We start from the raw sequence: 144142 nt of genomic DNA on the forward strand, positions 1-144142 counted from the left end.
TTGTCTTGAGGGTCGTCATTATTTCACTCACAACTGCAATCACTTTCTTTGAGAATGTCAAATCGGTGCACGTAGGCCGCTGGATGGACTGCTGGGCCGGATCAATGTGGCATCGCAAGGGATATGTCTGCAACACGGAACGCGTAAACCGCTCCCTTTTCGATACCCACACATACACATTGAAATCACTGACAACGACAACAGAGGTACTCTCACCGCAGCTAATTCACGCAAAGTGAGTAGCCATGAAACTTACGGGACTATGAGTAATTGCATTTTTTGCTTGCTTAGTCAAGTCAAGTCAAGTCAGTTTTATTTACATCATTATGATGTGGGTAGGCTCAGGCAAAAAGCGAACGATTTTTGCTTGAGGAAGCCCGAGCCCCCCTACATGGCGTACAGCAAGGTCAAAAGCTTTAAAATAAAGTACAAAATCCACACACACTACATAACAGAATATAATACAAGAAATTCAGAACAGTCAATATAAACTCTTGGTACATGCTCATTAATACACAATGCATAGGTGTTCACAGAGACGAAAATGTCCTTTCCATCACACTTTAACGCAAAGGGAATACAACGGAACAATTCAGAAAAATTGTTATTAGTGGAATTCAGAACAATGGATATAAACTCGTCGTACATGCTCATTTATACACAATGCATAGATGTTAACAGAGATGCAAATGTCATTCGTGTCAGACTTTAATGCAAACGGAATACAGCGGCTTACAAAAAATGATTTCTTAGAGTTTGTGTACTAGATGTTTCAAGAGAAAAACGTTCAAATATGAATTTATTTAGTAACCTTGGAACTGCATGACGCATCATCTGTCGACCATGTTCTGTACGGCAAAAGGGAATGGTCCAACGTTCGTGTTTTCGAAACGAGTATGGCGTTGAGTTTGCTTCGAGGGATGACAATGCTATCAAGAAGTTGTCATTGTGAAAAATGGATTTTTTATATCTTACGGCTAAGAAAAATTCGCATAGCTTATGAACGGGTATGATTTTGAATCGCTTAAACAATTCTTCGGTATGTGCGAGGTAGTCAACATTTGCTATGTAACGTACTGCTTTCTTTTGCAGCATGTGTATTTTGTGCAGGTTAGTTTGAGTAGTAGTGCCCCAAACAAGGAAACAGTAGTTAACATATGACATGAATAATGTGTTGTATATTATTAATTTAATCGATACAGGTAGATAGGAGCGAAATTTCGCGAGCATTCCGACGCACTTTGATAAATTGGTTAAAGTGGAGCTAATATGAGGGTCCCAGCTCATGTTCTTGTTAAAGAAAATTCCTAGTGTTTTTACTGTGTCTACTACCTCTATAATAGAATTGTCTATTTTTAGCCTAATGTCTGATGTAACGATGCTCTGCCGGTAATGAAAAAGTACCGCTTTTGTTTTCTTACTATTTATTATCAAGGAATTTGCTGCGCTCCATGATTTCAACTTTTCTAATACGCTGTTTATGCTAGAAATGAGCAATGGAATGTTATTACCCCTAAACAAGAGACTCGTATCGTCTGCATACAGAAGATATTTTGGAAGGTTGCTGATATCTGTTATGTCGTTTATGTATATAATAAACAGTAGCGGTCCTAAGATACTTCCTTGTGGAACTCCAGTGGTTATTGGTTGAAGGGTCGAAACATGCTGATCTATTGTTACACATTGATATCGATGCTGTAGGTAGGACTTTAGTAGACAAGCTGCAGTGCCACGGATTCCATATCTTTCTAGCTTAGCGAGTAGTATTTGATGGTTTAGGCGATCAAAAGCCTTCGAGAAATCCACAAAAACACCTATGCATATCTCCCTGTTTTCAAGTGCCTCGAGGATTATCTCTTTTTGCATTAGTAAGGCTGTTTCAGTGGACCTGTTTGGGCGGAAACCATGTTGTGACGGATTAATGAGGTTAAGCTTATTGCAAAAGTTCATGAGTCTTTTATGAATTATTCTTTCTAGGCCCTTAGAAAAAATCGGCAGAATAGAAATAGGTCGATAGTTGGACATATCGTTTTTATCGCCACTCTTGAAAAGTACAATTACTTTGGAGATTTGCATTAATTTGGGGAAGCAACCTGTTGATAACGCCAGATTATATATATAAGTCAGTAGGGGGGCAATAACGTTCAGCACATATTTAACTGGAATAATTTGTATGCCATCAATATCGCGTGATGTGCTATTTTTCAACGAGTTGAAGCTATTACATACCTCGCGTTCATCTGTCGGATCAAAATAAATGCTGCGATTATTCCTAGGAATAGTGCTGCTCAGAGATTGAGGGTTTTGAGAACTGCTGACAACATCTTTAAAAAATTTGTTAAATTCTTCGGCAAGCTCTGTGCCAGGTATGCGGCGGCCCTGAAAAACGAGATCTTTGATAACTGGCGACGATGGGGTTCTGTTTAGCAATTTGTTTAGTTTTTTCCACACGTCTGCACTATCCTTACAGGATTCCTGTTGGAACTGATGCTGCAGGAAGCGCCGCTTTTCATTTCTCATGAAGGAATTCAGCTTATTTCTATATTGCTTAAATATTTTCAAATCTAAAAGTGACTTCGTTTTGACAAACTTTTTATATAATCTACCCTTCTTTTTTATTCGTTTTAAACACTCACGGCTGATCCATGGCTTTCGGTTGTTATGATGTGGCTTTAAAATAATTTCTCTAAATTGTTCACAGTAAATGCGCTTAAAAATAGATATGAATGTTTCATATGCCTCATCTGCAGTGTCACAATGGAATACACCATCCCAGTTTTCATTCACAAGACTCGAGTAGAAAGATTCCAAAGTTACAGGGGTGATGTTCTGGATATTTACTGTCATCGAAGTTTGCGCATGTGTTCTTTTATCTTCACATTCAACAAAAAGGTATATCGGAAAGTGGTCGCTTATGCCATTACATACAACTCCTGATATCACATTTTTTACATCAATGTTGGTGATAAAAAGGTCTATCAAAGTCTCTGTGTAAATTGTAACACGTGTTGCAGTTTTAGTAGTGATAGCATGACCATTTGCTTCTACTGCCAAAAGAAAGGTCTCTTGCGCAGGGCAAGGTTTTAGCACATCAATGTTGAAATCACCCGCAAGTAGTAATTCCAAATTATTTACATTCACGTAGTTGAATAGCAATTCAATGTGGGAAATGAATTGATTGAATTGACCATTTGGCGGTCGGTAGATCACACAGTAGATGTATTTTCTCGATTTCAAGCATAGGCATTCAAAATCTTCAGTCAATAGAGACAGTTCAGGAATTATTTCACATTCTAGATTATTTTTGATGAGGATTTCAATTCCACCACCTTGTTTATTAGGTCTGTTTAGGAAAAAACTATTATATCCATCACGCCTGTAAACCTCTGTATCCGATGAATACCACGTTTCAGTCAACATTATTACATCGAAGTCAAAAACAAATTCATTTAGAAGAATAGAAAGCTCGTCTTCTTTATGCCTCGCTGATCTAATATTCAGATGAAAAGAGCTCAAGCCGATCTTCCTCGATGTATTAAATGTGGTGTTTATGTCGTGCGGAGACTGAGCCATTTTACAGGCGAGATGCAAAATATAAAAAAGTGAAGACACTTAAACCATTTTTTCCACGTCTTGAGCATTGCGAAGGTACAGAATCGATGACGATTCATCCTTCCGTGCAAGAACCCTACCATTGCTTGTCCAGACAAATTTCCAACCTTTTGCTTTCTTTTGTTCAATAGCCATGCCAAGTACTCGCTTTAGTGCAGGGCACAGGTGTTCGTTGATGAACAGCGGAGAGTTTGGTGAAAAACCCAGGTCCTCAGTTGATAGGCGCATTTTACGTGCTTTTTGGAGCACAGCGTCTCGCTTGGGGCGGCTTTTGAATTGTACAACGATATTCGGTACAGTGTTGGGTTTTTTTGCAGGGACGCGATGACAAATTTCAATGTCGCTTTTCGCAATAGGCTCCTTTAAAGCCTCCCCTATTTTATCAAGAGCATCAGGAAGGTTTTCATCTTCAGAGAAAGGGATCCCTTTAATCTCAGGGTTCCGATTCCTTGAATACTGCTCCGAGAAAGTCACTCGATCCTCAAGCTGTAAAACTTGCGTTCTGAGCGCTTGGCATTCTTCTAATAACTTTTCATTAGCCGCTTGGAGCTCTTTGTTTACTTTTGCCAGCTCATCACGTTCTTTCTTTCTGTCCTCGAATTCTTTATTGAAAAATTCGAGACTTGCCTTGACTTCCCTTAGGTCTTTTCTTAGATCCCGTTCAAGTTTAGCTTGAAATTCGCGCATTTCCTTCCTAAGTTCAGCAGATTCACTCATCTCAAATGCAACAAAAGAGTGCACACAAGCAACGGCGTTGGCAGCAGTTTGGGCAGAAAGGACAGAAATGGCACTTCACTGTATGGAAAACGTTCTAACCTGCAATGATAGCGGACAAGATTTAGATGGTCTCGTCAGGCTGCCCTTGCTGCTGCCAAGTGATTCCTCGGTGAAAGCGCGGCCCTTTTTGCAGCAGGCGCTTCCCTGGTGGACGTGACGTCACCGGCGTACTGTCGTCGTCACGCTGCCTGCCTTCCTCGCCGACGGTTGCTTCCTACACCGATGAATACCGGCCGCGCACTTGATGCTGCAATGATAGCGGACAAGATTTAGATGGTCTCGTCAGGCTGCCCTTCTGCTGCCAAGTCTGGGGTATGAGCCATTGATGATAACATTTTTGGTCATGCTGTTTTGTATGTTGTATGCGTGTTTGGAACGAATTTAAGCACTGTTCGCTTGACATTTCTGAGGGCATGTAGCCTCTGTCTTACGGGGCTATGAGGCATTGCATTTTTTATTTGATTGGGAGTTTTTGTGTTGCTATACAATTTTCTCATTGACACTTTTCCCCGAATTATAAGATTTGAGAAGTTGATTAATTAATTAGGGCTAGTTATTTAATTAAGCCGAATAAAAATTAATCTGAGTATCTCCAAGCGATGGCAAACAACATTACCTTGAGTCTGTTCAGCTACGTTGTATTTGCATATTTTTAATGTTTGGCTCAAATTACGTGGGACACCCTGTATATACGCATAGGTATATACATTGTTGGACTATGCGTATGACTTGCTGTTGAATTGACACCATGTAATTATTCGTCCTTTCATTAAAAATCGTCAGTCCCGATTTCTCTGTGCTAAACTTAAGGTCTAGGTTTGTCGCTGCCTTACCACAAATATTCGCAAGTGTATAAATCAGATGCGTTGTCCGCTAGTGGCAGAATGTCGTCATCATAGATCAGTCCGGGGACCTTCTGTTGCGCGATTTGTCTATTACTCATGCAAGATAAATCAGACCCTCATTAACTGTCTTCCAGTCGCCCCCCCTCCCCCCCCCCCCCAACAACAGTGCCACTTTGAAGTGATCGCGCATCGCGACAAGCTCGGAGAGGCCGGTTTTCACGCCTCATATTTCTAGCCACCCTAAAGCTGTGACGTGGGCGTTGCGCCGCTAAGCCAGACGGTGTGGGTTGGAATGCCAGCCGAGGCGGGCGCATTTCCACAGGGACGAAATGCAAGGAGTGTAGCGTACCGTGCATTGTATGGAAGTGGAAAGAACGCCAGTCAAAATTAATCGGGATTCTGCCACTACGACGTGCCTGATAATTATATCGTCGTTTTTGCTCGTAACACCGAAGGGTTTATTATAATTCACCTTAAACAATCAATCTATTCGCAGCAAAGCACTCATCCTAAAATTCCGATATTTTCCGTCCCAACCCAGATGTAATCGGGTCCGCACTGCCCCATCTTTTACGAATTACGGAAAAACATTATCCAATGCTTTCCCCCAGGCAGTTGTTATTAAGGTAAATAGCATTATTTGCCTTTATTAAGCATTACGAATCTATCTATCTATCTATCTATCTATCTATCTATCTATCTATCTATCTATCTATCTATCTATCTATCTATCTATCTATCTATCTATCTATCTATCTATCTGTCTGTCTGTCTGTCTGTCTGTCTGTCTGTCTGTCTGTCTGTCTGTCTGTCTGTCTGTCTGTGTCTGTCTGTCTGTCTGTCTGTCTGTCTGTCTGTCTGTCTGTCTGTCTGTCTGTCTGTCTGCTCCATTCATTCCTGATGACGCAAGGAAACCAAGCCTGATCCCAAGAATGCCCAGAAATCTGTTAGAGCATTTAATGCTCTCGCACACCTTGTTTGATGTACCGTGGCGCTGAGGCGTTTCCTGTACAATGTAGGAGAATACATTGTAAAGACAGAGGTGTACGGTTGGGTGCATCTGTTCTAAGTTCATCAACTTGAATTGCGTCAAGAAAACCTGTCCGAGTATTCGCACCTGCTTTATTAGGTGCCTACTGCACCATAAATATACAGGCGGTCTTCTTTAACGGCCAAATATTAAGGAATAGATCAATGTAAATCTTCCTGACATTATTGCTATCATTCGAGTGTTCAGATGGTAACCTCCGGATACGGAGCAAGTTGAGCAGTTGTGTGCGCAATTTACGAATGTATGTTAATTATCATTTAAATAATTGTTTTTGGGTGGCTAAAGCAAATTAGCAGTCTGGAGCCTGTCTTCGACATATTGTAGGTGAGCGAATATATGCTTATTAATCATGCTTCTGTAAGAACTAAGAACAAATATTTTGTAATTAAGCGTTCTCTGAAAGCCTAACTGACGCGGTAAAAGATCGTGGATAACATCGACCTGACCGCTTCCAGCCTTGTGAGATACTGTCATGAAAGGCAAGCCTCCGTGAGCATGTTCCTTGCGGCCCGACGACTGCCGATATTTATTCCAATCGTTTTTCCGAAGGCAAGCCGTTTAAAGTTGAAATGTCAATGTAGCAACGAACGTGCGCTGCCGAAAGCGTGCTTGGTCACAGAAACGATGCACGATTGAATGATAGTGCAGATTTAGCGCGTCATTGCTCTCAAGGCATTGCGCTGCCGCCAACGGAAGCAGGATAACGAAGTTCAACTGCTTGGCAGCTTCTTACGGGGCCGTGCCAGCCAAGGGCGGCAATACTGACGTCACAGGCGCATTTTTTTTTGTGGGTTTCGCTTTAAGAAAGGGATAATGCTACAAATGGCAGTGTCATTCGTTCTTGTCTCGAGGATTTAAACACGGGTTTTAATGCTCTCCACACCGCGTTTGTTTCCAAGAGCAGGTGTAAGCAGGAAAACGTTCACTCACACCCAAAAACACACAAACACCCTCGCACGCACACATACGCACGCTCTCTCTCTCGCACGAACACACACTCTCTTCCTCACAAGCACTCACACGCTCTCTCCATCGCACGCACCTATATCCATGCGCACACAAAGACGCACACTTTTGTCCGCAGGCATGCATGCTGAAAGACAAATACGCACGGTCGCACACGTGCACATTCACACGCCGCCATGCATGCGCCGCAAGCACGCAAGCGCACGCACACATGCACTAACACGCAGATGCAGGCATGCACACACACCGCGAACGCTCACACACGCATACACGCACTTTCGTGCAAGCATATACAAATATGGAGGCACTAGCACGCGCACACACTCTCCCCTCGCACGCACACACACGCACAGTCTCTCTCTGCCTCGCACACACACACACTTTCTGTCTCCATCGCACGCCAACGTACTCTCTCTCACACGCACGTACTCTCTCTCCATCCGTCATAAGCACACACACACACACGCACGCACACACACACACACACACACACACACACACGCACACACACACACACACACACACACACACACACACACACACACACACACTATACGCACGCACAGGCATCCATGCGCACACAAACACGACGCACAGATTTGTTCGCAATCGTGCATGCTGAAATTCGAAAACACGTTGGCACGCGTACACGTTCACACGCGGCCATGCATGCACCGCAAGCACGCGCACATGCGCACGCACACACGCCGCGAACGCTCACACACGCATACACGCAGTCGCGCGCATGCAAACGCAAATACGGAAGCACACGCCCGCACAATCATACACAGAGCGCACAGGCGCATACAACCCTACCCAGGCGTGTTCAAGACATGCACACGCGAATCACTCTGTACCATCTCGGCTGCTTCTCAAAAACCTGCACGTGCTAACAGGCTGCATAACACTCCCTCTACCATTACCTTAGACACGGCGGCCGCATTTCGATGGGGGTGAAATGCGAAAACACCCGTGTACTTAGATTTAGGTACACGTTAAAGAACCCCAGGTGGTCCAAATCTCCGGAGTCCTCCACTACGGCGTGTCGCATAATCAGAAAGTGGTTTTGGAATGTAAAACCCTAAATTGAATTGCCATTACCTTCTCAATGCCAACAGTAATAAAGCGCTTTATGGTTTAAATTTGGCGCTTCTTCAAGTCATTTTGCCCTCTGGCGGGAGGGTGCAAAACGATTTCCTCCTGTAGTGGGACTTCACCGCCCCTGTCTGACCTTTTTTAACTGCTTTAACGCACCACCAATGTTCTGACTAAGTGCCAAAGTACATATGTTGTTAGAAGGGGCTACCCTCTTGTTGTAGTGAGTTGAAACTTTCTGACCCTCAGCCGATATTCTGAAATATAATTTTGAAAAAAAAATTTCCCATTGAATTACACTTGTGCGTTGCTGTGAAGTTCCGAAGGAGAATGTCCAGAATTCCTGGACATGATTCCGAAGCGCGCGTTATAGGTTCCCGAGTCCACAGGCGTATGTGCCATTGATCTTGGACCCCTTTTGCACGATCACCAGGATCGGCCCATATAATGATTTTTTTCTGTTACCGGACGCCGAAAAAAAAAAAACTACGGAAGTTTGTCATACACTGCTTTCGCTGTAAAAGGCAGCAGTAAGTTGACCGCCAAGTATACATACATAGATTGATTTGTCGGAGCTTTAGAACGTGTGTGAGGAGTGGTGGCGTGGGCGGATGGGGGGGGATATGCCACTTAATTTCGGGGGGGGGGGGCGGGCCCTCCCCCCTCCCCTGGGTGCGTGCCTGATGTAGCTACAACACACAGCCACCACCACTACTACATGTGTATAATTTCCATAAATTCGCATTTGCACTCGCGAAATCTCACGCTGCAACTTCTCGTAAGACGCTGATCTTTTTGGCTATACGATTTAGGCGTCATATCCGCTCCACCTTGGCTGCTAGTGCGAATGAAGCTTAAAAACACTGCGTATTTTGTTCTAATTTTATGAAATTGGACACGTGGACTTTTCAGCCTGCCACAGAGATGGGCAGAACGTCGCGAAATGATCGCACGATTGCTGATAAGCTGCTCGTCTTGCTCTGCATCACGTCGAGAGCCCGACGTTATGGAACCAGATACCGATGCACGCACATGCGCGATTGCATCAAAAGATATTCTGGCGGATTCTGGCAAGGAATTGTGGCAGAAGTGGCACCGTGTAGCACAGGGCCAGGATAGCCGTAGCGTTAGGCCTGCTAAGGAATTCAGACGCTGTCATGGATGCAGTTGCAGATCCGAACAATGCGGCACCTGCACTCCATGTGCCCCCGTTCCAATTCATTGCGCGTCTCATCGCTGTTCCCTTGCTGGCTAGACTTCTCGACCGAGTGTTTCAAGTTTACCATGAAGCCAAGACTCGTTTATCGTGGATGGCCGCCCTTGTGGAAGCAGCCGAAAGCACCAGTGCGATCATCGTGCTAGTGTGGGCGCCTGTTCTTAGGGCAGCACTGTCGCCGCAACTTCAGCACGCGGACGCGCTTGCATGTCGTGCCCTGCAGGAACTGGAGCAACGTTACCCGATAGCCTTCCGCCAGCCCGAAGAGATCATCGGCCATGTGGTCGCCTTGGGCCAAGAAAAGGCCACGCAACTGAGGCGTTTCGTCAGGTCCAAGGTACGTCGTCGCCGGCATATGGGTGAGGCCATAACTGTAAATGTTGCCGAAAGTAACGCTAAAGCTGCTATGACACACACCATGTACGGAATGAAACGCAAATATGAGAAAATGAACTAGAAGGCAATTTTTTTTCTACTACGGTCGCCGGTGTGCACGACAACGGGTTGATTCGTTTGACACATTCTTAGTTTCGGGGAGAGTGCGCGGTTACTTCCGATTACGCATCTCATTTTGAAGTAATCGGACATAAACGGGCTAATTTTTTTCATACCATTGGCGCTTCATTCCGAGTGATAGCACACGGTTGGCATAGTTACAGTGCTTTAGCTTTCGGCACAACAGCTTGCCTGACCTGGCTTCCGAACGATATGTTCTGCAGCTGTTTTCTTTCATATTGCTGCGTGCTTTATTGTCACATCACCTTGACATCTGACCATGAGCATGGGAGCGCGTGACATCACGTCATTTGCGAACTGTCGCACTTTAAGAACTTTGTGCGCAAACGCTATGTGCCTAGCTACTCCCCGTGCGCGCGACGTGCCCACAATGGTCGAATATTGTCTGCGGTTCACTGCAGAGGCTGCTAGGTGGTTTCGTCTGCAACGGTGGCCCTAACAAGAGTATCAGCCATGTACAGGGTGTTTTTTTTTGGGGGGGGGGATAAGAAATAGACATTCTAGGCGTCTTTCTGCCGTCGCCGTGAGGTTCCGTATAAAGTCGAAGGGCGATAAATTCGTCATCGCACGCCGTATGTTGTATGTGCCAGTGAAAGGGTGCGAGGGTGAGCCGCTGATCGCGGCTCAAACTCACGCACTCAAGGGAGGAAAGTGGGGAGGAAGAGCGCCGTCTTCCGTCGCGCGCAAGGCTCCGAGGGGCAAGTGGGGAGGGCTGGAGGGCGTTATACAAGGGCGACCACGCGTACCTGTCCAGGCCGCTCTATCTTGAAAGCTACCTGTGTCAGGGACAGAGTTCATGCGAGAGGCAGCACGAAGGTCAATTCGTTCGCTTCTGATGCCGCGCTTCTTCACTCCAGCGTTTTGACAGCGAGTTTCCGCAGCCATCGAGTGAGATGTGTTCATGTTTTCTTATGCGCGTGTGATACCATGCTTGTTAATTTAGTTCGTATGCCTTTGTTTACGCGTCTATACGGCCGATAATACTACTATCTTTACTGCGTATAGCTGTGCACTACTTTGCTATCGCAATTCATGCTTCGCACTTTGGGCGAAACGGCGAGTTTTTTTTTGGACAATACCCATACTTTACAAAAAGGCTTTCGCCATGAGATACCTTTCGTTACATGCCAGCTTTACGGCGACGCAGAAACACGTTCCGCTGCTTAAGTTACTCTGAAAAGACTAATTAACAAAACATTTTATTTACTTTTTTATTAGTGCATTGGGGTTATTTCTCTATATGGCACATTTGGAGGCAGCTATATTTTCATCAATCCAATCTTTTAAAAATATTGAAAATCGCACCTTGTTCGCCGTATTCACCATCACATTCCAAAGCTCACTCGAGGCGATATCGAGGCTGAATGCTTTCCGCTGTGTGACAGACGGCAGCGCCCCGTACATATGTGTCGGGCGAAGTTTCAATGATAGCATGGCGCGGTAAATCCTTACGCGACGCCCAGCCGCACACACTTGCCGGACAAAGCGTGTTGTACCAGCAGGTGCCGCGACTGGTCGAGAGCTTAAGTTTCAAACTTACTCGAGCTTGTTGTCGCGGGACGTGTCGGTCTGGTACGAATAGCGAGGCCTCCTTTCCTGCGCTCCTCCGGCGCTCAGTTTCGATATTGCCTGTATTTGCAGTTGCAATCCGATTAGATATATGTCGAACTAGGCGCAGTTTTCAAGATATATAAAAGTGATGTTGCATTAAAATGTGACTGCCTACAAATTCAGCCTTGAAACAACTGCCCCTAAGGCACTAATAAGAACGTAAAATTTGTTTTAATTAGTCTTGCGAAGATCACGTTATTAGCGGCAAAGTATGTCCGCCTCGCCTAGGAACTCTGTGAATCACCACATCTGGTTGCAAGCTACAGCTCTTTTATGAAAAATCTACTATCTAAAAAAGAAAGCACCCTTTATATAGCATCAAAGTTCATTGAGGTCTGTTTCATCTTTTATGTCTTAAGTTGTACAACAAAATCGGCAACTTAATTTTCTTCCTAGCCGTATGTTTTCCATTTATTCAGTTTATTTAGTTTCTGATGTGCTTAACCTGGAGTACAATGAACTTTGGCTATCTTATTGCCAGGAGAGTGGCTTGTGTTAGGAAACTGCGAACGCGCACGTCTGAACACCTGTTGACGTGGATATAAAGCACAAGCTAACGCACGCTTCGTTTTGAGCCAGTAAGTGCTGGTAGATTCGCGGAAGGAGATTCGCGGAACATCGCTGCTCGCCCTCAATTGAAGCAGCTCAGAAGAAATGGTAGTATGTTTTGTAAACAGCCTGACGGTTTACAGCTGTAGCTCTCAGCTGCCAACGTGTACGTATGTCCATCTATCGGCAACTCCAGAATCTATTACTTGTGCTGGCAACACTCTCCAAATAAACAAAGGTGGCAACGACATCCAGGTTCACTGTGGCTCTTTTGCTGGGTGATGCGCTCACGCGTTTCTCGTTCGTGGCGTCGAATCGACGTGCTTCGTCAAAGCCGAAAGTATCCTTGCTGGCGGTTACCTTATTTTGATCGGTCTCAAGGACTCCAGTGTCAAAACCACGGAAATCGCTGCGCTCTGCGTGCCAATGTCCGGCCGGCCCAGCGAGCTGCATCAGATGTTTTTGTTTAAATACAGAGAACCTCTCAAGTGAGCCGGATGTTTAAAAAAGGAGGTGTTTACGCGTGACGGGCCTCCAAAAGGTGCATGCGCTTGTTCGCAGCACTGCTAAAGTTTCGATACTTGACTGTTGTCGACATTCACAGCCGACTCCGCACTGAGACTGGTGTTGTAGTATATCCCATGGAGCATCGCATAATAAATAGATAGCTACGTCTGTCTTGATTTCAGAAGCCAAATACAGATATTCTGCACTGAGGCTAAAAACTGTAACGCTATCTCGTCATTGTGTCTTGGGATAAAAACAAATTAGAGTTCAGTTTTGAGTCGGGGCTGCACCTTTTTTTTTTAATAGTTAGCTATTACGTATAAGGTAGTCTGCATCCGATGACTGGTAGCTATTCGTGCTTGTAGTGCGCAGTGTTCGAGGTAGGGCTCGGGCTTGCAACTACAGCCGACACGAGCCGCCTGTAGAAATTCTGAAAGCCAAGTGAAAACAACCAATCGGACCAAGTTTAATTTTTTCTCGCAGGTTTCCAAAATTAGCGAATGTTTTCTTTTGGGCAAAGTAACTTGTATTAGTGCAAATGCACGAGCTCGAAATGAACTCAACTAGTTGTAATGGAATTTAGGTGTGTGCTCAGTGTCGGAAAACAAACTAGCAGCGCTGTGCGCAGGTCAAACGCTCCAAAGCTAGAACGACCGTTGCTTGCGGCTGCTTGTAAATTTCTTGCCAGCAAATAAACTGACAATTGAACTCATTGAATGAGGAAACGCAATCTTCTGCTTGCACTGCTAAACTTAAGGATGCTATGAAAACGATCTGTCGCCTCGCTGCATAACATGTATCATGATCAACTTTAGATCTTCCGAGACAGTTGTCATTCCTGCTACCGTGCCTGCAGACAAACGCACATTAGCGAGAATATTCCTGCTACTTAGAGCATTAGTAATACTAATGCTGGAGCAGAAAGCTGTATAGAAACAAAGCCAAACGAAGCTTAAACCTACATCACTACTATTTATCATATCGCCTACCTAAGCGAATCACACTCCGCTATTTGAAACGCCAGCAAGATGTTGAAAGCAGTGTTCTGCTCGCAGGGAAGAAGTCCCGATTGAAGTGTTTCGAACAAACTGGCATAATATTAGTTGTCACCTTTCTCGATGCGAAGTTTCTTTCCTATATCTCTCTCCGATGCGCGGCGTCTGCTTTTTTCGTCATATATATATATATATATATATATATATATATATATATATATATATATATATATATATATATATATATATATATATATATATATATGTTTCGTACATTTCTGTGTTTTCACCTCTATGGCACACATAATTGTACACAGCAAATCTTTCGACATGCGTTTTTTTTTCATTTTCGGGCTTGTTAGCGGCGGCATCCCGACGATTTGAGAACTACGAGACATTCAGCGCATGCGGTGATAGGAGGGCTTCTTTCGCTTCAAACCTGAACCAGGATCAGCTGTTTCTCGACGCGGCCACTTGGGGGCGAGCATTTAATTCGAGTCACCGGTAGGCTCAATAGAAAATTAGTGCCCTAAACAACCACTGCGACTGCACCGCATGGCTGTACAAAATTTTTCTTAAGTGTCTCAATGACTACGGCCTTCTGCCACTCAGGACGGCCTCTTGTGTTCGGGTAGCGGCTACGTTCTCAAGAATAGGTAATGTAGAAACGCTTGTGTACAGCTTTCCAAGAGCGTTAATAATCTCACGCGAGCGCCGACCGGCACGATTCTCTGCGCTATGTCGCCGAACATAGCCGCGAAAATGTCGACGGCCGGTGCATCGGCACTGAACCGTAGTCTTATCTGAGTATTGTGCGCTATGATATTTCGGTATTCTCCTCATAGCTCCCGGTGCTTACCCGCTTCAAACATAGACAGACGGGTGCACACATGCTGCTGCGCGCATGATGGTTACATTAAGCGGTTAGAAACGATAGACGCGCTGATAAAAGGCAGGGCCTATACGCCGGGGTCATCAGAATAGCGAACGATGCTCTGACACTAGGACGTTCTGCGCGCATTCGGCTACCCTTGCTACTTTCCAGCCGTGCTGCTAACTCCAACGAAATTTCACGAGATTTGTATGCAGAGAAATAGGAACTTTTGTCCAAACCTAGGCAAATTTAGCGCTATGAACCTGAGACGGTGAAAGTGCTGACGCGACAGGGTGTTCTCATTTCAGTCACCGAAAACTTCCTTCATATTACTAAGCGAACTATGACTTTAGATCATACTGTAGAGTAGCGAACGCATATGGCGCCCGTAAACGTCAAGCTGTGGACCCCTGCGCCCCTTAAAGTATACTAATACTGCGATTCTGCCGCTCTTACCTGTATCTGGGTTGTCAGTGTCAGTTCACTCTGGATGAAATACTTAGCTGCAAGCCACGACACAGAACATATACTGGAACACAAAGCAAAGTAAGATATTTTAGAACGAGCTTAGAAATAACATCAAACCGTATAATTTCCCGTTTAATTTTATAGCAGAAGCAAAAATGTGTCATTACAGAAGTCAGTCATGTTGAAAAACTCAGCAACCATACTTTGGTGAAAGCAAGGGCAATCTAGTATTTATTTCTATCCCAGTTAGCTAAAAGATGGCTTTGGAAGTTGGCAGTACAGAGATTCCATTCAATCTCCCGGGGCATAGCATGCCATGTCTGCTACCGAACAAAAGCAAGACACCCATGAAACCTAAAGGAAAGCCTCCCGCGTGGCATCCTCACCTGTGACCATCGGACTTTGCAGTTTTCCAAACGCTGACGCTCACTTCGTGATCACAGTTTGTGCACGCGTCCATGCAGGTGGATGCAATACGGACATTGGCCGCGGCTGCTAAGAATGTGATCGCCCATCCGGTAGCAGCCTTGAAAACTGTTCTTCGTATGCTTTGGATCGATGCTCACCTGGTCGTCCTCATGGCAGATCAACGTATGGACGCGGTATGTACACAGCCTCCGTGTCTCCATGTATGCCGATCTGTCGCATTGTTGTCGTTCGGTGAGTGTCATAAATTGACCCCCTTATTCTCACACAATCCTGGATTCGAAGCTGTTCACCCCCCATGATGATGATGATGATAATTTAATGGCATCCCCATGGAAACGGGGCGGGGCCACATATATAGTCAAATAGCATGCGTGATTTAGTCAGGTATGCTATATATGCTTTTTATCTAGCATTTCTTGTATGAACTTTCTACCCGCCGTGGTTGCTCAGTGGCTACGGTGTTGGGCTGCTGAGCACGAGGTCGCGGGATCGAATCCCGGCCACGGCGGCAGCATTTCGATGGGGGCGAAATGCGAAAACACCCGTGTGCTTAGATTTAGGTGCACGTTAAAGAACACCAGGTGGTCAAAATTTCCGGAGTCCTCCACTACGGCGTGCCTCATAATCAGAAAGTGGTTTTGGCACGTAAAGCCCCAAATATTATTATTATTATTGTATGAACTTTCTGAAAGTTTCTTTTCCCCCTTGAAGATCTACATTGTACCGCTAACTATGACTGTCCGAGATTCGGCCGTATCAATCTTTCCCTGCTCTTGAAGCTTTCTATGTTTCACTGATTCGTCAGTGAGCGCCGAATACGCACTGCAGGAAAGCCAACTTACACATTTGCTACAGCTTAGATTCGCAGTACCGCGCCAGCGTCGACTGGCCAGCTGGTCAGTGCCTGATAACGACGCGAAGCGACGAGCTCAGCAAGAGTTGCCCATGCGCACAAAGTTCACTAGAAGCGCAAGTTGCGTCTGCTAGGCATGGCACCACCCCTGTCGCGATTAACTGAGCTTGCCTGCTTATCGGAGACAGCAAGCGCGCGTGAACACGGGCTTCTCTTAGGATCTGGGAAAAGAAATCAAAGCCCCTTTCTAAAAGAAAGATGGTTGAACGCCACGCTACCCAGGTGAGCTGCCTATCTCTGCATTGCATTACGCGCGTCGCGCAGTGCATTCCCCGTCGTCACCAGGGTAGGCCCCGGGTGCAGCGAACGGCAGAAAAAGAGGCTGCCGTACGCGAACGTAAGCGTGAGCGCAATCATGCCCGTAAGGCGGATCCCGTGTATCGGCAACGGCATGCAGAAGCCATGTGGGATACGCTTGCCCAGTCAAGATGCCCACTGGTCTTGTGATTGTCAGCGTGTACAACAGACCAAACACGTCTCGTTGTGATGCGGAAACGTTCCTGGCAGAAATGATGAAGACCTTAAAGCCACTTAGCAAGCCGATCCTCGAGTGCCGTGACATTAACATCGATGTGGTGAAAGAGCAAAGAGCACGGCAAATAGATCGAGATTTTCATACTAGATCGCTACTCGTTGAAACTGAGGACGCTGCAGAGTCCCACGACGCAACACCGTTCCTGCATTGATCTCAAGTTTGCAAGTAGGCTGTGTCACGTTACGATGGCAGAGCCTTTGACCGTCTACCACAGCGATCACAAGGCAATACTGTGCAAGTGTAGAGTCGTCCGGGAAAGTGTGTGCGTGTGCGTGTATTCAACGGCTACATGATCTAAAATAAAGGCTATGTAACTTAACGAATGTGTCTTCATTCAACGTTAGAAAAATATAATTCTAAACAAACAATTAAATCACATATGCATAGCATCGGTTCGCTCAGAATTTACTGGGTTCGTTGCGTGGTCGCTGGCTTGGGCATTCACTTTGATTCACGTTGCAATGGGAGAAAGCTTCGCGTTCAACCATCTTTCTTTAAGAAAGCGGCTTTGATTTCTTTGTTCCAGCAATACTGCAAACGTTCCTTGCTTATCTCGACTGCTGAGCGGCTGTCGCTTCCAGTTAAGTCTAAACCTTTGAAGGGCGTTCGTTACCAGCGGTTCTTACTGGGTGAATCCCTTCGCATTGCAATGGGATGTGCTTACTGGTCTCCGGATTGACAACAGCGCCGCCCCTTGAGTGGATAAAACGCTACGTTCTCAAGACATGGGCTCCGAGATTGCGCGCTGGCCGGATTTTCTACAGCCGGCCAATTCGAACGGAGAGAGTGCAAGTTTAGGGGTGGACATGGCCGGGTCCGTCTGTGCACTGCGGTGCTTGCAACCGAGCACTTTTCATGCGTCGGGGAGGCTATCGAGCGTTCCGGTATTGTTACTGCGGATTGTATGACTCGAGAAAAGGATGCTTTTGCGCTGCTATGTGATCCCTTAGATTTGTAAATGACCACTGATAGACTCTCCAAGGGGCAAAGGGCATGCTGGTGCCTATTCATTCTCAAATGTGCTTATTTTTCTCTACACACAACCTCTCACAATGCATTCACGTTGGTACGTAGAACTGTGATGAACCTGCAAAAGTTCTCATGCCGGAAAAGCATTCTTCGCAATTTGAGGGTTATATAACGTGTGAAAGCTGAGATAGTTGGTAAGGATTCATAATGCAAAATAGGGGTAAGGCGTGCAGACATGGATATGAGAGAAGTGGACAGCACGAGCGCCGACTATCAATTGAAGGAAGCACTGAGGCGAAGAAAGAAAAAACACACTGATCTGCGCATGCTCTGGAATGGTAGCACCACGTGTCAATCGGGTACGCGTGCCGGTCTACGTGGGAGATAACTGTTAAGGCAATTTATCTCTTCCTTATGTAAGGTAGTCGAAGGCTGACTCACGCACGCACTTCCACCATTACTGATATGCCATGCCTCGGCCAAAAGACGCCTATCTTCATTGCTATGCATATACAATATCGCGCATTCATCTTACTCAAGTGTGCAGTTACGATCTTGGCATTCTTGGCAATGTAAGAAAAGACTGGAAGGCGATCCACCGGTTAACGACATTTTATGTTCCATTAGCCTCCGATTGATACACCGCCCCGTTTGCCCTACGTAGAAATGGCTACAGCTAAAGGGAACTTTATATACCGCACCCATACGACAGTCAGTAAAATTGTTGTTCCTTATGTACTTCACTGGACAAATATTTTCTTTTCTTGCCTTTCACCTGCTCCTTTTTCCTCTGCACGGCAGCACATACTTTGCCTAGCTTATTGGGAGTAGTCAAACAACACCTTATCTACTTGCAGCGTTTTTGAGCTTTTGCGATACTGAATAAATGTAGGGAATAGCCACTACTATTTTTTTCTTTGCTATTACTGCTTTCTGTAATCACGTCCGTTCCCCTCAAAATCGACTTATTCAGGCGTTCAGCCATAGCGGCCACTGCCAAGTTAGGACAACCTGCTTGTAATAGGCGCCGGACCTGTGCATTAACACTGGCGCTCATTTTGTGCGTACACAACCTGTTGAGGAAAGACTTCAGGCACGACATGGCAATTTTTTTTGCAACTTTTTACTGGCAACTTTTTTTACTACTTTGGAATGCTTGGATTGAAAGTTTGACAATGGCTTCGAAGATCTAGGGGAGTACTGCTAACACACGTGATTTTTTTTCGAAGACCAAGGAAATGTCTAAAAACTGTATTACGCGTCTCTGTGGAAATTCCGTGATAAACTTTTTTTAGGACGTAGCATGATCCGCCCACGGAAACATGCTGCAATCGCTCGTACGCATAGATTTGGGTGCATGTTTGAAAATCGCAGCTGGTCAAAATTCATCTTGAGCCTCCCACTGCCACGTGACTCTTAATATATCGTATTATTGGCACGTACACCCCTAAAAACTTTAGAGCGCAGATCTAAGGCGCCCGTTCCTGCGTGTAACGCCGGCGTAACCGAGCGAACGAGCACAGCGAAGGATGAAAGAGCGAACGCGGGGCGCAGCGGGGGTGAAAGACGGCGATAGTGAAGAGAGCGCGAAGAATAAAGCGGTGGAGGAGGGTGCAGCGGAACCATGATGGGGAAAGGGGAGTAGGAGGGTAGGGCGAAAGCGTGAGAAGAAAAGCGTAGTGTCGCGCAAAACAGGCTCTGCGGCAACGACCGCTACGAGATGGCGCCATGGTAGCACGCCTTCGTACATTCACCGATACCATGTATGGAAATAAAGCTCTGGAGGAGGAGAGGTCTGTCCGCGGTGGTCGCTGTGAATCGCGTCCCTGCGTCACGCACGCGCCGCCTCTCGCGATCTCCCGATTGCCCTCTAAAAAAGTTTACACCCATTGGGTTGCATATCTGCCGCAGAACAATAATCGTAATCTGCCTTGCTTGCGTTTCCTTTCTTGAAAACGCCGCACCCGCTACTTTACTGTTGGCAATGCTATGTCATGCTGATAATGCGCAGGCCGTTCCTTACTGAGAAGTACCGGGCTCGCAGCGTTAAAGAAAGAAAATTCGGACAAGACAGATGACGTTTATTGTTGTGTGTCTAGATACAACTCAAAGGGTGTAAACCTTTCTTTGAGTGTGGCGATGCAGTCGCTCCACACTTTGATCCATTTGCAATGCGTCGCTAGAGACAGATTGTCCTCGCCCGCCTATATATCGCCAAATGAAAACACTACAGAGCTGCGCTCAAATTCCGCTTTACGCAGTATCGTAATCGTCGGTGTATTCTATTTTTCTTCGCCGCAATTGCCACAGTAACGCTATGTTGAGTTAAGTGACCAACTGTAATGAGGGTCCCTTGGCCATTTGATTTAGATTTTGAACCCTTTTCACTAAGAGGAACCAATGTTGCGCGTATTGGCACGCATCAGCTCACAAGCGCAATCATTCAAAATTACTATACTATACTATGTAATTACACTATTATACTAGGTAGAGAAAGGAAACGTTTATGCTTGTCTTTGTATCTTGAGCTCCTTTTTTCAGCAAACGGAAAAACGTAAGTCGCACTATTAAGTATGCCAGTCTGGGCCTGCGTCGCAGTGACTTGTTTTTACATTCCTTGTGGGTCAGTCGAGGAAGCACGTTGATTTCACTAATACAGAGATGTCCCAACGTAAAATGCGCCACACTGCACCTAAGTTTTGTGTGAGGCATGGGCCCCAAAGGAATTTTTGTAGAATAACTTTCGTACTCTTTTTGTGATATTGCTCGAAAAATGAACTACTTAATTCAAGAGCTGTGGATAACAGAACTACAATGCATGCTCGCAGAAAATGCGTGGCAACTCGAACCAAAGCCATCGCCCCATTCTTGGTACGCGCCATCATTCTGAAACAAGCAGCTGCCTTAGGTGGCTGCGATGATCGGCGCCGCCCCGTCGAGCCCACTGCATACGCTGCAGGGAGCCTAAATTGGTGTCTTTCTTCGTCTCTTCAACAAGCAAGTTACTCTCACCTGCCTCTTGCTGTGGCCTTATCCCCAAAGTTATAACAGCTGCGTCGAGTGTTGTCTAGGACAACGTCTCTCGTGTGGCGCACGCAGATAGACGTGTCGATCATTTTTTATTGAACGCGGTAACCGTCAAGAGCAAGAGATACCGAGCAGCCAGCCTCCGCGCTGTGCGAGTGCATTTGGGGTATTTACTGCAGATCTCACGAACTGTGAAAACCAATTATATTGTTATTGTGCACTTGGACAGGACCGCGCCCGCAGTAGAGACGAAGAGGAAGTGGTCAGCTGTCTACTGGAGCTGCGACCTTTGTACCAGCCTGCGCGTTTGCCGCTATCTTCCCCCACGTAAATAATTGTATATGCGTTTGTGCGCCGGGTTTCCTCTCCGTTGCTTCTTTTCGACAAACCGACGAAAATAGGAGCATAAGCCCACGAAGCTGCGCGCATCTTCTGCTGAGCAGGATACGGGAAAGTTCTTCACTGCGTGAATCTTGTCAGCATAAATTTGTATGCTGACAGCACTGACAAGGTGGCCAAGAACTTTGACTTCGCGGTGTCCAAAATGGCACTTAGAAGAGTTAAGTTGAAGGCCAGCCTCCTTAAGGACTTCAAGACTAGCAGCCAAGCGACTGAAGTGGTTGTCGAACGAAGGGAAAACACGATGACACCGTCGAGTTGACAAAGGCAGGTGGACCAATTATATAGCCCCGAATGAGAGAATCCATGGTTCTTTCCTAAGTTGCTGAGACATTACAAAGTACGAAAGGCATAACCTTAAAATGGTAAAGGTCGTCCGGTATAACGAAAGCGGTCTTCCCATGGTCAAGTTCATCAATCGAAATCTGCCAATTAGCGGATCGGAGGTTGATTGAAGAGAAGTATTTCGATCCGTGAAGGTAGTCGAGAGCGTCATCAATCCGCGGGAGAGGGTACACATCCTTATTCGTGATCTTGTTCTGTTGACGATAATGGACACAAAATCGCCAGCTGCCATCCTTCTTTTGGACAAAAACAACCGGCGATGCCCACGGACTCGAAGAGGGCTGAATCACACTTTTGCTTAGGATGTTGTCTACTTCAGCTTGGGTAACGTGGTGCTCTGCGTGCGACACGCGATAAGGTTGTCGGTGGATAGGACTAGCATCACCAGTGTAATTCCCCCGCGGGCGTCTGCGTCAGCAGGCGTTTGGTGTGTTGCGACACCACGTACCCGAGCACACGAGGGTTGGACCCTCCCGCGTGTAGCCGTGCGCGGCTTAGCCGTGTCCGGGGAAAGGGGGATCCTGGGGGTTGAGCCGATGCCGGGTGTTCGGACCTTTAAGGCCCCCGGCGGAGGCAACACACTCCTTTGGCCTCTGCTTCACGTAGACGGCACCTCCGGTCTGACCCGACCGGGGGAAATCGGCAGTCACCTTTTCCTGTCCTCCCCTCCATCTTTCACTTTCCTATCTCCTTTCTCACAACTCTCCTGTCACCTCCTCTCTCCTCGGTTTTTCCTTTTTTCTGGGTGGCTAGGGTTAATCTTGTGTGGCGAGCTGTCCTGAGTTCAGCCATATTTGATTATAGTTGCGCTGTGCAGCTGGCGTGGGTAGGACTTTCTTACAAGTTCCTCTCCCGCCCCCTTGTAGGACTCCATGGTGGGTGGCTGGCACCGCGGCCGAACTATACAATTTTCCCATGGCACCTCCTCTCTCCAAAACCAGATCGCCCTCACAAAAGAGGGCGGACCGATGTCACAGCCGATTTTTTTCAAAAAACCAAAGAAATCTTCCCTAAGTATCACGTGATACACAGTGAAAAGCCAGAAAAACCGGCTCGAAAAATATCCCCGTTCACAGTAGCAGGATGTCTGCAAGAAGCCATAGGCACCAACTATAAAGTAACAAAGCTTGCTAGCGGTGACCTACTGCTAGAAATCCAAAGCAAAGCTCAAGTGTGCAAACTTGCTAATATCGTGTCGTTTGAAGACATCCCCGTCTCAATTTGAACCCACAGATCGCTGAACACAGTGCGTGGGGTGATTTCTGAAATTGACGTTTTGGATCTCTCCGAAGAAGAAATGCTAAATGGGCTTTCCGAACAAAATGTCAGCAATGTTCGGAGAATTAAAATAAGAAAAGACAACAAAGAGTTACCTACCAAGTATCTAATTTTGACTTTCACTTGCTGCACACTTCCAGAGACAACTGAAGTTGGGTATACAAAAGTTGCAGTTCGCCCATACATTGCGAACCCTCGACGTTGCTTCAACTGTCAGAGATTGGGCCATGGCTTCCAGAGTTGCCGTGGTCGCAAAACCTGCGCGAAATGCGCATCCAAAGACCATGCTTCTGAAATATGCGAAGCCGCACCTCGCTGTGCGAACTGTGAAGGAGAGCATGCTGCATACTCCAGACCTTGTCCCTCATGGAAGAGAGAAAAAGAAATCATTACATTGAAAACAATTGAGAACATTTCATTCAATGAGGCTAGAAACCGCATCCTAGTTAAAAACAAATTTTAACTCAAACCGAACATGAACTTCGCCGATGTGGTGCGACAGGGCGATCCACCACACCGGCCTCCGGCACCTGCCCAGACCACTCATAGTGAGGCTGGGACCGAGCCGTCCTCGCCCCCGGTGGTAGCAGCTCACGCTGCTCCACCAGCCGCAAAGCAGGCTATGCTGTCCCTCAAGTTGGCAAGCCTCAAGGCCTCTGCCCACGAAGGGAGGTCTGAAAAAAGTGCCGACGTGCAGTCTGGACGACCTTCCAGCGCCTCTGATGAGGTAATGGAGACGAGCCAGGGTGGTTCCGTGCCGTCAACGTCACAGGGACGGCGGAACTCCTTGGATAGTACTAGTAAAGAAAACCCCCGAATTACGGGGCGAAAACCAATTAAACGTATCCCGACCCCACACACATAAATCAATATGGCGTTCCTAATACACTGGAATTGCAGAGGACTCCTAAATAATTTTAGTGACATAAAAGACATCATAAATTCTTTCTCTCCTGTAGCAATGTGCCTACAGGAAACGAACTTAGGTCCTCAGCATACAAGTGTACTAAAAAATACAAAGTCTTTCGCCGTGACCGAGAGCAAGCAAACAGGCTCTCAGGAGGGGTAGCCATCATTGTACAAAGTGGCATTGCATCTCGTGAAGTCAAAATAAAAACTAAATTTGAAGCTGTGGCAGCCACTTTGCTCTCATACAAAACGATTACGGTGTGCTCAGTGTATTTAGAACCACACCTAAAAATAACCCTTCATGAGTTAGAGAACCTGTTCCAACAATTACCAGAACCCTATCTGGTAGTTGGGGATTTTAATGCGCATTCCAATTTTTGGGGAAGCGAGAAAACAGATGTAAGAGGACAAATTATAGATTTTATTTTGAGCAATAATGTTTGTTTGTTGAATTCTGGCAAATAAACATACTGCTCCCCAAGCTCAGGAAAGATGAGCTGTATCGATTTATCTTTTAGTTCACCTTATGTTTTTAACGATTTTAAATGGGACGTCATAGATAACCTATATGGAAGCCATCATCTACCAGTCATAATCACTCTTCCATCCTCACCTGCAATTATTCCAAACAAACCACGACGATGGAACCTCCAAGCAGCTGTCTGGACACTGTTTAGAGAAAAGGCCAATCTAGATGAAGTGTTTTCTGAAGACCTTAGTGTCGATGATCTAAATGAACAACTCAGAACCTGTATTTTAGCCGCTGCCCGTTTAGCTATCCCCCAGACTTCAGGAGTGGTGAGACAAAATCACAAGGCGTGGTGGACTCGGGAGTGCAAAGAAGCAAAGCAAAAACAAAATAAAGCCTGAGGTGTCTTTCGCCGATATCCCACTCAGGAAAACCTCCTAATCTTCAAAAAGGCACGAGCTAAAGCACGATATGTCCGCCGTAATGCCGAAAAGACGTCATGGCAAGCATACGTTTCATCAATAAATAGCACAGTCACATAAAAAAAAATGTGGGAGCAGGTACGTAAGCTCCATGGTAGCTACTCCCCATTTACAATTCCTCTCCTGACAACCCCTGGCATCCAAACAAGTATAGAGGAACAGGCCAACATATTAGGAGAACATTTCGCTGCAGTCTCTAGTTCTTCACACTACACTGAGTCATGTTTAAGATATAAAAACGTGGCTGAAAAGCAAAGGCGTCCGATTAGTGGCAGCATAAATGAGCCGTATAATAGTTTAATCACTCATCAAGAAATCACTAGAGTATTGTCTGCCGGGAAACAAACTGCACCAGGGCCCGATGAAATTCACTATGAAATGCTGGCACATCTTTGCGAATCCGCTATAAATGTACTTCTGCTTTTTTAACAAGATACTGTTGCAAGGGAAAATACCGGAGGCCTGGAAAAAAGCTATTATTGTACCCTTTTTGAAAACCGGAAAGCCAACGACATCTCCCGGTAGTTATAGGCCAATAGCCCTTACCAGCTGTCTGGCGAAATCTTTCGAAAGCATTCTGAATATTAGATAGATATTTTTTCTAGACTCCCGTGAACTACTCGACATCCATCAGTGTGGTTTTAAAAAAACGTGCTCTACAACTGATCACCTCATACGACTTGAAAACACAATCCGAGAGGCATTCATCCATAGACAACACTGACTTGCCGTTTTTTTGATCTAGACAAGGCGTATTATACTACGTGGAGGTTTGGCATTCTCCGCGACCTAGTAGATCTGGGCATTCGAGGCAGGATGTTAAACTGCCTGCGGGACTTTTTGTCCAACCGTTACTTCCATGTGCGCCTCGGTTCAACTCTCTCAAGGAAGTTCAGTCAGGAAAACGGGGTACCACAAGGGTGTATCTTACGTACTACCCTCTTTATTGTAAAAATGAACTCCCTAGCACAAATAATTCCGAAATCCATTATGTATTCAGTTTACGTTGATGATCTCCAGATTGCTTGCACATCATCAAACGTAGCAACATGCGAGAGGCAAGTACAGTTAACAATAAAAAAAATTATCAACTTGGGCAGATAAAAATGGATTCCAGTTTTCCCCGCAGAAAACAGTGGCTGTTGTGTTCTCACTGAAACGAGGTTTACAGCCTGATCCCACCCTACACCTTAATGAAACCGAACTCCCAGTAAAAAACGAGCACAAATTCCTTGGCATTACTTTTGACAAAAAGCTCACTTTCCTACCTCACATAAACGCTTTGAAAAACAAGGCCTCTAGAGCACTCAACATACTTAAATTTCTTTCACGGAAACGCTGGGGCTCTGATAGGGCATGCCTTCTATAAGTATACCGCTCCGTCATACGCCCCTCCTTGGACTACGGGTGTATAGTGTATGGCTCTGCCAGACCATCATATTTGAAACGATTGGACCCAATACACAATTTAGGTTTACGCTTGTCAACTGGTGCCTACAGGACGTCTCCCATAACCAGTTTGTATGTAGAAACTAACGAACCCCCACTTGCCGACAGAAGAAGCATGCTGACATGCTCGTATGTTCTAAAAATCCGTTCCTTGCCAAAACATATATGTTACCCAATAGTTAACAAATGCCCATCTAGAATATTATTCACAAACAAACCCCAGGCTACCAGACCACTCCTTCTCCATTTTGAAGAGAAATTACAAGATTTAGATGTAACGGACATATTGCCTAATATTGCCCAGAAACCCGATCCACTGCCACCATGGTACTGCCTGCCCTCTGTTTGTGACTTCTCATTAACACGATTTCAGAAAAAACTAACGCTGCAGGAACATATATTACAAGAATATTTAGCACTAAAAGAAAAATATGTGGAATATACAGCATTTTATACCGATGGTTCCAAAGCTGCAAGCTACGTGGGATGTGCTGTGATACAGAATAGCTGTGACAAAATAGTACGGCTGCCGCAATGTGCATCGATTCTCACTGCAGAGAGTCATGCAGTTTCCATGGCTGTGGAAAGAATAATAAATGAAAACATTGAAAACAGCATCATTTATACAAACTCACTAAGCATTCTTACAGCACTTCAGCCTAGGAATGCAGTTCTGCCAATAATCGGCGACATCCTACACAATATAACACGAGCCACGAGGCGGGGACAAAACATCAAATTTTGTTGGGTGCCGAGCCACGTAGGAATCTGTGGAAATGAGAAAGCAGACGAGAGCGCAGTGAAAGCTCGAAATAAGGAAATCAAAAACATAAGAATTCCTTACAGAGATTGCACGAAATTAGTGTGCCATAAACTGAAAGAAATATGACAGTCCGCATGGAACAATCAAATGAACAATAAGCTACGCCTTGTAAAACCCATCATAGAAGAGTGGAAGTCATGTTCACACCAAGAACGTTTTATTGAAGTTGTCTTATGTCGCCTCCGCATTGGACACACACACCTTACCCATAATTACTTGCTGACAAAAAAAAAAACGCGGGATCGAATCCCGGCCACGGCGGCCGCATTTCGATGGGGGCGAAATGCGGAAACACCCGTGTGCTTAGATTTAGGTGCACGCTAAAGAACCCCAGGTGGTCAAAATTTCCGGAGTCCTCCACTACGGCGTGCCGCATAATCAGAAAGTGGTTTTGGCACGTAAAACCCTAAATATTATTATTATTATTATTATTATTGCTGACAAAAGAAGACAAGCCTGTTTGTAACAAATGCGGAGAGGAACTTACAGTAAACCACATTTTACTCTCCTGCAGACAACTTGAGACATTGAGAAAAAAATGTTTTACGCCATTTTACAGCGAACGCATTCCTTTTCATCCTTCATTGATTTTAATAATAATATTTGGGGTTTTACGTGCCAAAACCACTTTCTGATTATGAGGCACGCCGTAGTGGAGGACTCCGGAAATTTTGACCACCTGGGGTTCTTTAACGTGCACCTAAATCTAAGCACACGGGTGTTTTCGCATTTCGCCCCCATCGTTCATCGATTTTAAGTGAAGATGCACTGGTTGGGACAATTCACGTATTTAGCTTTTTAAAAGAAACCGGTTTTCTTGAACAATTGTAAAGCCTGACCTTGTTCCCTTTCACATCCACTGACACACCTCATCCACCTTGTATGTCTGAGAAGAATGCTGAGGTGTTTATTTAATTTGTTGGATTCCTCGGGGTCCTCTATCAAAAAAGGACTTTTTGAGGTTACCCAGGTTTTTCCTACATTATACCTTGCGATTGGCGCATGATGGCCTTAGTTGCTTATGCACCATTAAACTCAACATCAACATCAACCAGTGTAATTCTTATGGGTCACAACGGAAGTCTGTCCCAGCGCGCGATCCTCAAAGTCGCAGACGTCGCGATAAGACACCAGGACGCGACAGAGCTACGCAGCCTGTTCAAGAAGCAGGTCATGAGCGATCACCTTTGAAAATAGGCTGGGATCGAACTTTGTGGAACTGATCGGACAGCAGGTGGCTGCAGATGAGGACGGAACATTTAATCGTTATCGTCGAGGGGAGAAGCGTTGCCGAGCGACATGCCTCTCAGAATAACTTGCGTAAATATACCAAAGCTTAAAACAATAAGAAATAAACGGTTGTCAGTGATAATCACAGTGGTATGAGAAATGGCTACTGTGCTTAACAGGAAAACATTGATATTAGGAGTGAACAGATAGTCACTGTCCGGTACAGATCGGCAGCAAGTCAAAGGTATATACGTGGCGCGCCTCAGCAGCAATCTTATGAAATCTGCGGAACATAAACGAGGCTCAGCTGATTTTGGAGCACAGCATTGATTAGGCAGCTCGTTTTGGAGGAGTCCACCAGCGCAGTCAATCAGTGCTGAATGGGCCGATAAAAGGCCGAAGGTCAATCATGGGAACACCGTTCAAGAACAGCAAGTAAAACAAAAGTGTTGAAACCAGCAACAGTTATTGCCAAAGATAATGAGCGTTGCTCAATCGGTGACCTGGCTAACACGAGATGCGGCAAATGTAAGGACCTTCTTCAGGCAGAAGCGAAAATGGTTGCTCATCACGGAGATGTGGGATCCAGTATCAAGAAATGAACAAGTGCTGTCACATATGCACCGTAAACTTGTACATCGACTATATGCCGTCTAGTCGGCAAGGTGAGAGGCTTTGGCGGAGACGTCGACAATGCAGCGTCACCTCCGGGAGCTGCATCTTTTAGATTCCCGGATGTACGCACCGAGGTCAGAAAGACGGCGACAGGCGACGGGACTGAGTTGATGTAGGCGGCGACGGTGAACGAAAGCGCCATGGAGTCGTACCGTCATTCGCGTGCAGGTTGAGCTCGGCTTGCGGCTGCAAATGATGAAAACTGGTTCCTCAACGAGGGCTGTTCGAGAACGGCATCGAGGACCAGTTGTTGCGGCAGTATAGGGCGACTTGACCAACGCGGCGAATACTGAAGCAAATAGGTTAGTCATCTGGTGTTTGCCGCTGTACCATATTGCGAGAACTCCGAAGGATCCTTATGCACGAGTGAAGGACGTTCGCCTGGCCGGAAACTGGCCACCGTGCAAACTGAGTGAGCCGAAGCTCAGTAAGTTTGCACGGCTTTCATTTATTACGAGAAAGCGCTTGATTCAGTCAAAACTACAGCAGTCATAGAGGCATTACGGAATCAGGGTGTAGACGAGCCGTATTTAAAATACTGAAAGATATCTATAGCGACTCCACAGCCACCGCAGTCCTCCATAAAGAAAGCAACAAAATCCCAATAAACAAAGACGTCATGCAGGGAGATACGATCTCTCCAATGCTATTCACAGCGTGTTTACAGGAGGTATTCAGAGACCTGGATTGTGAAGAATTGGGGATAAGAGTTAATGGAGAATACCTTAGTAACTTGCGTTTCGCTGATGATATTGCCTTGCTTAGTAACTCAGGGGACCAATTGCAATCCATGCTGACTGACCTGGAGAGGCAAAGCAGAAGAGTGGGCCTAAGAATTAATCTGCAGAAAACTAAGGTAATGTTTAACAGTCTCGGAAGAGAACAGCAATTTACAATAGGTAGCGAGGTACTGGAAGTGGTAAGGGAATACATCTACTTTGGGGCAGGTAGTGACGGCGGATCCGGATCACGAGACGGAAATAATCAGAATAAGAATGGGCTGGGGTGCGTTTGGCAGGCATTCTCAGATCATGAACAGCATGTTGCCATTATCCCTCAAGGGAAAAGTGTATAACAGCTGTGTCTTACCAGTACTCACGTACGGGGCAGAAACGTGGAGGCTTACGAAAAGGACTCTACTTAAATTGAGGACGATGCAACGAGCTATGGAAAGAATGATGGGTGTAACGTTAAGGGATAAGAAAAGAGCAGATTGGGTGAGGGAACAAACGCGAGTTAATGACATCTGAGTTGAAGTTAAGAAAAGAAATGGGCATGGGCAGGACATGTAATGAGGAGTAAAGGTAACCGAAGATCATTAAGGGTTACGGACTTGATTCCAAGGGAAGGGGCGGCAGAAAGTTAGGTGGGCCGATGAGATTAAGAAGTTTGCAGGGACAGCATGGCCACAATTAGACCATGACCGGGGTAGTTGAAGAACTATGGGAGAGGCCTTTGCTCTGCAGTGGGCGTAACCAGGCTGATGATGATAATGATTAAACTTAGTGAAAGCCGACATTGGCGAGTCTCAACAAAAACTGTAGGAGCGCATGTATCGTTGACAGGTTGGTACAGAGACCCGGGACGCATGGCTTCGAGCTCACGGCGCACAATCTTCGCCAGCTACTCCCAAGGCTGCTGCTCTCGTGTAGGAGAGTCCTGTCGGTCTTCACAAGACGATGTTGCAGCCGTATTGGGAAGTCGTGGAAATGACTGATAGATACGACGGATTTTTATCTGCTCGAAGCGCTTGCACTCCGTGATAGTGTCATGAACCGAAATACAGTTCTTACAAATCAGTAGATTGAAGCCGTCGTCGGCGATACCTTTTAAGAGATGCCCGACTTTGCCAAACTCTGGCATTCGAGCGTCGGTCTTGAGGCAGTGTGCCAGCATGCCTTGTACATAGGTGACGTAGCCTTCTGTAGACGTTTGAACTCTTGATGCCAACTCTTTCTTGGCGACGACCTTCCGACTATGGTTTTCCGAAGAGATCTCTTAGCTTGTGCTCGCAGGTCTCCCAGTCACGGAGTTCTTCATAGTTTTGAAACCAGATTCGCGCTGTTCCCGCCAAGAAAATATGTTCGTCGTTATCCCTGTGGGATCCTATTTGTTGTGGCTGCTCACCCGCTCATACACCTCCAGCTAGTCGTCGACATCGGCGGCACCGCTGCCGCAGAAGGTTCCTCGATCACGCGGTTGCGTGAGTTGACAGTCGACGTTGGTCTTGCCGCAACAGACACCGCCTCTAGAGATATGGGTGAAGAACAGAAGTGGTGACCACTACGAAGCTCCGTTCTGAGCCGTTACCCCGCACCTCCAGCAAATGTTACGACGAGGAAGCCCGATGCATGAACGTATATATAACTGTTTACACGAGGAAAATTTTGTGGTAAATGCGCAGGCTGGAACAAAGGTCACAAATCCAGTAGACGGTGTACCACGTCATCTCCGTCTCTCTGGCGCGCACAGCCCTGTCCTAATGTACCATGGGTCCAACAGACAAACAAAATCAAAGGGTAAATTTTTTAAAAGTGAAATATATAAAACGTCGCAGTTTCGCATTAAAAGTGCAGCACTTATTGCGATGGCTACTTATCAGCCAGCTATACGCGGCGACCTTAGTACACTTATCAGCTCGGTGAAATGCTGTAAACCTTCGCGTACTAACCGAATTGACAAGTACGACGTCACGCTAGCACAGGCAAGTATGAACACATCTCACTCGATGATCGCGAACACTCCCTTTTAGAGCGCTGGTTTTATAGCGCTGCAGCAGCGGCGAGCGAATTCGCCTTCGGGCAGCCTATCGCTTCAGCGCGAACTAGGTGCGCCACAACACAGCACACACGAAGCCATTAACGTTCTCAGGACGCCTACCTAGCCTTCGAACCAACAGCAGAGCACCTCCTAGACAGGATGCGCGTAGCTGCTCCCAGCCTTATCCTTCCCCCTCCTCTTAGCGCGCGCACATCTCCCCGCTCTCGCTGCCTTGCGCGGGCAAAAAGGCGGCGCACCCTTTTCGCCTTCCGCCCTTACGGGCGGTAAAAGACACTGCTGCACCAAGCCACCACACTTCTCGGCTTACCCTCACAGCTTTCCCTTGCGCTTACACCATAGGGTGCGCCGCCGCGGTCTCATCGCACTCGGACTTTACGTGGAACATCACGGCGAGACAACGACGGCGGCGGACATGTACCTGGAGTTTCCATACAATTGCTATTGCTATCGCAATAAAACTAAAACGGGAATAAAAGTGTACAAAGCGAGAACCTGCAGCAGGTGGGAGCCGAACCCATGCCCTTCGTATTTCTCCTGCAATGCTGTACCAATTCAGCGACGGTGATTGCTGTTCCCACGTGTATATTGTTAGGTGTTTATGAGGGTTTACAAAATCTTATCTTGCAGTAGCATTCACTAGCGCCACTTATGAAATGGCGGCGGAGTGGCACCGTCATGGCCACGAACTTTCAGTGCAGTTCTTATATTCATTGAACCATTAGTCTAGCCAGACAAGCTAAATGGAATACCAGTTTTATGGGCTGTCACATGCGCATGGGCATGGCATACACGAAAACAACTGTGACGTCGCAAGATATCTAGTTAATAAAAGTGTGAATAGGGTTCGTATGGGTATAACGATGTATTTCTTACAATTATACTATAGAGAGATCTTTGCGGGTTTACGGTGAAGCTTATGTCGCACAACGAAACTTATCGCTATCATGCGTATACCTAGCGATAACATAAGCTCTATAAAAGTTCGAAGAATCGAACGATACGGTACTCAAGTTGAGACCCTGAAACAACAGGACAGCCGATGAACTCAACTGTAGTTTTAGTTGTCAGAAAGCGTGTTTGTGCGTACATGATCATTACCATGGTCTGCTGATCTCTAAAAGATGACACTACCAACTTGGTCGCTCTAAACGAAGTCAAACAAATCTCAATTCTGGACCCCTTGGCTTTCGAAAAAATTGTAATGAATCACGACTGGCATAACTTTTTGATGACTGTTCCTCCAGGCGACGCCTATGACAATTTTGTAACACTGTTCACCGATTTCCGGCTTGCAGCTACACGGGTCTGTAAAATCAAACGACGTAACTTGTACCAAAAATGGATGTCGACAGAAATACTCGCGGCAATACAAGCAAAAGATTTGTTATCGGTTCAAACAAAGAGAAGTCCTAATTGTACTGCTTTGCGGCTTCGGTTCAAAGAGCTTCGAAATAAGGTCAATGCTATGATACGTCTAGCAAAACGTAATAACATACGAGCAAAATTCACGGACGCTCGTGGTGACAGCAGGAAAACATGGTCCCTAATTAACAATCTTAGAGGTGGTGATGTAAACGCTAATCGCCATGTTGATCTGATGTCTCGTTTTTCTTCAAATGCTACTGCCACCGCTAATGATTTTAACTCATTTTTTCAAAAGTGTCTGGTGTAGCGAGACCTCATCCAGATATTTGCACATTGCAAACTAGTATTTCAGAATCCGCCCTTCTTTTCATGTTTTCGGAACATGACCTCAAATCAATCCTTTTCAGTCTAAAACTAAATAAGTCTCCAGGAATTGACGGTATTTCAATATTAGAGCTGTGCAGAACTTTCGAAGCAATAAAGGATGTGCTACTACTCATTTTAAACAATATTATTACCACTGGTATCATTCCCGATAATCTGAAAAATGCGCTGGTCATTCCTCTTTTTAAAAGTGGCCCACGCAACAATGTCGAAAACTACCGGCCCATTTCAATCTTTTCATGCATTGGGCAGATGTTGGAAAAACATCTGCTCAAGACAATGAACAGCTTTTTAAGCAATCATGGCGTGTTATCTCCTAGCCAGTATGGTTTTGTGCCGAATCGGAGTACGCAGTTGCTGCTTGAAGATTTTTCCGATACACTAAACTCTGCGTTTCAACACAATTAGATTGCTTGTGCACTGTTTCTAGACGTCCGCAAAGCGTTCGACAGCGTCTGCCATAGTATACTGCGAACGAAACTTTCTTTGCTAGGCTTTCGGGGTGCGTTTTTGCGGCTTCTGAAAAACTTCTTATCTCATAGGCACCAACTTGTGTCTATTGGAAAATTTCGTAGCAACCTGACCGAAATTAAAGCTGACGTCCCCCAGGGTTCAATTTTAAGTCCGTTATTATTTAATTTATATTTTAACTGTTTATCTAATGTTGTGAACGTCAAATTATATCAGTATGCTGATGACACTGTCCTTGTTCCACACGCTCGAAGTTGCACTGACGCCATCTCTTCTTTACAAATGGCAACAACAAAAGTGATGGACTGGTTTCAGAATAATGTAGTCCATATCAATGCGTCCAAAACTCAACTAATCTGTTTCCACAACCCTGTCAAGCAAGTTACCCTATCGTACCCATTATATTTGCACACACCACATTGCAATCCCTGTTCATGTGCCTCTGTGCAATACGCTTGCTCAATTAAATACCTTGGTGTCCTTTTTGACAGTGATTTATCCTGGAACTCTCATTTCGCATATATTTGTCAAAAACTTCGCGCAGTGTCTTGTGTTTTGTATAATATAAAATTTTACGTGTCATTGTCTGTTCGGAAGCTTGTAGTACATGCCTTATGCTACAGTGTAATCCGGCATGGGATAGCTACATATGGTCATGGCGCTCAACATTTGGTAAACCGGGTCAACTCCGTCCTTTGTGGCATCCTGAAGCATGTTGCTTATAATGTCTCCCCCAAATCTGATGTGTTCAAAACTTTGTCTTTACCTGATTTCAATTCTTTGCAGCTAGAAACTGTTATCTTCAAGCATTTTTGGATAAGTCAGTACAAAATTCCTTATGTGCCTGTTCGTTCCCTGAGACCAAAGAATCCTTACGTTACACCCCGCTGTAAGACGAGATATGGTCGAAGACTCCGTAACTATTATGTCAACGAAATATGGTCTTAGAAAGGCTCTTAGACACATTAATGCGTGATGGGAAGCCTGTCATGTGTGTGTGTGTGTTTTTTTCCTCACTGTTGTCTAATAACGTGTTACTGATGGCTCTGTCGCTGTCTGCCAGGCACTGCCATTCAAGCCCACTGCGGCTTTGGCAGGCCCGATTCTTCCACTGTATGATTCTCAAGTCATCAATAAAGTATTATTATTATTATTATTATTATTATTATTATGAAAAAGTAGGAAAAGCGCCGAACACGAACCTAAATCCGTGCATACGCAAAGATTAGTTGAGGTTATGTGATCTCGTCAACATCATCTTATATAAAGGGTGTACCGTTAGAGCCAAACATTAAATATATGCAAATGCCACGTGGCTGGACAGAACAAAAATTGTTGTTTGCCGTCGCTTGGAGGTACTCAGATTATATTTTTCATTCCGCCTAATCAGATAATTATTCTTAACTAATTAATCAAGTTCTCTTATATCATAGTTAGGTAAAAGTGTCAATGAGAAAATTGTAGAGCAACATGAGAAACTCCCGATACAGCTTGTTGTTGCTCGATACGTGCCACATAAGTGTTTTTCCGAGCGTGAAAGAAGCCAGTGAATACACGCAAAGTGCCTCGAGCAGCCAGTCGCGCGGCAATTTTGCGAGTATTTGCTATCGTACTAATACCGCAGTCAATGACGCTCATATAGATTTGAAAATCTACTACATAAGCTCCATGTGTATACACAAGGTAATTACACCGGCAAGCATACCTTGCTATAGAAGTGGGGTCTAAATTGACTTAGAGTACTTTGATTTGCATGCGCTTGCTGAACTAGATCTTGAGCGTGCCCTACGCAGCGCCGCTAAATTTCACGTCGTCCAAGTGCAGCGCGTCAGCGGTACGCCCCGCGGCGCTTGCAAATCAGTGTAGCAGTGGCCGGGTTCCGTCGTGGTGGTGGCGCCTACGAGGAAGGACTGGTTCTATTTGGTGGCGTAAGTCCATGCATGGGTGGAGTTTAGTGCTACTGTGCATTGCATCTTTGCACAAAACACTCAGCAAACGTTCTCCCCGGGACCGCTCGTTGTGTTGGGGAGACCGCGGCCATGCAAAATAGCTGTGTGCTGGCTCCTCTCCAATGATCGACGATACGCTGAACGTTGCGTATAGAAGGGAGAAGCCACATGTGTGATACTTAGACTTTTCAAGATAGCGTAGCATCGACACTATCCCTGCAGCCTATGCTGACATTTCACTGAGTCTAGGGAGGAATAATTGCATGCAAGTTGTAACCTAGAGATAATTAATCTCGGTAAGCAGGCACGGATTCACTTTCAAGGGGCAGCGGAAAAATTACTACAGGAAGTAATCAGCACGCAGAACCACAAGACCAACGTGAACTTCGAATTCTGTAGGTTTATGTATATCTGATGCTGACAGCATGAATCAAAGAAAAAAAGAAAGGAAAAAAATGAATTACGAATCGAATCAAAGAATTCCGGCAGTATCCATGCCCCTATGCCTGTCGACGTTAATGCGATTAGCATAAGAGCAACGTAGCAACACGCCGTATTGCATAAGACACCTTCATTTAGAATTTGCTGTTGCACTTCTGATATTTCTATTGCTTCGGCTATGTCGGACATGGGCAGCATTCGGAATCGGCTGATTTTGCTGTATGACACTCGCTTGCCAGGACTGACCAAGGCCTGAAAGCATGACGGCAATGATATAACGAGGACGCAGTGAATACAATAGAACGACGATGGCCGGACGACAAAGGGATGACGAGTCTCAAATGATGACGATGGTATAACGGCGACAGCGTGACGACGATGGCACGAGGACAATGGGATATGACGACTACCTCGTGATGAAAACGGCGCGACGGCGACTGTTTCGCGACATCTATATCACGACAATGGCGTGACGATGACGTCATGACGAGGATGGAATTACAAAGATGGAAGGACTACGATGGAACAACTGCGATGGCATCACGGCGACTGTATGAAAAGAAATGCATGGCGGCGACTGTATGACGCTGACACGCTGATGACTGTAGCCTGACAGCGTCAGAATCGCGACTGAATGGCGACAGCATGATTACAATAGAATGACCAGTACGGAACCGCGTCGATGAAACAATTATGGCGACAATGGCACTACGACATTCGGATGACGTGTCTGAAGTTATGACGATAAGATAACAGCGTGACGATGATGGGATGACGACGACTGTACGACAATGATGGTGTGACGATCGCTGCCATGACGGGAGTCTGATGATAATTTTAGAATAACGAAGGTGAAAAGACCCCGACGGAATCACGACGACGGCATAACAGCGGATACACGACGAATACTGTATAACCACGACGCAATAACGACGATGCAACGACAACGGTATGAAGATGATGGGGTGACGATGCTGGCGTCACGACGATTGTATGACGACGACTGTACTCTATGGGGACGACGGCATGACGAGAATCGCATGCGAGGCGGGAGTGAGGAAGATGTAACGATCGCGAAGTCATCACGACAACGGTGTGACAATTCATGCGTGACGATTATACATGGCGACGACTCTATAACGATAATGGCATAACGAAGCTTATCCAAGCTAGTAGGGAACTTGGGTCGCGGAGTTGGCGTAAGAGGCTAGATGGATATATGGACTCAAAGTGCCTGAAGTAGGGAAGTAATGCTAATTGCGTTACAAACGTAGATTTGGATTGCTACGTACGTCGATAAAAGGGCCGGGCTCCGGGAGCTACCGCATACTTAAAAGCGCAGTGTTAGTGTGTCAGAGAGGGCCACCGATCGCCGACTCCCACGATCATATCGATCTTTTCTTCCCATACGCCTTCCCCCAGTGCAGGGTAGCAAACCGGACGTGCGTCTGGTTAAACTCCCGGCTTTTCCTCTCTTCTATTTCTCTCACTCTCTCTCTCCCAATTTCTCTTGCTATCGCATCGCGTTGCTGACACGGCACCTGCACTGCATCAAATTGTGGGCAAGTGCAGTTCCGCCAGTGCGCAGTAGGTAGGTGCGAGTAGGCGGCTGTCTTAGAAGCGTGTGCACTAAGTCTATGGTTTTACTTATTTATTTATTTATTTATTTCAGAAATACTGCCAACCTCTGGCACGAGCTCTTAGGCAGCAGTGGGTCATACAACGAGAAAGCACAAATTAATAAACACAATGGCTGCGCAAAGCAAGCCAATTCGAAGTCGAGACGACGAATTTGGTTAAGCTCTGAGCATGTGCAGAGTAATGCTGGGTCGCTTAGCAAGAAGCAAAAATCAAGAACAATTGTGATTTAACGCTATGCAATCGATAAGAATAAGGCTGTCGCCTGGAAATAAAGAAAAATAGTAAGTGTGCGAACGATAGCGGACAGTCCTAAAAATAAGCGAGGGCAATCGCAAGTTCCGAAAATTGAAAGTCCTGGAAATACGCGTTGATGCAGAGGGCGATAACCAAATAGCTTGTTAAAGACGTGCAGATTAAAAAATGAGAAATAAATCGGAATTCGGTACACATGCGTTTTGTGAAGTTTGATAATAATGCAAAAGGAAATCAATTGGCGTTATTCTTGACTCAGCATACACGGGGATTGCTGAACGATTGCTTAGATTACTGTGTGTGCCGACGGGACACTCCAATTAGTGAGCGTGCCCGAAAAAAAAAACGAATTTTTCCATGCTTATGTGCTACAGGAATAGAAATACTGTTAGTTTTCTGGAATGCTCAAATCACGTTGATCGAGGATTGTTTGGTCCTCTATACTCGTTTTTGTGCATTTGTACCTTATTGTGGTAAAGTATGTACATATTGAAACGGGCAGATATCTAAGGTTAAATGGGACCGTGTTTACTCAGAAAATATGGCCGGTACAACCACTATGACGGAACGTTAGGTTAGCCCCACTCCGTCGTCTCTTTCGTCTTGTTGGTGATCGTCGTCTTTGCCCTTCTCGTGGCACCGTGACATAACCCTCGGCGGCGAAAGCGCCGACCCAGCTCCTTCTAGATGGCGGCCGCATGATATGGATTGACACGATCCACGTGGACGATATCAGTTGACGTGGACGACGGGGAAGCATCGGCTGGGGCTACTTTATAAGTCACATCACTGAGCTGTTGGACGAGGCGGTAAGGGCGAGAGTAGCGGGAGAGCAGTTTTTCCTGGACGCCCAGACGCCGATCATTTCAGCGTCTTGTCTTTTGTGTTTCCAGGTAACCATTTCTTAAAAAGTATACTGGGGGACATCTTTCAAAATTATTTTAATATTACCTTTGTTATGGGGATCCCGTACCACAGATGAATACTCGAAGACTGGTAGACAAAGAAAACTTGAAGGGCGCTTAAGCTTCGCCTTTAAGAGTAGAACGCGATAGCATTCAAAGATCCCTGACTGTTTCTCACGCTTTCCGGGAATCGCAGCTGTTTATGTAACCATAACGTCAACCGAGAAGCGTTGGCTGCGAACGCTGTACACGAATGCGAACTTTCTGGTAGAAAAGCGGTTTCTGGCGTGCGCCTATCCCGGAAATTGTGCACAGCCGCGCCAAAAAATTACATAATTCTCAGGTTTCTGTTATTGCTTTGCACTTTTAATATTTAAGTCTGAGGATATGTAACATAAGAGGCATGCGTTGTCGGTGTTTTGATGCATGATATTTGTTTGTGGGCTGTCGTTCTCAAAATTCCGAGGAATAACTCTGTCTAGAATGTAAGACAAGGTATCAGAAACTTTTGTGACAAAATGGTGCAGCAATATAACCCGCTTATATGGCATGCCATATAGGAAGGCGTGGCATATATATGTAGATATGTATATGTATATGTGTGTGTGTGTATATATATATATATATATATATATATATATATATATATGCCACGCCTTGCTATATGACATGCGGTATCAGCGGGCTACATTGCCGCATCATTCTGTGACGAAAGCTCCTGATGAAGTTTTTGATATTTATCGGGGAATTGTTGCTTTTTCTCACGGACAACTCTGCCGACGGCGACATCGGATTTTCTGCCGCACGAGGCCCTTAACGCTACCGCGATAAAAGTTCTGTACGCAAGTGACTTTAACATTGGGGTGGATCTTCGCACAGATGTTCTGAAGAATCCCAATTTCTGCAGAACTCTTTTAAATGTAGGTGAGACGCTCATTTGACTTAACATGTGCGCTGAGGGTAACACCGATGTATTCGCAGTTTTTTGCCATTCATTGAGTATACCTACCAAAAACAAAGTAATTCACGTGCTGCAGTCTTGGCGTCCGTTTTCTTCTAGTTTATGTTCATCCGCCAGGTTTCACACCCAAAATATGTTTTCATTATAGCAAAGCTCAAAACAACCTGGTAGCAGGGACTACGTGTCCTATGGTAAACAATGCACTTATCTGGAAATAACTTTGGAATAGGTGGAATATCTCGGTTTAGGTCGTCCGTAAATTCGAATTAGAAAAGATGCCAAATCATCGACCCTTGAGAAATTCCTGACTTATCCGGTTGCCAATCGGAACATAAGTCATGAATAGCAACCATTTCATTTTGGAAATAAAGCTGGCCTCAATCCATGAAGCTGCATGGTTTCGGTTTGGCCAAATGTTTCGGATGGGATACGTCAAACATTTTTTTTGAAGTCTAGGAATATCATATCAATTTGGCCTTCTTTATCTAGAATCGCTACAATATTGCCGCGATAACTTGGCCACATTCAAGCAACGCGCCCACCGCCTTTCGTGTTGGACGCTGTGGACGCCGTGACGGGGTGTAGTTCAGTAACAACAGGCAGGGATCATCGTGGCACCAGTAGCCGGTTGGACCCGACTCGCATGCGCCACGTGCACGAGGGATCACGAGGAAAGAGAAATAAGTCTGTTCGACGCCAGTTTGGAACGTGACTGATGGGTGTTTTCATGACAGTAGTGACTGAGTTGGGGGCACAAGTTCGCACTTAATAAATATCGTTGTTTAAATAGCCTGTGTTCCTCAACATCGCTACAATTCTAGTGGAGGCGCGGGTGCCCCACGAACGCAAGTCAGCGTAGCGCCGTCCACCAGCGAGTCGATCTCGTGGAACTGACCCTTGTACACCAGCGGGCCAGCCGCCGTCTTCGAGCATACTGGCCTGCATTCGGCCCTCTTCACACCAAGGGAAAGTCGGATAGCGGACGCCGCCACTATGACTATGGTAACACCAGCACAACTTGTAAGACAACCTCGGAAGCCGCCAGAAATCCATGGCGACGCGTTCGAAGACGTCGAAGACTGGCTAGAACTATTCGAGACGGTGGCGAGCTTTAATGAAGGGGATGACAGAAGCTCCGCAACGTATATTTCGCTTTGGAGGACTTCGCAAAAACGTGCTATGAAAACCACGAGTCCTCTTTGTCCTCTTGGGAGGAATTTCGACAACTGCTAGCTAGATATGCCAGCACAGATCGTAAAGAAAGGACGAAAGTTGCACTTGAAGCAAGGAACAAACTCGCAAACGAGAACGTGGCGAGGTACATCGAGGATATGTCCCGCATGTTCAAGCGTGCTGATCCCAATATGAGTGAAGATTAAAAGCTGCTCCATGACATGCATGGAGTAAAGCAAGAGTTCTTCGCAGTTCTCGTCCACAACCCACCGCGCACGGTTGGCGCGTTCAGATCCGAAGCAACGACGATCGAAAAGACGCTGGAACAGCGGGCTCGGCAATAAACCGTGAGGCAAGCTATGCACCTACTCATGTCTTCCCTTGAGGCGAGCGGAACGACCTTGCAGCCCTGCGGGAGTTCAGGGAAGAGCTCAGCAAGTTGCAGACACCTCGCACTCCAACTGCACCATCTATCATTGACTTTGTCCGGTACGGACTGAGGCAAGTCATACGAAATCCAGAACGTGAACGACAGCCGAGGCGGAGCATGCCAACGTACGCCGACGTGCTCAGGCAAACCGCAGTACACAGTAGGGCAGCATTTGAGACGACCGTTCCCTACCCGCCGACAGCACGCAGCGCACCTCGTCTGCTGCAACCAATGGCTGCCAATCCGCTTTTAGCACGCAGTGCACCTTGTTTTGTGGAGCAAATGCCCCGGAAAAGTGACGTATGACGTGACCACGAGTGCAGGCCTCTGTGCTTTCACTGCGGACAAGCGAGTCACGTGTACAGGTACTACCCGTACTTTCAAGCTGGATTAAGGGGTTGTCCCCTAAGTGCACCATGCGCCCGAAACGACGAATGACCAGCAGAGATTGAAGAATGCTTGTCCACGCTCCAAACACCACTAGTTCTCCCAGCCCACGCGAGTCTCCAAGATCACGTAGGCATCTTTCGCCAAGCCCACACGAGGAAAACTGAAGCAAGCGACCTGTGGAAGTGAGGCCGCGGACAACCACAGTTACGAAGATCTTCCAACATGGTTCCAGTGCGATGAGGAGGTGATTTCAGTAAACATGTGAAGTAACGAAAAAAGTTACGTCAGATAGGCTGTTAATAACAGACGAATGCGAGTTGAATGCCTTAGTCGACACTGGCGCTCATTACTTGGTAATAAGCTACAAAATGATGAAGAAACTGAAAAGTTATGACGCAGTGGACTGGACCGCAGATACGCACAGCAGACGGTCATCTTGTTACGCCCCTTGGCAGATGTACGGCAAGAATTAAGATACGAGGCTTCACTTACGTTACTGAATTTATTGCACTGTCAGAATGTTCAAAGAAACGTATACTAGTGACACGTGTACTTAAATTTATCGGGCGACCACGTCTCACCGCCTTCACATTCGATTACTGCTGTATAAAAGCCGACGCACTGGACCCGCTGATCAGATTTTCGACGATCGCCGACCGTGTTCGCCGCTATCGTTGTGCTATATGTGTAGCCTGTTTTGTGGGCACAGGTTCGCCTAATAAAAGTTAGTTTTGTCGTTCACAGTATTGCTACTGTGTTCTTCAACATCACCACCACGTGACATCTGGTCGAGGTGCTTTTCGTCCATGTACCAGACGCCCCCGACAAGCCGTGATCCAAGCCCGGACCGTAAAGAGAGCACCAACGTAGTAAGGGACCATCGAGCAAGCCGTCGTCTACAACAGCTGCCCCCGGAGCACGGACTTCTACCTGAGAAGACCAAGCAGACTGCGGCCAAGACAACCACAATGGCTGCCCCAGTGTCACGCATCGTACTTCAACAACTCAGAGAGCCCCCTGCCTTCCGTGGAGCTACGTCGGAGGATCCTGTAACCTGGCTCGAAACCTTCGAAAGGATATCGAATTCAATAACTGGACCTCTGAGGATAAGCTACGAAACGTGTACTTCTCCTTGGAAGATGCCGCGAGGACTTGGTTCGAGAACCGGGAGTCCACCCTGGCAACATGGGACCTGTTCCGCAGTAACTTCCTGATAACGTTCACGAGCGTTGTCCGAAAAGAAAGGGCCGAAGTTCTGCTGGAAACCTGAGGCCAACTACCCAATGAGACCATCGCCATCTTCACAGAAGAGATGACCCGTCTTTTCCGGCACGCCGACTCGGAAATGTCCGAAGAGAAAAATGTGCGTTTCTTGATGCAAGGCGTTAAAGCAAGAACTTTTCGCCGGACTAATCCGAAACCCACCGACGACCGTAGCTGAGTTGCTGACAGAGGCTACGACGATTGAGAAATCGTTAGAAATGCGCACTAGGCAATATAACCGCCAAGTGCTCACGCCTCAGTGCGCCATCCAAGCGCTCGGCTCCGTTGATCTCCAAGAGACCATAAGGGCCATTGTGCGCGAAGAACTCCGGAAGGTCTTGCCTTCGTCGCAGCCTCAAGTAGCCTCGATCGCTGACATCGTGAAAGATGAGGTTCAGCGATCGCTGGGAGCTCCTGAGGTGCAACCTCAATTACCGCAGCCTTAGCCAGAAGCGATGACCTACGTCGCCGTCGCACGCCGTCAAGGTTCCCCTCCGCGACCGCGCCAGGGCCCTGTCACGCCGCAGTTCCGTCGTCCGCCGCTACGCAAGACAGATATATGGCGCACCGCAGATCGGCGACCACTGTGTTATAATTGTGGAGAGCCGTGACACATTTATCGTTTTTGTCTTCACCGTCCAGCTGGCTACCAGGGAAGTCCACATGCCGCTACGTGCCGCTTGTTCGATGAAAAGCGTGCCTCCTTCGACGACACCCATGCTGGCCGGCAAGTGAGCCCATCTAATCTACGGTCCCGCTCACTGTCTCCAACGCGTTTTCCCTCGCCGAGCAGCCGACGTTTTACTGATGTCGCCAGAGGTCTGTGTCCCAGCCCACGGCGGTGAAACTGTAAACAGTGACATATGGGGGGCAGGTAGCAGGTCCTCAAGCTGCCGAAAATCTCCCACTGTTGCTAAAAAGGATGACGCCGACAAAACTGGGACTGCTGACCGCACTGTAACGATTGACGAGCACGAAGTGACGGCCGTAGTCGACACCGGCGCGGATTTTTCTATAGTGTGCGAGCCGCTGGTAGACAAAGTCAAGAAAGTCACAATGGAATGGATGGGTCCTTACATTCGAAATGCTGGAGGCCAGATCATGACACCTACAGGCAAGTGTACAGCAAGACTCACGATCGCGAACGTAGCATTCTACCGGAGTGCTGCAAATCACTCATATTAGGAATGGACTTCTTAAGGGAATACGGTGCCGTTGTAAGCATACGGGACGGCGTGGTAACATTTTCCCCTGAAAAAGACACGACCCATGGCACAGAACCCCAACGCCGAGCCTTACGTGTTATCGGCGAGGACGTGTGCATACCGCCGCTATCATGTAGACTTGTTTCCGTCACTTGCGGCGAACAATATAAAGAAGACGCAGTAGCGGAACATGTAACAGCCCTTCTATTCTGCCAAGGTGTTGCCATCGGCCGTGGCATCGTTAGATGGGCGTGCAGAGGTGCTCCTGACAAATTTCACAAACGAACGTCGGCACATCAGTAAAGGCGCCGCTGCCGCATGCCTAGATGAAATCGACCGTGCTCAAGACTGTTTTGTCCTGCAAGAAGAAGCCAAGGCTCGTACAACACCATGTCCACCCGCTGTTGACGTTGGTCCGGGTTTAACGCCTACAGAACGACGCCATCTTATGGAACTACTCGAAGAGTTTAAGGACTGCTTCTCATCTACGTCGCGAGTAGGTCAAACGCCGCTGACAAAACACCACATCATCACATTTGGCAGACGATCCAGAAGATCCATTCGACAGAACCCGTATCGTGTGGTTCAAAGAACGTGAGGCAATGCAGCAGCAGGTCGGAAAAATGCTATAAGATGATGTAATCCAGCCATCAAAGAACCCTTGGGCATCACCTGTAGTGTTTGTAAAAAAAGAAAGCTGGTGCGATGAGGCTCTGCGTTAATCATCGCAAGTTGAATCACGTTACATAGAAAGATGTTTATCCATTGCCCCGGATCGATGACTCTTTGTACAGGCTACGGCATGTGCTTTACTTCTCCTCTATGGACCTCAAAAGTGGATACTGGAAAATAGAGGTGGATGAGCGCGATCGAGAGAAGACTGCTTTTGTGACGCCTGCTTGGCTTTACAAATTTAAGGTTGTACCTTTCGGCCTATACTAGACTCCAGCCGCGTTTCAAAGGCTCATGGACACCGTCATATCCTGTCTAAGTGGAAGACATGCCTGGTGTGCCTCGAGGACGTAATTCTTTTTTCTGCCACTTTTCAAGAAAACCTAAACCGGCTGCTGTCAATTCATCAAGCTATACGATCCGCCAGGTTTACACTGAAACCAGAAAAATCTCCCTTTGCGTTTGAACAACTTCAGTTCCTAGGTCAGGTCGTCAGTCAAGATGGTGTTTGGCCTGACCCGGATAAAATTGCAGCCGTCCCACGGCCAACGAATAAGAAGTCAGTCAGACGCTTCCTGGGTCTCTGCGCGTATTACCGGCGACTTATCGCAGATTTTGCGCACCCCGCCTCTCCACTCACCCGCCTCGCAAGAAAAGACGTTGCGTTTGTGCGGTGTGAGGAGCAAAAAGCCGCAATCAACGATTTACGGTAACGTCTACAAAATCCGCCTGTACTCGCTCACTTTGATGGGGATGCATCAACAGCGATTCACACAGATGCAAGCAATGTGGGCCTTGGCGCTGTTGTCGTTCAGTGGCAAGATGGTGCCTAGAGAGTAGTTGCCTATACGAGCAGAGCACTGTCACGTGCTGAGTCCAACTACTCAACCACGGAGAAGGAATTTCTGGCTGTCATATGGGCAGTCGCGAAGTTTCGCCCGTACTAATACGGCCACGCTTTTCAAGTCGGAAGGGAACACCATTCCCTTTGTTGGTTGGCCGATACGAAAGATCCTTCTGGACGTTTGGCACGCTGAAGCTTACAGCTTCAACAATACGACATGACTATAGTCTACAAGTCGGGAAGGCTGCCCTTGGATGCCGACTGCCACTCGAGATTACTGATTGCACCGCCGAGCGCCGACGAGGATGAACACGCAGGTTTCTTAGGAGTTCTTGATTGGTGTTGGGCTGCTGAGCACGAGGTCGCGGGATCGAATCCCGGCCACGGCGACCGCATTTCGATGGGGGCGAAATGCGAAAACACCCGTGTACTTAGATTTAGGTGCACGTTAAAGAACCCCAGGTGGCCGAAATTTCCGGAGTCCTCCACTACGGCATGCCTCATAATCAGAAAGTGGTTTCGCCACGTAAAACCCCATAATTTAATTTAGGAGTTGTTGATGCGGCCGCCCTCTCTCGGCAACAGGAAGACTACCGGGAGCTCAAGAGCTCAACTCACTCATATATTTCTTGAAAGGGCGAGTTACGCATGTGTAGAGATCATTTTCAAGGAGTCTACGTTCATTCTAGTTGCGTAATGGAATTCTCTACAGGAAGAACTTCTCTTCAACAGGGGAGAGCTATCTGCTAGTAGGGCCCGAAAATCTCCGCCACGAAATCTTGCAATCATGCCATGACGAAGCCACGTCGGGCCACCTTGGTTATACGCGAACATTGGCACGAATCAAAGAAAGATTCTACTGGCCAAGGCTCGCAGCAGAGATGAAACATGACGTTCGAACTTGGCTTGAGTGCCAGCGGCGCAAAGTACCACCGACTAAATCCGCTGGGCTACTGCAGTCCGTTGCCGTACCGAAAACACCGTTTGCTCAAATCGGAATACACCTTCTTGGCCATTTTCCAATATCTGACAGCGGCAACCGATGGGTCAGCGACTCGACGGACTATCTCAACCGATTCGCTGAAACGAAGGCGACTCCGAGTGGCACTGCAGCTGAAGCGGCATGGTTCTTTATCGAGAACATTGTCCGGAGACACGGTTCTCCGGCGGTCCTCACCATCGACAATGGGACCGCATTCACAGTTGATATTTCGCGCTTTGTGCTCACACTCAGTGGCACAGCACATAGGAAGACGGCTGCCTATCACCTACAAAAGAATGGGCTTAAAGAACGCCTCAACAAAACTATCGCAGACATGCTTTGCATGTACGACCATGTGGAGCACCAGAAATGAGACAAAATAGTGCCGTACGTCACATTCACATATAATACGGCCACCAAAATGATGCCGTTTGCTTTCATCCATAGTCGAGAAGTCACTACGATGCTTGATGCTATGCTGCCTCATGGCTACAATGATTCACACGAAGATGCCGCAGAGTTCTCTGAGCGCGCCGTGGAAGCATGACAGCTCACGCGCGTCAGAATAACTACACAGCGAGAACGTGACGCACGACGATATAATCTCCACCACCAATTTGTCACTTATACACCTGTACGGTCGACGCTACACCGTGGTCGATGGCGATACTTCGGACCATACGAGGTAATGCGCCGTATTAGCGACGTAAATTACGAGGTCATGGGTGACGGTTCATGCAGCTCCAAACAGCGCCAGCATGTGCCTGAGATAGTGCACGTTGTGCGCATGAAGCCGTATCTGTCTTAATGATGTGGAAAACAACAAGCTCTTTATCGAGTATAACGAGTACCACTTGATGAACATGGGGACGATGCTAGCTCTGGATGGAGACTAATGCCGCGTCACCATTTGGGCCAAATACACCCTGACGACGGCGACAAAGACGACGACCGGGCCGCTCGAGAGTACGAGCACGATAAAGAGAAGACAAAGACGTTCTTTTGTGCTGGCCTGCATCCTAAATACCTCGGAATTATTTATAACGCCTCTCTCAACTGGCGCTCACATATAGATCATTTGACTGGGAAAGGTACCCGTGCAATTGGCATATTGCGTAGGCTGAGCAGTCGTCGAATAGGATTGAGAAGAGATACACTCCTAATGATATATCGTATGTACGTTCGCCCTGTATTAGAATTTGGTTGCGTGCTCTTCTCTGGAGCTCCAGCCTACATGTCCCGTCCTCTAATCCTCTTAGAAAGAGAAGCGTTGCGTCTGTGTTTAGGTCTTCCTAAATTTGTTGCAAATTCTATTCTTTATCTAGAATCCCGTGTCCCGCCACTTTCGGGCGGGTTCCGGTTTTTGACGGTGCAGACGCTCTTAAGGATTTACGAATCACCACTGCGTCATCCCCAGATAATCTTTCTTTCACAACCTGCGTTGTTTTTCGGTGTCATCTGGCCGCGACTACATAATCCGCAAATTATATTCGTGCAAAAATTACTTGACTGTTTGGGCGTGCGCATATGCGATGTTCTTCCTATTACCGACAGAGCTGTTGCCACGGATATTCAATTTGATGACATCTTTCCTAATAATGCAAAATTACTTCCACACCGTATTCTAGACGGTATATTACAAGATCACCTGAAAAACCTTCAAACAAACGTTGTAATTGCTACAGATGCTTCACAATGTGAAGAAAAGTCAGGTGTAGGAATATTTTCCCCGATTCTCGATTGGACATTTTCTCTTCGGCTGCCAGATTTCATACCGATTTTTTTAGCCGAATTCATGGCCGTGGTGCTGGCATTACGCAAATTAGGACCATCATTTACGTCAGCCGTGATAGTCACTGATTCTTTATCATTGTGCTCATCCCTTACTGCTTCTAGTGATTCTCGCGTAATGAGGACATTTCAATCATTGGTACCTGGTTACTTGAGAAGCGTGCGTTTGATTTGGGTGCCTGGCCATAAAGGACTAATCATTAATGAAATTGCAGACTCTCTAGCCAAGGCATCAATAAGTGGCCCGATTCTTCCTTGCTGCCCTTTGACTGCTTATGTTACTGCAGCTAGATTTCGCAGGAGTATCATTATACAGTCAGTATCAGGCTCCGCAATTACTAACTCTGTGGATTACGGACATCTCCTGCACCCTTGGAACAGAGATTTTTGCCGAACACGGAAAATTGAAGTGTCCATCACAAAGCTGCGCTGCCGTATACCTGCATTGAACTTCTACCTCCACAGGTCTGGTCTGGTCCCCTCACCATTATGCTCATTCTGTGGCGAAGCGGAGACAATCGACCATTTCTTGTTGTCTTGCAGACGTTTTTCTATTATAAGAAAACGACTACTCGAAATCCCGCTTCGCTCTATTGGTCTAACTTTATCAGTGCCTGTGATCCTATCTTTTGGAGCCTCCATTGTTGGGTTCAGCAACAGAAATGTTTGCTTGGCGATCCAATATTACCTAATTGAAACCAAGCGATTTCCATGTTAGATTGATCGTTCTCCCTCCCAACCATAGCTTTCTTTTATTTCTTATCGTTGATTAACTATTATTGTTAATATTATTATTATCTTATACCCGGTTTTCATCTGATTATTTCCTTTTTCTCCAAACACAAAACGTTTACTTTTAAACTCACACGCCCAAATTGTTAACTCCCTTGTTATCATTATTATTTAGGCACCTAATTAAACCGCCCGATTCTTGGCCAATCCCCCACTGTGGGTATGTGCCACGGCCACTCAGGGCAACAACAACAACAACATCCTGCACGTCCGTTTCGAGTACAACGCTGTACTGCGACTTGCCGCAATAAAGCCCCTGTGCATCGTGACCTGCGACAATATAATACGGCCGTTCAAGAAACAACACGAGTCGCACCGTTTGAACTTGTATTCGGCCGAACAGTAACCGCACCTATGGATGTTATGTTGCCGTTAGACAAAGAAAATCTAGATGATCTAGATGACGTGACCTGGATGAATTCGTGCAACGAGCCGAGGAAGCACGACAGACGGCAAGATACCAAATAAGTTGTCAACAATGGACCGACTCCAGCCGGTACAATCAGTGACGTAGTGAAGCTCATTATTAGCCCGGTGACAAAGTCTGGATATGACCCCAGTGTGACGCCATGGAGTGTCTGAAAAGCTTCTCTGCCGATTGCCCGGCCCTTACGAAATACTCCGTCGTATAATTGACGTCATTGCGAAGTGAAATCCGCTGGACACGAGAGCACAAGATGCCGCAACTCCACGGAAGTTGTATATGTCGTCCGCATGAAACTGTGCCACGAGAGGCCATGAAAAAGGAAATGAAAAAGAACGCCTCAGGAACCCTTACTTTATCTCGCGCATCGGGCCGATCTGTTAAGCAGAGGGATAATGCCCCGAACACTTGGTCACATTCAAGTATTGGGGGCGAGCTCCACCACAGGAAAAGCTGGTGCCACCGTCGGCGTTACGTGGCATGGGGGATCACGTGGACACAGTGGTCCCGTCGGCTGCTTCGGAAATGCCGACGCGAACTGAAAACCAAAGCTGAATATTCGCCCTGCGCTGCGGTTCTGATTAAGTGGTGGTGTTTGCCCGCCTTGGGTATCTGCTTGACAGAATTTGAAAGCAGTATAATAGATGATGGCTGCTTTTGGAGGCGTGCAGCATGGTAGGCTACTGCTCGGTGCCGCAGTGCCAGACGTAGGCAAATGGAGCCTGGTGTCAGCCTTATTCCCACGTAGCCGCAGGACAAGAAGATCCGCGAAACTTAGAACTGGCAATAGCCATCGGCTACAACTCGGGTATGCAGCAAGCGCAGACGCGAGGAAGATTCTGCTTCGGCGTCGCGGCTGCGATGTTCGGTGAGTAGCCGAAAATCCGCAGTGTTACGCTCGCCCGCACCCGCTGCCTGGCTAATGTCATGACGCTTTATTTGGTCTATGAACTTGTTGATGCTAGATTCTCTCAAGTTCACTGGAATGGAAACGGAGCGGTAAGAAGCGCATTGAAAAGAAGGCATGGCACATGGTCATGTATGAAATAAACGTACTGGATTACGAAAAAGAAGCAGCGGGCAATAGCAGGCTGCGAAGACCGATAAACATACACTGCGATGCAACTTGAGGAATAATATTGCAACGTCCAGCAATGTAGAAAAAATAAGACTGAAGTGTCCCGACGGCACACCCCTGTCGCCGTAGGCGTCGGAGTCTCTATAACGAAATTATTTTTGAACAGGTCTGATAGCGTCCACGCAACAATGGTTGCTAGCGTATTGTCAAATGCTCATATACTGTTGCCTAAAGCTCTAGGCATGGTGCGAAAATGCGCTAGCAGCGAAAGCGAAACATTCGCGCACTCGGTCGGTGCGAACCCGTGTGATCGCTGCAGTGAGGCTTCACTCTGTTATGCTCGACTAAGTTAGAATGTATTTCACATAGTTTTCTCTCGGTGTTTGCATACCTTTCACGCAAGAAGCCGGTTCGGGAGACTCGATCGCGCCGACCGCGCGCAATGGCGTTCACTGTACATATTCAGTGAAAAGATAGTGTCTGTAAACGATTCGGTACTTTCAGTTTGCCCAAGGTTATTATTTTGAGAGTAAAAACGTTCCCTTGTTATGAGAGTACTTACAGAAATCTCCAGGTGGACATCTGCGTGTTGTTTTAGTTGAGCGTCTCAAGCCAAACCTATGAGGAGCGCGTCGCATTATCCCTCACAATACGCAAGGGAGGCGATTCCGACAGATGGCGATTCCGTAAGTACTCGCCCCAATACTATACCACGCCCATCGTTGTTCGTATTGGACACTGTGCGCGCCGTACCGTGGAGTAATTCAGTAACAACAGACAGCGATCATTGTGGCACGAGTAGCTGGTTGGACCCGGCTCGCATGCGCTACGCGCACGAGTGATCACGCGAGGAGAAAATAGAAGGCAGTTGGGGGGGGGGATGCCCGTTTCGAACGCGACTGACGGGCGTTTTCACGACAGTAGCGATTGAGTTATGGCATAGCTCCATAGATAACTTCAGTGCCTGCCTTATGATCAGCCAACCAATGGAAAGTTTGCACGACAGTAGCCACTGAGCTGTGGTATAGCTTCCTAGATAATTTCGGTGCCTGCCTGATGATTTGCGAACCAATGGGAACTATTCACGACAGTAGCGACTCAGTTGTGGCATATCTTCCTAGATAACGTCGGTGCCTGTGATGATCGGTGAACCAATGGGAAGTTTTCACGACAGTGCGTCTGAGTTGTGGCATAGCTTCCTAGATAACTTCGGTGCCTGCCGGATGATCGGCGAACCGATGGGAAGTTTTCACGAAAGTACCGACTGAGTTGTGGCATAGCTTCCTAGATAACTTCGGTGCCTGCCGGATGATCAGCGAAGCAATGGGAAGCGGCCGTCGTTGGAACTATGTCAGTGGCGCTACTTACATATCGTTGTCTGGAGCACAATTTAACGTGTTTGGTGCTGTCTGTTGACAAAAGAAGCATGGGCATAAAAAAAAAAGAGCAGCAGAATAGTTCTGCTTGCCGAATTATTAGAGAAGCAATAAAAAGCAACCGCTGCAGGAACTTTTGCTGCAGGGCGCCACTTACATTGGGGTTGCCAGCTAGGTCACTGTGATGTGTAGTGCGCGACATGGTGCGGTGATCAGGACGGTCAGGAGCCGACGACAAGGAGTGCGCGCGCCGAGGCAAATTCCGTGCTGGAAGGTGAAAAACGACAAAGCCGAAGAGCGTCCGGCACGTGAACGCTCGGCGCAAGAAAAACAATTAAAAGAAGAAAAGCAAACCAATTAGGAAAGACCACGGGGCGTCAGGCAGTCAATCGGAGAATGCCTAATCAGCCAGAGAGAAAAAAAAGCGTGGTGAGCTGGCAGAAGGGGGAAACGGAGGGAGACGCAAGGGAGACACCGGGAGAGTTCCAGGAAGCGACACCAGGAGGAGGGCAACCACCGGGAGTTGAAGACGGGCCGTCGGGTTCCGGACCCGAGCGACCAGGACTTCACCCGACCGGGGCCTCCTGCCAGCCCGTTCCTGTGCGTCGCCCGTCTACCCGAGCGTGCCGTCAGCTCCTGAAGGCCGGTGAGCTTCTGCGCCCGTGGGCAGGACGAGAACAGTCGGGCTACAGGCCCGAGTTCTACGCCAGCTGCCCGGCCAGAACGCCGCCCCCGTCTGTCGTGCCGCCTGCTGCCCGAGGCCGGCGTTCGAGCTTCTGTGCCCGTGGGCAGGACAAGAGCAGTCGGGCTACGGGCCCGAGCTCTACACCCAGCTGTTCGGCCAGAACGCCGCCCCCGTCTGCTCGTGCCACCAAACCGCCTGCTTTACCTCCCCAAGCCAGAGCTGGCGCGTTCCGGTCGCCCGGTCAGTCAACTTACACCACGACCTTTGGTGAGACCGGCGCCAACTTGTCGCCGCGTCTCCGCATCGAGACTGTTATGCGTCCCTGCCGTCGTGGCAAGCCCGGACTCGCGCACTAGTTAGTTAGCTTCACACTAGCCCCAAATGTGTCTTACCGCCGTGATGTCTATTTGAGTGTTTATTTTATTCTTTCTATTTCTTTCTATAATTTATTTTACGCTCCTACTTTGATTAAAAGTCTTTGTGTGTGTGTTCGACACCAACGGCTTTGTCCTCAATTCGATTCTCGGAGGCTCCGCCTAAGAGAACCGTTAAAACCTTTGAGTACACGAACCGTTGTCCCCATATTTGGGCATCACAGTCACGCAGGTGCACTATTTGAACCGCGCACGACCGCCGCTCAAAAGCATTATGTGAAGATTGCAAACAACTTTGGTCGTCTGCTGCCGCTACTCCGCTGCAATTCAGTTACATGATCGCTTAGCGCCTGGTGAGGGTTTTCGCTATCCTCAATATGTTGATTTTCAACCTAACCTATGTAAGCGGATGCTTCCACAGACTACGACGGTTTTGCGGTCATTCGATAGGCGCAGAAGTTATCTAGGAGGCTATCGTTCTGAGCACTGATGTGCCCTTAATAAATATCGTTGTTTTATTAATTTGTGCGCCTCAACATCATTACATCATAAGAAGCCAACAAACACTGACACCAAGAACAACATAGGGGAAATTACTTGTGCTTAATAAATGAAATAAAGAAACGATAAATTAATGGAAATTAAAGTGGATGAAAAAACAACTTGCCGCAGGTGGGAACCGGACCCACAACTTTCGCATTTCGCGTGCGATGCTCTACCAATTGAGCTACCGCGGCGTGAGTGGTGGCGCTGGCTAACACTCCCAGGGTTCTACTAAGACACATCAATACCCAAGAAAGTGGATGGGAAAACGACGCCGCGGTAGCTCAATTGGTAGAGCATCGCACGCGAAATGCGAAGGTTGTGGGTTCGGTTCTCACCTGCGGCAAGTTGTTTCTTCAACCACTTTAATTTGCATTATTTATCGTTTCTTTATTTAATTTATTAAGCACAAGTAATTTCCGCTATGTTGTCCTTGGTGTCAGTGTTTGTTGGCTTCTTATGATATGACTAATAAAAATCGGGCTCCTCGGTTAACCCCCTTTCTTCGCGTTTATCAACATCGTTACAGTATCTTGAACAGTTTCCAGTAATTCTGTAGTAGTTGCAAACCCTTTGCGAAGGCCGTGTTGCCGGTCGACAATGAAATTTAAAGAAAAAAGGGTTAGGTGCGTGAATACACACACACACACACACACACACACACACACACACACACACACACACACACACACACACACACACACACATATATATATATATATATATATATATATATATATATATATATATATATATATATATATATATATATATATGTTCTCACATGTTCGCGCATAAGCACAGCCGGGAAATTGGTTCATCGGAAGTAATTATACATGCTTTGTCTATTTTCGGTATAGGAATAAGCTACAAACTTCCAGTCGCTTGGCCCCCGCAGGGGCGTCTGCGTAGCAGGCGTTTGGTGTGTTGCGACACCACGGACCCGAGCACACGATGGTTGGACCCTCCCGCGTGTAGCCGTGCGCGGCTTAGCCGTGTCCGGGGAAAGGGGGATCCTGGAGGTTGAGCCGATGCCGGGTGTTCGGACCTTTAAGGCCCCTCGGCGGAGGCAACACACCTCTTTGGCCTCTGCTTCACGTAGACGGCACCCCCGGACTGACCCACCCGGGGGAAATCGGCAGTCGCCTTTTCCTGTCCTCCTCTCCAATCTTCGTCTTTCTCTCTCGTCTTTTTCATCTTTCCTGTCTTCTCATCACTTCTCCTCACTTCCTAGTTTCCCGGCGGCAAGGGTTAACCTTGTGTAGCTGGCCAGCCTTGGTTATGCTGTATTTCGTTAAGCAGCGATGTACGGCTGGCGTTGGCAGGGTTTCTATAGCAGGAGCTCCTGTCACGTCCCCCTGTTGGGCTCCATGGTGAGTGGTCGGCATCGCGGCCGAAAACCCAACTGTACTTATGGAAAACGCTTTTCCTAAAATCCCTGATCGCCCCCAGAAACGAGGGCGCACCGCAGAGGTCTTTACATTTTTCGGACGCCAAGTCCACAATTTTCCTCGTTTTCATGTCATCCACGCAGAAAAACCAGCTAAACAAGTACGAACAATCTCCCCGTTCCTTGTGTCTAAGTCTCTTACCGAAGTTTTTGGCCCAGGATATAAGGTGCCATCTGCCCCCGCGGCGGTTGCAGCTAGCGCTGCTCCGTCAACCGAGGAGAAGGGACCGTCGAACCCGAAGGTGGGCGCAGCCGAGGCTGCCTCAACCTCCCAGGTCCCTTCCAGCGCTGGCAACGGCCGGCGCAGCCAAATCCCCCAGGGAGCCCCATCGACCTCCGGGCTCGTGGGCGCAGGGGTCTCGCCTTGCGATGTGAGACTCTCTCGGAAAACTTCTCGCTCTCAAGAGCGCGTGTCCGGCGCCTCACAAGAGGCAATGGACACTACACCTATCCTCAAGGCGCACCAGGCGCCTAAGGAGCGGCGAGGTTCACTCGAACGGTTCAAAAAGAGCAAAACCCCGGTTACAGGGCCTCGAAAGGGCTCTGTAATCTAAGACATCCCTTCCGTTTCCGCAAACACAGCACCAATTTAATTTAAAACATGGATACACAAATCATTCAATGGAATGTCAGAGGTCTACTTAGGCATCTTGATGATGTTCAAGAACTCATCCATAAACACAATCCAAAAGTGCTGTGTTTACAGGAAACACACTTGAAATCAAAATACACAAACTTTCTTCGACAGTATGTTACTTTTCGCAAAGATCGCGATGACGCTGTCGCATCATCGGGCGGTGTTGCAATTCTAATTCAAAAAAGCATAGCCTGTCAACGTGTACAGCTACGAACGGCCCTCGAGGCAGTGGCGGTTCGAGTTATTCTGCTAAACAAACTTATCACTATTTGCTCGCTTTATATTCCCCCACATTATAATCTAAGCAAACATGAATTTCAGACCTTTATAGATGAATTGCCAGAACCGTATGTTGTTCTTGGCGACTTCAATGCACATAACTCCCTGTGGGGCGACCCTCGTATAGATGCGCGAGGACGTCTTCTCGAACAGTTCCTTTTTTCTTCGGGTGCGTGTCTGTTGAATAAGAAGCAACACACATATTACTCTCTTGCAAACAGAACCTATTCTTCCATAGATCTTAGCATAGTCTCCCCGTCTGTACTGCCTGAATTTGAATGGGAAGTTACCGACAACCCTTACGGCAGCGACCACTTCCCTATACTGCTAAGATCACATAAAGACAACGAATATCCACCACACGCTCCTAGGTAGAAGATTGAGACAGCTGATTGGGAGAAATTTCGATCTCTTACTAGTATCTCCTGGGCTGACCTGTCTTCGTTAGGAATTGATGCTGCAGTCGAGTTCTTTACAGCCTTCATAATAGATGTCGCATATAAATGCATATCAGAAGTAAAAGGCTTGGCCTGCAAACGGCGTGTCCCGTGGTGGAACGACGATTGTAGGATCGCTCGTAAAAAACAGAACAGGGCGTGGGGGTTGCTACGCGCTTCTCCCACTGCGGAGAATGTTAGCAACATTAAAAAAGCAAAATCCGAAGGCAGGCGAACCCGCCGACAGGCCAGACGAGAAAGTTGGCAGAAGTTTCTATCAAGTATTAACTCGTTCAGAGATGAGGCCAAAGTCTGCAACAGGGTCAATAGGATAAGAGGGCGACAAGCATATGCACTCCCTTTGGTAAACACAGAAGGCGATACCCTACACGCTCAGGCGGACTCACTTGGGGAGCACTTTGAGAGCGTGTCAAGTGCCAACCATTACTCGCAATCCTTTCTGAAATATAAAGAAATAGAAGAATGTAAGCCACTCATGAGAAAATGTCAACAGAATGAACCATACAACTGTCCTTTTAGCATTGCCGAGTTGAGAGCTGCCTTGAGCGCATGCAAGAGCTCTGCATCGGGATCTGACAGAATCATCTATGAAATGATAAAAACTTACATAAAGACACCCAAGTTACACTAGTCACAATTTTCAACACGATTTGGGCTGCGGGATACCTCCCGACTGCATGGAAAGAAGCCATTGTGATCCCGGTTTTGAAACAAGGCAAAGATCCTTCCTCAGTGGCAAGTTACCGCCCGATAGCCCTGACAAGTTGCCTTTGTAAGGTATTTGAAAAAAATGATCAATCGCCGTCTCGTGCATCTCCTAGAGTCCAGTAAAATGCTTGACCCATTTCAATGTGGTTTTCGGGAAGGGCGATCTACAACTGACCATCTTGTGCGCATCGAAGCGAGCATTCGGGATGCCTTCGGGCACAAGCAATCTTTCTTATCTGTATTTCTGGATATGGAAAAAGCGTACGACACTACCTGGCGGTACGGAATCCTGCGCGATCTTTCCGCGCTAGGTATCCGCGGCAATATGTTAAATACTATAGAGAGCTACCTAGAGAACCGTACATTTCGAGTGAAAATAGGTCCTGCACTGTCGCGTACATTTATACAGGAAACTGGGGTACCCCAGGGTGGCGCACTCAGCTGCATGCTCTTTGTCGTAAAGATGAACACGCTTCGTGCATCTTTACCACCAGCTATTTTCTATTCCGTCTACGTAGACGATATACAAATAGGTTTCAAATCCTGGAACCTCACAGTCTGCGAGAGACAGGTACAGCATGGTTTGAACAAGGTGTCACAGTGGGCAGAGAAAAATGGCTTTAAAATCAATCCTCAGAAGAGTTCCTAGAACTGTGTGGACAACAGATACCTGTAAACAAAGAACACAAATTTCTAGGTGTTATACTTGGCAATAGACTCACTTTCATCCCACACATTAAACATCTTAAAGAAAAATGTCTGAAAACAATGAACCTAATTAAACTTCTATCGCAGACTACGTGGGGTAGTGACAGGACGTGCTTAATGAATCTCTATAAGAGCCTGATTCGGTCACGACTAGATTATGGTGCCGTGATCTATCATTCTGCCGCCCCGAGTGCGCTAAAGATGCTAGATCCGGTGCACCATCTAGGAATCCGCTTAGCCACGGGCCCTTTCAGAACAAGTCCCATTGAAAGTTTATACGTAGAATCAAATGAGTGGTCACTTCATCTGCAGAGAACATACATCAGCCAAACATATTTTCTGAAAGTGCACTCTAATCCCCAACATCCGTGTTTTAATACCGCTAATGATATGACAAATTCTACACTCTTTCGGGATCGTCCCTCCGTAAGACAACCTTTCTCGATGCGTGTGAGGGAGCTTAGTGTTGAAATGTATGTCCCAATCTTCAAACATCGCCTAATGCCTCCAGCTAAGCTGCTACCTCCTTGGGAGTGGCAGATGATACAATGCGATATATCTTTCATGCAAGTTACAAAACACGCTCCAGAGATTGAAATACAAATGCATTCCCGGGAACTCCAATACAAACACTCCTGCACGGAGTTCTACACAAACGCATCAAAGTCACGCGAGGGGGTGTCCTATGCAGCCGTCGGCCCATCCTTCTCGGAATCCGATGTACTGCATCCGGAAACAGGCATCTTTACGACTGAGGCCTACGCACTGTTGTCGGCTGTAAAGTATATAAAGAAATCAAAACTCGAGAAATCAGTTATATATATGGACTCCCTAAGTGTTGTGAAGGCCTTGATGTCATTCTGTAACCACAAAAATCCGGTAATTAATGAACTCTATTCCGTCCTGTGTAAAACGTATATATGTAACCAGCATATCATCATATGCTGGGTGCCGGGTCATAGGGGCATCGAAGGCAATGTTCTGGCGGACCAGATGGCCGCATCAATTGCATCGTATTCTGTAAATCCTACCGCAGCAGTCCCTGTCACAGATCTGAGGCCCTACTTGGGCAGAAAACTGCGAAACTACTGGCAACGCTCGTGGGACATGGAAACAAATAATAAATTGCACATATTAAAGCCACAATTAGGGTTCTGGCCTTCTGCAACAAAATCACGCCGAACAGATGTCCTATTGTGCCGTCTAAAAATAGGACACACATTTGGCACCCACAATTTTTTACTCACTGGAAATGAGCCCCCACCCTGTGGGAGATGCGGGGAGAGGCTGACCGTCCTCCATGTCCTCCTGGAGTGTCGGAAAGCCGAATCTGACAGAAAGAAACATTTTCCGTTAGCATACCGGCAGCACATTCCCCTTCATCCTGTAATGTTACTCGGCCCAGAACCGCTCTTTGACACTAACTCAGTTCTAGACTTCCTGAAAGATGTTGTGTTACATGTAATTAGCCCTATACGTTCATAGCGTCCCCTCTCTCCAGAGGATGCCGCTGTGAAAGCTATTTCGCATAGCACATGCCTCTCGGCCCTTGCGTTTCAAGGGCTCTGGCGAGGCTGTAGTGCTCTTAGACAATTTTAGCATCTCGCATATTTTATATAATGCAGCATTCTTTTTAATGCATTTCAGTGATCATAGTACATGTCATTACTTATTGCCATAGTTTTATTACCTGTAATTTTTATGCAATTTACACACTCTTTTAGGCCCCTTTACAGCCAGGTCACATTTAATTCGCAGAGCCCATCACACCGACATATTCATTACCACTAGCATGGCGCTCTCTGGCCATACCTGGCCCTTGCGCCATTAAACCTCAAACATCATCATCATCATCCAGTCGCTTGGCTACGTCATTTTGTTTTACCAGCTATACGGCAACCACTCGCGCACGCTGGAGAGCCCTTGTAGATGCGAAAAAACTGCTTGTTTGCTTCTGATGCTCCATTTGTGCTTTTAATAAGCAACGCTTGATAAAGTGCCATGCAATGATGCAAACTTGCCAAGTGACAATGATTTGCTAAGTGTAACCTGCAAGAACTTCGAACACCATTCGGTCATATACATTTCTATTCTAGGTGAGGTGTACACCTCCACAGATGAGGCCGATCTCTTACACCACGATGGATGCGCATGATACATACTTGGTGGTGCATCTCGTCGGGCAACGTCTTCGCCTAATGCCGTGTCCTTAAGGCGTCTATCGACGTCGGCGCACAAGAGGCCAAACTTGTTTCTTACGAAATAACTACATCCGTTCCACATTTTCCGCCACCTTATTCATGCGACGGGAATGCCCTACGACTGACTTCATGTTGCCTCTGGAATCCACTGCCTCGTGTTGATTCTCGCCTCTTTCAGCTTTCGTGTTTTTTGAAGCTGCTTGGACTTGACCGCTAACATGCGCTTCAGGTACCCAGCTTCCTTTAGCCTTGGCACCTGATCTGCCTCGCATGTTTCCCCCGCTGTACAGATTACTTGGTCAGTGCCGCTGTAATGCTAAGCTTAGCGATCAGCGTTTTAGCCAGGTTCGGGCACGGCCAGCGGTAATCTTACATCCTTTTCTTTAATCCGGATCGGTATTGCCAGTAAAAGCGTCAGACTGGCGGGAGTGAATCCGCACTATGCAAATTGCAGTTCGTCGTCCTCAGAGGCTTCGTTCGCAAACTACAGGCTCTGTCCTTGTACCAGGAAGGATTTCAAGGGATTTTAAGCGAGAAACTGCAAATAAGCTGAACTGGTAAAAAAGAAATCCGAACCTCTATATCACTCAATTTCGTGGTAATAGGTTCATTTTTAAAGGAGAAAATGAGCTCCAATCTTCTATTCTTGAACACCTTGAAGGGGCCCCGAGAGACGACGAAGGCAGAAGGCAGGAGCATACAGGACAGCACTGCCCCTTCGAGATGTTCAACCAGTACCAACTCGCCCAAATGTCGATCCTTCTACAGTATATTTATATTCTTGAATTTCGCGCCACAACCCTAGCGTCGCTGCGTCCGTGTGAAGTCATGCATTTCGAGGTTGTTGTTTCTTTGTGTTATTTGGAGCGTTGTGACTCCCAAAACGTTGTGACTTGCAGTGAAGTCTTTCACCCTTTACAAATACAATGTAGTCAATGATTACAGGAAAATAACGATGCTCCAGCAACGCATTATGCCACATCACGTAGGTCAGGGAGCTTCAACATGGCTTCGCTACCCGTCTTTCGTCATTGCTTCTTTTCTCGCTAACCAAGCCTCATTTTACGGTAAATGTATTGTTTTATTATTGTATAACGGAAGTTTTCAAGTGTAGCTCAACCTATTATTGTCTCTAGTACCCCTTTAAGGACTTAAAAGCAGAGAAAGCACAAAGAGCTCTGAAAGGGCTTGAAGTTAGGTCAAGCCACCGCTGTTAAAAAAAAAGAAAGCTCATTTCTACATTATTCACCAGCGGTTTCGTCTCAGCTAGTTTGTTCCTATTACTACACCATAGAGCGCTAATTTTCTTAAACGACACGAAAGCGACGACAAATGCTGCCTACTTCGTCTTCCGTCCGCGTAATTTAGCTTGTGCGCTACATTAAATATTAATTCCATAAACTTTGAGCAGTTACTGTAATATTAGTACGGTGCTTTCACTACTACTATGCGTCTTTTCTCGCAGCTCCTCTACCCTTACTATCGACGCTACAACCCCTTCCTCAACAACGTCTTTACCGAAGTGTCAGTCTTCAGCCGTTTTCGTACTGTCCTGCGCAAACTGTGGACTCTCGCCAAGTTCGTGTTTTGGGACAAAGCGTGGCGCCTGCTGGATAGACGCCTTTCCACGTGGGGTTTGGCACTGAACGACCTGCACTACGCGCTCTCCCACGAGACGCTTGATGAGGTACGTCGAATTTCTGAAGATTCGGGACTCTTATGCTCCCTTTGCTGCAGCATCAGTGTGCATGAATGTTACCAACGCTTTTATGAATGAAGTGTGAACTGGGAATATAGTGGCAACAGGTTCCATTAGAAAGACCAAAGCTTGGGAGGTGTACTTTCATCGTGTTTTATATGCTTCGTTTGCGTCGCGGTGCTCTTAAGGCTGCTGAATCGCCCACGCCAGCAGCTTTAGTTTCTTTGTGAGAAAAAAAATATAAACGCTTTCCAACCGCAGGGCAAGGCCGCCTTCCAAGGACGCCTTTCTTACGCGCGGCTCAGCGCCATTGTTAGCGGCCCGTCTTCCCACTCTGAGCATATGTCCTTTGAGCGGAAGTCTCCTCCAAGGCATCCTTCTCCCATTTCGCGCCTCAGTCTTGGGCGGCGATTCAGTATCAGTTCCACCTCGTTAGGAATGACTTCTCCGATGCGTGAGTCAGGTGGCCGAGACCGTGAGCTATTTGAGGTACCCCCGTCAATACGCCACTAGTAAATTCCCGGTAAGCGCTGAAAGTTTTTGTTTTTATCATTTTATTTTTTTCCCACACTACATTTAAGTATTTAAGTTCGCCGAAAATGTACCGTATATCTTTATTTATTTATTTTATTTATTTCAATACCGTAAAGGCCCAATGCGGGCATTACATAGGGGGGATTCATAAAAAAAACTTATAAATATACAACACTGGTTATAAATGGCTGAAGACAGAAATAAACGAGTTACGAAGCCAGGTACAAATTAAGAAAAAAAATGGCTAGGGACAGGAACTGGAAAATTGCACATGTAGCAAATTCCGCAAGAAAAAAAGATCACCTTCAGGAGTTGCAAAACATGGCATCTAACATTTCACGGAACGATACGGCCGGCACGCGCAAAAGAAAAGAAAGGAAAAAACAACGACGCACATCATTTAACGTTGGAATTTTCTAAGTATGACCAAAGAGCTGTTTGAAATGATGTTTCAGCGATAGCCGCAATGCTAGAAGGAAGCGAATTCCACTTTTCGATAGCTAGGACCAAAGGTGAGTATTTGAATCGTTCTGTTCGAGCGAAAATGGGTTTAGTCTTCTTCATATGATCTACACGAACCGATGTGTGCAGCCGCGGGAGAAGATGTGAACTTACAAATGGTGTGTTATTGTGGTAGAGAGTGTGGAAAAAGGATAAACGGCTGAATTTTCTGCGCATGACCAGAGGCGGGAGATGGAGCGATATTTTCAGTGATGTTACACTTTGATACCGAGAGTAACGGGAAAGGATGATCGTGCAGCCTTGCTTTGTATGTATTCTAACATATTAATAAGATAGGTATAATGAGGGTTCCAGATCACTGACGCGTATTCTATCACAGGCCTGATTAGCATGTTGAATGCGTGAATTTTTGTATACTGGTTGGCTTGGTGCAGTTGGTGTTTAAGAAGACCAAGTTCTTTTAAGGCTTTGGTAGTAATCAGTTCTATATGAGTGCTCCAGGTTAAATTAGAGGTAAAATTTACGCCGAGGTATTTTACCGACGCTGGAGTTTCTATGATAGTATTATTAACTGTGTAGGCATTAGGACTTGTGTTAGCAGCGGAAGTAAACTTGAGATGTTTAGTTTTGTCTGCGTTAATAACCATTTGCCACCTGGCGCACCAATGAGTTAGTTCATCAAGGTCAGTCTGGAGAGCAATGATGTCGCAAGGGCTTGATATTGCTTGGTAAATTACGCAGTCGTCGGCAAATAGCCTATTGTTGATGTCATGTTCGACGTGATGTCATTAATATATATTAAGAAAAGCAGTGGACCCAGCACCGAACCCTGGGGTACTCCTGAAGCAACACCTGCACGTCTTGATAAGAAGCTCCCTAACTTAACTGACTGAAAGCGGTTTGTTAGAAATGCGTTGATCCACTGCGTAGTACGTTGGTCCAGCTGCAGGTTGCGTATCTTTATGATCAGGCGGTTATGAGGCACGCGATCAAAGGCTTTAGAGAAATCAATAAAGATGGAGTCAATGTAGAAGGAAGAGTCGATTGCTTGATGGAGGTCCGTTATTAACTCAAATAACTGCGTCTGACGCGATAAATGTTTGCGGAAGCCATGTTGGTTGTTATGAAGCAAGTTGTTCTGGTTAATATGAGTCATAATGTTAGTGTATAATATGTGTTCGACTACGTTGCAACATATCGATGTTAGTGAAATTGGCCTGTAATTATTAGGGATGGATCTGTCACCAGATTTAAATACCGGCATTACATAAGCGGATCTCCAATCTTCTGGCACACATGTCGTATCGAGTTACTGTTGGAAAATGAGAGATAGCAGGAAAGCTGTGTGTTGGCAGGTAATCTTTAAGAGTTTCGCGTTGATACCATCGGGTCCTGGGCTAGTGTGGTGAGGTAGGCGTTCAATTGCACGAGCCATGCCAAGCGTGGAATGGGTGAAAATGGAATCTGTATATCGGCCTCAGGATGCAGCAGTGGATTGTAAATGGGCAATTCGTTCGTAAAAACTTGTGAGAAGTGGCTATTAAATTGTTCTGCACACTGTTCGATAGGTAGAGTGCTGCCGTGGGCGTCCAAAAGAACAGGAACCGTACTAGCGGTTTTAGGATTAACAGTGTTCCAGAATTTCTTAGGGTTGGTTTTTATCAAATTAGGAAGCGTAAAATTAAAATATTTGTTTTTGGCTTCAGAAATTAGTTTTCCAGCTATTTTGGAAATGCTTTTATAGTTTTCCCAGTCTGTAGCTTCCTTTGATCGAACCGCTTTACTAAATGCTCTTTTTTTCCTATTTAATGCCCTGTTGACATCTGTGGTGAACCAAGGATCGTTGGTACGCGTACTTATTAGTTTTGGCGCGCAGGAATCTTCAATTTCTTTGAGTTTGTCACGAAACAACTTCCAATTTTCGTTAGTCGTACGGTTATGAAAATTGGCCTGAAAGCTATTTCTGAAAGTTTCCAGCAACAGGTTCAGTTTTTCAACATTCGCACGTGCGTAGTTGTAGATAAGCTTCCTGGTTTTTGTTTTGTCGGTCCGTGGGAGTAGAAGAGAACAGTGCACAACTTTGTGGTCACTTATTTCTTCCAAGACGTGAATGTCTGAGAGCTCAGGATGGGTTGTTAGGATGAGGTCCAGGATGTGTTTACCACGAGTGGGCTCGTGAACAATTTGGATGAGCTGGTGATATTGAAGTAAATGAAGAAAGTTAATGTTCTCCTGTAGGTTATTGTCGGAGCCAACAGTTAGCGTCGTCCAGTTAATCGCGGGAAAATTAAAGTCGGCAGCTAAAAATAGGAGGCAATTCGGGTGCCTAACAAGGATCTGCTCGATAGCGTCATTTAACAGTTCAATGAATTCAGGTTGGCTACTTGGTGGCCTATAACAGGCGCCAATGATGCAAAACATATGACCAAGTTGAGCAGAAACCCAAACTATTTCTAAGGGAGAGTCGATAGGGGTAAGAGATGCATGGAAGCCTTTGTTAATCGCAATGAGCACTCCTCCTCCTCGTCGAGAATCAGCCCTATCTTTCCTAAATAAAACGAACGATGGTGGAAGCGCGATGTCGTGAGATGCAACGTCTTCGGTTAGCCACGTTTCCGTACCCACGATGATATCAGCTGAGCAGGTATGTGCTATAGCTTTGAGTGCGTCTACATTGTTATGTATGCTGCGGAAGTTTGCCAAGACCAAGGAGATTGGTTTGGTTTTGTTATGGTTGGCTTTCTTTTGGGTAGACTGTCAATTCCCGGGGGGCGAGTGCCTAGAAAAAAGTTTTTTTTCACGCTATTTGTTGCCGAATCATACCGGTAAACAAAATTTTTTTATGTGAAGCTTATCAATTCTTACAGAATAACGCTCGTTTTCTCTGATATTGGCCTTGGCGAAGTCGCGCAGCTTTTTCCGTGCATGTAGGACCTTCGGGGAGAAATCTTCGTCTAGCCAAACTTTTGGTTCCGTGAGATGTCTTAGTTTATGCGCATTTTGAAATGCTTGTAGTTTAGATTTAAAGTTCAGAAATTTAACTATAATTGGTCGAGCTTGATCAGAACATGGCCGGCCAAGGCGATGTGCACGTTCGATCTCACCACACTGTATCTTAAGATGCTCGCTAAAGAAGTCCTTAACTATTTTTTGTTTCTGCATAACCTTCGTGTTCTTCAGCGAGTCCTTTGATAATCAAGTTGTTCCTTCTCATTCTGCTGTTCATGTCTTCGACTACACCTGTAAGTTCATCGTTCGTTTTGCGTATATTTGTCTTGACGTCTTCTACAGAAGAAGACAAGGTGTCGAAGTTTTTCTTCATATCAAGTACAGCGGACATACTTTTCTCTACCACAGCAACACGGCCCTGGATGTTGTTTATGTCCTGTTTGATTTGTTTTAGCGTGTTTGACGTCTCAGCATGACATTCTTTTAACAGTGCGAGCACTTCATCAACCTTTGGTCCGGGGTTTGCTTCGACATCTCCCGCACAAAGCAAAAGTAGGGTCAGACATGTAGAAAGCAGAAATGAAGTGCGTCTCGGGCAAAGTTCACGGACTAGTCGCGCCCCTGGACTAAATGGATAGACTTGTTCACACACATGTACGTAACAGGAAGAAAATGAGCCGATGCGAGCGCGATACATGCACAAATCCACACCCATTGAAACCCAGCAACTGGGATCCGCGGCCACAGGAATATTCTAAAAAATGATCAATAAGTAATAAGGCCTACATAGAAAGCAAAGTGCACAAGTCACCAATATGCTCTCGTGGCCGCGAATCCCAGAAATGCGAAGCCGGAGGGCGGCTTTATAGGCGTCCCTGGTGGCGAGTCTGCTCCAGGCGGCGCTGTCTCCGTTTATGACGTCACAGGATGGGTCCCGTTCCGCGGTGTCACGCAACGGAGGCACCAGTAGACAGTTAGGGCGCTCGATGATACGATGGGGTGAAGGGAAGATGGCGAGAAACTTGCGCGGCGCCCAGTCTTGGTAAACACGCGGCAGGATACGAGTATCTAGAAAGCAAAGTGCACAAGCCACCAATAAGCTCTCGTGGCCGCGAATGCCAGAAATGCGAAGCCGGAGGGCGGCTTTATAGGCGTCCCTGGTGGTGAGTCTGCTCCAGGCGGCGCTGTCTCCGTTTATGACGTCACAGGATGGGTCCCGTTCCGCGGTGTCACGCAACGGAGGTACCAGTAGACAGTTAGGGCGCTCGATGATACGATGGGGTGAAGGGAAGATGGCGAGAAACTTGCGCGGCGCCCAGTCTTGGTAAACACGCGGCAGGATACGAGTATCTAGAAAGCAAAGTGCACAAGCCACCAATAAGCTCTCGTGGCCGCGAATGCCAGAAATGCGAAGCCGGAGGGCGGCTTTATAGGCGTCCCTGGTGGTGAGTCTGCTCCAGGCGGCGCTGTCTCCGTTTATGACGTCACAGGATGGGTCACGTTCCGCGGTGTCACGCAACGGAGGTACCAGTAGACAGGGCGCTCGATGATACGATGGGGTGAAGGGAAGATGGCGAGAAACTTGCGCGGCGCCCAGTCTTGGTAAACACGCGGCAGGATACGAGTATCTAGAAAGCAAAGTGCACAAGCCACCAATAAGCTCTCGTGGCCGCGAATCCCGTGTTATGGCCGCGTTCATGGCCGCATGCGTACGGGCGACTCCGAAACCACGATGTTGGGACAATTGAAGGGTACTATGTCGTGTCACCTGCTGCGATTAGCAAAACCCCTATTGCGCGGATAATTCAAGCATGTTTTGAAGCACTTGAGATATACGAAAGTGACTTACACTGACTCGAAGCGAGCGCATCGTGCACGATATTATTTTTAGCGCCAGTCGGGGTCCGCTGTATAGATTTTGCCTAGCTGAATTCACGGCCGCCTGCGCATGTGTGATTGCGGAAGTACGAGGCCAGAACCGTTTAGAAATCGTTCGATATCGAGTTACCCATCGCGATCAGCAAAGTGCATCTAGAGCAGACAAATAAAATATTTTAGACATGTAACATTTACGGAATGGGCTGCAATAACTTCCGCAGTTCGGTGCCGATATGTGCCTACTGAGATGCCCCTTTTTGCTAATAAAGCGAGCGTATCGTGCACGTTATTATTATCTTAAACACGAGCACTAGTATGCACTCAGTATCACAGAGAAAAAAATATTGTCGTGCGAAAGGAAGACAAAAATATGAGATCTCCAATTACCCTTGTCCTGCGCCAACTGATTCCAACTAGCGCCCGCGAATTTCCTAATTTCATCGCTCCACCTAGTCTTCTGCCGTCCTCGATTACGGTTCCCATCTCTTGGTATTCATTCTGTAGCAATAATGGTCCAACAGTTATCTAACCTGCGCTTTACATGGCCTGTCCAGCTCCATTTTTTCCCCCTAATGTCAATTAGAATAGCGGCTATACCAGTTTTCTCTCTGTTCCAAACCGCTCTCTTTCTGTCTCCTTATAACGCTATGCCTAGCATTCTTCGTTCCATCGATCTTTGCGCGGTCCTTAACTTGTTCTCAAGCTTCTTTGTCAGTCTCCAAGGCTATGCCCCATATGTCACCACTGGTAAAATGCACTGATGTACACCTTCCTTTTCAATGATAATGGTAAGCTTCCAGTCAGGAACTGACAATGTCTGCCGTATGCGATCCAACATACTTTTATTCTTCTATGAATTTCCTTCTCATGCTCACGGTTGCCTGTGATTAAATTACCTAGGTAAACGTACTCCTTCACAGACTCTAGAGGCTGACTGGCGATCCTGAACTCTTGTTCCTTTGCCGGGCTATTCATCATTATCTTTGTCTTTTACATATGGGTCTTCAACCCTGCTCTTACGCTCTCTCTGTTAAGGTCCTCTATCATTTGCTGTAACTCGTCTGCAGTGTTGCTGAATAGGACAATGTCATCGGCAAATCAAAGGTTGCTGAGATATTAGCCGTCGTTCCTTACTCCTAAGATTTCCCAGTTTAATAACTTTAATACTTCATCCAAGCACGCAGTGAATAGCATTGAAGAAATTGTGTCTCCTTGTCTTACCTCTTTCTTCATATATGTCTTCCTGCTTTTCTTGAGTAGAATTAAGGTAGCTGTAAAACCTCTGTAGATATTTTCCAAGGTATTCATGTAAGCCTTCTGTACTCTTTGATTACGTAATGCCTTTATGACTGCTGGTATCCCTACTGAATCAAATGCCTTTTCGTAATATATGAAAGCCATATAGAGAGGCTTAATGTTCTCTGCGGATTTATTGATAAGCTGATTAGTGACATCGATGTGATCCATTGTAGAGTGTCTCTTCCTGAAGCCAGCCTGTTCCGTTGGTTGACTAAAGGCCAGTGTTGCCCTTGCTCTATTGGAGATAATTTTGGTAAATATATTATGTGACAGTTGGAGTAAGCTAACGGGCCTGTAATTTTGCAATTCTTTAACGCGTCCCTTTTTGTGGATTAGTATAATGTTTGCATTCTTCCAGTTTTCCGTGACCCTTGCAGTCGATAGACACTTCGTATAAAAAGCCGCGAGTTTTCCAAGCGGTGTCTGCTCCATCTTTGATTAAATCGACTGTTATTCCATCTTCTCCTGCCGCTTTTGCGCGTTTCATGTCTTGCAATGCCCTTCTGACCTCACCGCTAGTATTAGGGGGAGTTTCTGTGTCCTGTTCATTACTGTTTCTAATGGAAGTATATTGACTCTTTTTGGTATTGTAGAGGTCAGTATAGAATTCTTTTGCTTGTTTTACTATATCTTAGAGATTGCTCATGATGTTACCCCGCTTATTATCTTTCAGTGCATATATCTTGGTTTGTCCTATGCCAAGTTTCTTTCTCACTAATTTCAGGTTAAATCCATTCTTTACGGCTTCTTCAGTCTTTCTCATATTGTAGATTCGAATATCACCTATTTTCGCCGTGCTGATCAGTTTTGACAGTTCCGCGAATTCTATCTTATCTGTTGAGTTGGACACTTTCATTCTTTGTCATTTCTTTATTAGGCCCTTTGTTACTTGGGAGAGCTTGCCTGCTGGTTGCCTTGGTGCCTTGCCTCCCACTTCTATTGCGGCCTCTGAAGCCGGCCTAGTTAAGGTTTCATTCATTAGCTCTATGTCATCATCACCTCTCTGTTCTAAGGCTGCATATTTGTTTGCAAGTGCCAACCTGAATTTGTCTGCTTTTACCCTTACTGCCTCTAAGTTGACCTAAGTCTTAGTGACCAATTTGGCTCTCTCGCTTCAAATTGAGGTGAATCCTAGCCCTCACTATGCTATGACCACTGCACTTTGCCCTACCTATCACTTCGTCCTGCACTATATTGGGATCAGCAGATAGTATGAAGTAAATTTGATTTCTTGTTTCACCATTAGGGCTTTTCCAGGTGAACTTTCTGTCTCTGCGCTTCGTGAAATAGGTGTTCATTATTCTCAGCTTATTCCTTTCTGCGAATTCTACCAGCATCTCTCCTGTAGCGTCCCTAGAATCGATGCCGTATTGGCCAATTGCTTGTTCACCAGCTTGTTCACTGCTTTTCCCCCACTTTTGCACTGAAGTCGCCCATTACTACACCATACCGAGTTTGCACTCTTGTCATCGCTAATTCAACGTCTTCATAAAACTGGTCTACTTCCTCATCATCGTGACAGGATGTTGGAGCATAGGCTTGTACTACTTCTAATATACACCTCTTAAGTTGGATTACGACTACAGCTACCCTCTCATTAATGCTGTAGAATTCGTCAATATTGCCCGCTATGTCCTTATGGATTAGGGATCCCGTAAGGCTTCATATCTGGGGGACCTCTATAGCAGAAGACATGTCCGTTATTCAGCATTATATAAGCCTCACCAGTTCTAATCTCACTAAGGCCGATGATATCCCAAACAATGTATGATAGTTCCTCAAAGAGTCCTGCTAAGCTAGCCTCACTCGAGAGGGTTCGGGTGTTAAACGTTGCTAGCGTCAGTTTCCATTGATGGCCTGTCAGGACCCACAGATTCTTAGCACCCTCTGCTGCGTTACAACTCTGACCACCGCCTTGGTCAAGTGCTCCACAGCTGCAGGGGACTGAGGGTCATTGGGTAATTGAGTGATTGATTTGGGAGGTAGTGGCCTAATACTGCACCAGGGAGGTCAATTCCTGTTCTTGTGAGGGAGTGGCTTGTTGAAGCTTAGTGGGCCTCCTAATTTGGTTGTACCTGGATTAGTATAGACCCACTCGCCCTCGGCATCTTTTGCCGGTGACAGGCGTCACTCGAAGCCTGCACATGTTCAATGGATGGGGTGAATTTCAAATTCATCATTTCAAAAAAAGAAAATCTTATAGAGGGATTTGAGGTTCCGACTATCGCAACCCAGCATTCGACATAGATCAGTCAGATGATCCCGTAGGCGGCGAGGCTACCTTATCGCCGACAAGTACAGCCCAGAGGGCCCTACATGCCAAAAAATGTTTTTGATTTATCCGCGAGAGAAGTGTTTTCTTGATCGCGATGGGGAACTCCATACAGAACGATTTCTAAACGGTTCTGGTCTCGTAGTTCCGGCATCGCACGTACTCAGACGGCAGTGAACACGGCTAGGCAAACCCTATGGGCGTACCGACGACCATTCACAGTTGCAAATACATGCTCGCGATCTACAGTACAAATGAAAACCCGCGAAAACAAATACAAGTGCAAATGTAGAAGAAATAACTGGACGCAGACTACGACTTCTTTTTTTTTGATGAAAGTGTGTATGTGGACTAAGCAATTGTTGATGTTACATTATTTATTTGTTATTGTCTGCGTGCTTCTGCAAACCTTCTCATGACTTTTTCTCTTCCTTTAGCGCTGCAATTTCTTTTCTTTTGGCTCGCATTCGAAAGTCTGCTCGAGGCACGTCGGTAGAGTCAGTTTAAGTCCAAATAGTATATCTGAAATGCCTAAAAATATGCTTGAATTATCAGCGGTATACGGGTTTTGATGATCGCGGCAGGAGGCAGGGCATAGTATTTCTGAATGGTTGTAACATCGTAGTTTCGAAATCTCCCGTACGCAAGCGGCCATGAACACGGCTCTATACGCGATATATTTTCGGCGGTATTGAACAGCACTTCAAAGAAGTGTGGAGAAGACAGAAAATGAGAAAAACAAAAACTTTCAACGCTTACCGCGAATTCACAAGCTGCGCCTGGAGGGAGGTACACCAAGCAGTTCACGATCTCGGCTCTGTCTCATGCAGCGAAGTCTTTCCGAACGAGACGGCACTGGTACTGATGGGCCGCGCAAGGCTTAAACATCGCATGTGAGGAGGGTGCATTGACTGAGACTTTCGCTCAAAGGCAAATTATCAGTGGCGAGGCGGACCGCCGAATAATAGTGTTGAGCCGCGCGTAAAATAGGCGACCTTGGAAGCGGCCTTGATCTATGGTTGGAAAGCGCTTATACGACGCCTCTAAGCTACCGCATAAACTTCTGCCTGCGATCAGTTAGACCTTGTTTGTACACTTCGCGCGGGAAACCCATTCACGTTTCGTTTCCCGGCGAACTTGCAATACATGTCATGTAGCAGTTGCGGATATATGCTCGTGATCTACAGGAGTGCACACAAAGGGGGGGGGGGGGCATCTCAGTAGGCACATATCGGCAGCGCGTTTCGGTGATTTCTGCAACCAATTTCGTAAATCGCGCGTACCGAACAACTTGTTGATGTATCCAAGATAGACGTGTTTTCCTGATCGCGATGGGTAACTCCATATAGAAGGATTTCTAAACGGGTCTGGCCTCGTAGTTCCGAATCGCACGTGTGCCGACGGCCGTGATCTCGGATAGGCAAACTCTACAGGCGTACCGACGACTATTCACAGTTGCGAAGACGTGCTCGTGATCTACAGCAGTACAAATGGAAACCCGTGATAACGAATATATGTGCAAATGTAGAAGAAATAATTAGACGCAATCTATGCCTTCTTTTCTTTTTCGATGAAAATCTGTATGTGAACATTGAAATTGTCAAAAGTTATGAACAAGGAGAAAATAAGTGATATTCGAAGCTATAACGTGAGAAAGACTGAAAAAGCCGAAAAAATGGACGCAGCCTGAAATCAGTGAGACGGAAACTTGACATTTGACAAACAAAGATGTATGCATTGAAAGATAAGCAGGGTAACATCATCAGCAATCTCGAAGGTATATTAATAGCAGCGGAGGAATTCTACACTGACCTGTACAGTACCCAGAGAAGCCAAGATACCTCAATTCGAAACAGTAATGAACAGGTTGCAGAGACTCCTACTCATCAGCAATCTCGAAGTAATATCAACAGCAATCTCGAAGGTACAGTAAAAGCAGCGGAGGAATTCTATACTGACCTGTACAGTACCCAGAGGAGCCACCATACCTCCTTTCGAAGCAGTAATGAACACTTTGCAGAGATTCTGCTATCAATAACGATGAGGTCAGAAGGGCCCTGCAAGACATGAAACGGGGAGAAACGGCGGGAGAAAATGGAATAACAGTAGATTTAATCAAACACGGCGGAGACATAATGCTGGGAAAACTGGCAGCTCTCTATACGAAGTGTCTATCGACTGCAAGGGTCCAAGAAAGCTCGAAGAATGGAAACATTATACTAATCCACAGACAGTGGCGTAGCCATAAATTTCGTTCGTAGGGGGTAGGGGGGTTCACTTTGCAGCTCGGCCTCCGCCTAAGAGGAAACATTAGGTTGGATGCTCCTATCTGAATACATGTATAAGGACAATTCGTTTTTCTCAGCAACCACAGCACCAAATCTGACGAGGTTTGTTGCATTTAAAAGAAAAACTTAACACCGCAGGGGCGTCTGCGTCAGCAGGCGTTTGGTGTGTTGCGACACCACGTACCCGAGCACACGAGGGTTGGACCCTACCGCGTGTAGCCGTGCGCGGCTTAGCCGTGTCCGGGGAAAAGGGGATCCTGGGGGTTGAGCCAATGCCGGGTGATTGGACCTTTACGGTCCCTCGGCGGCGGCAACACACCCCTTTGGCTTCGGCTTCACGTGGACGGCAACCCCGGACTGACCCACCCGGGGGAAATCGGCAGTCGCCTCTTCCTGTCTCTTCCTCTCGAATCTTCGTCTTTATTTCTTACTCTTGGACCTTTCTTGTCTTCTTCTCTCTTCCATGTACTTCATTCTCCTCGGCGGCAAGGGTTAACCTTGTGTGGGATAGCCAACCTTGGTTATAACAGATTTGGTTATAGTAGTGTCGTACAGCTGGCGCATGCAGGCCGTCTTTTCACGGTCCTGCAGCGTCCCCTTCTTGGGCTCCATGGTGGGTGGCTGGCGGCGCTGCCGAATTTTCACACATATCTATGGCAAGTTCTTTTCCAACACTTCCTGATCGCCCCCACAAACGAGGGCGCACCGAAGAAGTTTTCAAGTTTTTTGGCCGAAATAATGACAATTTTCCAAGATTTCATGTTGTACATTCGGAGAAAAAAGAAAAGGCAGCGAGAATGATCTCACCTTTTCTTGTTGCAAAGACACTTAGTGAAGCTTCTGGCCCAGGTTATAAAGTCTCTAAGTTGGCAAGTGGCGACCTCCTCTTAGAACTGCGTGATAAGACACAGTACGAGAAACTCTCTAATCTAGTATCCTTTGGGAATCTTCCAGTGACGGTCACACCGCACCGCACAATGAACACCACCCGCGGAGTCGTTTCCGATGCCGATCTCATGGAACTGACTGAAGCCGAACTACTGGAGGGCTGGAGCGATCAGAATGTGACCAATGTCAAGAGAATAAAGATCAGGCGCGATGGCAAGGACATTGAGACAAAGCACTTAATTCTAACTTTTGCATCAAGTATGCTACCTGAGACCATTGAGGCTGGCTACATAAAGATCCGAGTCAGACTGTACATCCCCAATCCTCTCCGATGCTTGCCGAGGGCGCCAGACCTGCCGGGGCCGCCATACTTGCGCAAAATGTAGTGCCCAAGAACACCCATCTGACAATTGCGAGAATGCTGCACACTGCGTGAACTTTGATGGGGAACACGCCGCGTACTCGCGGTCCTGTCCATCATGGAAGAAAGAAAAAGAAATAGTCACAATCAAAATTGAGGAAAATATATCGTTCAAAGAGGCACGCAGACGGGTAGCATACCTGCCAAAGAAAAGCTTTGCCGAAGTGGCGCGTCCGGGGGCAGCGTCACAACGGCCTCCGGCGGCTGTCCGACCCACATGCAGTGAGTCGGCAGTTACGCCATCGGCCCCCACGGTGGTTGCAGCTAGCGCTGCTCCGCCAACCGAGCAGAAGGGACCATCGACCCCGAAGGTGGGCGCAGCCGAGGCTGCCCCAACCTACCCGGCCCCTTCCAGTGCTGGCAACAGCCGGCGCAGCCAAATCCCTCAGGGAGCCCCATCGACCTCCGGGCTGGTGGGCGCAGGGGTCTTGCCCTCCAAGGCGGGACTCCCTCTGAAAACTTCTCGCTCGTAAGAGCACGTGTCCGGAGTCTCACTAGAGGCAATGGACACAACACCTATCCTCAAGGCGCACCAAGCGCCTAAGGAGCGGCGAGGCTCCCTCGAACGCTCCAAAAAGGGCAAAACTCCCGTTACAGGGCCTCGAAAGGGCTCTGTAATTTAATCTCTGTAATTTTCATAATCACTACTTCTGTTTCTGTAGACACAGCACCTATTGACCTCCAATATGGATACACAAATACTTCAATGGAACATCAGAGGTCTTCTTAGGAACCTTGATGATGTGCAAGAGCTTATCCAAAAACACAATCCAACAGTGCTGTGTCTACAGGAAACACACCTAAAACCACAACATACAAACTTTCTCCGACCGTATGTCAAGTTTCGCAAAGATCGCGATGATGTTGTCGTATCATCAGGCGGTGTTGCCATTTTGATACATAAAAGTATTTCCTGTCAGCTTTTACTGCTACAAACGCCCCTTGAAGCAGTGGCGGTTCGAGCTGTTCTTCTAAATAAACTCGTCACCATTTGCTCGCTTTACGTACCCCCACACTACAAATTAAACAAACCTGAATTTCAGTCATTTATAGACGAATTGCCACAACCCTATGTTGTTCTTGGCGATTTCAATGCGCACAGCTCCCTGTGGGGCGACACTCGTACAGATGCGCGAGGTCGTCTTGTTCAACAGTTCCTTTTTTCTTCAGGTGCGTGCTTGCTGAATAAGAAGGAATCCAGGTATTACTCCCTAGCAAACAGAACCTTTTCTTCAATAGATCTTAGCATAGTTTCCCCGTCCATACTTCTCGAACTTGAATGGGAAGTTACGAACAATCCTTACGGGAGCGACCACTTCCCTATACTGATAAGAACATCTAAAGAAAACGAATATCCTGCACAAGCTCCTAGGTGGAAGATAGACACAGCCGACTGGTAGAAATTTCGAACTCTCACTAACATCTCATGGGCCGACATGTCTTCTTTAGAAATTGATGCTGCTGTGGAGTATCTTACATCATTCATAATAGATGCCGCATCAAAATGCATATCCGAAGTGAGTGGTCTGGCATGCAAACGACGTGTACCGTGGTGGAATAGCGAATGTAGAATCGCACGTAAGAATCAGAACAAGGCGTGGGGGTTGCTACGCACTCCTCCCACTGCAGAGAATCTTATGAACTTTAAAAAAGTAAAGTCCCAAGGCAGGCGAATCCGCCGACAAGCCAAAAGAGAAAGTTGGAACAGGTTTTTATCGAGTATTAACTCGTTCAGAGACGAGGCCAAAGCCTGGAACAGCGTTAATAGGATTAGAGGGCGGCAAATATATCCACTCCCTCTGGTAAACACACAGGGCGATACACTGCAAGACCAGGCAGACTCACTTGGGGAGTATTTTGAGAGCGTGTCAAGTTCAACAAATTATTCACAATCCTTTCTCAAATACAAAGAAATAGAAGAATGCAAGCCACTCATCAGAAAATGTCGCCAGAATGAACCGTACAACTGTCCTTTTAGTGCTGCCGAGTTGAGAGCTGCTTTGAGCGCATGCAAGAGCTCTGCGCCGGAATCTGATAGAATCATGTATAAAATGCTCAAAAACTTACACAATGACACGCAAGTTACACTACTCACACTTTTCAACACCATCGGGGATGCAGGGTACCTTCCAACCGCATGGAAGGAAGCCATTGTGGTCCCTGTTTTGAAACAAGGCAAAGACCCTTCCTCAGTGGCAAGCTACCGCCCGATAGAACTCACAAGTTGTATTTGTAAGGTGTTTGAAAAAATGATAAATCGCCGACTCATTCATTTCCTTGAACAGAGCAAAATGCTTGATCCTTATCAGTGCCGCTTCCGAGAAGGGCGCTCCACAACTGACCATCTTTTATGTGTAGAAGCAAATATCCGGGACGGATTTGTACACAAGCAGTTTTTCTTTTCCATATTCCTCGACATGGAGAAGGCCTATGACACAACGTGGCGCTACGGCATCTTGAGAGACTTGTCAGAAATGTGCATTCATGGCAATATGCTGAACATAATAAAAAGCTGCTTGTCCAATCGTACATTCCGGGTAAAAGTCGGCAATGTACTGTCACGTCCTTTCATACAAGAAACTGGTGTACCCCAGGGAGGCGTGCTTAGCTGCACGCTCTTTATCGTGAAGATGAACACGCTTCGTGCTTCATTACCGCCGGCCATTTTCTATTCTGTCTATGTGAACGACATTCAAATAGCTTTTAAGTCCTGTAACCTCGCAGTATGCGAGAGATAGGTACAGCATGGCTTGAACAAAGTATCAAAATGGGCAGAGAAAAATGGATTTAAAATCAATCCTAACAAAAGTTCTGTTGTTCTTTTTCCGCGAAAGAGAGGCCTGATCCCGGATCCTTGCTTAGAACTTTGTGGACACCAAATACCTGTAAACAAAGAGCACAAATTTCTAGGTATTATATTTGACGATAGACTCACTTTCATTCCCCACATTAAATATCTGAAAGAAAAATGTTTAAAAACAATGAACCTAATGAAACTTCTATCTAAGACTACGTGGTGTAGTGACAGAAATTGTCTAATGAATATCTACAAGAGCCTAATTCGGTCACGATTGGATTATGGTGCCGTAGTGTACAACTCTGCCGCCCCGAGCGCGCTAAGGATGCTGGATCCTGTCCACCATCTGGGCATCCGCTTAGCGACTGGCGCTTTCAGAACAAGCCCGATCGAAAGCTTATATGTCGAATCGAATGAGTGGCCGCTCCACTCGCAGAGATCATACATCAGCTTTACGTATTTCCTTAAAGTGCACTCTAATCCTGAACATCCCTGTTTCAATACTCTCACTGATAAGACGTGTGCTAGAATTTTCCGAAACCGTCCGTCTATAAGACAGCCGTTCACGCTGAGTGTGAAGGAGCTTAGCGATGACATGCATGTCCCTCTCCTGGAGCACCGCTTAATGCGCCCAACCAAGCTATTACCTCCTTGGGACTGGCAGGTCACAGAATGTGACGTATCCTTTCTAAATGTTGAAAGCATGCTCCAGAAGTAGAAATTCGAATGCATTTCCTAGAACTTCAGTACAAGCACTCATGCACAGAGTTCTACACAGACGCTTCCAAGTCACATGGCGGAGTATCATATGCTGCCGTTGGTACTTCTTTTTCGGAATCCGATGTACTACATCCAGAAACAAGTATCTTTACGGCAGAGGCCTACGCTGTATGGTCGGCTGTAAAGCATATAAAGATATCAAAACTCCAAAAAGCCATTATATATACAGACTCCCTAAGTGTGGTGAAGGCCTTAATGTCACCCTACAAACATAAAAATCCTGTACTTACTGAGGTCTTATCCGACATGTGCAAAGCTTATCTATCTAACCAGCAAATCATCATATGCTGGGTACCCGGCCACAGGGGAATCGAAGGTAACGTTTTGGCAGACCAGATTGACTGCTACGTCAATTGCACTCCCTGCTGTTAATAATACTGCTTTGGTGCCTCTCACAGATCTGAAATCTTACATACGAAAGAAACTGCGAAACCACTGGCAACGCATGTGGGACGCAGACATAAATAATAAACTGCACGTTATAAAGCCACAGTTAGGTTCTTGGCCCTCCCCAACAAAATCTCGGCGAACAGATGTCCTATTCTGTCGCCTCAGAATAGGGCACACATTTGGCACCCATAATTATCTGCTTACCGGAAGTGAACCCCCAATCTGTGGTAGATGCGGCGAGAGGCTTACCGTCCTCCACGTGCTCCTGGAGTGTCGGGAAGCCGAAACGGAGAGAAAGAAACATTTTCCGCTTGCTTACCGACATTACATCCCTCTACACCCGGCTATGTTTCTTGGTAAGGAACCGCTTTTTGACACCAAGGCAATCCTCAACTTTTTAAATGACGTTGTCCTACATGTAATAAGACCATTAAACTCGTAGCGCATCGTCTTTCCAGAGGATACCGCTGTGATAAATTTTTAATGTAGCACATGCCTCTAGGCCCTTGTGTCTCAAGGGCTCTAACGAGGCAGTGGTGCTCTAGTGAATTTTAGAATCTATATATTTTCTATTTTGCATAATTCTTCTACGATGGATTTTAATGTTCATAGTATTTGTCATTAGTCATCGCCATAATTTTATAGCACGCAGATTTTACGCACTTTACAGCGACCATTTTTAGGCCACTTTACAGCCAAGTGACATCTTCCATAATACATAGTTAACACTACCACTTGTCATAGCGCTCTTTGGCCAAACCTGGCCCTTGCGCCATAAAACACTACACATCATCATCATCAAGAAAAACTTAAATTCTAGTGACTGTTTCTTTCGAATTTTCGATTTAGGTCGTCAACATTTTATTGAAAAGTGGCAAAAATCAAAAATCTTCGGAAAGCGAGACAATGAAGTTGACAACTCTGTAAATCAGCAATGAAAATTGATGTCACAATTCTGTGAATTGCACATAATAGTACATCTACAGCGCACAAAACTGATATGTTACATATGAGTCTCAAGAAATTAAGTATTATTGAAATACGGCTCTTGCAGAACCCTTGTACACCACGTAACCAATTCATGTAAGATACAAATTGACATGTCTAATTTGTCCGCTTTGACTCTTATAACAGACGCCGTTTACAGAACACCGGTATCTACTCTTGATGCAGAGCTATTGGTTTGTAAATGTCATGCTTCTATTTTTTTCGCACTTCTGAATTTTTCAAAATATGTTAAACAAGATGGAGGCCCGATATCGAAATTCAGCTTTCAACGGATACTAGAATTTAACTTTCGCTCTCAAATGCAACATATTACATTAAAAGCGATCCAGGGGTTATCTCAGAAAAGCGTTTCAGGGTTTTACGTGTATTTGAATAGGCAGCGTCGGAGTTGGGCGCGAGCTAAAGCTTCCTCATAAACAATTTGTCGAGGGATCAAATACATCAATAACAACTGCATTGCCATTGCCAAAGACACTACAGCCGAATTGTTGAACGCTACGCACTGTCAAAACAAGTAAGATATGTATTTTTTTCATGAAGGAACATACCTGTATGTGCCAAAAAGTGGGCCGAATATAACTGATATTAATGCTTTCATGTCTTTCTCGCAAGTTATTAAATAATAACTAAAGAAAATATCACACGAACTTTAGAACTATATCAGTTCGAAACCAGCTAAGCCGTGCATGCCGCTGATACGAAAAATGTAAAGGCCTTGAAATGAACATGTTGAGGGCAAATATGGTAATGAAACTTTGTCATTCAAGATCCTTGTTTATATTCTTGTACATATGGAACGGCCAGTGAAAAATCTCAATGACGTTGTCATTTGTTCCAATGTATTACGCAGGAGCAGCTGTCACCAGTCGTGTACCGTGAGTAATTGCACCGAAATTGTAGTCGAAGCAGAAAGCACGTATAAAAAGCAGTTCTGCAGAATATACGAGGGCGAGTCAAATGAAATTGAGCCAATACTAATATATGACAAACGGGGTACTTTATATAAAAGTAGCCTCTATGGGCATTTAGACATTTGCCCCATTGACTAATGAGTCGCGTAATTCCCGTCTCATAAAGCTCCTTGGGTTGCTGCTTCAAAACCTCTGCAACTGACTTTCACGTCATCGTCCGAGACGAATCTGGTTCCCTTGAGCTGTTTTTTCGGTTGCCCCAAAATGTGGAAGTCGCAAGGCGACAGTTCTGAGCTGTATGGCGGATATTGCAGAGTTTCCCACTTGAACTTCGCCAGTTTTATATTAACCACATCAGCGACGTGTGGACGGGCATTGTCGTGGAACAAGATGACCCCATTCGTCAATTTTTCACGTAGTTCGTTCTTGATTGCGACACGCGGCCCATCCGGCGTTTCACAATATCGGAAACAATTGATAGGCTCTCAAGATTTAGCAAATTCTATCAGTAATGGCCTCTGACGATCGAAAAATAAGTCAACAACGCCTTTCCGGTGGAAATGATGGCCTTTGCTTTCTTTGGGGGTGATGAATTCGAATGTTTCCATTGTAAGCTTTGCCGTCGTGTTTCAGGCTCATAGTAGTGGCACCGTGGTTCGTCTCCGTTCACAATTGCAGACGAGAAATCGTCACCCTTATTGTGATACCAGATCAGTTGAGTAAAGGCAGCGCCGAACATCTCCGCATTCTGGCGGTGGTTCAAAATCTTGGGAATCCATTGTGTACACGAGAGCCGATAACCGAGATGTTCATGAATTATGGCGTGAACCGAACCGTGACTGATGTTCACATGCTCTGCCAGTTCATCGATGCTTGTCTTCCGTTCTTGTCTCATCAGCTCATCAACCTTTGCAATTTTGTTAGGGGTGATTGCAAGATGGCTTTGGCCCGGTCTTGGATCGTCTTTGCAACTTTCACGTCCTTCTTTGAATCGTTTGCTCGAACGCTTCACAGTGGCCAATTAATACAATGTTCAACGTACACGGCAGCCATACGGCGAATAATTTCTTTTGGGGAAATACCTTCAGCTGTCAAAAACCTCAGGGCACCACACTACTTCTAGAGCGTCCATTATGTCGCGCAACCATGTTCAACCCAGTGCATGAGAGCATTAAACAACCTTGATACTCACAACTGCGTATCACTTTTGTGAATGAGAGATGCCTGCTATTTACGCGCAGGCCTTGCAGATAATGAACAGAACCATAATTGCGCGGAGTGGGTAGGCTCACTTTCATTTGACTCGCCCTCGTACATTAGAAATGCGAAGGCACAATGGAACATACAAATGCGAAGTTACAGCTTGATAAAGGGCAAAAAATTGACACTGGAAACGAAGTTCACTGTACGTATACACAAAACCCCGAAACAATCTAAACATACGTATAAGTCTCCAATAAATCTGCGTATCTAAGAAAAAGTCACGGTATATAATGGGTCAAGCAAGGCAAACAAAGATGTTGCGCAATCGCAGATTCACAGAATTCTAGATCCCGCCGCAATTCTATCCACTCCCCCCGATGTATTGCGCGCGACGGAAGGCGGCGCGCTTGCTCCGCGCTTATTTTCCTTTGCGCACACAAGACTGAGCCACCATAGCCGGCTCACCCATTACACCCCCCCCCCCCCACACACACACACTATGTTTTCACTCGCACGTTCAGCATGCGGCGCGCAGTCACGATGTTATCGCCCTTGGACTTTATGCGGAACATGAGGGCGATGGTGACGGCAGGAATGCGCCTAGAGTCTCCATATAATTGCTATCGCAATAATATAAGAGTATCCGGTAGCTGAAGCATCCCATGTCCCATTACTTTCCGCAAAGAAGTAACAAAATAGAACTTTCACCATGCGACAATTCGCTGCACCGCAACGTTCTTTTTTCCTATTTGTGGGGCACGGGAACCGTAATGAAAAAAAAAACGCAAAGGAAAGTATGTTGGTCACTATCGAATACCTACTTTGGGCAACTAATGTGGCTATTAAAGGAATATCAAAGAAAACACGAGACGCTTGGTCCACTAAGTACCATGCGCGTACTACTCGGTATCCTACACTGGCGAGATAAGACTTTCTGGAGAAGTTGCGCTCAAGCGAACGCGGCGCAATCCGTCGAGTCCCCACAATGATGGCGGCGAGCGACCATTGTTTCTTTTTCTCGTCTGCTAGCTAGAAAGCGTCCAAAACTCTGCCAGGCGAAAATGCACTCGGCCAGAGAAAACCGAACGCGCACCGAAGTGCGCCGCGCGGTGGTCGGGGCAACACGAGAAAAACGCATGCGCTCTGGCTGGCTCTGGCAGCCCCCGGGTAGGGAAGCGAGAACAAAAAAATGATGAGGCTCAATGTGTCCGCGCGATTAAAAGTCAAAGTAGAAAAAATAAATAAGAACGTAGTTACCTTGGCTGGCTTTAGTGTCTTCACTGGATACTTTGGTGCAGGTGAAAAAAAAAATGTTGATATTTTTTATGTGACATGACGGCACGAATGAACCACCACAACGCTTCCTCTCATCGGGCCTCGCTGCGGGCTTTGTCAACTTGTCTGATAGTGTGTTGATTTGGCTTGTCTCGTTGTATGGCCCGATGTACGACTTCGGAAAAGTTAAGGCACTTTGGCGTCAAATACTTATGGGAACATCAAACTTACAAAGTTCCGCAATTGAAAATCTAAAGCACACGTTTGGAAATCTCAAGGCACCTTCCACATCAAAAGTTTGAGAACATTATAGCCATAAAGTTTCGGAATTGACATCCACGCGCTCCGTAGATGCCATGATATAGTGATATTCCGCGGCCTCCGCGAGATGCCGCGGTGAGCCCGTTCGCCATCAAAACGTGCTTGAAACTTTGTGCTTGCATTATGTGATGCCTGGTGCATGAGCGTTGCCGCGAAATCCAGCCTGAGTTCGGAATTTTCGCGGTGAAATGGCTTTTCTGGCGTGAAAAATACGTTCTAGACAAAATCCAGAATGATTTCCTGCGCCGGGGATTGCTTTGGTCGGCGGTGCATGGACAGCACCAAAAAATTTCGGGGGGGGGGGGCTGAAGCCCATAAGCCCTCCCCCCTGTCTACTCCCCTGTCCACAGAAAGGGAGACGTTAAAGAATTGAAAAATTATGTGCCCAATACCACGAGTATTATATAAAATATTCAGCAAAATAATCTGGAATAAAATAAGCGCAATACTGGACTTTAGTCAACCAAGTGAACAGGCTGGCTTCAGGAAGGGATACTCTACAATCGATCACATCCAGGCCATTAATCAGGTAATGGAGAAATCCGCAGAGTACAATAGACCTCTCTATATGACTTTCATAGAGTACGAAAAGGAATTTGATTCAGTAGAGATACCAGCAGTCATAGAGGCATTATGTAACCAAGAAGTACAGACCGTTTAAAAAAATACCCTGGAAAATATCTACAGCGATTCCACAGCCACCTTAATCCTACTCAAGAAAAGCAGCAAGACACATACAGAGAGGGGTCAGAGAAGGAGACACAATCTCTTCAATGCTATTCACTGCGTGCTTGGATGTAGTAGTCAAGCTATTAAACTGGGAAGGCTTAGGAGTAAGGATCCACAGCGAATATTTCAGCAACCTTCGATTTGCCGACTACATTGCCCTATTCAGCAACACTGCAGACGAGTTACAGCAAATGATAGAGGACCTTAACAGAGAGAGCGTAAGAGCGGGGTTGAAGACTCATATGTAAAAGACAAAGATAATGATGAATAGCCCGGAGAAGGAACAAGATTTCAGGATCGGCAGTCAGCCTCTGGAGTCTGTGAAGGAGTACGTTTACCTAGGTCATTTAATCACAGGCAACCGTGAGCATGAGAAGGAAATTCATAGGAGAATAAAAGCGGGTTCGATCGCATACGGCAGACATTGTCAGCACCTGACTGGAAGCTTACCATTATCATTGAAAAGGAAGGTGAACAATCAATGCATTTTACCAGTGTTGAGATATGGGGCAGATACTTGGAGACGGACAGAGGAGCTTAAGAACAAGTTAAGGACCGTGCAAAGAGCGGTGGTACGAAGAATTCTAGGCAATGCGTTAAGAGACAGAAAGAGAGCGGTTTGGATCAGAGAGAAAACTGGTATAACCGATATTATAATTGACATTATGAGAAAAAATGGAGCTGGGGAGGTCATGTAATGCGCAGGTTATATAACTGTTCGACCATTAGGGTTAAAGAATGGATACCAAGAGAAGGAAAACGCAGTCGAGGACGGCATCAGACTAGGTGGGGCGATGAAATTAGGAAATTCGCGGGCGCTTGTTGAAAGCGGTTGCCGCAAGACAGGGCTAAATGGAGATAGCAGGGAGATGCCTTCGTTCTGCAGTGGGCGTAAAATAGGCTGATGATGATAATTATCATCATCATCATCATCAATTATCCGTACCCGTGAAACAATAACGCTCCGGAGGGCTTGCATACATAATTTATAGTAAATGCGCTAATAAGCCCACCCACTCTGAACTTTGCCTACACACCACCCGTTACCTGGGTCCTACATTAACCAAACATATACAAGGCACTTCCTTCAGTTCACCGAGGACAGTGGGCGGACGTTGTATCATGAATAGAAATGACGTAATAACAAGGACTGATCAAATTGTTGTGACGCTCCTAAGATAGCCAGTAACGTGAAACTTTCGGAAACACAGCTAACGGCAGCGTCACATTTGGAAAGCCCTTTACAACGGAGCTGTATACGGCTCAGATACCATAGAATTTTAGCGTTGGCACACAAAATATATCATCATCAATGGCTCAAAAAATGCGATGGCTCATAGGCCCGTAAGGAAGAGGCTACAAGCACTCAGAAAATTGAAGCGAACAACGGTTACATTCCTTCTTATCACGCATACAACATACAGAACAGCATGTAGAAAACTGTCATCATCAATGACTCATACCCCGTACTCGGAATTCACAATACCACAGACGAATTAATTGAAGCACAGTTTATTGCATAGATCTCCAGGCTCTCGTGAACTAAGCCGGGAATCAAAATTCTTGATGAAGCTGGTCAACTCCCTATACAGGCACCCCTCAACCTACACCCCCTGTCTAAATTAGCCCGTGAAGGTATAAAGGTTGAGCCCGTGCCGAGGAACATCCACCCAATATATAACGAAGGTCGCGGAAGAGCGCGGGCTAGAGCCATCCTTCGACGAATCGATCCTTACGGGGCAGATGTATTCTTCGTTGACGCCGCCAAATATGGCAGCGAAGACAGGTTTGCAATCACGGTCGTTGACGCGCGCGGAACACTTATCAGCTCCGCATCAATTTACGCTAAACACGCGAACGATGCGGAAGAAACCGCGATAGCCTTGGCTCTTCAAGCCGCAAAAGGCCCGGCGTCCATTTTCTCCGACTCGCGCACGGCGGTCAGGGTTTTCTCGTCCGCTCTAGTCTGTAAACACGCAGGCGACATCGTTAACAGATGCTTTCGTATAAATACGCGAGAAGAAACTGCAGGTCATACCATAGCGTGGTTCCCGGCCCACATGGACGATGCAACTAACCGAGCGGGTTGCAACCCAACCAAGCGGGCCAACTGCCTGGCGCGTGAATTCACGAACCGCGCCCGAGCTAGCGGTCCGGCTCTCCCGCAGGATTGCCCCTTCAAAGATAAACTTACAACCTTTCACGAAATTACGTCGCATTACAGACACAGCAGGAGAAAATTCCCTCCCCCCCAGCCCGAAACTGACAGGGCTCAGGCTGTTACTTTCAGGCTTTTACAGACGAGATCGTACCTCACCCTGAGAGCGCTTAGTTGGATAGACCCGAACTTTCCGCAATCGTGCTCCAAATGCGGTCACGCGTGCTGCTCCTTCGACCACATGCTCTGGCTGTGCCCGTACAACGCGGGCTCCGACTTTCATAACAAGTCCAAGTGGGACGCCTTGCTGAAGAGCTCGGATTTCCCAAGCCAACTACAGGCCGTCCAGAGGGCCCGCGACGTCGCGGAGAGTTAGTCACTGGAAAAAATTTTCCAGTGACTCTACGGAGAGTCACCATCTCCCTGTCCCATCGTGGGCGGAGCCACCAACTTGATCGGGGAGCCTTCGGTTCCCCCCAATCAAGTTCCTCAGTACACTCTAATAAAGTTTTTGTCACTGTCACTGGCTCATAGCCGCAAGGCTCATGGCTACTCACTTTGCGTGGGTTAACTGCGATGCCACTACCCCTGTGGTCGTGGTCGGTGATTTTAAGGCGGATGTTGCGGGATCGAAAAGGGCGTAGTTTACGCGTTTCGTGTTGCTGACGTTATCACTTCCAATGATTCATCGATCCGGCCAAACTGACCACCCAGCGGCGCACGGGCATGTATTTAACATTCTCAAAGGGTGTGCCTGCAGCTGCGAGTGTGCGGATCAGTAGGCCTCTTCAATTATCACACCCTCACAGCAGAGGCGTAGCCAGGGGGGGGGGTTGCTTATGGGGCTTCAGCCCCCCCCCCCCCGTGGTTTTTTCGTAGTCATGCCCCGCCGACCAAAACAACCCCCGGCGCCAGAATTCATGCTCGATTTTGTCTAGAATGTCGTTTTCACGCTCGAAAAGACATTTTAGCGCTAACATTGCACAATTGAGCTGGATTTCGCGGCAACGCCCATGCACCGGAAGTCACATATTCTAACGCCAAGGAGCTTCATCCGAGCACAAAGTTTCAGAGGCGTTTGGATGGCGAGCGGGCTCGACGCGGCATTTCGCGGAGGCCGCGGAATCTATAGCGAGTGCTTGGACCACCCCCACTTCACCTGTCTCTCACGCGACGTCACGATTAGCTCATAGGTCCCCATCTGATATTGCGTGTACACAATGATTATGCATGATTTGACCGAACAAAAGAAAAATACTTATTTCTGATTCGACGCCTTTTCTCCATTACCCCTTGGCTACTTGTCAAAAGTTTTCGGGCTGCACCCATTTCACCTGTCTCTCAGGCGACGTAACAAAACCGCAAAAACTCACCGCGTCAAAGTGACGTGTACGCGTTAAAGATGCACTAATATGCCAAACAAAACTGAATTTTCTGCTGAATAGCCGCAGGCTGCCCCGTTCCGAAAGGAATAAAAGATGGCTGCCGCCGATCGCTCAGGCACTGGACTCGCACCTGCCGGAGAGCACGGGTTTATTTGCGTGTAATAAAGGTTTTTGCGTTTCCGTGTAACGTTTTCGAGCACTTTCGGCACTTTTACGACCTCGTTCTGCCTACTATTTTTTGCTGACGATCCGTTTTAGCGTCAATGTTAAGCTTCCGTTGCATGCCGCCGCTATTGTCGACGAGCCACCGCAAGCTAAGTAATGGAGAGCGGACCAATCGTAGATGTCGGCACCACCCTCTTCTCCGGCTATCAATTTTCAGTGCAGTGGCTCGGCCCCATCGAATCCCTCTCCACTTGAGTGTGCTCCTCGCCTCTTGTGAGCCAATTAGATAAGTCAAGCTGCTCGATGTAGGCAATGTTATTTGTTTTTCAAACAAAGAAAAGTGACCTCCTATGAACGAGGAGGGCGTTTGATTGGTCTGTTCAGACAACCATGTTGGTGAACGGCCGATGCTTGCGTCGACGATTACGCAAATTCGACATCAGGAAATTGGAATAAAAACATGTTGGAATAGTTTTACATTATAAGGCCCTCGCTATAAACATATGACGCCAAAGGTGCATTGACTTTCCTAAAGTCGTACATCGGACCATACAACGAGACAAGCGAAATAAACACACTATCAGACAAGCTGACAAAGCACACGGCGAGGTCTGATGAGACGAAGCGTTGTGGTGGTTTACTTGTGCCGTCATGCCATAGAAAAGAATATCAACATCTCTTTTCATCTGCGCCAAAGCATCCATGTCAAGACACTAAAGCCAGCAAAAGTATCTACGTTCGTACTTATTTTTCTACTTGGACTTTTATTCGCGAGGATACACTGAGCCTCTTCAATTTTCTTGTTCTCGCCACGCGCGTGCTGCCAGAGCCAGCCAGAGCGCATACGTTTTTCTCGTGTTACCCCGACCACCAACAACATGCTTATTTGTCTTGTTTGACGCATCATATATAGTGACTTTTTCTTAGATACGTGTATTTATTGGCGACTTATACGTATATTTAAATATCTTGTTGAGAGGTTTTGTGTATATGTGCAGTGAACTTTGTTTCCTGTGACACTTTTTTGCCCTTTATCAAGCTGTTAATTCGCATTTGTATATTCCATTGTATCTTCCCATTTCTAATGTACGAAGGCGAGCCAAATGAAAGTGAGCCCACCCACCCTGCCCAATAATGGCTGGGTTCATTATCTGCGAGCCATGCGCGTGGTACAGAGGCATCTTTTATTTACAAATGTGACACGCAGGCGTGAGGATCAAGGTTCTTTAATGCTCTCTTACACTGGGTTGAACATGTTTGTGTGACATAACGGACACTCCAAAAGTTCAACAGCGTGGTGTCATGAGGTTTTTGACAGATGATGTTTCCCAAAAAGAAAGTAGTCGCCGTATGGCTGCAGTGTACTTTGAACGGTGCATTTCATTGGCCACTGTGAAGCATTGGAGCAAACGGTTCAAAGAAGGACGTCAAAGTTGAAAATACGATCCAAGACCATGCAGGTCATAGCCACTGTGCAACCAACCCCAACACAATTGCAAACGCTGGCTAGAGAAGAACGGAGGATAAGCATCGATGAATTGGCAGGGCTTGTGAACATCAGTCACGATTCGGGTCAAACCATAATTCATGAACATCTAGGTTATCGGCTCTAGTGTGCACAATGGATTCCCAAGATTTTGAACTGCCGCCAGAAGGCGGAGAAATTCGGCGCTCTTGACTCATCCAATCCGGTATGACGATGAGAGTGAGCACTTTTTGTCCGAAATTGTGACCGGGGACGAATCATGGTGCCACTACTACGAGCCTGAAACACGACAGCAAAGCTTACAGTGGAAAGATTTGAATTCATCGCCCCCAAGAAAAGCAAATGTCGTCATTTCTGCCGGAAACGTGCTGTAGACTTTTTTTTTCGATCGTAGGGGCCATTGTATCGAATTTGCTAAACCTGGAGAGGCTATTAATTTTTCCGATATTGTGAAACGTTGGATCGGCTGCTTGTCGCAATCAAGAACAAACGACGTGGAAAATTGAGGAATGGGGTCATCTTGCGCCACGACAATACCTGTGCCCACGTCGCTGATGCGGTTAATATGAAACTGGCATAGTTCAAGTGGGAAACGCTTCAAAATCCGCCATACATTCCAGTCTTGTCGCCTTACAACTTCCACATTTTGAAGCATTCGAAAAAAAAAACAGCTTAAGGGAATTAAATTCGTGTCAGACGATGACGTGAAAAAGTCAGTTACCGACTTTTTTTGAAACAGCAACGCAAGGAGTTTTATCAGACGGGAATCACGCAACTCGTTAGTCAGCGGGACAAATGTCTAAATGCTCATGGAGACTACTTTTTAATAAAGTACCCCGTTTGTCATATATTTGCATTGGCTCACTTTCATTTGACTCGCCCTCGCATATTTTGCAGAACTTCTGCTTTCTATATGTGCTCTCTATTGCGACTATAATTTCGGAGCAATTACTCACAATACACGACTGGTGGCAGCTGCTCCTGCGCCATACATTCTAACAAAGGACAGCGTCAGTGAGATTTTTTCCTGGTCGTTGCATACGTACAAAAATGTAAACAATGTTCTTGAATGTCAGAGAGAGAGAGAGAGAGAGAGAGAGAGAGAGAGAGAGAGAGAGAGAGAGAGAGAGAGATGCAACTGTGAGAAAGGCAGAGAGGCTAACAAAGCTTTTTTTTTTAATATTTGCCGTCAACTTGTTCATTTCATGACCTTTGCATTTTTCATATCAGCGCCATGCACTGCTTTACTGGTTTCAAACTGATATAGTTTTAAAGTTCGTGTGGTATTTGCTTTACTTCTTAAATATACAGAAAACATAGAAGCATTGATATCAGTTGTTACGGGCACAATTTTTGAGACTTACGAGTATATTCTATGATGAAAAAATTCATATTTTACTTGTCTTGACAGTGCGTAACGTTCAAGAATTCGTTTGCAGTATCTTTGGCAATGGCAAGGCGGCGGTTATTAGTGTTTAATGTATTTCATCCCTCGATAAGTTCTTAAGTTCTATAAGGAGGAGGCCGAGCTGCAAAGTTAGCCCCCCCCCCCCCCCCTCGTCCGAAATTTCTAGCTATGCCACTGCCTGACAGCCCCGGACTGCTTGGGACTGCTGTCCCACATCCCATTTCCTCTAAGAGCTTCGGAAGCTCCGCCTACCAGTCCCAGAGCTGCCTGAATCGCATTGGTTTCTCATAGACCGGAAGTCACGGACCGTCCGCAGGCTTTCAGAGTTGTCAGCAGATATTTTATGCGACATGAGCAAGCAGCAAGCAGACGACCGCTGGCTTAAACAGATGCGCGCGGTGTTTGAGGCCATGTTCTGAAGGAAGCCGTGTGCTTCTGCATGAATTGCGCGTCGCAGACGCAAATATTGTGCCCTCAGCTATCCCCTGGATTACATCGGCGCTCTTTGTGCCATCATACTAGTTTTTCACAAGCAGTGTAATTCCTGCAGATTTAGTGTTCGTGTTCTTTAAGGGAGAAGCACATGCTTGCTTTTCTTGAAGTGTTTCGCAAAATCTGTCTTTACTGTTACATGCGCAATAAAAAGACAGATTTCGCCTTTCAGGTAAGCGAAAGTGGTGTGCGAGGAAGCATATCATATTGCATGTGGCTATTTCGTACCGGTAGCTCGATGGCGCGTAATAATCGGAGCTTCGCCGATTGCTGTTGACATATATGCTGATTCCTTCAGTTATCAAGTACGAGCGTTTTCTTTTGGACATTCAGAATTAGTAGACGGCATGCAGGTGCTCTGTCCTAGACACGCGTCGGGCCTTTAATAGATGCTCTCACGAGCTTTGAGTGTGTGTGCGTGTGTATATATATATATATATATATATATATATATATATATTGGCGGAGAGAAAAGATTATAACAGCTGTGTCTTACCAGTACTCACGTACGGGGCAGAAACCTGGAGCCTTACGAACAGGGTTCTACTTAAATTGAGGACGACGCAACGAGCTATGGAAAGAAGAATGATAGGTGTAACGTTAAGGGATAAGAAAAGAGCAGATTGGGTGAGACAACAAACGCGGGTAAATGACATCTTAGTTGAAATCAAGAAAAAGAAATGGGCATGGGCAGGACACGTAATGAGGAGGGAAGACAACCGATGGTCATTAAGAGTTACGGAATGGATTCCAAGGGAAGGGAAGCGTAGCAGAGGGCGGCAGAAAGTTAGGTGGGCGGATGAGATTAAGAAGTTTGCAGGAACAACATGGCCACAATTAGTACAGGAGCGGGGTAGTTGGAAAAGTATGGGAGAGGCCTTTGCCCTGCAGTGGGCGTAACCAGGCTGATGATGATGATGATGATGATGATGATGATGATGATGATGATGATATTGGCGGCTGCTTTCTGAGTGAAAAGCCATGTGGCCCGACTATGCATTTTTGGCTATGTCCGTGTGGGAAGTCCGTTTAAATTTCGGAAGCAATGAGCTAGTTAAATGGACCGGTTAAGGTGCACGAAGAGCGAGAGCGCGACGTAAACTTGCGAACACGTTCTGTGCGCTCAGGCTGCGATCTCACTATGAAAGCTTCATGGTTGTGTCGGCAACGTAGCCTCTGTGACTGCACCATTTCGGAGGACACGCTAATGATTTCGCTGGGTAGAGGGGCTGTCTACGAGTAGCTAAGAGCAGACAACAGCGGCTAGGAGAGTAACTTCCGGTCATGGTGCTTTCGAACGAAACCTCGGACAATCACCGACATCTAGATCACATGACAGTGAACCGCTCTTCTGTCAGGACTAGTAAGACCGCAAGCCGCAGACTGTCCGCGGAGAGTCGGCGACTGCATAATCGGAGAGGTCCTGTGTATGTTTGCACGTGTACTTATTTATGCTTTTCTCGGGGGCTGCACTTCACCCATCAACAACTTAGTTATCGCTCAGGGCAAGACGCGCCGCATGATTCGAACTTACTGGAAGTTATTGGTGGTTCTATCCGGTCTCTCTTGTCACCAAAGCTTGTGTAATCTGATTGCGTATGCGACGCAACTTCTGTAGTACTTTTTGGAAAACACGCGGGCACCAGCAATTAGTCTGGACCCTTCGATGACTCATGTATAAAATCCGACGCGCTTGACGTGCAGATCAGATTACGACGATCGCCGACTGCGTTCGCCGCTTTCGTTGTGCAATGAGTGTAACTTGCTTTTGTCGGCATAGGTTTGCCCAATAGTTATCTACAGTTTTGCTGCTGTGTTCTTCCACATCACTAATACATGACATCTCGTGGAGGTGCTTACGAGTTTATGTAACGGACGCGCCCGCAAAGCCGCGATCCAAGCCCGCATCCCGAAGACCGTACCAAATTCCCACAGGACGATCGAGCAAGCCGCAGGCAACAAAACCTCGCCCCGCAGCACGGAATTCCACCTGAGGCAACCAAGAAAAACGTGACCAAGTCAACAATCCCAACTGTAGCCCCAGTGTCCGCCATCGTGCTGCAACAGCCAAGGGTGCTACGGACCTTTCGTGGCTCATCGTTTGAAGATCCAGAAAACTGGCTGGAAATACACAAAAAGGTCGTTGCGTTGAAGTTCAAGAACTAGAACTTCGACGACAAGCCGCGCCATGTTTACTTCTGCTTGGCAGACGCCGCCAGCATGGGATTTGAGAATCGAGAGTCCACCCTCGCAACATGGGGCCTCTTCCGCAGCGCTCTCTTGAAGGTCTTCATGAGCGTCGTCCGCTAAAAGTGAACTAAAGCGATACTGAACTCACGGGCGCAACTCCCAAGCAAGAACATTGCGGTCTACACAGAAGAAATTATCATCCTGTTCCGCCACGCCAATCCGGACATGTCTGAAGACAAGAAAATTCGCATCCTGACGCGTGGTTTGAAGAAAGATGTTTTCGGCGGATTGATTCTAAATCCACTCAAGACTGTCACCGAATTTTTAACGCAGGCTACAGGCATTGAAAAGAAGCTGGAAATTCGTACCCGGCAACATAACTGCCAAGTGCTGTCGCCGAAAAGCGAAATTCCAGCACTAGCCTCCGACGAACTGAGAGAGACAATCAGAGTCGTTTTACTGTGCGATATGTTCTCTTAATCGCAGCCTCAAGTAACGTCGTACGCGAAGAGATCCATGAGTCACTCGTAGTCCCTTAATCGCCGCAGCCTCGGCCATAAGTGATCATCTACAACGCCTTATCCCGCTGTCCCGTTCCTCATACGCGCCCACGGCAAGTCCAGGTAATTCAGCAGTTCCCTTGTCCACCACCACCGCCGTCGCCAGTGCGACAACCCGTTGCCACGCGCAGTATTCGAAGGAAGACTCGTTTGGCCAGCCCCCGACCACCGTACTCTCTGCTATTACTGCGGAGAAGCCGGCCACATCAACCGCCGATGTCCTTACCGCGACATAGGACTGCGAGGGTTCGCCGTCAACGCACGGCGCCCGCAGCAATGTGAACGCCCACGTGACATCGCCGACTATCTCGCTGCGACTCAGTGGAGCCCTCCACGACCTTCCCGTTCGCCGTCACCAGGCCGCTACCTGTCCCCGCCACGCCGACCATACACTGATTCAGCCCGCTGCCGCTTTGCAAGCCCATATACAAAAAAAAACGATGTAGGGGCGGTTGCTGTTCGCCGAACTGACGAAGACTCTCTGTCGCCGATGGAGACGTCAACATCCCGACGAAGTCTGGAAGCAAGGAATACGCCGACAGAAGAACTGACGACGTGGTGTTCCAGCGACATGTGAACATGACACAGCCGTGAGCGGACGCCAAGGCCAATCTGCAACGCAAGATAACCACCGACCTGGATGGGCTTCTCGACGGCCACGCATTCACCGCCTTAGTCGACAAACGCGCCGTCTACTTCGTCAGGGGTAGACCCATTGCCGCCCAGCAGAAAAAAGTTGCATGGGAATGCCCTAAAATCAGGACGCTAGAGAACACCTAACACCTACCGGAATCTGCACGGCGAGAATTGCCGTTCATGACTGAACCTTCGTTATCCGTCGTTATCCTCCAGCAGTGTTCACGAGACGTATTTCTCGGCATTGATTTCCTGAACCAACACGGCGCAATGGTCGACTCGAAGCCGAAGTCGATAACGCTATCCGAAAACCACGCGATAGCACTGGAGAGCTCCCGTAGTCACCGTGCCATGAGTGTACTCGAAGAGCAAGTCAACATCCCGCATCGTCATTTCCGTCGGCACTGAAACACCCGCAGGCGGGGGAGCAGTCATCGAGGGCGACCAACGCTTACTGCTGGACCACGAAATTTGTGTCGCAAAAGGGATCGCTCGACTGAACGGAGGAAAAAGGTAATTGGTGCCGACAAACTTCAGCCACGAATTCAAACACATTAACAAGGGCAAGACGATCGCATACATCAAATAAATTGTGGAAACCAACATTATGTTCGTCCCTTTGGATTCTGTCGGTGTACCTCGGCGCTGATAGTTGGGTAACCGGTCTTAAATATTATCCAAGCCCCCATGTGTAAGCAACAACAGCTCGAGAGTCTTCTCAGACTATATATATATATATATATATATATATATATATATATATATATATATATATATATATATATAATTCTTTTCTATGTCATCTAGGATTCGGCAAACATAAGTCACAATGCATCGCATTATAACCGAACAATCCGCTCAACCACTCCGCCCAGTGCCCTCACCGAGTGTCAACGCCAGTACCAAGGGCTCTAAGGCAACAAGTCGACGAAATGCTTCGCGACGACGTCATCCAGCCGTCGAAAAGCCCGTGATCATCTCCTGTGGTCTTAATGAAGAAGGCTGGAACTCTACGCTTTCGCGTCCATTATCGCCGCTTTAACAAAATGACGAAGGCTTATACGCTCTCCCATGGATAGACGACGGATTAGACAGACTCTGCATAGCTAAGTACATTTTGTTGACGGTTATCAAGACTGGTTATTCGCAAGTTGACGTCCACGAAAGGGATAGAGAGAAGACTGCGTTTATCACGCTATACGGCCTCTTCGAGTTCAAGGTGGTGCCATTTGGACATTGCTCGGCAACGTTCCAGCGCGCCATGGACAGTCTTGGCAGGACTGAAGCGACAGAATTGTCTCGTCTACTTGGATGACGTTGTAGCCGGCCACGAATTTCGAAGATCATCTGAGGCTGCTGCAGACAGTACTAGAGGGGATCAAATCATCCGAATTCACCCTGCAACCGTAAACATGTCGTTTCGCTTAGGAAGAACTTCTGTGCTTAGGCCATGTCGTCAGCCATGGGCGTATGTGCCGGGGGTGGGGGCAAGGGGCATAACCCCCCCACGGTCAATAGAGGGGGTGTGCAAATTCTGTCATTTGCCCCCTCCCCCCCCCCGCTGTTCAAAGGGGGCTTTCGCACTTTTGGTTGCACGCTCGAAAGTCCATTAAAACTACAGCTGAAACTAAATTTTCTTTCTTAGAAGAGTGACCACATAAGTAATGCTTTTGTTTACTACGCAAAAGACAATCGTCGCGTGGACAACGACGATTGTCTTTTGTGCCTTCTCGGGACGCCCTGTAGCGGACGACGCGCGAGATTCGCCATACACGCTCGCGTTGCGGATAGCACCTGGCGCTGTGCAGTTCCCACCCTAACAAACTGTCAGCTTGCGCAACTTGCGTCATGCCCAGCTTTTTCCTACCGCTATATCCGTATTCTAAAGCATAGTCAGCTTGTTATATTTATTCTGCGGATGAGGGGGACGTCTGGATAAAGTATTATAATCAGCCGCGCCCAATGACTGGCGCGCCATACGGCCTGAAATCGTTGGATTATCAAATGCTGGGGCTATTTAATCTGTGTCCATTGCAGCGTTGGAACCTTAGTATCTTATCACGATCAGAAATCTAATTGAACTTCTTACAGGTGTAACTGTCAAATTTTATTTGTGTAATCACTGCTTACCATAATTATGCTGGTGAAAATGACTTTAGTCGAACTCGCAGAGCCATTTCAATATCAATAGAACACTTGCTTGAATTTTTTCCAAATGCGTTTGTCACTTATGACTAGCGATTTCATTTTCAGGCTGTTTCTAAATAAGAGCTACAATATTACTTCCTTCCGGGCATGAGCAAACGCAGCAGATATTCATATTTCGAAAAATTGAGGGCCACTTCTTGGTGATGCGCACCGAAAATTTGCACTGTGCGCTCTGTAAACCGTAACTGACTGGTCGCTTTATTTCAATTTTTACGCGTTATACACGGCATTTGGTTGTTTCCCCCCGCTATCCTCGGCAAAATATACGGGGCACCGTGTTTTTATTTATTCGACGTACGAAACTATGTTCCGACTGACGAGAGATATATGTTTATCCTGTGTAGGTTCATTACTGCCTTTGTTGAAAGCTACTCATTTAAGCGTTACAGGGTGTCATACTGCCGCTAATCGCAATGTTTCCTAGAACAACGCACGAGATGCGAGCGTGAAATTTCGTGAAAGTAGAAAGATTTTAAGTGCAATGCGTTGCGAAGCTGTCACTTTCCTGCTCTAAATGCAAGTGTCGCAGATAATTACTAAACCCTGGTGTTTTCATGTATTTTCGTGAAATACCTTCATTCAGAAATTACGATCGACTGTCGATAAATGTCAAATTTACGAAATTTTATCCCAACGGGCTGGAGACTGCATACAGAAAACAAGTCGAGGTGGGAGAATGAGTGCGCACTTGATAGTGACCCGTCATAATTACATAGTAAATAAATATTCATTTATTGTACCATCAGTTACGCTGCGTTTCTCCATTAAATAAATTGAATAACCCGCTCGAATTGCATGCACAGCTTAATTATTGGACACAAGCATTAAAACAAGGGAAGAAATAATCTTTCGCGATTACTACCGAAACGTCCCACTTCAAACGTCCCGTCAAAGACGGTTGTGCCTTAATGAAAGTGGTCGAGTGAAGCCAGACATTTGACTCAGAAGTGAAAGTGGTGTATTTTAAGAAATCAGAATGTACAATTTAATGCTCATTGTCTATTCCTTGCAATCACTGCACAGTTATGGCAAAAATAAGTCGCGTTCACAAACGTGCATGCCGTGACTGAAGGGTATATAATGAGAACGGTTGTTTGTTTCTCTATAGTGGCCTCGGTGAGCTAGACGAGGCATCTTGTTTATATCTAGAGAAAATTCGGGGCATGGAATTTCTTTCTCTATGCTTTCTCGAAGACGCCGATACGGAGATCCACACCGACGCAAGTAGCATAGGCCTCGGTCCCGCGCTAGTTCAAAGGAAGAACGGAGTTGAAAGCGTAATAGCTTACGCGGGCTGGTCACTGTCAACAGCGGAAGCGAATTATTCCAGGACGGAGAAAGAGCGCCTTGCTGTCATTTGCGCTACCGTGAAATTTCGGCCTTACGTATAGGGCAGCCACTTCGAAGTGGAAAGCTACCACCACGCGGCTGGCAAGGATCCTTCAGGCCGCCTAGCACGATGGAGTCTCAGAGCGAGCCAGCACGATGAAGTCTCAGAACGAGCACAGTGAAGGATGAAAGAGCGAACGCAAAACGCAGCGAGGAATGAAAGAGCGATAGCGAAGCGAGCGCGAGTGGGAAAGTGGTGGAGGAGGGTATGGGTATGGAGGAGGGTGCGACCGCTCCGAGATGGTGCACGAGACAGAACGTGCCGCACGAGACGGGTTGTCCGCGCCCGTCAATATATCGGGAAATGAAAACACATATGTATGTAGCGGCGCTCAAATTTAGCATTAGAGAGTATCATAATCGTCGGTGAACTTTTTTAATCCGGGCGATTTGCCGCAAGGCATATGTAGTACAAATGAGGGAAAGAGGCATAAAATAAACGCATGCAATCTTATGTGATCTACTGAATCATTGAGCTAACACGTTTGTCCTCTGCGCTAATGTTTTTCCGAGCTGATAACATTTCCTTGTTACATATAATCAAGCGGACCCTACGCGATTGCTATGTGCCCGGCCAACTTTAAGCGTTGCATTCGTTTTTTTTTCTTTTCCAGACTCTCGATGACCCAGATCTGGCCACAGTGCAGCACGCATTCCTTCTCTTGGTGACCCTGGCTGATCGACTTGATCTCGCCTACTTTTGCTTCTACGCCCACGTTTTCGGGTACTATCACCTCTGGGTTACGCTTCCTGTGAGTGGCCGTTCTATACTACTTTCCCTAATCAAGTTACAGCGGAGTTGGTCAGGAAAGTGCATATTGAGCGTGTCTGGTCAGATACCTTAAAGGTGAAATGGCAGCGCTTGAAGATGGTATAAAAGATGAAATACAAGAGCATTTGATTCACCGTGTTTGGGTTTGTTACCATCTCGGGCTCGTCAACTGTTGTTATCTCTTTGTCATAATATTAATCGAAGTAATAGTAGGCTAATTCAACTTCTTAGTCAGTGCCCAAGTTATGGGCCTCCCGAAGGCACGCAATTTTGGCCGAGTGTCAGTTCCCGGCGGTGCAAGCATTACACAGTCATCGCAAACACAACATCGCAGCCATGGACAAACACGGTAGTAAGAGAACAAGCGAAATAAGTACCGTCAAGATTCGAGAATGACATCTGCCACACTTGAGAGCTTTCCGTGTTGTAGTTTGATGCGTATCTTCTGGCAAACCATCAAGCGTCGCGCGGAGCATAGTGTGCGTGCACGTTCGCCGCACTCTGTCCTTACATGCGGCACAATGATGCACTTGCTGGGATGAAGTGGTCGAACACGATTGTAAAACGCACAAAACTTCCGAGGTAAAAAAAATATTTCTGCACAACAGCTTCCTAGATCAGCGCCTTATCATGCTAATTGAGAACTAGCGTCACCTGAGCGTACGGTACCGAGGTCAGTGAGCTCGTGAAATGAAGAAAATTCTACAGAGCCATAAAGGCGACGCACAACACCTTGACTTCACACTCCGGTAATTACCAGGCAAAGGCCTAGCAGTTAGTTTCTTTATTTCATTTATTCTAATTTATTTCGTTTTATTTACTTGCTGTCGACATATTTTGCGTTACAGAACAAGTTAGACCAGTTGGTCACATAACAATGATCAAAACAATGAAAGGTCTGACTGAGCGGTCACCTTACCACTTTGGGCACGAAAATCAACTAAGCCTAGCCTTAATTTCAGTAAACTTATTGGCAGACCTCTGCGGATAGGTCACCCAGAAGAAAGCATAGGACGTGTTGTTTTAGCGCAAGTGACGGGCGGGTCAAGAAAAGAAGTGAGCGGTCGAGCGCGATGAAAAGACGGAGACTGCTGACTGCTAGCAGGGGTTCGCAGTCCGAGTCAGCGTCATTAAAACGCCTTTTGTTTAACCTGTCGATGGCATCGAGTTTGTGTGGGGCTACTGGTACGCCGTATTCAACAAGTTTGGTGCCGAAACCCCGGAAGAACGTACGGACGGCTACGAGTTGCGTTGTTGACGACGGGCAAGCTCAAGACGAAGCGACTTCAGGACGATTCCTGAACAGTCGGAACACCAACGAGGCAAGTGCCCTCTTTGGTAACGACTCCGCAACGCATTAGCAGCTCGACTCCATCTACGGAAGGCTTAACATAAATAATGATGAACTCAACAAGATGAATGCAGAACTGCTGAGAGTTTCATCACGGAAGAAGACTTCTAAACCGAATACGAAACAACCCTTGAGTGTGAAAACAACGCCAAGCGTGTGCTTGCTGAGCTCAACAGCAGGCTGGACAACATTTGAAGCACGATGGCCTTCGCAGCAGAGGACTCAACTACCCAGACGGTCGCTACACTATCGAAAAGAACGGGAAACAAGCTACGGAAACTCACTATTGCGCCCTTCTCTGGAGACGTGTTGAAATGAATCAAATTGTGGGAGCGATTTCCTGAGATATCTCATAACAATGGAAGTTTTACGGCCACGGAGTAATTTTAATATTTGCTACTGTTTCTAACAGGAGACGTGGCTTCAGTGGTTGCGGGTCTTCCGACAGCACAATGACGTTACCAGGATTCAATAGCTAGGCTGGGGAAGCGCTTCGGGGACAAGGCGCGCCAGGGGCAAAAATACTTCGCAAGGTTTTGTCTGCTGACTCGTAATTCCTTCATATGGTGACATAGCAGTGCTCTCAGAGAACTATATGACCACGTACTCGTCAACATACGAGGCCTGGGATTATCGGGGATGAAAAAGACGTCATTTTCATCGATGCTGTGCGACATCCTTCTGCAGGCATTACCGCTAGGTGTCATAGTTCGCTACATAGTACCTGCGCCACACGAGCTGAGTGACACAGCAGACAACGCTGTCTCTTCTTCTGGATTAGATATCCTACGCAAGCGGCTTCATGCCACACTAAAGAGCCTGGAGAAGATTGTTTACCTGGATAGTAACGTGCGACACAGCGGCGGTAAACTTGCGTCCAGTCAGCATTCTCGCGGTCTCAAATGGAAGCCTGTTTTTTCTGTTATCCATACGAACCCGGCTCGCGATTCTCATAGATGCCAGAAGGTGTGTGTGTGTGTTCTGCACGTCGGGCCAGCACACTACGGAAGCGTGACCTACTGGTATGGCCCTGACGCAGAAGAAGCAAGTGAAATATCCAGCGATAAACGATGTTTCCAGTGTGCAATCAAAGGTCACTGGGCACGCGACTGCATAAGAAGTATCTCTTGCTTGAGGTGCAGAGGTTGCCACGCCTCTAGTATGTGTGACCCGCTGACAGCTCTTTGCAAGGTGTCAAGTACGACAGCGCAAGTACGACCGTTTGCACTTCTCTAGGAGGGCGATAACATAGTAATGACAAATCCAACGCTTGTTTCTTCCGAAGCTTGCCAGCTTGGGCAATCAATGGCTACACAAGTCGCTACGTGCAAGGCGTCTTCGATGGTGGCCGCCAACGTACCTTTGTTACCGATGATCTGTAGATACATCTGTGCCTAAAATTTATTGGGTCTACACAAATAGCCCTCAGCATATTCGCCAGCACTTCAGACCAGGCGGCCGAAACACGACGAATAGGGAAGCTGCGCTTACGGTGTCTGTTTTCTCACGTGAAAGATGTGCTGAGCGCCACGGAGATTCTGCACGTCTGCCAGGACATCAACGAAACTGAAATGGAATTATATTTTGTTGCCTCATTCAAGAAATTGGGAAGAGACGTAGCCATTGTACACGATCAGCATGCAGCTATTACTCCAAGAACTGTGGACACACGAGGAGAAAGCTGGGATGGAAAATCGCCCGACGACCTTAGTGAACAATGCAAGGCTGGGTCCGAGAGCATCCGCAACTTCGAGAAATAGCGGTTCCTGGCTATCATGAAAGACGATAGAATTTACCCAGCGTGTGGCACTTGCACGTCTGCGACGCCAGCTCATATGCGTACGGAGCCGCGATTTACGCTCTGAAGGACGTGGTCGAACGACTCATGTTCTTGATCGCCAAGCCATGTCTGGCTCGTGTTAGGAGAACGACGGCACCACGTTTGGAACTTCTGCTTAGCGCAAGACTGCCAACCTGCGTGAACAGTGTACTTACTAGCATTCACTTTGAGTACGCCATGTGGACCGACTCTTTGATTGTATTGTCGTCAATTCGAGGTGACTGCACAAAACGGAAGCAGTTCGTGGCAAATTGGATTACGTAGATTACGTGTAGAAGAAAACCATACCGGTCTAGATATTGCCCTGGATCGAAGAATCTCTCTTGTGCTAACACGTGGTGTAACCTTTGACAAAATGACTTCCAGCTCTAAATGCTGGCATGATCCTGAATGGCTACACGGACAACGGATCAATGGCCTTTACAGCAGTTAACTTCGTTGGACATTGACGACACTCAGAAGTGATGTAGCAGCTGTTCGTGTAGCACCGGCAGCGATAGTCTTCAGTCCAGTTGAGCCTTTCAGTAAACTTCGGCGCCTGTTGAGGATCACAGCTCGGTGCTAAGAATTATGGTTGTTGCAGACACAAGACAGAAAAGATTGGTCACTTGAAGGCGACAGAAGTCATTTATGCTAAACACTACTGGGTTAAGGACGCCCAAACGCAAGGGCTTCTCTACAGAATTCAGCTGCATAGCACGATGACGACCAACGGAACCCACGTCCCGTATCGTCGATCTCCGGCTATTAAAATACACCAACCGCATTATCAGAGTCGGCGGATGGCTCTCGATCATGAATGCAAGGAATGAAGCAGTTAATAACAGTCCGAGAAAATCGTTTTTGCTCTACTCTGGTACTCCTCAGAGCTCATCATAAAGTATTGCATGGTGGAGTGCGCGAGACGCCTACGCACATGAGTCCTGGATTTGTGTAGCGGGTATCCTAGACAAAAAAAAAAGATACATAGTTGCTGTGCGTACAACCGTTTCGCAACCACCGCAGAAAGTGCTCCAAGCGCACCTTTACCAAGTGACCGGATAACGCCGGCTAACCTTTTCGAAGTTGTTGGTGGGGACTTCGCTGGCCCACTCTTAGTACGGGCACAAGACGAACACGGCAAGTGGTATGTTAGAGAAGGCGCCGAAACGTCGTGTCTCTTAATAAATTTTACTTGGTAGCGCACGTCTTTCTTTGTCATGTCTCATCCCCACCAGACAAACTTCCGTCTAACTCGATTACAATTGTTATGTAGCACTTTTTCACCTGTGCTGTTTGGCGAGCAATTCACCTGGACCTCGTTGCCAGCATGACGTATGAGGCATTCCTATTGTGCCTGCGGCATTTTATCAACAAAGAGGGCTGTCTAGCGTCATCTGCTCGGACAATGCCCGGACCATTCAAAATAGCATCAGCTGAGCTAAAGTGGCTCTTTGAGATGTGCGGAGCAAAGGACGTCGCGAGACATCTCCACAATTGGATGTCATGGAAATTTATCGCGCAGAATGCCCCATGGTGGGGACTATGGTAGGAAAGGCTAGTCCGATCAGTGAAAGCTCCGCTGAGCACGATTCTCGGTAGCGCCTCCCACAATAAACAACAAATAACCAAAAAGTGCTGACAGAGGTAGGAGTTATTAATTCCAGGCTTGTCATTTTTGTTCACAGACGAAGGGGAACCGTGCCCTTTGACGCCTGCACATGTATTACTCAGTAAATCAGGTGATAGAGAAATGTGCGGAATATAACCAACCCTTACATATAGCTTTCATTGAATACGAGAAAGCGTTTGATTCTGTTGAAACCTCAGCAGTCATGGAGACATTACGGAATCGGGGTGTAGACGAGCTGTATGTAAAAATACTGAGATATCTTTAGCGGCTCCACAGCCACCGAGGCGCCGTTTACAGCGCGGGATCGACTTATTACTTACCACGACATCTGCACACACTACCGATTAGACCGCTTAACCTTTCCGCCACTCATGGGCAAATCCCCGCGCAGGTGTGAAGTTCAGTGGCGACAGCTACAGACTCGCACCTTTCCGTCCCCTGACCTCCTCCACTGCATTCATCCCGCCATTTACCTTTCTCCCTCTTGTAAATTCTGTCTTTCCCAAAGCAGACCTAAACCACACCATGTGGGGGTGCCCTAAGCACCCCCTTCCCCCTTTCCTCAAGCAATTAATATCTAGTGAGGAGCAGTGGGAGGCTGCCTTGCGCAGCTCCAGGCCCGATCTTCAGGAGGCCATCCTGGAGTGGGCTGAGAGGATGAAGGAGGCCTACTTCAAGTAGTTCCTCCCCTCACCCTCTATTCCATTGCCCCCTTCCCTTTTAAGAGGGATAAATAAAATTTTTCATCATCATCATCCACAAAGAAAGCAACAAAATCCCAGTAAAGAAAGGCGTCAGGCAGGGAGATACGATCTCTCCAATGCTATTCACAGCGTGTTTACAGGAGGTATTCAGAAATCTGGATTGGGAAGAATTGGGGATAAAAGTTAATGGAGAATACCTTAGTAACTTGCGATTCGCTGATGATATTGCCTTGCTTAGTAACTCAGGGGACCAATTGCAATCCATGCTGACTGACCTGGAGAGGCAAAGGAGAACAGTCGGTCTAAAAATTAATCTGCGGAAAACTAAAGTAATGTTTAACAGTCTCGCAAGAGAACAGCAATTTACAATAGGTAGCGAGGCACTGGAAGTGGTAAGGGAATACATCTACTTAGGGCAGGTAGTGACGGCGGATCCGGATCACGAGACGTAAATAATCAGAAGAATAAGAATGGGCTGGGGTGCGTTTGGCAGTCATTCTCAGATCACGAACAGCATGTTGCCATCATCCTTCAAGAGAAAAGTGTAAATAGCTGTGTCTTACCAGCACTCACCTACGGGGCAGAATCCTGGAGGCATACGAAAAGGGTTCTACTTAAATTGAGGACGACGCCACGAGCTATGGAAAGAATAATGGTGGGTGTAACGTTAAGGGATAAGAAAAGAGCAGATTGGGTGAGGGAACAAACGTGAGTTAATGACATCTTAGTTGAAATCAAGGAAAAGAAATGGGGGGGGGGTATGGGCAGGACATGTAATGGGGAGGGAAGACAACCGATGGTCATTAAGGGTTACGGACTGGATTACAAGGGAAGGGAAGAGTAACGGGGGCAGCAGAAAGTAAGGTGGGCGGATGAGATTAAGAAGTTTGCAGGGACAACATGGCCACAATTAGTACATGACCGGGGTTGTTGGAGAAGTATGGGAGAGGCCTTTGCCCTGCAGTGGGGGTAACCAGGCGGATGACGATGATGATTATGTATTGCTTGGACGCCGGCTAACTACCGTACCATGCAACATGGTTGAAGTCATCGGCAACTCGAGGTGAGCAGATGCCATTCGTCGACATGCCTGCCGGAAGTTCCTTACAGACAACTTCTGGAAGCGATGGCCAAAGGAATATCTGCTTCAACTACAATCTGTTCATTCGTAGCCACGAGACCAGCCACTGAGGCGCACAGTAACAACGTTACAACGCGTCATTATTCATTGGTCAGCGGCCGCTCTAGCGGCACCTACCTAGCCCTCCCCCCCCTCTCCCTGGGCTATGCAACGAGTCGCTTCGCTTCCCTTGGCTGTAGCACTCCATGTCAAGCTTGGTGGTAAAGCATAGGACAAAAGAACAAGTACAGCAGATGACAAACTAGAAAAATAACGCAACAACCTTTAAAGAAGTTATCCCCCAACGATATTTCAACCCATGGACCCACAATTACGAGCTCGACATTTTCCGCAGCTCTATGAAACCAGACAAAAGAAAGGAAATGCCGGCAAGACAGCTGACGTTTATCGTTGTGTGGCAAGATAGGACTCAAAGCGTGTAAAATTTTCTTAGTGTACAGTCTTAGAAAAACTGACACCCCACCCTTTTGGGGTTATCTTGTCCCACAACAATAATCGTCATCTGTCTTGCCCACGTTTCCTTTCTTTAACGCTGTGAGCCCGGTACTTCTTAGTAACGAACAGCATGCGCGTTATCAGCATGACAGAGCATTGTGGACAGGAAAGTAACGAGCACAGCGTTTCCAAGAAAGAAAACGCAAGCAAGGCAGATAACGATTATTGTTCTGGGACAAATTTACACCCCAAAGGGTGCAACTGTTTTAAGAGTGCAGAGTGTATATATAACATACACTCTTACGCAAAATTACAGCCTTTTGCCACACAGCAATAATCGTGATCTGTCTTGTCCGAATTTTCTTTCTTTAACGCGGCGACCCCAGTACCTTCCAGTAACGAACGGCATGCGCGTTATCAGCACGACATAGCATTCGCGACAGGAAAGTAGCGGGCGCGGCGTTTTCAAGAAACGAAACGCAGGCAAGGCAGATGGCGATTATTGTTGTGTGGCAGAGATACACCCCAAAGGGTAACTTTGCCTAAGAGTGTACCCAAGGTATCGCGGCAGGATCGATAGTCAACGTCGTAGCACAAGGTATTGCAACGCATGCGTAATGTAGATACACGATGGTGTCTTTCGCAGCGCATAAATGGGTTTACACTCTTCAAAAAGTTTGCAACCTTTGGGTTGTATTTTTTCCCACAACAATAAAACGTCATCTGTCTTTTCCGCATTTCTTTTTCTTTAATGCTGCGAGCCCAGTGCTTCCTAGTCACGAACGGCTTGCACGTTATCAGCTTGACACAGCATTGTCGACAGAAAAGTAGCGAGCGGCGAGTTTTGGAAAAACGAAACGCAAGCAAGGCAGATGTCAATTATTGTTGTGGGACAAGAAAAGCCCCAAAGGATGTAAACCTTACTAAGAGTGTCGCAGAAGTTTCCTCTGAACTTTTTTTAAAGCATTTAATGCGCTGATCAGAACACCACCATGTACTATTAGCGATTCGCCGAAGCCTCAACCTTGTAATGCGAATGCTGTGGTTTCGGCTCCCCACGGCGGCAGGTCATCTTTTAGGCCGCCGCTGTTGAGCCCCTTCACGCGGCCAGCGTCGGGGGTGGCGTAACCGAGTGAACGCGTGCATCAAAAGGTGAAAGAGCGAACGCGGAATGCGAAATGAAAGACGCGAGCCGCGAACGGCAGAGACATGGCATGTGCGCGGGGAATTGTTGTGCGGTCGCGCCCGACTGCTCGATGCGTACTCGTACTTATGTGGTCTCAGCCGGACAGCTCGTTTCGTGCTATCGTCTGCTCGCGTCAGCTCTCGCTCGCGCATGTTTAAGCTTAGTTTGGTCTCGTTCGCGCTTGTTTCGATTGTCATAGTTTGCGATTGTTTTGTAATCTGATTGCATGCGCGGCGCCAATCGTGTGACACTTTCTGGAAGCCACGCTGCGCCAGCGATTGCACTGGAGCCTCAGACGAGTCACGCATAAAAGCAGACGCGCTTGACCAGCAGGTCAGATTTTCGACGATCGGCGACTCTCGTACATGTCTCTATCAAATTCTTGACCTCAATATACCGCGAAACGAAAACACGTACGGAGCTGCGCTCAAATTTCGCATTAGGGAGTATCGTGATCGTCGGTGAAACTTTTCTCTTCTTTCATTTCCCGCTTGTTGATCACTTCCGACATTTTCATTTTAACCACAGTTAATTTCTCCTATGTATGCCTTGGCATGATTTTCTGGTGGCTTTATATAGTCATGATTAACAAAAATCGAACTACTTTGTTTCCCCTTTTCGCTCGCGAATTTTTTATGTCGTTTGAGTGCTGCAGAAAAAAATATTTGTCAGGGACACGAAGGATAGCACATTTTTTAACAATCACACAAAAAGCACTCAGATGTTGTATTTTTCAGCAGAGGGCTTCGGCAGCAGGCCTACAGACAACCTAAACGCTTTTTTGCCATCCCTATTAGCAAACGAATGCAATGCTTTGAAGCAACAAAGCCCTATTACGTAATACCAGAGCGTCTGTCGCAACGAATGCTTCATTGAGAAAACTTCACTTCTCTTCACCACAAATACAACATAGAAAGCTCATAATTTTAAAAGTAATTTCCATGAGTGAGGAAGTCGCGCGTTTCTGAACAACTAGTAAAACGTCGGCGGGCTGCTAAAAAGACCGGTTCATTTTGGCCTTAACTTATCCTTATCTTGTCGGTAAAAATTTAGGTGTTTAAGTCCTTGTATTGACGGAATGACTTCTGGTGAGGAAGCGGCATGATAAAAAAACAGAACGCCGACCAAGGAAAAGCATTAAGTGGAAAATTAAGACCTCTCGACTCCCACACGGAAGCCTTGTTAACTATGAGACTAATGCGAAATAGCCTTGGACGGCATTTTTCTTTCATCAAATTTAGGCGCGTATTTTAATGTTTAAGTTCCATTCAGACTTGGAGGGATGAAATCCACGTAATAAGAATGTTTGATATTGAACTAATTATACGGTGGCTGAATTCCTGAAAAAGTACAAATGCGCTGTCACGATACAGAATGAAAACAAACTTCATCAAAATATATTCTTGAAGTCGTAGAGATAGCGATCGATTTAGACATAAAAGTTGTGTCCGTAATGAATGAAGAATGTTTGCACAGCGCCATTTTTCATTCAGCCATGCAATATTATTTCAGACAGCGTATTAGGGGTCTTGGAATAGTGACATTTTCGAATAGAGTCTAATGCGAATATTTGAGAAAAACAAACATGAAATATCAATCATACTGATTTCAAATATCTAAACAAAGGCAAAATTAAAAGATGGCTGGAATACGTTTAGAAAAATAAAAGCCTATTTACGTTATCGGAGAGACAACGAGGAAAGACGATACTCTAGTTGAAATTAGGAGGAAATAGTGTAGCTAGGAGGGGCATGTAATGTATAGGGTGGCCCCCCTAATGTGCAATCAGCTAGCGCAAGACGGGGGTAATCGGTCGCTGGGAGAGTGCAGTGTACATAAAGATAGGTTGATCATCATGACGTTATGTGACACACACACGCACACACACACACACACACGCACACACGCACACACGCACACACACACACACACACACACTCACACACGCGTATGTATAGTGTAGTTAATAACTGCATTTAGGGTTTATTGAGATGCCAGGAAGAGAGAAACACCTGACAGATAATTGCACCATGACAATGAAAGTAATGAAACAAACTAACAACACGTCAGCACGTGTATCATTGTGTTCGTTGGAAGAGCTAAGGGTAATACTAGAGCACCAATCATCATTTTCGAACAGTGCAAACCTGGTGAGATCGGCCAAATAATAAGTTGTGTAGCGTAAATCGATACGACCAATTCGTACAGCCTCGAAAATGTGAGCCATGCTTATTTGCCCACACAAAAACTATTGTGCAGGCGTGATCTTCTCCACGCGTTCAAACAGGAACTGCAGTTCACCCGCAACAGAATCATTAAGAGGTTACTCAGTTTTAACGCGACAGCGACCTGGTGTCGCAGAAAAGCCGGTGTCGTCTGCGTCGGTGTTGGCCGTGAGCGATAAATCCCAGAAGGCACTTCATAAACAAAAGCATCTTGCAAGATCGGCTGGTGGGAATCGAACCAGGGTCTCCGGAGTGTGAGACGGAGACGCTACCACTCAGCCACGAGTTCGATCGTTCAAAACAGGACAAAATTGCCTCTAGTGAATGCGGTGTTGCCTTAGAAACGTGCCGTAGAAAGTTATACTGCGGTGTATATCGGTAATTATGGCCATGTAAATTACAGAAGTCGCAGTTTCATGAGTAGCGAAGTACGTTTCCGCTACATTTCTTCTGCGCTCTGTGCACACGCAGCGACATTTTGCGGCAAACACCGAATACCCCCTCCTCGCAATGTACGTCGCTGCCCCGACACGTGGCGCGCCACTCGCCCCATGATCGTACAGTGATCGACGTACCGGGCCGCGACGAGCCTTCATGGCTCGTCGCGGCCCGGCACGTCGCGTACCGATCGCGACGTTTGGCTGGCATAGATCGTTTGAGTAGGCGCTGCGAACGGGGTGCGATAACGCTATCGCGTTCCACTCTTAAAGGCGAAGCTTAAGCGCCCTCCAAATTTTTATTAGCTTTCCACCCTGTGGACAGCAACTGTTGTTATTCTTGGTAGTATTCGAATAGAAAGAAATATTCGAAAACTTCTAATAGTGAAGTCTCGTACCCAATACAAAGCCAATATAAAGCACTCATTGGATTTGTGTTACACTTTTCAAATATACGCACAACTCTACTATTTATTAAAATTGGTTCCTTGGTTTGAATGTCTGCTCAGTTCAAAACACGTCAAGCAGGCCACACCACGTAAATTTGTTTGCAACTGAAATGTAAATTTTGGATATGCGCGCCGTTGTGCATAAAAGCCATGTGCAATAGTGTTTCATCAAGGCATTTGAGACACGCCACCTAGTGCTCGCTCTGTGCCTTATCCGAAACAATGTGCTAACCAAGTGGCCCCAATCGCCACTTCACTGGAAAGTCAGATTACACGTTGTTGATGACGCGTTAGATATTTCTGCTGGTGCTGTTAGTGTAACGTATATGTCTATTATTTCAGCCGCTTCAAACAAACATTTGCCTCTGGCAAGCTTCGCAAGCCATTAGAGCATCTTTCCTTGCCACCATCGATAATGTTTACCAAAATGCACTCCCTCCATTATGCATGCATTTCCTCAACACTTTTCAAGATTTGTTTGGACAAAGTAGATTCATATAAGATCGATTTATTTCCCTCACGCAATACATGTCTCCCTCTCCCTTTGTTGCGAAGAACCTTCATCGAATAATTGGAATTTTTGCGGTAGAATGGGTTTATTTTCTCAAAGTGCATGATCCAGGTTTGGCCTAGATTAAATGGCGCTCGACACTCAGTTATGCACTACTCTCCTCGTGAGTGCGTAGGTCATGTCCATAAGCAGCACGCAGCGTTAGCGGGATCTTTGCTTTTGACGCTGACTTTCGCCATGTTTCCCCACTGTGTCGCAGGAACCTCCCAATGAAATGTTCCGCGCTGTCATACTGCCGGGCGGGACTCCTGAGGAAGACATCGACGAAGACAGTCTCGTCGATGACGTCGACGAAGACGGTCTCGTCGAAGACATCGACGAAGACGGTCACGTCGAAGACATCGACGAAGACGGTCTCGTCGAAGACATCGACGAAGACGGTCTCGTCGAACACATCGACCAAGAAGGTCTCGTCGAACACATCGACCAAGAAGGTCTCGTCGAACACATCGACCAAGAAGGTCCCGTCGAAGAAGAATAGTCCCTCCATGCGTGCCTTTGCGTTCTTTAATAGCTTCTGGCGATAAGTTACGAAATACGATGTTACAATTTATGGGCCCCGCAAAGCCCGAACACTCACTCACAGATCGTCGGCTCATCTACCTGAAAACCAACCTTACTAGATAAACCAGTGAGGTTTGCTGCGACCAGACAACCTGACTAGTTTTTATATCTGTAGTATAAACACTTTTAATGTGCTATTTAGCACCCGCACATCAAGTTCGTTTCAGTGCTCGTTTTCCCATTTAAGGGAATAGGAATGGTTCGGTGCAGGCCTGCACAAACAGCTGCAAGTATTCGCTCAAGCTTGTATGAGCTTTTACTGCTTTACCTTCGGCAAAAATGTAGGGCTAGGTTACAGATTTTTTACGCAGATATACTGTAGAGCTAACTGTTAACAGTGCATCTGAAATCATCTAGTTTGGTATAAGTATGTGTTTTAACTTTTAATGCCAGATCAACGAAAAATAGAAAAAGTTGTTCACGTTAACTTCTGACCATGGAGATTACAGGTACAAAAAAGTGTTGAGTTATAATTTGCTTAGTATACCGATAATTAGTGTTTAGTTCGTTGAGTTTATCATACTTAGAGCTTCAGTCGACCGCATGAAAAACAAAACTGCGGGCTTTGCATTATACATCCCGCACTTATATAAGCATTCTGAAGCATCAAAATCAGCGTAGCCTATGTGATACGTTCGGCATTACATGCTTAAACACTGCTGTAAAAGCGTGCCAATAGAGCGGGACGGAACGAAGAAGGGAATCAAACTGAGATTCTCAATATGAATTTTTTTCCTTTGTCCTCTTAATTTGTGCCTTTACAGCACCGTTTAGACGCATCCTCACCAATATTGTACACAAGGAAAGAGACGTCATTTATTCACCAGAAACGACTTTCCTTCTTGACGATGAAACCGCCTAGCAGAGGAAGCTGTCTGTTTTACAGACCTTTAAGGCTTTAGTGGAGCCCCCAAAAGACTTCGAACATAGCAACAAAAGCAGTCAGGCTACACGTGGGCACACCTTGCGTGTTATAATGTCAATACAATTATGAATGTATGATTCTTTCCAGGCACATCTCAAGCGATCGGATTATTTATACAGAGGCTTTACCTGGGGTTCAAACTTTTTTTTAACTCTAGCATTTATTAACTAGTCAGTAGGCTTTATCGTCGGGCATGTAAGCTTTACTTTTTAACGTGTCCGTTGTCCTGAAGGTATAGTCACAACTCCACTTATAGAAAAGACCGAAAATGGGGTGTTCGGCTATTTTTTGACACCTTATACTCCTGGAATAGATCGATTGTTGTAGGTACGATTGTGTATCGGTCGCTGATATAATCTCAGGCTTCAGAAAAAAGGTAGTGTGTACTTTTTCGTTGCCGAGTTTTCGTCTACAGCTTTCTTTATTTCAATACACTAACTACAAGCTACACTTTCTTCAATAAATTAGGATGTAGGATTCATTAATTAGACAACAATAATTAATTGAAGGTTATAAAAGGTGTTTCACTTATGCTTTACGAAATGTTTAGGACAGCAACAGTTCTCTCGGAGCGAGGAGCTGTACTATGCCTACCTTAATCTTTGCAAAAAATACATTTCAATGTATTTTTGAAAAGCTTTCTTTCAATCTCATAATAAACTATTGCCCAAATCAGCTGCTTCGCCTATTTTTGGCATCAATACAGCGTAGTTGATATTGTGGAAACCATTGTACGTGGTGTGGGACGTCCTGATCTGTGGTACGCACTCTCGGAACGCCCAGCCGTCAGGGCTGACTTCGCCGAAAGGCTAAAGCTCGGCAATTTTCGTTCTTGGAAGAAGCTTAAACGTAGTGAATTTTCGGTCTTGTCTTTCATGAGAGCCACAGCAGAGTCCGTGAATTCGCACGTTTCCAGAATTTCCGTTGTTATAATCAGCGATGCAATGACCCTGCGTGAGCCTAAAGTGAGCACGGCACTGATCCCCTCGCTATCATAACATATCTTAGTGTTCGCTGCAGATACCAAGCGAAGTATAACGAATATTTAGGAAACATTGCATTACGTAATGCTCTGATAAAAAGCCGCTTCTATTGGCAATTTTCGCGACCTTGAGGCGGCGTCACAATCGAGCGCCGATGTCATTTGGCTCCAGGACTCCGCCGCTGCTCAGCTTGAGCTTTGTCACATATTTTCTCGATTTTGATAATAATTCACGCCATTTTGTTGAAGGTGAAGAGCATGTTGGCCAAACAGTGTTTGTGATTAATGGCGTAAAAGAAAGAGAAGACCATGCAGTGGAAGTCGTCGGCCTCTGCGTGCAAACGTCTGCCGTGCAAGCGGAAGCGCATATCGTGACGGTGTGTTTCCGAGTTTTCACTGAAGTCGACGTCACTGATGCTGAGGCTTCCTGTCAAGCTGGAAAATCGGAGAAGCGCGAGTACGTCTCGTGTACGCTGATATATTGCTACTGCTAAGAAATAATTTGATTTGCTAATTTGCATAATACAGCAGGCAGTCGGCTGACACGGCTCACCGCGGTGCCTCGCTCGCTTTTCATTGCAGAAATCTAAACGACTAGTGCATTAGACGCGCCAGAAACCTAGTGAAAGCGAGTATTTGTATATGTTGATTTCAATACCTTGTTACAAAGTGAAGGTGAATACGTGTGCTCGCGAAAATTCCGAATGGGCTTCTCCTAATACGTTTACTTTTTACCGAGTGCTGCCACTTCGCACAGCCGGTGATTTTTCGCGTCAGAGGCCGAGAGCACGCAGCAGTTATTTACACGTATTGCTTTATGTTCGCCTGGCGTTATGCGTGAGGCTTCCACATGATAAATTTGCGCTTAGCGGAGGCTAGGAAGTAAACTAATAGGCTACCTGCCGTAGATTACGGCAGATAGCCTATTACGCACGGGACCAAATTGCTGCCGCGGCAAACACATTTCGATGCGAGCGAAATGTGAAAACGCCCGGGTACCTTGCACTGGGTGCACGTTAAAGAAACCCATGTGGTTAAAATTAATCCGGAATCCCCCACTACGGAGTGCCTCATAATCATACCGTGGTTTTGGCACGTAAAACCCCGAATTTATTCGGTACTTTTAGATCGGACGTAATATCTTGGGATTGTTCAGTACGACCCTAAAATGTTTTTCTTCGCCTTTGTATCAATGAAGCTCATAGGGTTTTCATAGGAACGGGCTTACCGAACTATCCGACCTCAGCTGCGCCGGCGTTGTATGTGCCCTGGAATCGAACTAGAAGTCAGTGAAACAGACTTACTCGGCAGTGGACCTGGCAGAGCTATGGTGTCTTGATTACCACGGCATCCCCACACATGCTGTACACTCATCAGGACAGAACAAAAGTGTTGCTTGGTCAAACTGCACATTCGCTGTCCAAGTGCCCTGCTTCGTGTACCATGTATTCAGAAATGAACACTCCGCGTCATGCTTAAAGAACAGGATTGACGCAACGATATTTGAGCCAAATTGATTCCTTTGTGTTTAGTGCTTCTCTGCAAAAACCAATCGTGCAATCATTAGGAGAGCTGAAATGGGAGCCCTCTGCGTTCGGCGGACTTGATCTGTGCCGCCCGTAGCATACGACAATGAATATGCGATCGTCTACATTTAGCAGCATGTTAGCGAGGTTTGCCGAAGGTACGGTACAGAACGTGATAAATATCTTCAAAATGTTGTAGGAAGTCTGTCATGATGTCACGTTGTAGTGACGGCGAAGAAGCGAAACATCGAGTAACGCAAACTCTAGTGGCGAAGTTGTGCCTGGATACACGCGACACTCAAAGCAGGACGACAGCGGCGAGCACAGTCCTTGATAGCCGAGATTTAATCTGCAGGTATAGAGCCGGCCTCTATTTATACAGGACTCTCCATGTACGCGAGCGTTATTTGTGATGCTCGCGCATGTTCTAGAACGTACACTAAGTACTGCTCCCTTCAAGCAAGCAATCATCATGCTTAGACGAAGAATATTTTGTTATACGTGGTGTCCTTTTTTAGTTGCAACAGTTTCATTTAAATTCGATAAGGCGGGCATAACTTAGATGACAACTAAAAATACTTAATTGGACCTTTTAGACAATTACGCTAATAACCTTTTTAATTGCTTAAGGAACATATTTCAACCTACGAACTGCAGCTAGTGAGTGTGTAAGGCATATTCACTTGAAACCAATTCTTATGACCGCATGAGTTACGAGAAATTATTTTTTAGTGTGCCCAACCAAATGCGTTGGCGTGCCAGTGGGGTGCGATCTAGATAATTAATTCTTAGCCGATATGTCTCGCGTACTCGCTAGCTCCTATTCGCATGTTGATGCACCTCTTTTAGAGTGATAAATTAGAAGGCATTTATTGTAACTGTGATAATTATTCAATAAAGGATTTTGATACATTGCAGAACTTATTGCCGTCTGATCGAGTCTTTAAAATCATGCGATATAATTATGCTATCTGCCACAGGCGACTCTTTGAAAGTTGGTGCAGCTAAAACAAGACACCCTATAGAACCGGCGACCACATTCAAAGAAGTTCCCATACATGAAGGTGCGTCGTGCGACAACATTGTCGCAGCGGTTAGCTGGTGAAATGTGGCCATCGGAAAAACAATACGCACTTGTCAATGAATTTATCCTCAAATTTTCATATAATCCAAGACTCGTCGCTGTAACATGTTGCCCTACACGCACTAATCGTGGAGCGATTTAAATTCGGGATACGATTGCCAATTTCATGAAATCTCTCTAATTGTCTCAGTGCAAATTGAATTGAATTCTGGGGTTTCGCGTGCTAAAAAGAGTAACGATTTGATCATGAGGCATGCCGTAGTGGGAGACTGGATTTATTTTACCATGAGGGGATATGTAAAGTGCCCCCAATGCACTGTACAAAGGCGTCTTTGCATTTCGCCCCCAACGAAATGCAGCCGGTGGGGCCAGGATTCGATCCCGTGACCTCGCGCTTAGGTGTGCAACACCACAGCTGCTAAGCCACCACGGCTGGTATATCAGTGTAAAAGCATGCAAAGCTAGCGACAGCTGCGTCAACTCGGCATTCATGTTGAAATGCGAAACGATTGTATATTTATAACCACAGCTATATGGGAGAACGTACGAATAAAAACAAGAGCTTTAGCTGCACACCAGCCTACTTATACCACTTCGCCCTGAAAGAAAAAGCACAAAATCATGTAAGTTCTCGTACCTGTAAAAAATGAAGTCATCGTTGCGGGCTCACCTCTCCGCAGTTTTTTGTTCCCATATCTGCCTCTTCGTGTCACTGGCATTAAAGGGAACCGATGGAACGATACCTTTTTGTCTATCTGCAAAACGGTGCGCAACAATGCCCTGGATCTTTTCTTTTTTTGCAGCCCTTTGGAGCTCCGCCCACATATAAAGAGGGCTTGGCTTGCGACTGGTCTGCGCAGCAGACGGTTTAGGAATTCATTAACACGGATTGCGGATAGAATGCTTCGCGGTGCGCCGTCCGTTTCGTGGAAATCGCGAAGAGCCGTGAGCCCCTGGTTCGGTAGCTACGGCGTCGTTCTGCTGCACGCCAGGTGACGGACTTGATCCCTGGCTGTTATTGTGAATACAGGCCCAGGTGTGACGGGCAGACCACGTGGGAAGTGGGAAACAGGCAATCGATCATTGATTACTGTCCGCTGACAGAAGGAATTCATAAGTTGAGAGAAATGCTTATCCCTTTGCGACACGCATTAGGATATAGTCATCAGAAAATTTTGAAACTGCCTGTGTGCACTCTTGATGAACAATATTTCAGTAAAAAACCATAAACAAGCCGGTACCTTAGGTACTTAATAAATTAGGTCGCGTCCTCATATGTACACACTGTGACTCAATACAACTAAGTCAGCAAAAGTCAACCGAAGGCTTTATTGCATGAAAATATTGCAGGTAGAGCGATAAAAAATTCCTCTTTGGTCATCAGCTGATCAGCCTTCTTGCTTACTTGGTGTGATATTCATAAAAACAGTCATTAGTGGCGGACAGGCACAAGAACACTTCGCACTTCCTGCACCGAACTCGTGATTTGGAATTGCATCCAGGCTTCCGGCAACGCTGTGGGAATCGTGCATCCACGTGCTGAGGCCAGTGCGCTTTACCATCCAAACGAACAGTGTTTGTAAGGAGGGGTCCACTATTATGAGGTGCTTTTGATACCCTCTGTAAGCTTTCCGCACTTGGTCGCCCTCGCTTCTTCTCCAAAGGTTTCTCGGAAACAAGCAGGCTCATGGCAGTATCGGTTTGAAACTGTAGCATGTCCATCGTGTTCTTTCGGACGAGGCCTTCAGCAGAAGCATCTCTTAAATACTGCAACCATGAGTTTGCAAGCGCAAATGAGGTGAGGTGTGAAATTACCCTTACAGGCCATTTTTTTTGTCTTTGCTCTGATGTGATAGAGCGACATGATAAAATCCAACTTATCAACCCCACCCATGTGGCGACTATACTCTAGTATAGCCTGTGGGCATTCTACCTCGATGCGCTCCTTTTTCGAGGAGCTCCACCTGCTCACAGCCCTAGCTTCACCAGTGGAAACCTGTGTTGAGGCCACCGTGACCAGATTGTTGTCCTTCCATCGCACAAGGGCAACGTCTCCTTCCTCTGTCACCTTGACATCGGTGCTCCCACGCTCCTCCTTTCGCATTTCTTTTTCGCCCTTCAGCTTACAACCCAGCAGCCTGTTGCACCTGATCGTACCCGTGGCAAGGATTCCAATACCTTTTAGCTCCCTCAGAAGCAGCACGGACGTGAAGTAATTGTCAAAGAACAATTTCAGGTTGCGGTGCTGTGGGAATGACTCCACAAGTCTCATTACCACACAGCCCCCTAGACCAAGGTAGGAGAACTCCCGGTCTACTCCTGTGCCTTTGCCCTGATAGAGTTCAAAATCATGCGCCAGACCATCGGTGCTGCATCGCACAAAGATCTTCACACCAACAGGGTTTGGCTTACTTTTCACCACCTGTTTTGCTGGGACCCTTCCTGTAAATGCCACCATCTGCTCATCAATGCAGTTATGTTCAAGCTCTTCAAGCTGAAGGCACCGGGACCTAATGACATCGAGGAGCGGCCTCACCTTCCAGAACTTGTCCACACTGGATGCATCCCTTGGCTCATTCTGGTCAGTTATGTGCAATGCGCTTCGCAATTTAAAAAATCTGTTTACCGCCATTGCATCTGCAATTGCAGAAATTCGGGTACCGCTTTGCCAATACATGCGGACACGTGGGAATTTCAGGACACCCATGTAAATGAGAATTCCAAAAAACACTTTCATCTCTTGCACGGAGCACGAAAGTTCGTTTCCTGTGTTCTGCAAGGCATAAATATTTGTGTACTTCGTGAAGTCCTCGAACACTTCATCGGTGAAATACTTCATGAAATACTTTAGCGGTTCTTCTGGCGTTGATCCGCCAAGCGGGTGGTAGGTGCAGCGCGTGTCCACTGGATCGAAAGGTTTGGAGAGCCACTTGACATGCTTTACTTTTTTCGCAGGCATCTCATCACTGTCACTGAGATCACCCTCGTCGTCTGCAGGATGCATTTTAGGGTCATGCTCCTCATTCGATGCAGTTACCTGCAAACGTAAAGGCAAAATGATGCAACTGCTAACAAGAAATTTCGCTATTTGCCACTTACCGCTTGAGCTGCCTGTACATCGGCGACTTCATCGTCAGAAAGATCGGCGTCTGACACATCTCCATTCATGATGGCGTCAAAAAGCTGGTCTACTGACGAGTTCGGAGTCTTGCGTCTTGTTCTCGCATGAGTCTGGATGCCTATAAAAGGAAAAAAAGGCTCAGTAAAGCAGAAAAGCGACATTCGCCGCAGTTACAGCAGGATGAACCGGCGGCCGCCTAAACGGTGCATTTGTGACACGTTGTGTACAAATAGACACGCCATCGTAAACATGACCACCGTTTCCTAACCAGTAGTACAATAAAAAATAATTCCGTATTATTCTTATCTATAGCACTTAGTTATCAGGTCCACAGCTTTAGTTCCAGCTTAATCAACGTTTTAAATAGGCAGAAAAGATAAAGCCAAGAGCACCTACTTGACGCGCCGTAGAACGTCGAGGCGTCCATCTTGTTTTCTTGTTTTGGTAATGCATTTGGCGCGGCAATCACGAGATGGCAGCACCGTCCGGTAGAGCGGTAAATTCGAATGCGGCTCCAATGGCCCAAGTGTTGATGACGACGATAGAAGCTCGCAAAAAAGCTCGTGAAAATCGCGTGTACAATTGTACACGCCGTGTCGCAAAGGGTTATTGACGAGGAAGGCAATAACAGCATAGGGAATGACCGTAAACGCATCATTTTGAAAATGGCATACGCAATTGGGAAGGAGAGCAATGAGGACAAAATGGTCTTTCTAAAATTGAACGCTGAGTAAATAACAAATATAGTCACAAATGTATATAGGGAATAACTTGGCAAATGACCAAGCAAAGAATGGGATTATACTGAGCTTCTAAGCGTAATAACCACAGAAATGCGGAAAGAGAAACAAGAAGCTCGTTGGAAAGGAAAAAAGCAAACCGAGAAGCTGGTGGAAATGGGAGATACGAGAAGCTATCAACGAACGACAGAAAGAATCCCAAAAGCACAGGCAGGCAAAGAAGGCGCAATTGCCGCAGGATGAATTAGCCAATAAATGGGAAATATACCGGGAGAAAAAGTCTATGGTTCAAATACTGGTGCAAGCAAAATTAAAAGTTGAAAGTGAAGGTCGGTTGTAAAAAATACGTGAGAGAAAGAAGGCTGCATCTAAAATATTTTGGAACCACATAAAATTAATATGCAGGCAGTCAACAACAATACAACATATCCTAGACGAAGATGAAAACAGACTGGAAGGAGAAGCGGCAATAAATTACATCCATAAAATAACGACCCAATCTTTCTAAGGTAATGACGAGGTTGTAATTGAAGAAAACAAGAGCATGAAAGAGAACCAGATGGAAAAGGAGCTGGTGCTGACAAATTTAAACTGGAAGAAAGCCTAAGAAAAAATTCAGAAGCGCACAGCCACAAGACTGGACGATGCTCCCGTTAGGCTGATTAACGAACCAGGACCATAAAGTAAGAAGCGGTTTCTAAGATAGACGAATGCCAGACAATTGGCGAAAAAGAATGAATTTAATTTATGAAGGTAAGGGGGAGAAAGATAGCATTCGCTGATATAGACCGTTGACCATTACATCGGTAATATACAGGTTAGCAATGCAGGCAGTTAAGTTGAAGCTGCAAGCATGGGCCGAGAATAATGACATTTTGGGAGAACTTCAGATGGCTTCAGAATAAGCAGGCGTCTGGATGATAACTTATTTGTACTTACTCAGTGTATCAAGCTATTCACAGCAGAAAGGAGATCATGAGACGTGCTCTTTTTAGACATTACAGGAGCCTATGACAAGATAGACCGCTGCATTTTGTGGTATATTCTGGAAGGGAAGGCCTGGGCGATGACTGTATACAACTTTTGAGAGAGATTGACCTAGAAACTACCGTTTGCGTTCAGTGGGAAGGGACGAGGAGTGAGGAGAAAGCTGATATCAAGAATGGAAAGAGGCATGAGTGGCCTTTATCCTCACTGCTGTTTAAGATGTACATGGTGAGGATGGAAAGGGCGCTAGAAGGAAGTAATATCAGGTTTAATCTCTCATACAAACAGGCGGGTATAGTAGAAGAGCAGCACCTTCCAGGCTTATATTATGCGGGGGACGCTGTGTTGCTAGCAATAACAAGCAAAATCATCTGCGGACAGGAAGGCGATAATTTGGGTTTGAAATTTAGCGTTAGAAATCCAGGTGTTACGGTATTCAATGAAAACAGTGAACAGACAGTGGCAATACAGGGCCACGAAATACCGCTGGCAAAAGAATATACCTTGGTATAAGGATCGACATTTGGGCGAGTTGGTACTGGTTCAACATCTTGAAGGGGCAGCGCGAAAAAACGACGACAGAAGGCAGGAACACACAGGACAGCGCTGAACTCACAACTAACTTTATTCGAAGGCATACATACACTTAAGTACACAACCCTTGGTATATGGATAAACGATGCAAACAGGTATGTGGAAACACAGGAAACAATTATATCAGTAAAGGGGAAAAGAAACGCAGCCTTTATGCAACACAGAGCGCTGTGGGGATACAATAGGTATGAGGTGCTCCGGGGCATGCGGAAATGTGTAATGGCTCCAGGACTTACTTTTGGAAATGCAGTTGTTTGCTTGAAATCAGGGGTACAATCACGACTAGGTGGCAACCAAAGGTCAGTGGGACGCCTCGCATCAGGCGCTCACAGGAGGACTACAAATAAGATGTGCAGGGTGATATGGGCTAGACAAGCTTTGAAGTTATAGAAGCTCACAGTGAAATTGAGTATGAATTGGGACTGAGGAATAGGATATGGAAGTAAATGGGCTGGGAGAGTGTTCAAATATTCGTAAAGGAATAAGATTGATGCACAGTGGAGGAAAAGAACTAGTAAACTTACCAGCATGTTGCTCACCTGTATGGCGAGCAACATGGCAACAAAGAACGTCAAACGGAAAGTCAAAGAAGATGAGATAATCTCGTGGGCGGTGGCAAAGGAAAGGAAACATGCTGTTAGTAACTACTTAAGAGGAAAAAACGGAATGTGAACAAAAAACAATTTATGATAAATCAAAGAGAAACTCACTGCTTTTCAAAGCGACATCAGAATGCTTCAGAGCACACACTTATAAAGCGAGATATAAGAAGGAAGAAGAACCACGTGCTTTCTGCGATAAAGCTAAGGAAACAATGGAGCATGTTTTATTATTTATTTATTTATTTAAAAATACCTTACAGGCCTCAAAGTGAGGCATTGAGTAAGGGGGGCAGTACATAGAAAATACATTGAATACAAGACATCTATAAACCGTATCTGTTTACAACCTACAACCAAAGTACAACTGAGATGAAAAAAGAATTATTTAGATCACGATTCACTAGGGAAAAGAAGAAACATAAAAAACATAATATAATAACAAGGAATAAATCACACAGATTGTTGTCAGTGAAGTCGTGTAATTAAAAAAAACAGTTATGATGAAAAACAATAACAGAAAAGTTACGGACGCGACATTCCAACGAAACGGTAAACATAGCGACATAACAGTAATAATGCGAAAATAAGCTGTAAATATAGTGCAAGTATAGAAAGCATTGTGCGACAAACGTAAAACTTCACTTTTCTTTAGTCATGTAATCAATCAAGGCATCACGGAATGAATCGTAGTTAGATTGGCTTGCAATGCTGTCCGGGAGTGAATTCCATATTCTGATAGCACGAGGAAGAGCAGAGTAATGGAATGCCTTTGTAGACCCGTAAAGGCGGGCATAGCTGAAATGATTATGAAGCCTATGTGACGTGGAATAGGGTCGTTTCAAGCATGCGGGTGTTCGAGTGGAGTGAAGGAATTTGTGGAACAGTGTTAAAAGGGCAATGTCTCGGCGAGTGCTCAAGGATTGTAATGAAAGCTTAAGTTTTATTTGTGTAACACTAGACTGGTAGCTGTAATCGTTTATGATGAAGCGGCTTGCTCTATTCTGGATCCGTTCTAGCGTTTCAATTAGGTATTTCTGGTGAGGGGACCAAATGGGAGATGCATACTCGAGCTTGGGACGAACGAGAGTTAGGTAAGCTAGCTTGCGAACATTTGAAGGAACATTTCTTAAGTTGCGTCGCAAGTACCCCAACGATTGGGAGGCATTAGCTGAAATGGACGTGATATGCTCTGTCCAAGAAAGATTTGACGTGAATAGAACCCCTAGATACTTATATTGTGTAGCTGTTGTAACAGTGTAATTGTTAATATGGTAGGGATACTGTGAGGTTGCCGATTTCCGGGTAAAAGACATTACTTTGCATTTTGTGGTATTTAAAGTCATTAGCCATTTATTGCACCAGTTATTGATTTGTTGAAGGTCTTGCTGAAGAACGAGATGATCATCTGAGTTTTTAATAGGGCGATAAATTATGCAGTCGTCGGCGAATATTATGATGGTGGAGGACAAATTTTGAGGTAAGTCGTTAATAAATATTAGAAAAAGCAAGGGACCGAGCACGCTACCCTGTGGTACACCAGAAGAAACGTCTGTTACGGAGGAAGAGTAGTCATTTGCAATAGTAAACTGCTGACGATTAGACAGGAAATTTCGGAGCCATGACAAGGTAAGACAGTCTAATTTAAGTGCGGAGAGTTTTGATATTAGGCGACAATGTGCGACACGGTCGAATGCCTTCGAAAAATCAAGGAACAAGCAATCAATTTGTAAGTTATAATTTAGGTTAGTGTGTAGGTCTGTTGTAAATTCAAATAACTGTGTATCGCACGAGAGGCCCTTCCTAAAGCCATGCTGATTATGAAAAAAGAATTTGTTAGTCTCTAGATGTCTGTAAATCTGCGAAGCGATGCGAAGATACCAGTACAGCGGATTAATAAGGAATCCATGAGGCATATCTGGCCTCCTTGAAGCCGTAGAGTTCAGCGACAGTAGGGGGAAATTAAACATGTCCACAGTAGAAATTAATCAGCGGCGATTGGAACATTGGTGGAAGAAAAGTAGGGAAACGACCAACAACGGAGTCCTGCAAAGACAAAGTTCACAATAGGGGTTCAGAAAGTCTGGTTAAGGGAATTCATCGTTGTTTTTTCTTTTTTTTCATATTTAACATAGGTATTAGGCAATATAATAACAAGATGGTAGGGCAACTCACGACCCTGTTCTAAAGGGGACGCTCATATCACCTATCCATCCATTCACAGTTGTTTAGAATGAACAAGGCAACGTCTTTTGCTTATGCGTCAGGCAAAGCGGCGGTTTCAGCATATCGGGCCAAATGGTCTATAGTGACCACAATGCATCGGTTGCCAGCGCCATTAAATGGAAGGGGCCCGTATAAATTAATGCCGACAGCTCAAATGGATGAGCTGGGCAGGGAAGTGGCTGGAGGGCTACGGTGGAGAGATGCGGCACACACTTGCGTCATTGGCAGGCAATGCGGAAGCGTACGTATTTATGGACCAAGTGTACATGCCACGCCAATAATGTCGTAGGCGAAGCCGTGTGTAGGTCTGCGACACCCCACCGTGACCACACTGCGGGTCAGAATGAAAAAAGCGGAGCATAAATCTTATCCAAGGTGACGGGCCACTACTAAGAGCAATGTGCGGCCGTCATTGTGGTAGTTGCGGCGGTATAAAAGTATCCAGGTAGCACAAAAGAGATACGTAACGTTTTCGTAGCGTTTATCCAAGACGATAAAAACGGGTTAAAGAAGACACGAATGAGAGAACTTCAGCGGGAAAACGTCGGATATCTCTGCTAATGTCCGGCTTAATTACTTTCTTGAGACGATCTAGAACAGGTCTGCAAGACGTATTCGAAAAGCTGGTCTAGAAATAGGTTTGGGAAAGACACAAGTAATCCCTTTGCCAAAACTATTCGTAACCAATTTCTAAACGCTTTTAGGACGTTATCAAAAAGCTGGTTTAGAAGCGGTCTTGAAAGGTTTACGATCATCTGAAGCTAATTTTCGCGGGTGACGGGTGCGATGAGACATCGTTGTTCAAAACACGCGTTTGGTTTCGCCTCACGCGACTGGCCTATGCCGCGCAGACGTCGTCAGCCGCACCCGTTGGCACGGCCTAGGCCAATCGCGTGAGGTGAAACTGATCGGGCGTTTCGAACAACGATCTCCAATCGCGCCCCAGATGAGTAGAAGCGTCGGTGTTGACTGTAAGAGCCATGGCGCAGTGCCAAGCACTGTTCCCCGCATGGCCGGCGCATCGTCTACCAAGTCGCACGAAAATGAGCCTGTTAGGAATAATAAATCCTTAATACCGCCTTTAGTAAGCTACGATGCTTACAACCACAATGGGAATGACATCCTGCAAAGAACAAATGGCCACGTCTTGGCAGGTGGCCAGACCAAGCCCTTCATGCCAAGAGTGCATGAAATGAGAACATTGTGACAAAGCAAGACCACTTTATTAAAATGTAATGCTTATGCAAGGTTCGAACAAACTGTGTGAGAAATGCAAATAGAAATAAAAGTACATCAACAATGGCAAAAGTCGCAGAAAGGATTCGTAATGAACTCGAAAGTGAACATTCACTAGCACATAAACAAAATTCCAAGTACACATACAAAAATGAACAGAAAAACCTGGAGTGTACTAAAGTGTCTAATTGATCATAGTAAAGTGCGCGTGCTATTAGATGGACTAGAGTTATGCAGAAGTGACATCGGAGCGAATGGAAGAAGTAGACTGAAAAATGCAAGAGTATGAATTGGATGGTAACTGCCTCCAAGCAATGTTACCAATCATCTAGAAGCTTGAAAAGAGCACAAAAAGAAATACCACCGCATACCATCATAAAACAATCCTGTGACAGAAATAAAAAAAAAATGGGAACAATGCAAAATTGGAAATATTGCCTTTAGGATATATCAAAGAAGGTAATGGCGAGAAAAAAATAACCATACAACAAAAAAGCAATAAAGTGAAATTAGTACAGAATACTTAAACGGGGGATTCAGTGTAACAAGTGAACACTACTGTAGTACAGCGAACGATGAGACAGTAATGCTGCATCTTGCCACTCCAGAACTTGAGAAATGAATATGCAAGCCTCATATTAGAAACTTACATAAACATGGAAATAAACTGGAATGCACTGGAAGCTGCATTTGTGTAACAAAGGAAGCAATGGTCATAATAAACAGTAAGTGTTTTATCTAAAAAGCCCTTTACAAGAGGCAAAGTTGTACCTCTCTGGCAAAAATAAAGTTGCAACGAATAATTTGCAAACCAGCAAATACATTAATTAGCACACTGACATGTCACACTTTGCGCACATCTCCAGTCTCCTAAAGTAAAAAAAAGCACTCTGAATGAGAAAAACGTTTAACACATGTAGCCCAGAGCAAATTCTTTGCCAGTTCACTCACACTTTCACATCCAAAAACATTTGCCACAAAGTCCAGGCACAGTACCACTGATGTTTACCAATTCACCCCCACTTTCACGTCCAAAAATATTTGGCACACAGTCCAGGCAGAGCTTCATAGAAAAACAGCTTGAGAGCACCCTACTGATTATTGTGCAGTCCCGCTGCTGGAAATAGAACTGCCGCACATGCTGGTAGTGGTTTCAATCTAGACACACTTGCTGCCCTGGACAGGTATGTTCAGATATCTGCACTGGTGCTCTATTTTGTCGAAGTAGACACATTGATGCACTACGCTGGTAATTGAAATGTTTTGAATGCACAAGTATTGGCTTCACCAGAAAGACTTGCCCACATACCACCACTGGCATATATATGCACTTGCTCTTCACTCAGTAGCATTGAACTTAAAGTGTTCCCTATGTGGGAGCCATGTGTAAAACCGGTGTCACACGACCACTCTCGATCGCGATCAAGCCCGATCCGGATCGAAATTATCGATGCGACTGGCTCACTCTCGTAGCTTGCGCAGAGGAGCCATCACGACCGAGAAATTCGATTCGTAACGGACTGGATAGCGGCTAAAAGAGCCCCGTGTTAAACCGGTACCAAATAATGCACAGACGTACGCTAGGAAAATGTGTTGCACAAGGACAAAGAACTGCGACATGCCCTGTTGTGCGAAGCGCGCGAACAGAACACATGTATATATATATATTAAAAAAAACTGCGAGAGCGCTTCGCGAACTCCATGCGCACACATGCCACCCGCACGAACTCGGCAGGCCGTCGTAAAGCGCGAAGGGCGCACAGCGTACATTCCGACACATGTCCCAAACTGCAAACAATCGTACTACCTAAAGCATACAAGTTATTTTATACCAAGGGCATACTCGACTCACGTATGCAGTATCCACAAGCGAGTTATGCAGCGTACATGCTGTATCCATTCGCCAAATAGTAAAATTGATAACAAGCACAAAGCTACAAGGGACTGAATACATTACTACCATTTGAGGCGTCAAATAAAATCGAATTTGGCCGTTTCATATATTGGACACAATATATGGACACATGTGGTACACGATAATACCATGAAATACCCATCACGTGGGTAAAGGGGGCGAAAACACAATCGAGAACCTGAAGCGCAAACGATAAAAGCACGGTATGGTGCACGCAAAATTCTGTAAGTGCGCTTTAGCGCGAGGGAAGAAAATAGGGTGAGCACTTGACCTCACCTTTTGGGATACCGCACTAGTAGTGAATCATTAAAAAAAAGCCTGTTTGAACCAGTTCCCTTGTCTGCAACACTCTTGCTAAACGGGAGACTAAAATACCACGATGATGGCTCTATTGCGGAGATCGGCAAGGTGCGCACAGACAGAAATTTTGCCGCCTTTCTTCGCATTCTGCAAAATGCTTTCTTGTTAGGATCACGCATAGCGGCCGACCCCGACGCTAGGGACACACAGGCACGATTTCGTCCCTCTAACTTTCGTCCTTATACTGCCCTTAACGCCTTAATTACAGCGTCAGTGAAAAGGCGCCTCACATAACATGACAGTGAACTTGAAGAGCTGATTAGTGCCCTCCACTCCGCGCCCTCCAATTGAAAACACTACTGATTTCCAAATTAAACTACACAAACAGATCGCACAACCCAAACTAATCACAGAATGTCGTTTTCTTGACAGCAAAACCCTGCAACACTTACATGACAAAGGGCAGCGGAAGCACATTCAGAACAGTCGCAAACAGACCATAGTGCCATGCGAGTGCGATAACGTAACTATGCCCGGCTTCACGAATAACGTGGCTGCCTTGATCAAATAACAATTGAAAACACTACTGATTTCCAAATTAAAACCACACAAACATATCGCACAACCCAAACTGATCACAGAATATCGCTTTCGTGACAGCAAAACACTGCAACACTTACATAGCAAAGGGCAGCGGCAGCACGTTCAGAACAGCCGCAAACACACCACAGCGCAATGCGAGTGCGGTGACGTGACGACGCCATGACGACGCGACTATGCCCCGGCTCGCCCGGCTGCCCGGCATCACGAATCACGTGGCCACCTTGGTCACATGATCTGACGACGGTATCGCCACCTTGCGCAAGGTTGGATCGCGTTGATGGGTTGTTGAATATTGTAGAAGCCGCTAAAGAGGCTGACGCGCCGTGGCGTGGCGGTGGCGTTTTGAGTCGTTTGCAAAACGTATTCACCCCTCGTTTTTAAGCTGTCTGGCTTCCAACGTTATCAGAACGTATTCACCCCTCGTTTTTAAGCTATCTTGTTTGGAACGTCTTTGATGCGTCGATTTTGGTCAAAAATCCGTTTCAGACGTTGAATCCCTTAATACGACGTTTTCAAGACTTTGTGTGCTACCTGGGTACGTCATGGATGGTGAAATGCTGCACCTGTCGGCGTAACGGTCTAGGTGGCGAAGCTTCCGGAGGATTTGACAAAACATCGAATACCATGACGATCCATGGGCCTTTTCGTTGCTCCAAGGCCCTGTCCAGGGGCGCTATGCAGGCGCCGAGTTTGGCGAAACTCGGGATCTTCACGAGCTCTGGCGACACCCCAAGATGAAAGCACAAATGGTACCGAGACACAGTTTATCTTTCGACAAGCTTCCAGTTTCATTGGTTTATCTAGATTCACTCTGGGTGGCTATCATTCCTTGGGCCTTGCCTTCTGGGCGGTCGACAAACTGGGGCTCACGTGATCATACCGTCGGTGTATGGTCGTGCCTTCTTTCACTTGTTTGTCGTTCCACCGAGTGCATTACATGCACAAGCAAGTTATAAAACAAATGCATTTAGTGCAATATTATTAGTTACTTTAATGTGGTTTAGAAGCATTTTAAAGCTTACAAGATGTGCACTGAATGTGCGTTAGACTAATTTGTAATTTAGCACGCTTCGCATTATACCACGAGGGAACGCTGTGGTGCCGTCATCACATCCAATCACTGGGCGAGCATGGCGGCTAAACATAGAAGAGGCCCAGTGTAAACAAACTCGTACAACGAGCTTGCAGTGCGCGACGAAGTGGTCAGGCTCGACGATGACCACTATTTCTTGGATAGTTCTGTTCCTCCGTGAGCAATCTTTCCGTGCACCCCAAAAGACTGCCAATAGCTTCGGCGATTTCACAGATCGCAACGCGCACCTACTGTTCACGGCGCAGTGCTGAAGAAACAACTTGTTCGGTGCTGCTTCTGCGAGTGCGCCGAGTTCCTCCACTCTGCGTGACTGCGAGCGTCACGAACATTACATACTGTGTGCAAAAGGAAGACAGCCTATATAGCTACGATGCGACAAGGAGGTGGTGCCGACGATGGATCTCGCTAGCAACACAGTGAAGGAGACGTCGATAAACTGCAGATAAGTATATTTCTACTATTTCATATTTAGCATAATAATAGTGCACGAATTAAGTCACTTTCGTAGAAACGAACTCATTGTCCAGCAGTTTAAAAAAGGCATTGAGAACCAATGACTGGTCATGCTTTTACATGCACGTGGGCCCGCGAAAATATGGAAAAGATGAAGGTAATCTTTACTAACATGGTGAGATAACAGAAATTCATGAGTGACATTAAGCCCGCAAAATCTATGGAAGAGTATCTTTATCCAGGCGAAATATCAATAGCAGGTACTGATATAAAGCAGGAAACTTATACAAAAATTTCATGGGTTGAACAGCGCATGGAAGGCGTTATCGAATCGTGATCGCCACGTTACCGATATCCTTGAAAAAAGTTTAGAATCATTGCATTCTACCGGTTATGCAATATGGGACATAAACCTGGAGATTACCAAAGAAACTTGAGAAGTCGAGGACTGTGCAGAAAGCGAACAAAAATTGTTGGAGATAGCATTAAGGCAATAAGACAATGGCGTAGTAAACCGTGGCAAATGATATGCAAGTTGAGATTAAGAAAAAAAAATGGAATCGGCAGGCAGGCCATGCACGTCTTCAATCACTAGTTGCCAGTTCATAACAGGTGATTACATAAGCGTGACAGAATAGATGTTAAGGAGAGAGAACTGCAGCCGGGGATGGTAGAAAATTGCGTAATGGGAGAAAAATATGATGTTTGTAGGCTTAGGATGCAATCAGCTCGTATAAGACGGGATTGTAGGGAGAGGCATTTGTTCTGCAATGAACAAAAATAGGTTTGTGGTGCTGACAGTAGATACTCGTGAAGGTGCGGGGACACCTCAGCTGCTGGCACACTAATCAACATAATTAGCTGTGAAAAAGAGAACCCCAGTTATGAAAAATAAAGCAATGTTGTCCCGACACATTGCTTTATTATGCATACTATACTAAAGGCTTCTACAGTTAAGGACACTTAGTACCAATAGGGCAACGAGCATTTTTCTTTGTATATAACGCTTTATATGCGGTTCATTCATTCCAATAATCCACATTTTTTTTGCAACAAAACATTCTGCTGCTGGAGGCACTCAACCGCCTGGTGTCAATAGGCGAGCGCAGGCACGTGCTCTTGAGAGTGTGACAGAGGTTCAGAGGGCTGCTCTGCAACCGTAGTATCTCTGCCCTCACTGCTCTCCAGTCGAGCTCCCAGAAGACACCTTATAGGAGCTTTCAGTTTATTATTTTGTTTATTATTTAAAAACATGAATAAAATAATTGCAGTAGACATTGTGCTGTGCATATTAGGGTACTTGTAACATGCACTTGGTGTCTCTTCAAAATAGGCAAAAACGTAAGACAACCTGTGCCACTCTTGGAGCATGTAAATGAATACACTAATGCAGCATACACGTCACTGTGCTATTTCTTCTTTCTATGTGCAACGATACAGTGCGTGTTGATTAGCCACAAGATGAACGGCGTGTGTAATTCACAATGAAAAGACAGGAAACAGCAGGAGCTTAATAATGCCATCACCTATAGACTGTGCATGACTGCAACACTCCCCGATTAAAACATGCCATTACATGCATGTTCGATACCACATATTCTTTAACAATGTCATATATTTGCATGTACTAATTTTCACACAGCTTAAGCCCTTGCATAGCTCATTTCTGATGTATCCATTTCATAGGCCAAACAATAGTACACTGTCCTTTTGTGTTGTATGAAAAGCGGCATCCTCTACAGTCGGATACAACTTCAAAAGACAGGAGAGGCCCCACCCAGATGACCAAAGCGCAGCATCCGATTGCCTCTACGTCTAAAGCAATAGTACCTCTCCAACGAGCGGGTACCAGTGCGTCCGACGGTACGACGTCAGTCTAGAGTGCGTGCCCATTGGTGCAGGCTTCTGTTCACCTGCCTTTAAAACGCAAATTCCGCGGCCTCCTAAAGTTGTATCCGACTATAGAATCACGTAATGCCTTGCACCAGTTGCATAGACTTTAGCAACTTGCTAGCACACAGTGATCAGGAACAGAAATCTATAAAGGCATCCAAGCAAAGCTGGCTGGCCACACTTCCATTATGAGGGGCTGTAAAAAGGTCTCACCAAATATTCCCATGACGTCCTTGAAAAAGAGGTGGTGTTTGGCACTTCTTTAGAAGCAAAAACAGATTACAGTAAACTGTGTGTACGTCAAAACAAACTGAGCTTGGTTATCTGCACAGGATGGAATGGAAGCTTGTGCTTCACATGGGAAACAAACTGCTCTGTCCAGTACAATTGTTGAGTCTGGTGTGGCACCTATTATGTCAACAGTGTCAATATACAAATTACACTTTTCAAAAGCCATTCATTTCACCATTACTTTTGTATGACGGTTCTTTAGATCAGTGCTTGTATTACATGAGCAGGTGGATTTGAAAGCAAAGCTCTGTTAGCAAACCATCAGACTTCCATAATTGTGTGACAAGGCAATGGCATGTTGTCGAATAGCTCACACCTCCTCGGTCCTGCACCAAAGAAGCCCAATGCTCTATTTGAAGTTGGATCGCAGAACAATTCGACGGCACACAAAGACAAGTAACACACACAGCAGAGCGTTCTGCTGTGTGTATTTCTCTTCTTTGGGTCCTGTCGATTTGTTCTGCAATTCAACTTCAAGCTTCTATACCAATACACCCAGTCTTCAACCTCACCAATGCTCTAGTTATTAGGCCACAATGGCGCACATCTTTGGAATGTCCCAACACAAATTAGCTCTCCCAAAAAATCACAAGTGTTAAATATTGCTGCACAGGTGTGTATGCAAGTGCCATATTCTTTACCACTAAACTCACAAGAATCAAAGGGGCAAGCATTAACCAGACTTACTGCTGCCGTTACCATCACCATTATGACACCAATGGAAAGACAGTGCCATGTTTTAGTAAAGGGAGTGCTGGAGGGAAAGGTGTGAAAGCGAGGCTTACAATAAAAATAGCGGTCACATGTTCAATGCCAAAATATGCTGCATGTCACTCATCCTACTTTGGCATTGCGGCAAGCTTTTACTCGCTTGAGCATATCATGTTTTGTGTAATCATTCCTCAAAAGCTGTGCAAAAGGTCCATTTGATCTGGAATTCTTATTTTTATCATGGCGAGTTAAAGACCCACTTTTCATTGGCATCTCCACATTTGTCCCGATATGCAATTTTGCCTTGGTGGTTCATGACATCTTCGCGCACACCAAGTTCTGCAGAGCATTGGATCTGCATTGTACTGCTTAAGAATTAGAGCCCCATTATGAGACGAAAATAGATGATTTATCCACCCAGAATAACGCTGCCTCCCCCCCCCAAAGAAAATGTACATTGAATCTCTGGCACATGCATCAACAGTGAACAGAGCAAACAATCTTAAGTATTTTCTTCATGCAAGCCAGCACACTAAGAGACTCAATGCATTTTCATTTCGCCACAAATGCATTGGCACAACCTGCTTGGCGCAACATCCACATCTCGCACTGCAACAAATTGCGCAATGCCTCGCTGTTTCGTAGTGCTGCCGATAGATGACGCATGACCAAAATTCAGCATTATGCATACTAAGTAACTTCACCAATGAAGAACTCCAAGTTCTTTATGAGATTAGAATTCATAGATTACTTCACACAATTCGTGATATCCATTTATCTATTTATACTTAGCCTCTTTCCGAAGAAAGTGAGCCATTTGGAAGGCACCCTGACAGACAAGTAGAACATTCGGCAAAAAATCAGCAACCAGCGATAAAGTCAGTATCATAGGCAGCCGCATGTGAGATGTCGGCAACACAAAATTTAAGTCGGTTACACAGAAGTGACAAATTTGCCAATATCGCGTGTCTAGACATTGCTTCAATGCTAATCACAGTAACTCTAACATTGAAGGCGCCTTAATTCCTACGTACGTTCTGTCGACACACCCGACTACGTTCGTAATGTTCCCGCGAAGTAGGAAGCATTCTTTTATATATGCCCGCTCAGCCGCAGTCTTCAGGAGAGCTAGCCGCCGCTTACGCACTGCCGCATCGATAAGCGCGTCAGACATATCTCTGACACAGAGGTTAACAGTAGTTTGATGACGTCCAATGTAACGCTCTGCGCCGATGCTTCCTTGAAAACTCCCAGTACCGTAGAAACGGAGGGCGCCGAGGACTTGCTCTACGACAGTGAGCGAATGAAGCCCGCAACGCCGTCTCCGCAGACGAGAGTCTTTGCCTAGCTCGTCACACAGCAAGCGCACTGATGTCTTCGACAGGCGAAAATGACACTGAAACTCCACGTCGGTCATGTAGGCGAACGGGTCCAGACGGTCATACTGAGGCTTGCTGCCGCTGGATGCAATGACACAGGCTGCTGCTGCCGCCGCCATGTTCCCGAGTTGAACTCGGAGGGAGTTTCACGTTGTACGAGTTCGCCTGTCAATCAAAACCAGAGGTCACGCCCCGCGCAAGGCATGCAACTCTTGTGCGTGCACCCATCACGGTTGGGCCACGCCCCACTTATCTTTCGGCAACAGCGACGCTGTGTCGAGCTGAGAGGCATCAGCAATCTTGACCGCCGACATAAAACACGCACAACGCACTGTCATCGGTGATATACTGAGCACCAATATCAAAATCAAAGCGTTGACTGTCGCTGGCTTATGCATACATCTTCTCGGGCTGACATGGCCCCACAACACGGTTTCATTGCCTGCATTGTGGCGACGTAGCACACAGTAAATAATTATCGGCACGTCACTGTAGCTGCTTGCAAGGCGTCGATGCGCCGAGGGGGATGACGATGCTGAGGAGTGCGTATCGCAGCAGCTTGAGGTGGCTGCTCTGTCATCGGTGATGTATCGGAGCCACAGCGTCGTAAACACGATCAGCGTCCGAGAATCACTCGCTCTTCTGGACCCAGTGCAATGGCATTTCTTCATCACAAGCAATGCGCACTCAACAGTTCCAACACCTTTCTCCGTTCGAAGTCTCATTTCATAAATGCACACAAGAGCCCTTACTTGCCAAAATGCGACTGCTGCGCTGTCGTTACGATATCATCTGCGATTGCTGCTGGCTTCAGCAGAGGTAATCCGCAAGCACCTTGGACTTCACAACACACTCAAATACTGCGTACCTGCGCTCAGAGGCACCTTCACTGCGCAAGCGATGACAACCGATGCATTGTGTCGCTGGGAAGCACGCACTTCACAATGTGTCGCAGAGGCTTCGGGCACAAAGATAAACTGGTGCATTTTCACTGAACTGTGTCACTAAGGACCACGGAGGAAGGAAACTGAGGAGAGGCCCTACCCCCTCCGCGCGCTAGGAGAGAAGTGCGGAGGAAATGACGTAGTTGGTTTTCCTTTGTTTTGCTGCTTTCTTTATTTATTTGCTGTAGTGGCCCCGCCTTTCGGGCCACAATGGCGGTTTTGTTATTGTTCTGTGCGCTCGCACGTGTTGCTCCGTAGGTTTCGTACCGTGGCAAAGGCGCCGTGCGGGCAGGTTTGCGTTGGTCTGCGTGTTTTTTTACGCTGCGTTATCTGGACCGTGCTCTACCGGATGTCGCTGTGGCCAGGTGGGACAGGAGGACCTAAGTTCGTGAAATGAACGCGCATGCAACGCTGTACGCAACGTACCGCGCCACGGCAATGGCAACGGACGAAGGAATATCTGCGGGAAATTTTGTCCTCTTTGGCGGAACCATGCTAACGTGCTAACGATTGTTTAGTATTGCTGCGGAGCGCGCGAGTCCAAGTAGCACGGTTCCGCGCAGCGCGGCGTGGTTTCGCGAGAAATGTAAAAAAGAGAGGGAGAGCTGGCCCGATAAGCGGAGCAACGCCATGAGCAACGTCAACTTCCGGCTTCACTTTCGCTTCGCAAACAGTGACGTCAGGGCCTCTCCTGAGTTTCCTTCCTCCGTGCTAAGGACCCTAAAATAACGTACCGCCATTTTGCAGCGACAGTCGTTGCTCCCGTATCTATGACTAATGTGTCGTTTTTAGTTGATAAAGCGGGGGGCCTTAATAGCCTAGTGAAGCGCCTGCGATGAACAGCCGTACTGTGGCGCTGCGTTTCTATTCTCCTAATAGAGAAAGAGTGGTCATGACCCTCCATGGATCATGAATGGCTTTATCCGTGGACTTTATTGAGAATAGCACAGCAGCGCCCCTAGGCGACTTCTCACCGTATGAACTCCCTCGTGCGTGCGACCCTCTTCAATGTATCCTTTTCTAAGCTTTCGCCTCACTGTCGTCACTCGCGGAAAGAAGTGCAAAATTTAATAATTTGCTCGATCTCCGTTTGTCATCACAAATTTCTAGCATTCAAAACGAAAACAGATACTTAAAGAAATAAAAATGTTCGTTATTCTATTGTGGTGTTTTAACGTATTCGTTTGAGTCAAAGTGTAGGTGCAAGAATGCGCCGCATGTACCCTGTTCGCATTCGATGGAGGATAGAAAGATAGTGCCCGAAAGAGGAGGAACGCCCTTGACGCGCCCGGGAAAGGCGTGGCAAGCGGCTCACGGCAAGTGTCTAGACAGACAGCGGAACAGTCACGGTATTGCTAAGTTGTGATAATCCGTTGATAACAATACGCGGCGCTGGCGCGTTTCGTTGTGCAGCGTTCTGCGCATGAAACGTGGAAGCAGCGTGCAGTGCAGGATGCGCTCATGTTGTCACACGCGGCGTTTTGTCTATATATTTTTTTGCCTCTAGCTTTTGCGCATTTCGCGCTATCTCCGTTCACTGACTGCCGTCGAGCAAACTCGGGTAAAACTCAGGTGAACGAGAAACTCGGCGCATCCTGCATAGCATGTGAAGGGGTGAGATATTGTCAGGTGGTTATGACGTTGAAGAACACAGTAGCAATACTGTGAAAGACAAAACTAACTTTTATTGGGCGAACCTGTGACCACAAAAACATGCTACACTTATAGCTCAACGATAGCGGCGAACACGGTCAGCGATCGTCTAAAATCTGACCAGCGGGTTAAGCGCGTCGGCTTTTATACATCAGTCGTCGAATGTTCCAGAGTAATCACTGGGACCCGCGTGCCTTCCACAAAGTTCTACATTATTCGCGTCACGCACACATGCGATCAGATTACGCAAGGTTCGGTCAGAGACAGCGGATATAGAAGCATCGATAACATTCAAGAAACTTCCGATACATGCAGGCACGTCCTGCGCTGTGCAATAACATTTGTTAGGCGGTAAAACGTGTCGCCCGATAAAGACAAACAAGTATACGTGTCAATAGGATGACCCTAGATAGAAGTACTGGAGTCCGAACTAACTGGGAAGCGCGAGAGGACATCGGAGTCAGAGTGTCTGCGCCCAGAGCGATAGACCACACGATTATCATATTCCTGGATTCGGAGGGCCCAGCAAGCGAGGCGGCTCGACGGGTCTTGGACGCTAGACAACCAGCAAAGGTCGTGATGATCCGTCACCATGCGAAAGGGTCGACGATAGAGATATGGGCGAAATTTTTAAGAGCCCATACGATGGCCAGGCACACTTTCTGTTACTGAGTAATTGGCCTCAGGTTATGTGAGGGCACGACGGGCATAAGCGAGCATGTATTCGACGTTAGTGTTCTTATGTTGTGCGAGCACTGCACGAAGGCCGACACCACTGTCCTCAGTATCAAGTTTGGCAGTAGCGCTTGGATCAATATGGCGGAAGATTGGCAGACATGTAAGTAGGCGGAAAAGAGTTGTGAAGACGTCTTCAGAAGCTTCTAACCAAGTAGAAACATTATTGTCGCCTTGGAGAAGTTGGTTTAGGGACGCGGTCACAGTATCAAAATTCCGAACGAATCGTCGAAAATAGGAGCATAGGCCAATAAAGCTGCGTAGTGCTTTCAAGTTAGTGGGCTTCGGAAATTCGGAAACTGGGCGACGTTTAGGAGGGTCAGGAAGAATGCCTTATTTAGAGACAACGTGGTCTAATATAGTCAGTTTTTGAGCTGCAAATAAGCACTGTTTAAAGTAAAGTTGGAGACCAGCATTCGGAGACAGGTCGAAACTTGATGTAAGCGGAGAAGATCGATCGGAAAGTCTGGGGAAAAAACGACAACGTCATCCAGGTAGCAGCTACAAGCAGTGCCATAACGCAAAGCTGTTACAAACTTTTATATTCTAATTCTGCAATCATTCCTCACATCAGTGCTTGGTCAAAAAATTTTTGGGCCAGCCACACTCCGCCTGTCTCTCACGCGACGTGATGAAACCGCGAAACACATCTGAAATAATTTGTGCACACTGATTATGCATGAATAAATTGAATGAAACAAGAACAATTATTTCTGATTCGACGCGTTCTTCGCCATATGACTCCGCCATTGGTAAAACGTTTTCGGGCTGCGCCCACTTCGCCTGTGTGTCCTGCGACGTCACAAAACCGCGAAAACTCACCAAATAACGTGTACGCTCAAAAGATGCATCAATATGCCGAACAAAACTGGATTTTTTACCGAATAGCCGGAGACTACCCCGTACAGAAAGGAATAGAAGATGACTGCCCGCCGATCACTCTGGCACTAGGTACTCGGACCGGCCGGGGAGCCTAGATCTATTTGCGCATAATAAACATTTTTCTGAGGCTGAATAACGTTATCGAACTCTTTCTGCACTTGTACGACATCACTTTGCCAACTCATTTGCGCATAATAAACATTTTTCCGAGGCTGAATAACGTTATCGAACTCTTTCTGCACTTATAAGACATCACTGTGCCAACTCTTTTTTGCAGATGGTCCGTGTGGTGGCTGTTTGAACCTTCCGTTGCACGGCGCCGCAATTTTATATCGGCAATCGCAAGCTAAATGAGGAGAAGCGGCCAAATCACAGACGCTGGTACCGCCATACTCATCCAGTTATCTACTTTCACTGTGCTGGCTCGGCCCTATCGAGCCCCTCTCCACTTAAGCGTGCTCCTCGCCTCTTTTCAGCCCATTGTATATCTGCTCAATGCAGGCAACGCTATTCGCTTTGCAAGGAAAAAAAAGCGACTTCCTATAAACGAGGAGCGCGTCCGATTGGGCTTTCCAAACAACGCTGCGGGTTACCGTCCGGTGCTTGCGTCGGTGCTTACATAAATTTGACGTCAGGAGATTGGAATAAAAACAGACTGGAATAGTTTTACTTTATAGGGCCTAAGTATGCGACTTCAGGCCGCGCAGGATGTCGTCCATCTTGCGTTCAAAGGTGGCGGGCGCGTTGCACAGACGGAAGAATTACAGTTAATTCATACAAGCCATCTGGTGTTACAAACACGGTTTCGGAACAGTCAGCGTCAGCCATGGGAACCTACCAGTAGCCATAGCGGAGATCTAAGGAGGAAAAACATTCAGCTCCTTGCAAACATTCAGGTGCGTCATCGATATGTGGCAACAGGTATGCATCCTTTCGGGTAACCTTGTTAAGTCTTCGATAATCAACGCAAAATCGTATGGTTCCGTAATTTTTTTAAAACTAGGATGACTGGAGATGCTGAGGGACTACTAGAAGGCTGGATGACACCATGTTTGAGCACATCGTTCACCTGGTCATCGATAACGCGTCCTTAGGTCGCCGATACTAAGTAGGAACGCTGTCGAATGGGTGCATGGCGCCCAGTGTCGATAGTGTGCGAAACAGTCGTTGTGCAGCCGAGTGATGTTGCTTGGTAGTCAAAAGAGGAAGAGAAGCCTTAGAGCAAGTCAAGAAGTTCGTCCCACTGCGTCGTCATAAGGTCACTGGTAATAGCTGGTGTAAAAGAATGTGGCAGTGACTGAGAAGGCGATGCCTTGAAAGTGGCAAGATGAGTGGACTTGCCCATCGTGTCAAAAATATAAAGTGACGCCAGTAGCTTTTCTCTGCCAAGGCCCTCACGGCGGCGTAAAGGTAATCGAACCATCGGTTCGGCCGATGGTTTTACACGCGCATAAAAGAGGCACCAGTTTTGAACTCGAGGACGGTGAACGGCAGTGGTAGTGATCGGTGGTGAACTAAGAGTTGAAACGGTGCGAAGAGTGCTGTGGCGTCATCTACAGAGTCACAACAGATACTGACAAGAACAGAAGACCAGGCAGGTATAATGGCGTCTTCTGGAACGGCGATGTTGCGACGGCTTTGCGACGATATTGAAACGGCGATTTTGGACCCTGTGGTTAGCGATAAATACTGTCGAAAACGAAAAGAGTTAGATTTCGGCGGGGGCACAGTCGACGATCGCACGATGTGTGGTGAGAAAGACCCAACCTATTATGACTTTGTGTGAATATGATGACAAAACGGTGAATTCAATGACATAAAGGACCTCCTGAATGACGACACGAGCGGTGCAGGCACCGGATGGCTCGTCGTGCTGCGCGCTGGCAGTCCGAAGGGATAGTCCAGACAGCGGCGTCGTCCCTTTTCCTATTGTGCGGCAAATAAGAGCATCTATTGCTGAAAGTGCAGCGCCGACGTCAACAAGTGCTATCGTCAATGTTGCGTCTATTGTGACTTCAATAACGTTTTTCGGGGAACTGTTAAATCTTATACATTTCGCTGACACCGCAGTTGTCACCTGCTGAACTGCGATTTTTAATTTTCGTGGCGCAGAGGGCTCCGCCGACGGCACATGGGGAAAAGAGAGCGGCGGCGAAGAGAATGTGAACGGCGAACGGAGAATGCGGTCTTGACGGTAGGAGAAGGTTCCAAGCTGTCCGAATAGTTGCGGGGTTGTTGGAAACGTAGCGCATATGAACGCACATTGGTGGAGAAGTTCAGTGTAAGTGGGCGAAATTTATGTGCCATGTGTCTAGCACGGCCACATTGAAAACAAATCGGACGGATGTTTTCCGTGTTCTAATGGTCTTGAGGTCGTGCATACTGCACCCCCGGCGGGGTGGGAGGGGCTACGGGCGGGGGCGAAGGAGACCATAGGTCTGTGGTGCAGGTCGCATAGCGACTTCGGCGTACGTCATGGGAAGCGGCAGTCGGAGCCTGCTGGAGAGAAAGCGGAACGTGGTCGCCTGCCTGCTCCTTGATGACGTATTGGAGAACTCGACTGGCCTTGTGTAAGCAGTATCAGAGAAAGCTGACGAGCAGCCTCTTCACGGATAAACTCGTTAATCAGGAGCAGCAGCGAAGGTTTGTCTGGTGCAACAGCCAAGCTCGACATTGAAGAGGCCTGAGGAGGTGATTGGCGGGTGGCTACGCGTTGTTTGCGTAGTCCATCAACACTTTGATAGAGACTGACGAGTTCAGACACTGTTGCTGGATTTTTCGCCTACATCTTAGGCGTCGTCTTCAATGCCTTTTAAAATATGCCTGATCTTCTCGGCATCGACCATTGTGACGTCAACGCGATTACAGAGGTCTACAACATCTGCTAAGTGGTCTGCCCGCTCGATTGCGCACGACCACGCAACCGTTGCTCGGCGCGAAGCGTACGAACGGCGGGGCGCCCGAATACCTCCATCACGTTAGTTTTGAAGGCTGCCCACGTCCTGAGATCACGTTCGTGATTGCGGTGCAACACGCTCGCGACAGCGCTCAACTAAAACGACACGTAATTGAGTATTTTGGTGTCCTCCGAGTGGTTGTGGATGCTCATCTGGTCGTAGTCAGCAAGCCAGTCTTCTACGTCACGGCCTTCTGTACCGCTGAAGATGGAATGGCCGCGTTGACGCAACTGGTCAGGCCAGACCACGGTAGTCAACGGGGCAGCGGGCTGTGGTGGTCTTACTTCCGGCATAATGAAGACGGGTTGTGGTGTCCGATTGCGAAGTGACATATTTTCTGTTGTACCGAGCAGCTCCATCAATTGTTAAGGGGGTTTATTCGGGTCGCAGAGTAGCAGTGATAAATGTAGCACCAGCACGTAGGGTGCAGCGAGGGAGCGAACTGGGTACGAGCACTCAATGGCAAAGGAACTTTTCAGCGTGCCGATCTTCGACACATGGTATTGTTTTTTATAACTCTCAATATGCCGGAGCGCGTTGCACAGCATAGATTCACAGGCAATACGAAAATGTTACCACGCACTGAGTTAAATACATCTGACCACGAAGCAGCTGAGGTAGCAGTCGTAATGCAGGCGACAGGTAGGTCGGTCATGCTTTGAGGCAGTTGATGAGGATAAACCGAGTCAATTTCCTCAAGCAGAACCAGACATTCACCACGGAATAAAGTTGCTGGTGAAGACAACCAATTCGCAACATGAATGGCTGGCAAAAATTTTCAGTTGTGAGAACGGCAAAAGGAAGAAGCCAGTTTTTGCGAGAAAGGAAGTCTTCGGAGTGTGAAAACGGAGCAGTAGAATAGCCAGCAGAGTCACAAGAGAGAGGCATGAGAGCGCATGAGAAAGGAGGTATGTCGGTGTTTGCAGCGACGATCACTCGGAGAAAATGGAAGAAACACGACTCAGATGGGACATCACACATCGGTGATAACGCAAGTTCGGTACGCGCACAGTCAACAAAAGCACGATGCGTGGAAGTCCCAGCCCAGAATGACGTCGTGTGAGCACGGTGATGAAAAGAGGACACATTCAACGACATCCTGACTGACCAGCCAAGCCGTGCACGACACGGAAGGCAGGACGTGGTGCGCGGTTGCCGTACGCAGAGAGACGTCATAAAGCGGAGTCGTAATCTTTCTCAACTCGCGACATAGTTCCCCACTGAGCACAGGGACAGCAGCTCCGGTATCAACAAGCACTTGCAGAGCGACACTCTCAACATGCACGTTCGTCTCGTTAGCAGTAAAAAACCGAGGCCTTGAAGTTCTTCACACGAGCGCATTTCTTGCCTCGGGTAGTGCGACGGCCAGTTTTTCACTTGAACGGACTGGGGTCGACGGAGCATAAAGGAAGGAAAACGGCGACGTCGCGATGGCGACCGGCAAGTGCCGAAGGTGCGTTGACCTGACGAGATATGTAGCTATAGATTCTGGCGCTGGGCCAGACAAAACTGGATGTGGTGGTGGCTTAGGACTAGCATGGCCTTGACTTCGGTAGCTGTCGCGTGTACCCGCCGTGGTTGCTCAGTGGCTATGGTGTTGGGCTGCTGAGCACGAGGTCGCGGGATCGAATCCCGGGCACGGCGGCCGCATTTCGATGGGGGCGAAATGCGAAAACACCCGTGTGCTTAGATTTAGGTGTACGTTAAAGAACCCCAGGTGGTCAAAATTTCCGGAGTCATCCACTACGGCGAGCCTCATAATCAGAAAGTGGTTTTGGCACGTAAAACCCCAAATATTATTATTATTAGCTGTCGCGTGTGAGGAAGTTGCGGCGATAGCAAAAGCGTGCTACATGGCCAGGATGGTGGCAGAAATAGCAGACTGATCTGGAGTCTGCAGTGCGCCAAGGATTTGCAGGCGGTGGGGCGGGACACACGAAAGGGAGCGAGTCCTAACGTACAGGGGCTCGCGCCACATAGGAAGAGCTTGGTCGTTCCCTTGGATCTGTGGCGAATGAAGCGCGAGGCCTGGCTGCGATTTCAGCCTAGGTGAGAGGTGCGTAGACATGTGAATTCTGTTGTGAATTAACCAGTGGGGATTCGGCAGCGCCTCGGAAACTTGCTCTAAGATGACCTGTCGAAGCGCTGGAGCGAGCGGTTGCGTAGACTACGGAACGCAGGGCACAATGAATAATTGTCGTGCCACTTCCTCGCGAAC

The 144142-nt window shown here is 46.5% G+C and overlaps 1 protein-coding gene across 2 annotated transcripts; it reads left to right on the forward strand.

Moving 5' to 3' along the window:
- The first annotated feature begins 9429 nt into the window (after positions 1-9429).
- LOC142578115 (uncharacterized) lies at positions 9430-113771 on the forward strand. 2 transcript variants are annotated; one of them, XM_075687525.1, is made up of 5 exons: positions 9430-9899; positions 15547-15684; positions 62093-62314; positions 99423-99560; positions 111731-113771. In XM_075687525.1, exons 1-5 carry the CDS (start codon positions 9504-9506, stop codon positions 112010-112012), a joined length of 1176 nt encoding a protein of 391 aa, XP_075543640.1. In that variant the 5' UTR covers positions 9430-9503; the 3' UTR covers positions 112013-113771. The 2 variants fall into 2 exon arrangements, with proteins under 2 accessions (XP_075543640.1, XP_075543641.1); XM_075687526.1 differs by lacking the exon at positions 62093-62314.
- Positions 113772-144142: the final 30371 nt, after the last annotated feature.

The sequence above is a fragment of the Dermacentor variabilis genome, chromosome 4 (genome assembly GCF_050947875.1).
Source record: "Dermacentor variabilis isolate Ectoservices chromosome 4, ASM5094787v1, whole genome shotgun sequence".
Taxonomy (NCBI): domain Eukaryota; kingdom Metazoa; phylum Arthropoda; class Arachnida; order Ixodida; family Ixodidae; genus Dermacentor; species Dermacentor variabilis.

What these genes read in the sequence shown, in the direction of transcription:
- LOC142578115 (XM_075687525.1), top strand. Translation starts at nt 9,504, where the DNA reads ATGGATGCAGTTGCAGATCCGAACAATGCGGCACCTGCACTCCATGTG. An exon ending in CCCACGAGACGCTTGATGAG is followed by an intron (nt 62,315 to 99,422) that starts GTACGTCGAATT and finishes TTTCTTTTCCAG; the next exon opens with ACTCTCGATGACCCAGATCT. An exon ending in ACCTCTGGGTTACGCTTCCT is followed by an intron (nt 99,561 to 111,730) that starts GTGAGTGGCCGT and finishes ACTGTGTCGCAG; the next exon opens with GAACCTCCCAATGAAATGTT.